Genomic DNA, 144,179 nt, shown 5'->3' with positions numbered 1-144,179 from the left:
GTCCGTGCAGTAAAAGATTCTTTCTGTGGGAGCGGTTTGCAAAGTCGTCATTTTTATAAAGGAGCCTATCTACCACATCAGTGAGTGATTTAAACCCAGTGAGCAAATTAACACCAGGTGCACTAGAGTCACCAGACGTACTAAGCAAGGACTCAACAGCAGCCACATGTGACTCGAGAGCATCAAATAGAGAGTTCACACATAGGTGAAAGAACTTGATCTCGGCAACATTTTCAGACAGTTTCCTCTGACCTGTGAGCACTTGAGCAAACATGTTCGCAACCGTGGGCTGGTCGCCAGCATCTGCATAGTCGCCATCACTACCACTACCATCTGCGGCCGTGGAGTGCTCGGTGGCCGAATTGCCTCTAGATCGGGTGTTGGGCCCCCGGTTAGCTTGGTCATTCTTGTTCGTATTATTAGGTCGTGGGTTGGTCTTGACATCCCCGCTCAAGAGAAGGCCACTCTAGCAATGTACTAGTTCATACTAAACGTCAACCAAACAAAGGAGGTAGCCGTAACCATGTGGGTAAAGAAAGCGCAGCAGGAGGTGGCAATCAGAACGGACACAATAAGCGTTTTCAAGATAACATACCTGCAGAAAAACAGACAACGATTGAGTATCGTTTCAGCGCTGCTGTCACCTTTCCCACTGAAGGTAAAGCCAGCCGGAGGGCATTTTATATCCTTGTTGACTGAGGTCACGGTGCTTGCTCTGTCGAATGGTCGATCCAGGGTGATGTCCCCCAAGAGAATGACTGGCGAACGTCAGAGTGCTGCCAATACTTCGAGCCAACGAGCCAATCAAAAAGCGTCGAAAGTACAACGTCACTGTGCTCATCCCCTTTTTCTGTGGGTGTTTTTTCTCCAGTGTGCGTGACGTTGACGTTTGGGTCCGCCATTGGGCAGGTATTTCACAGCTGCCAATGGAGGGCAGTATCCCGAAAGGGGTCTATATCCGTGATTTCAATGCCGCGTGCCTGGTTCTCTCCTTTAACTCATCACCAAGCGACGTTCGAAATACTGATCTTGAGTCGCGTTGGAATCTGCACGCAGACTGTCTTTTGTATGAGGTATAAGCAGTGTGAGCCCGACTTCAGAGGAAAACGTAGTATGTGGGCAGAAAGCGAGGGAGAGGAGGAAAGGATAGCGCGAGGGAACATCGGAACGCCGGGCCCTGCTTGGAATGAATAGTGGGTAGACGCCAAGCTAGCCACCTTGGTCTACACTGCACTCGTCGAAGGCGCTAGAACGCGGAACGCCGGCGTCAGTCGTTCGGCTTTTGCGTTTCAAGGCGTTCGACGAGTGTAGGGGAGACCAACGCGGCTAGCCTGGCGTCTACCCACTAATCCGTCCAAACAGGGCTCGGCGTTCTGATGTCCCCTCGCGCTATCCTTTCCTCCTCTCCCTCAGATTTTGCTTGCACAGAAAAAAAGTAGCGTTGTGACCAAATCCGTACACGTCACCTTAAAAAGAAACTAAAAAAGCTACGCATAGTTTATGTGTTTCGCGATGTATAGTTCTTAGTAGCTATCGTGGTCAGCGAAAGGAAAAACGTAGCATTTTGGCACTTAAAACGCGATAAAATGTTACACAACTTGAATGCAGTTATATATAGAGAGAGACAGCTTTAGAAACGCGGGGCGTGTAGACCCTGATCCCAATTTTTTTGTTCGTGATTCGTCATTTGGCTTTCTTATCGGCCTATGCTGCAACCTTTTTGGCTGGACATGATGGTGAACCCGAAACTGGGAAAACGAAAAACACGAGGGAAGAGAGAAAAAGAGCAACCAACATATGTTCCTTTGTTTATTTTGTTTGGTCTTCCTTCGCAAATTGTTTTTTAGTTTCCTAAACAGCCCTCAGGTTGACTGCCGTGTCCAACTTACACCAACTCGCCTGCACTTTAAGCACTTCTTTTTATGTGTAGGGTTCCGTGTTTTGCGTCATATCTGCCGATGAATGCCGAAACATAGCCCCCCATCCCAGCAGGTTTCAATTAAATTGGGTGAAACCAAAAAACCTCAAATCATAAGCTGGCCTCGAATAAAGACATGTAACATAAACTTAATTCTTGAGAGCTTTATGGTTCGTTGTACTGACAAAAATAGCCACCACAGAATCGTCCTCGAAACTGCTGCTTTCTTCAAAATCCCCCATCTCGTTCTTCTTTTGTCTACATCGGGGCGCGTATTAAGTACAGCGTGCCCCTCCCCAAAAAATTGTACTGCAAATTTATCACAAAAAAACAAACAAAAAAAAACAACGTATCGTTGACCGCCCAATTTCCTCCAAAATGTAGCGCTATCGGTACAAACCAGATGCCAAAGCTTCAGAATTAACTGTCATTTCATTCAAAAGCTCCAAGTTATTTTCTAAAAGTTTTAACGGGAAAATGGGGCTCGTTTTTGACCGTTTTCGGAAACTGGTGCTTTTAAGCTCCACGTATTCGAAAGCTTTGTTGGCCGCCTTTTTCCAACTAAAAAACAAAACAAAAAAAAACATTGCCTATAAATTTAGATTAAAATAAATGTTATTTCTGAAACTTTGGCATCTAGTTCAGACCGCGCTGCGTTTGGGCGGATCGAGAGTTTGCGTTTGCGATGCGTCGTAAAATTTTGGACTTAAGAAAAAAAAAAACACAAACAAACTCTTAGTGTCATTTTTATTTCTTGGGGAGGCGGGAGAGGGGGGGGGGGGGGCGGAGTCCACAATGTATTTGGGCCACGCGTATGTTCTCTTTGCTTTCGTTTATATAATCCTCGATACAGTCGGACCTTTTATTTAGCTGAAACTGGAAAAGGACACCTAAAAACACCAAATTCGTAGCGAGGAATCATTTTTAAACACCGAAAAACACTGAACTCTGCACTTTTGTCTGCGGAACGATAAAAAGATGCCCAGTATTGGTCACGCGCTTTGATATGATTTAATTGGATTGGTTTATTCGCATCATGTATTAATTAAGTACACTATAGTACGCGTGTCTGGACAAAAAGTTGCCATAAAGGAAGCTCGGTTGAAGCCGCGTGTACCAGCGTTGACAGTTGTGCGGCGCAAGCTAAAGATGAAAACCTACACACAGGTCTATTTTTACCGTTAAAAACAATCCTTAGAATTAGCATCAGGAAGAAAACAACAACAACAAAATATATATATAGAGAGAGAGAGAGAAAATGTAGCGTAGGATGCCGAAGACTATAAGTAATGAAGTCGCACTTCGAAACGTTTTTGGTGTTTTAAAGCATTTAAGAAGTCGACATTTCGGCCTGAGATACGCCTTCTTGAGGAAGGCCTGTCTCAGGCCGAAACGTCGACTCACTAAATGCTTTAAAACTCCAAGAGCGTTTCGAAGTGCGACTTCATTACTTTATATATTATTACGTTACAAATTTAGGGTGATTTAATGAGGAATGATTAGATGAAGGATGGATAGTAGGGGTGACATTCGTCCGGGAACAGTCCGAACTCTCTGAATGCTCGTCGAGCGCGCGCCACCCTGCGGTACCACTTCTTCCTAACAATATTCGCACCGTCGGTGCAGGCACCGGTCCTCTGGTGCGTTTGAGAGGCTTACGTATCGCGACGATAGTAAGGCTTCACACGGCTTATGCGGACCACGTCACAAGATCTTGAACGATGATCAAGGGGCGGGGTAACAGGTGCAACTTCGTAGTTGATGAAATAAAGTTGACGGACTACACGGAACGGGGCGACGAATTGCTTGAGGAGTTTTTGACACTTGCCGGGTGCGCGCAAAGGAGTCCACAAGAGAACTTCGTCGCCGATGTCGTAGGTGGTAGGCAGATGACATGCATCGTAACGTAGCTTCTGGTGCTGCTGCGATTCTTGGGCGTGCATGCGGGCAAGTTGGCGAGCGTCCTCTGCTCTGGATGTGATCTCTGCTGCGGACGGCTGAACCAAGGTGTCAGGTGTGTAGGGCAAAATGGTATCAAGAGGTGTGAAGGGTTTGCGGGCATAGAGGAGGTAGTATGGAGAGTAGCCGTTTGTAGACTGCCGTGCCGTATTATATGCATATATTACGTAGGGAAGAATGATGTCCCAGTTGGGTGTGATGGTCAGCAACATACATTGCAACCATGTCGGCAAGTGTGTGGTTCAAGCGCTCGGTCAGTCCGTTTGTTTGGGGATGGTAGGCGCTTGTGACTTTGTGGACTGTGGAAGAAAGCCGAAAGACGTCTTCAAGGACTTGAGAGAGAAAGGGAGCGCCATGATCACTAATTATAAACTGGGGAGCTCCATGACGCAAGAGAATGGAGTGCAGAAAAAAATTAGCAACTTCATCGGCGTTGGCGGCGGGTACAGAAGTTGTCTCAGCATAGCATGTCAAATGATCAATAGCTACAATGATCCACTTGCTCCCGCTTGTCAACAGAGGAAAAGGACTGAGAAAGTCGATTCCTATACGTGCCTTGCACATGACGTCATTTCTGATGCCCTCCAGAGAAAAGGGAAGAAGGAGTTCCGCTCTTACCAGGTTCCTCCTTTGTGCCTCCGGGATAAGCACAGGCGTCGCTGTTCTCCTCCCAGAAGATTATAGAAGATTAACCTGTCACTCAAAATTCTTACAAAAGCAGCTCTCTTCCTTTTACATGGTGTTCAAAAGTATGCGATATGACGCCAGTGCCAGGAGCCTATACACTGGAATTGTTGGTATGATTGTGGAATCGGTTGTAGTCTACAAGAAAGTCTGGTGGTAGGTCTTTTCTTCGTCTGGCAGTCGTGACACGCCCGAAAATATTTGTTGATGGTGTGGGTCATGCCCGTCCAGAAGTAACGACTCCGTATGCGGAAGTACGTATTGGCAAATCCGAGATGTCCGGCTGTTACGTCGTCATGGTGAGCTTGAATGATATCTCTTTGTAGTTGTCGGGGGATAACCAAAAGCCAAGCGCGTCCGTGGACGTCATAGTCCCCCCTATAGAGGACTCCATTCCTGAGTTGGAATAGACGGGCACGGCGTAGAATTTGCGCAGGAGGGTTCTGATATAAGCCCAGTAAGTGGTGAATGATGGGATGTAAGGAAGGATCAGACTGTTGTGCGGCAGCAGTGTCGATGTAGTCTAAGACGGCCGTTGTTGTGTCGGGGTCGGCGGAAGGTGTACGTTGCGACGCAGGGGGAAGTGGGCATCTTGAAAGACTTTCCGTGTCGAGGTGTCTTTTGCCAGATTTGTAGTGCACTGTAAATGTGTAGTCTTGTAACTTCAAGGACCAGCGTCCAAGACGTCCGGAAGGGTCTTTTAACGTTGTTAACAAGCATAGCGCATGGTGATCAGTGACGATAGTGAAGTGTTTGCCATAGATATAAGGACGGGATTTTGAAATTGCCCAAACAACGGCCAGGCACTCACGTTCTGTTATACTGTAATTTCGCTCGTATTTTGTAAGCGTACGACTTGCATAGGCAATCACACGATGGACACCGGAGACGTTCTGGGCCAACGCAGCGCCGATGCCGTGGCCGCTTGCATCTGTGCGGATCTCCGTGTCGGCGCCTGGGACGAAATGATCAAAAACTGGAACGGTCGTCAAGGCAGTCTTGAGGGTTTGGTAGCCATCGTGTTGTTCGCGACTCCATTGGAAGGTCGCTTTGTTGCGGAGAAGTGAGTTCAGGGGTTCAGCGATGTGGGCGAATCCGGGTATGAATTTCCGAAAATAGGTGCAAAGACCGAGGAAGGCGCGCACGTCTTTCAAATGTTTGGGCACTGGAAATTCGGAAACGGCTTGTACCTTGGATGGGTCAGGGCGAATTCCGTCAGCGCTAAAAATGTGACCCAAAACCTTGATTTGGCGTGCTACAAAGACACATTTTTTTAGTTAAGCTGTAGGTGGGCTGATCGAAAGCAGTGGAGGACGTGCTTTAGCCTGTTCAAGTGTTGTGAGAATGAACAGGAAAAAAACAATGATATCGTCTAGATAGCATAGGCATATTTTCCAGCTGAGACCACGCAGCACAGTGTCCATCATTCTTTCAAACGTGGCGGTGGCATTACACAAACCAAAGGGCATGACGTTAAACTGATAGGGGCCGGCGGAGGTAATGAAGGTAGTTTTAGGTTTGTCAATATCCGCAACGGGTATCTGCCATTAGCCACTGCGAAGGTCCATTGAAGAGAAGAAGGATGATCCTTGAAGAGTATTGAGAGTGTCGTCAATGCTGGGTAGAGGGTAGACGTCCTTGGAAGTAATTTTGTTTAAGCGTAGGTAATCTACGCAGAAGCGCCAGGTTCCATCTTTTTCTTTACGAGGACTACAGGTGACGACCAGGGGCTTGATGAGGGTTCAATTATTTTCTTGCGAAGCATATCAGTGATGTGTTCGAGAATGAACTGGCGCTCTGCCGATGAACCTCGGTAGGAACGACTTCGAACGGGAGAGGCTTCGCCCGTTTCGATGTTGATGGGAGACCTCCGACGTCTGCGCAAGGGGTCGATTGTCGAGATCGAAGAGGTCGTCATATGAAAGAAGAAGCTGGGTTATAGCTTCTTTTTGGCCGTCAGATAAGCGGGCGTCTATCATCTTCGCAACGTGCATGTTGGCGTCCGGAGGGGCTTAGAGGTCTGAATGTTAATACTGTCAGAAAGGGGTACGAAGTTGTCGTAGATATGAGTAGTGAGTGTAGCCAAGCGGGCACCACGGGGTACCATTTGGGGTTCAACTGAGGTGTTGGTGATGAAGAGAGAAACCTCTCCTTGAAGTGTGTCGGTGATGCAGTAGGGAATGATGACAGGCTTCTTTGTGACAAGGCTGGCGATGTGCTCGATAAGACCGGAGGTGCACGGAAGAAAACGATTCGGCATCAGTGTGATATAGGCAGCCGAGAGGGCAGGTAAGATGTAATTGATACTGGCGTGAAGAAAAAGAGGGTAAGGTTCACCGGTGGTGTCAGTAGTCGGCGAAGAGTTCAAGAGCAATTCCCGGCTGGCGCAGTGAATGGTCGCGTCAGTGGCCGAAAGAAAAACCCATCCCAATATAACGTCGACGACACAATTTTCGAGTAAAGTGAGCAGAATTATGTAGGAAGTACCACCGATCTGAACCGGCATAGTGCAGTGACCGAGAGGTTGTACGAGGTCGCTGTTTCCCATGCGAAGGAAATGCCCGGGAGATGGTGGAGTTAGCACTTGGTGCGAACAGCAATGGAGTTGATTATAAATGCAGGATTTTGCTGCACCTGTGTCTATTAAAGCTTCGACTTTTTCTCTTCCAATTTCGACGGCGATAGTGGTAGGGCCAAGAGAAGGAGGATTTGGGGCTGTTGACGGTGATGCAGCCTGACCTCCTACGTCACAACAGGCTGCGTTGTTTAGTTTGGCGGTGGAGGTGTAGTAGTGGCATCAATAAACGGCGAGACAGAGCGGCGTCGAGGGTAGGGGGATGGGGACCGGCCACGCCGAGAACCAGGAAAAGGGGGAGGACTCCAGTTGCGGCGGTCGTCGGAGGTGCGGCTGGGGTTGTGGTCGTTGAAGGGTGGGGTAGAATTGGGATTGCGATTGTATGTCTCGGAATGAATACGGCGGCGGCAGTAGCGAATAACGTGGCCAGGTGAGTGTCAGTAGAAGCATACCGGACGGCTGTCTTCGGTGCGATATGCCTCAGTTCTTCGGGGTGGTCCGTAACGTCGTGGAGGTGGGGAATCATTATTCAAATGCTGCATGAGGCAGAGGTGCGGGGAGGCGTGATGCAAGGCGCAGATGGGCGGCGAGAAAGCAGGCTGCGGGACGCGAGGGCAAGGAACCGGTGCGATGGGGCAAAGCGCAGCCCGAAGTTCATCCTTGATGACTTGCTGAACCCCGTAAGTCTCGGTTTGTGGGTGTGAAATGTCGGCGGAGGGGCGAAAGGAAGCCACAAATTCGCGTAATTCTTCGCGAATGATTCTTCGTTTAAGAGTAGAAAGCTTAATGGCGGAAGATGGGGCGCACACTTCCGGGAGGCGTTCAAACGGAGCGTTGAGGATCCGGCCGCTTTGTAGCTCTTCGTACTTCTTACATTCCGGAGTAAGCTGGTGGATGGTCGGAGGCGATTTAAGTGCGACGACAGTAAACAGTTGCTGGGACAGCCCCTTGAAGAGGTGCCTGATTTTCTCGTCCTCTCGCAAAGCTGCATTGACGCGGCTGCGAAGGCGGAGTACGTCTTCGATATAAGAGGTCGAAGATTCAGAGGCGGCTTGGTACCGCTTGGAAAGCTTGTCCTTGGCATGCTGTCTGCGGCGTTCAGGTGTGTTAAAGACGTCCACAAAGGCGGCTTTGAACGCCTACCAAGAATTAATTTCGGTTTCATGGTTGTCGAACCATTGTAGTGCTGTGCCTTTCAGGAAAAACACAACGTTGGCGAGCTTGATCATGTCGGCCCAACGATTATGCTGATTCACACGGTCATAATTCTTTAGCCAGTCTTGGACGTCCGAATCAGAGTACCAGCGAATCCGGGGAGGGGGGGGGGGGGGGAGGAGGGAGGGGGACGGGGGTCATGTTGGCAATTCTTCATGGGTAGAGGCCGCTGGTCCGTTGTGTTGGCGTTCTCATCGGGCATGGTTGCAGAGGTGAAGCGGCCGCTCCGCAGCTCCAGGTCAGAGTAACGGAGGGGAGAGGTTGGGGATTTCGCTGCACCTCCACCACGTATTAGGTTACAAATACAGGGTAATTTAATGAGGAATGATTAGATACAGGATGGATAGTAGGGGTGACATTCGCCCGGGAACAGACCGAGCTCTCTGAATGCTCGCCGAGCGCGCGACACTCTGCGGTACCACTTCTTCTTCCTAACAATATATTGTCACGGGTGGTGACCAAAAAAACAATAAGTAAACAGAAAGAAATAAACGTTTAATGTGGCGAACTTGTGCCAAAGAAAAGAAGAGGTACAAAGGATAATAACAGAGCGTCGCGAGCGTCGAATTCGGCGAAACCGCAGGGGCGAGACTGAATGCAGATCGCCATGGAGCCCCCTTACGTACACGTGTGGGCTTCTGGAACGATCGGCGTAGAAGGTTCGGCGTGTAGAACATTCTGACCTCGAGCAAGCCTCCAACTTGGTTCTCGAATTTACCAGAACATTACTTTACAGAGTCAACAAAAATGCGCCTCCGCGGCCAGGAATCGAACCCTGACTTCCTGCGTGGAAAGCAGGCGCGATAACCGTTAGGCCACGAGCGCGCTGCCTTCTTGGTCAGCTGCGCTCGCGGTAATATATATATGGTGTCCAAATAACCTGCACCAAAATTAAAGTGAAAATGCGCGGCGATTAGCGGGAGATAATCAAACTATATGTTATTAGCAAGCGTATTACGAAAGTCCACCAAATTTTCGTAATGCGCCTAGTTATTTAATTACTTAAAACTAACTAGTTAACTTTCTAGTTATTCCTTGTAAGAAGCGAGGTGGAAATTGGAAGCCCGCCCGTCACGCTTGCAGCTTCATCAGGCGCTGCTCCGAAGAAACCATGTCCATCTTCTCCCTGGCGTGCTGTCCGACACAGGGCTCTGCGGTAGCAGGTGCCCGTGGTTATCTTCGAAACCACAAATAAGAAGCCCTGTTTCGGACAGCTCCCAGTGAAAAGACGAACTTCTATTATTTCCCTCTTTGTTGTGGAGTTACTTTTTATACGCGGTCTTCTTTAGACAACAAGCGGGAAATAGAAAATAGTTTATTGTTCCGGAAATTTTGTTGTTGTGGTGTTCGATATAGCACGAGTCGAATGTATAATTTCTAATCTCAATGCTCGGCGCTGTGACATCACTGTACCGTCTGCGCAAGCATCTGGTGGTACAGTGGGGTTGGATATCTTGCGCGATGCCTGATATATGGGGAGCCTAATGTTCTCTTGTCGATTTGGCCCCGCCGTCAGCCCTTTAGCCCCCCTCGGATAGTGCGGTGTCTCATAAACACATACGTCTATCGTCTCTGTGTCCAAATGACTGCTTGAGCTGCACAGGATACCCTTAGCGAAAAGTCGTTCAAAATCAGTACACCGAAGTGTACTGAAGTGTACTAAAAGCATACTTTCAGTGCGGCCTTTGTACTGATTGTATACTTTAAGTGTACTTAAAGTATACTTGCAGTAAAAATGGCGGTAGACTGAAAGTATACTCGTCCGTACAAAACTAGTACATGTAGTAGAATCGTAGTGCTCGCGGTAAAAAGTAGTTCAAAATCAGTATACCGAAAGTGCACTTAAGTATACTAAAGGTCTACTTTCAGTGCTTGCAGTCGGTGTACTCAAATTATAATAACGGGTATATAGATATATATATATATATGTATATAGTGCGATTTTTAACATCAACACACTAAAAACGCGATAGATAGGCCGATGCCCTTTTCACAGAATATTTGTGGGGTTCGGTGGACATTAGATGAGTAAATAAACGTCACAGTACGTTGTCTAATTAGCCTTTTTAATTGACAGTGTAATTGACCATGTTGAATTTTCAATTTTAGAGGGGCTATGAATAAACTCTAGCCCAACTGAAACAATTTGCGAAAAGGTGACGAGTTTTGGGTTATTCATAGCTAAAACTCTGCCTTTCGTCGCCTGATTAAAAACAGCGCACTGGACAGAGCGCAGGATGCTATTCTTACGTATTCCCTTCAGTCGAACCGTTGGAAGTATGATGCTGGAGCATCCACCAAAGCCACGCTTTCAAAAGAGTGCAACTTCGTTCATGCTGAATGCGACAGCACTTTATGAGGGTTGTAACTTCACTAGAAAATTAAATAATGCATAGAACTCCAGTATGAGAAGTTTTCGCTAACACAAACAAACATGCCATCACCGATATGCCATGTCAAAACCGCTAATTTCACTCTCCACTTTGCCCTCCTCTGCCGCGCGTGGTCCTTGAATCGAGGGGAAAAGTGCGAAATTTGATAAATAAGTATCTTAAAGCCCCTTGCTGTTTCGTGAATAGTTTTGATTGTGTTAGGCTCCAATAACGACTGCCTCTAAAACAGCAATAAAAAAAAAAAGTAAATTTACGGATTTTAATTACTTAAAAAGATGTTGCCACGGTTATTTACCCATGTAATGTCCGCCGAGTCGCACGACACACATGAAGAGTGCGTCAACATGACATGAGCCCCCAATTTTCCTGAAACCAGTTGATTAAAAAATATCACCGGGTAGAGCTGACATAACGTGACAAAGGGATGCTTCATTTCTCATTTCACTGCAGACCACGTGGTCCAAAAGTTCGCCGGGGAAACGACCGGCACTGTCAGAGCATACTTACGTCGCAAATGCAACATGGACTTACGCCTAAAAAAACGCACAAATAGAAAAATTAGCTACATTGTACGCCACGGAAAGTAGCGTTATCTAACCTGTCAATAATTATTTTAGCTAGTCATTTCTACTATATTTATCAATTGAACAGTCTGCTTTTATTGCAAAGATAGCTTTTATTTTTCCTGAGCTGTATTTGTTACCTTTATTGAAGAATTAAGTTTACTGTAAAAAAAAAAACTGTTAGCACTATTCGGAAGCTGGGCGATCGAGGGCAATCGCACCAAGTGTTTAATGCTGCTGATGAAAAAGCATGCACATGACTTTGTTTTCAAAGTGCACCGCCACTTGCGTGCTGCCTCATAGGCTAGTAGACAAACTACGTTTGCAGGATAATCCGGTGTTTTTGTAATGCAGGTCTCAGCGTAACTATACGCTGTTTCAGATATCTGCATCCACAGCAATCAAAAGAACAGGAGGCAAAAGAAACCACGGCTAATAATGAGGGCATAAGATCCTCCACCCTGCATAGTCGCATGCAGCGCAAATCAACTTCCGAACCGCGTAAGCGAAGTGAAATTATGAATGGAAGCTCGCTCTGAAATTGGTGGAGAAATCGGCGCCTTTATGTAACAACCTCAAGCCTTCACCGAAAGTGTTTCATGGTGTAGATTTATCTTGCAAAACTCTAAGACATCTCAATTCACGTGAAAAGAGATTGACCATTGCAACAACGAACAACACCGTCGATTGAGATTTCCACACTGTAAAAAATCGACGTAAATTTAACGTGTCTTTCTCTCGTCCAAAAAGACGGGCACGCTCATTGTTTCAAAACACGAGGTTGCCCTCATTATTTATGTGCCGCGAGAGCCGATCCTTCGAGAAAAGCCGAAATACCAGTGGTGCAAGCATGCGCTGATGAATCAAAATAGCCTTGGCGACAAGGCAGAAATTGCTTAAGACGGTTTCGGTTTTACACTGAAAAAGAAAACCGAAAATTTAGATAAAACCTAGGATAAACTAAACGTTTTGTTATTTTTTGACGAATATAATAAAGTGGCATTATTATTGTTAATATATTGATTTGCTTAGTTTTGTCTTCAAAAACACAAAGAACAAAAAGAAGAGACTTTTGAAAACTGGGCAAGACCATCGCTATTGCAATCAGCTTCCGTTCGGCCGCCGTTGGAGTTCCGGAGGGTTAGAGCATCGCTTCCTTTTTAGCCGTTTTAGCGGATATTTTAGATATCTTACTTACGAATACCGTGTTCATGAATAGCAAGCGATTACTGAGAGCTGTGAGACGCAGCGTCGCAAGTGGCGGACAGTCATGGCCGACTGGTGCAAGCGAAGGTGAGGAAGTTCCTTTTCTTTCTGCGAAGTGCGCCGGTGTTTCAAACTTTGTCTTGTACCGTGTGCTTGCTAAGCTATGCTCGACTCTCACTATGCTCTACCCGGTTTTATTTCGTTACTTGAAAAGAGCGTATCTTCAAAATTTATGGCTCTCTCCGCAGAGTGAGAAAGATTCGCGTGCGGCGGAACCGAGGGCCAGCCGAGGGCCTGTCCTGGGCGCCGTGCCTACGACGGTCGCCCGACGACGCTTTTGCGGAGCGTTCAAGTACAGTCTGACGGCAGTTCAAGCAATCACAGGTCATGCTAGTTCTGAGGTGTGGTTCCAACAGTCTCTCGTCAACGATTTGTTTCATAAAGCGGGAGCGTGAAAAACGTTACAAGAGCGAGCAGCATGATTTCTTGCCCGTGCTGATGCCTGTGCCGTCTATAGAGACTGACGATCTCTTTGCGTATGCCGAAGCGCCACGCTTTCCAAGTTTGCGATTTTGTGTTGTGAATAAAGTGAGCTTGGATGTCACGTTTTTCAGTGGCGGCGAAATCCGCTACAAAAGGCAGAGCAGTTAGAAAAAGCAAAAGCATGAAAAAATGTTAAAAGGACCTGAATATTCGATGGAGTTGAAAGACTACCAACGTACCAACTCGCCCAGTTATTCTTTGTCAAAGAATAATAGCCAATACTGATAAATTAAAGAAATGCCAACCTTTAATTGGTTAGAAATTTATAATTGATGCAGTGCAGCCCTACCCTGCTCTAGTGCTTTTATGATATCAGATAACGTGTAAATATATAGGATAGTTCATAGCAACCATTTATGTCCGACCATTATATTGAATCTTTTCTCTAAAAGCTCGAAGTTATATAAAAAAAGTACTTATCATAAATTAAGCCGCACCACTGAATGTGTAATAGCGTATGACTTGTATGTGTGTTCACAGTAAAAGAAAAGGAGGCATTAAGAAAATGCCAATCATTTTGTTTGCTCTGTGTTAGAGCTTCTTTCAGGTATCAGGTTTTCAGAAACGATATTGTCCGATTTTCTTCGCCCTTTTGACAGGATGAAGTTGTTACCATCTTGCCTTCCTCACATAGTGGTCCTTTGAGCGAATTATGTGATGTTATATCATAGAGTGGCATAGGGTAATTTTTTCTTTTCTTTTTACACAGGATGTGATGGCATACCATCATCGCAAACGAGAGTGTACAGTGAGGCAGGCTCGGAAACATGAATAAAGTGATAAGTAGGATTTCAATTTCTGTCTTATCAATTACGCGAAGAACACTGATCATAATGTTTGTATGCTACACATACATACTTTCAGTTGAAAAATGCAGTGCACCTCTTCTTTATGGCTTTTCTCACACAGTTTCAGAAGACGCCGGTACGTCATTCTCACGAGGAATAGAGCTGCCAAAGATTTCCTCGTTAGTTTCCTGACTCATTTTTAAGAGTGCGTCTCCCGATGGTGGCGCCTCTGCATTATCATCATCAATTGAGTTGTCAGCGGCGTTTCTTAACATTTCACGAGAATGGAGCTGTAGGAGATGAAATTTCACAGGTTGGAATACAGCCGTTCAAAGAAACACCTTTGAAAAGTCAGCTTTTTAAATGCAGGCGCCGATTTTTCTGGTCAATTTGAGACCGTTCTTTCCATTCAGAACGCGGCGTCCCAGATAACTTGCACCATACTTAAAAAAACACCGGAGGGCTCTGCAGGAGTGAAATCAACTGTCGTTAGCAAGTGTCTTGAGAAAGTGCACATATTTTTTTAATGCGCCTGGTTATGTAAATAACTAAGATTAATGAGCTAACCCTTCAAATATTCTTTTAAGGGCCAAGATATCAATTGTAAAGTTGCAGGGCGCATTGAGAAACACCCAATTAAAGTGTTTGAAACATAATACGTTTTCGTGCTTTTTCCCGGCCTTCAACGAACGCACATTCGCGGCGCGCTCGCACGCCTTGATTGGGGAAGCGAGTTGTCACGGGGTATTTTTTTTTTTTTTTGTATTTCGCGGGCATTTTTTTGAAGGCTAGGGAAATGGAGCATGCAAAGTGCACCTTGTCGAAAATGGTTTAATTGGGTGTTTCATAATGCGCTCTACAACTTTCCATTTCACACCTCGGCTTTTAAACGAAGAATTCGAAAGTTAGCTTGTTACTCTTAATTAAATAAATAGGCGCACTAAAACAATTTTGTGCACTTTCGCAAGAGACTTTCTAACAGTGTACAGTTGGTTTCACTTCCGCAGAACACTCCGTTTTTTTTTTTGTTGTTGTTTTTTAAAGTTTGGTGCAAGTTATCTGGGACACTCCGCATACATGTACTGGTAGTGTACATTTAGCACAGTAAAAGCATACATGTAGTGTACTAAACGTGCACTTATAATATGCTAAAAGTACACTCGAGGTGCACTTACGGTATACTACATATGTACTTGGTGTGTACTAAAGGTATACTATTTTGTTTCATAAAAGTGTGAAACTAGTACGATTTCAGTACATACCCTAAGTTCACTATTAGTATACTTTCAGTATACTGATTTTGAACGACTTTTCGCTAAGGGTAGTCTCGCAGTTCTTCAATTACGAAAACCAAATCAGGGTTTCTGAGCCCGAACCCCGCAAAAGACCCGTTTCGAAAGACATGCCCTCTGTTGGAAGCTCCGGAAATCCTGCACAAGGGCGGCTACTAAAACCGCAACGTCACGGCACGCTTTATAAGTCTGGTTGAACTAAAAGGCAGAGACGTACTCACAGAAAAAAAAAAAACGGTGACGAGATCGATGACGTTGCACTTTCGGCGCTGTTTAATCGGCTCGTCGGCTCCTAGCGTTGACCATGCTCTGTCGTTCGCCATCTCATGAAATGGCTTGGACGCTCCACGATTTCAGTCGTTCCGCCATTGCTTAGTGGCTTTCCGACCTCCTGATAATCGGCACGTGACTTTCAATAAGGGGTCTATTGCAAAAGAGAAAAAAGAGGGTTTCTGAGCCCGAACCCCGCAATCGCCCTTCGGCAGTGCCCGCAGTAAACTATACTCCGTTTCAGACTGTAGAACTTCGTATCGCTTAACACCCGGGCGAAAGATGCTGAGTCACTGCGGCGTGGACTAATGCGCAGCTTGTGATATATCGCACAAGAAATCAACACCGGATGCGTTCGATAGGCCTGCAGACAAAGATGGCAGCGAGCAGAAGGCGATTTTTGCGAAGGTCTATAGACCAAAGCAGACGCGACGATCCCATAGAGCCAACCAAGCAGCACCAAAAGTGCACTGCACGGCACTCGTCACCTTTGTGCGTTTTTGCTATCCTCCGGCCAGAACCAATCACGCGCAGTGAATACCCAGCGACCCTGCGCTCTTTTGGGCGCGATCGGTTTAGCCGACGATCGCAAACGCCCAGCGACGAGAGCCGCAGTGACGAAGTACTTTTGCTTTTGGCATCGGGTGATTGGTATCAACGGATCTTTAGGAGAAATAGAGTATGCCCCTTCTTGGTCGTGTTCATTCATAGCCTCCTATATACTGGCAAAGCGTAGCAAGAGCGCCACGAGAAGTGGCCACCTAAATGGAAAAGTTAGAGCGGCAGACAACGGATGAGAGGAGAGCACTGTGGCTTGCGCCCCGCTTCGGCGAGAGGCCGAAACACACTTCCCCCGAGCGAACAAGTATGTTTTGAGTCCTCGCCGCTGCAAAAGCTGTGCGCTGACGTCCAGGTTCCCCGAGAAATGGCTGTTTAATGCTCTGTGCTGCCAGATCTTCGCGATTCAAATCTACGACCGGGAACTCCATGGTTCCGTCGTCGAACTGCCAGGCTTTCTGAGTATAGAGGAGGCTATGGCTCATCTTTTAAAGGTGTGTGTAACACGAGGTTCGAACACTAATGTGCAGAACGCGGTGAGCAAGCGTCCGAAAATGCCTCTTTGGCACGTCGGAACGCAGGGTGTGGATGGCCAATCAGATGGCAACTTAGAGAACGCCCAGGAAACGCGCAATGCCGAGGCAGGCACCCAAGCAGCACATAAACGTGAAGAAAACGTCGAAAGAACGTCGAAGACGTCTGTAACGTGACGTCCTACAACGTCGAAGGTCCGGACGTTACCTTCCTTCGACGTCGATGAAACCTTTAAATGTCCTCGAGAAAAGGTGCACAGAAGGTCGAGGGGACGTTCCAAATGACGTTTGTTGCACGTCACATGCACGTCTTAGTGGGCTGTTGCGTCCTCCCTCGACGTTTATGATACGTGTGTTTACGACATCAGGACTACCACCGACGTTCACAGAACGTCGAGAAACCTTTCCAAATTACGTTTCCTAGCCGTCGTGGGAAAACGTCGTGTCCCGCCACCCCCCCCCCCCCCCCCCCCCCCCTTTAGAAAAAAAAAAATCTTTTAGTACTATTGCGAAGGCAAGTTGCTATCGTGCAAGTACAAAGGAAGTAACTAAAACACAGGTTTGGTACGAACTGTTTATTTGAGCATGTTCAGACACGAGATGCAATACGGAGCGCCTCCAAAAGACGTCCCTGGATGTGCCAGCCTCAAATATATAAAAGAACAAACAACATCACGTAAATAAATGAACGAAAGACGATGTCACGCAGCGCGGAATGTTCCGCCGCTTACCTCGTTCTGCTTCTGATTAATGCGCTGACGCGCGTGCTTTAGCCGTCCCGTTGCGCGTAGTAGGTACTCCCGCTGCGTGCACAAGAATGGTTTCAGAAGGGGGATCCCGTCCGCTGGGCGTTCTTGATTGGGATCGTCGGAGGCGTCTGAAGGGTCTTGATCGGAGACTGGACTTGACGCGCCGTTATGTGCACTGCCACTTGTTTTCTGGGGGCGTCATTCATATCCTGACAGGCACCTTGATCCGAGTAGTAGTACGATTCAACGTGTGAAGCGTTACGGCCTTGAAAAAGGTCCTCGAGCTGTGACTGAATACGACGGCGTTTTTGGCGATTACCGACTTCTTCATGGGGGCGGCTTGAACGATTCATCCAATCGCAGCACTTATACTGTATGCAGACTCGAAAAAAAAAAAAAATCACGGCGACAAGCCTGCTTCGTAGACCCGTAGACGTGACGGCCGGTGCTTGTGACTGGCTTTCGAAAAAAGCTGGACCGGGTCCCAGAGCTGCTCTCTCTGGGCCAATTCAAAGAACAAAACATTCAGTGAAATATTTTGGGAACGACTGAGAAAATACGCGCACCCGGAACTTAGGTTTGTCAATTGTTCGTCGTCGGTATCTTCCCCCACTTTTCATTCTCGCCCTCTTCTTGCCGAGTTTCCCGACGCATCGCATGGGGCTCTATGGAGATGCCACTGGCATCTCCTCTGCCAACCTTTCCCCCTCTCTCTCGCGCCGTGCCGGCTGTTTTTTTTTTTTTTTTTTTTTTATTTGTTTTATTTGTTTTTTGTTTTTCGGCACATCAGCGCGGACTGGGCTTGAACGCTTTTTGGACCGTCATCTGGGCCATTCAGAGGATGGCATCATGAATGTCAATTTCCACAAACCGTTGACAGTATCTAGCGTATTTCGTCATTGCCAGGCTTTTTATTATTTTTTTTTTTTGAGTCAACTCCAAAAATGCGCAAGTGTGTAGTGAAGTTGTGCGATTTTCGTTTCGGTACGTCACCAGTGGCAACGAAAGCGAGATCTGTACTGACAGTCACGTGACAAGACTTTGCGCCCCGATCTACCGAAAGCGCTAAGGCGCTGGAAGTTGGTGTTATGGATGAACTGTGATGTTGATGCGAATTTTTCGGTTGTGCGCAGGTGAGCATCGGTTACAAAATACGAAGAGAAATTGACGAACCTTAAAACGATTTCGGGTGGTCGCGGAGCAGTATGGATGCTCCTAGGAAAGGATGCAGGCCTGAAATCACCTGGAGAGGGGATAGTGTAGCGGCGCCCCTGAGACGCGTGCCAGGGCCCAGGACCCATGGAAAAGACGACAACGCGCGTGAAAAATGCAAGAATGGTACAATTCGATCCGTTCTAGACGCCATGGGCTTCACAAATTAAACCCGTAACAATATTTTAAACAAACCAAAATTATAAGAAGCACATCTAAAAGGAATGATATTCCCAACATGCTTTCATATTCTTTTTTTTCTTCCGTGTACATTAAGTTTTGTAAATGCCCTCTTTAGCGTCATCGATGTGCAATTAATAATATTTTGAAATACGCAGATTAATCTATAAATTATTGAACTTCTCAACCTTTCAAAAATTAAGTTTTGTTTGCGGCTCTTGAGCACTGTCACCTTGACCACAGTGATTCTGCGGCTGGAGATTGAGCTGGAAAATCTAAAAAAACGTCGAACAAAACGTGAGTGGTCGACGTTGCCAGCACGTCTTGTGTGACGTTTCCGACATTTAGGTGTGAACGCGACGTCGCTGAAACGTCACTGACGGGGCAATAATGTAACGTCACCCTGGACTTTATTTTAACTTTGAAGATACGTGAGTGTTCGACGTTGCTAAAACGTCTTGTCTTGACGTCGTGGCGACGATGACAACCTTAAAGTTGAAACGTGACGTCGCCAGCACGTTACGGACAGGACGATAATGGGACGTTATTTATGAACTTCAGTTCAACCTCAAAGAAACGTGAGCGTTGGACGTTGTGAGAACGTCGTGCATCGACGTCATGGGCACGTTGAAGACGTTTGAGTTGATATACAACGTCGTCAGAACGTCACTGATTGGACTCTAATGAAATGTTATATAAGGACGTCACCTCAACGTCAAAAAAACGTGATCGAAGTCATGCGGGACGTCACGGACGTCCGGTACTTTTTCTCGACGTTTCCACGACGTTTTGTGCTGCCTGGGCAAGCGTGCGCTGTCAATTGGGTGAGGTCAAGGGGAAACAACATCACGCGGTCGTACTTGGCGGGTGCAGAAGCACTCCAGATATGCAAAGAGCAGACGCACTTGGGTGTCGTATAGACCCTTTGGGAAACGCAAACGGCGCCTCGCCTTTCGAGTTGCTGACGAGGTTCCGTTACATTTTTATTTAACGCTTCACCTTGCTCAAACGGGTTGGAGACCTGCCACACAAAACAGGCACCGCATTGGGAACAGTCCGCTCTAACGCTCTTATCAGGATGAACGCTGGTTTGAACACCGTGCCAGAATCTCTTCGCTTCAACGCGTTCGTACAATAGTTACTGCCGCCGTTGAGGCACGAAGGTAGGGTCAATGACGAAACAGTGTCTAAGCAACAAGTGTAGCGCAAGTGCCAAATTTTACATGACTTGGTGCATCCAGTAAACGACTAAAAAAGACCGAGCGTGTTTCCCTAGAGAAGCGTTGGAAACCGGGACCGGCACAGGCTGACGTTAGAGAGTTTTAGTAGATCGTTCCCATGACTCCGATAACGATACCCGATACTCCACCACCGCCTCCCTTGCGCTTGCATAGTATCGTTATCGGGGCTACCGGGGGTATCGGAACGATCTACTAAAACTCTCTATTTACCGCGTATTTAGGAGCCATCTGGTGTCGTAGCTTGCAACCAAGGAGAGGACTTTATCTGGCAGGTGCGACAAGAGCAGTGTCCACACCTATCTACATATCTTACGTCGTGGTTGAGGTCAAGGGAAAATAAAACACGTATGCGTATTGGGCGGGAGGAGAAATGAGCGAGGTGTGCAGGTAGCAGACAAACCTGCATGTCGTATAGCCCCCCGCGCGACAAAAACGACGCAACGCCTCTCAACTCGTTGACAAATCTCAGCTATATTTTCTCTTCCGCTGTACCTTCGTCAAACGTGTTTTATAGCTGCTGCACAAAAAAGGCACGCCTTAACACGATAAAATAGGTATCTATAAAAACTTAAATGCTTCTCAAAAGTGATGAGGAAGCTTGTGCGCGTGATCGAGGAGAATGAGATATCTCGACAGTGTCGCTTACAGGGCTGAAACAAAAGAAGAAAAGAAAGGACTGCGCCATTTAGTGCTATTTGGTATTGACACGAACAAAAACTTCGAACCTGAAGTCAAAATCGATGCGCGCGATTGCGCAAATTTTTGTTTTCAGATTTCAAGGGTAATGTCTGGGGATAGTTTTTTTTTTAGTTTTTTGTTTCTATAAAAATATAATGTTGTGATGTCAGAAATATCTTAAGTAACCTGGGTTATTTATTCGCTTGTTCAAAACAAATGCTTTGTCGTTTTTTCTCAATTTCAGGTAAGGAGTATACTGAAAGCACACACAGCATTTTGTCTTTTGATTTACAACGTTCATCATGACGACGCTCGAAATACCTGCGCCAGGGGAAAATTCCCGCTCACAAAAGCCGTGAGGAAAGCCTTCGACAACACCTAGAGTCATCGGAGTCCGCATCGTTGGTAGATGCCCCATTCAGTGTCTGTGTTTTGGTGAAAACTGTGCCCATATCAAAGCAGCACATGTTAAGGTGTATTTGAGACTTGTCCAGTATACCTTTCTTCCGCTCGGAAGCGGAAGGAAGGTATATTGGGCGAGGTATACAACGAATAAAGGTATAACAAAGAATAAACGGCTTGCGTGAAGATCGCCCGGATGAAGAGCATAGTTCGAAGTTGATCCGTGCTTCATTACAGTGACGCCGGCTTCTTCAGTGAAATACTTTCGCCACCGAAACAAATAAATACAAAGTCTCCGCTACTTTAATGATTTGTTACGATATATGCAGCACCTCCCGTCGTCGTTTCGACGTCCTACGGCATTTTGATGTACGGCACGCGACAGAGTACCCAAAACTGGAAAGTGGTCGCTACATTGATGCCACCATATTCAGTGAATTCCTTTCACTTTCAGCACGCTGAGCTTGGGATCCCGTCGCAATAGACTCACCATTGCAGGAGGGCTCCCTCATCTCAGTGTAACCAAATGTTTGTTTTCCATCGGTATTGGGGTGCAAAAGGCGAAGCCGATCGCCTGACGGGGCTCCAAGCAGGCGACTGGGGATTTCTGCATTATGTGCGAATATTAAGGTATATTTAGGTATGTGTGCTTTTGTACACATCACTGATTTATATAATTATCAGATGTGTACCCTTAAGGCCATGACAACTTTAGTCTGTCGCAAGATAGGGTCTCCAGGAGAGAATTCGCTCACAAGAAGCAAAGCTCCACCCTAATAGAACAGAAGTGTTGTGCAGGAGTTGTTCTGTTAATAAACGATTGCTTAGTTGCAGTACTGCACCTACCTTATCAACCAGAATTTATAATGTTATTTTTCACGCAACTTAACTGGGTCAGAGGACCGCACGTTTTGTATTCAACCCTTTCCGTGATGCGAGAAAATTAATTCTCCTTGAAATCGGGGGCGGATTTTCTGTATTTTAGTAACCGCCAATGACAATAATATCCAGCACACAGTTAGTCGTTCAAGATGAGGCCATTGAGGATAGTCGGAATACTGACTGCACCCAAAAACGCTTCGCATGCGGGAGAATTTGTTCCCTTACTAGCTCTAACAATATTTAGATATTAGTTGTAATTCTTAATGTTGCTTATCAACCGGCACAGCTCGTCCGCCCGCGTGTCCCAGTCATTGACGAGACGCGCGATTTTTTTCTTTTCAGCAACAATGTACTTAAAGGAGTAAATAACAGCGGTTAAGGTGAGGGGGAACATTGGGCACCTAAGTAGTTATACGTGCATGCGGGTGTGTGCACACTAAACATTGTAACACCCATAAACGTGTAAAAAGGGTGTAGGAAGGGTGTAGGTTAGGAAAAACACCCTTTTTACACGCTTTTTACACGATTTCTGAATATCGGTTGGTGTAAAAAGGGTGTGCTGACGTTTTACACCCTTTACGCGCCCTCTTTACGCCCCACTTGCAGTATGGTGTCTGAAATCGTGTCAAAAGTTTGTGTGGGCGAATTTTACACCCTTCATCCACACGGTGTAAAAGGGGTGTAATGGTGATGCTGTCAAATACACCCATGATTTCATAGCCGTTCATATTTATTGCTTTGGTGAAACTGTTATTGATGTACGGCGGTACAAACATCGAGTATAATTAATCGCCACACGGAGTCGCGTATGATCAGGAAGTGCTAGATAATAGTTTTTGAAACTCCTATTGAACTCTTCGTTCGACACGAGCCTAAAATTACGTTTCGCGCGTGCAGGCACCAGTTTTATCGGTTCCGCCTTGATTATAAAAAAAAAATCATCTCCGCTAGCAAAAAAAAAAGAATGAAGACGTGTTAATATACAACCTAGGGAGCACACACTATTGCGCTGTTATGGAATTAAATCGGAAAGATTGTGCCGATATTATTTTGGTCTAGCCAATATCTGAAAAATGGGATGGGTCGCGCCGACGCTATCCTGACATAACGTACGTGGCGCCGTTCTTCGTTGACTGGCAAGAGTGTCCTGCGTGAATCGGCTATGCCGGCGAGGTATTTATATTTCTTGACTGTCTAAAATCCGACGTTAAAAAACAAAACAAAGCAAGACTAAGCGAAATAGAATCTGCTTACTTTTAACCTGAGAAATACTTTTTCAGCTGAAGACTTGAACAAACTGTGGCGCCCTCATTTCGGATATTACGAACTCACCTGACTGGGTTTCGCACTACTTATAGCAGCTTCACTGATACTTTATTTTGGAGTGTAGCTCTGAAGAAACAATGTCGCAAGACAATCGAAAGTGCCGGATTAATGACACCCCCAGGGACGCGACTCTTATCTCTGCGCAATGACACCGAAATATCTAGCTTTCCGACGCTTTTTTGTTTCGGTTTTTCTTTGCAAAACACGTGAAACCGCGTCTTCGGCGGCGTTAAAAATGTTTTTTCGTACTTATCTTGTGATCTCGCGGTCCGTACCAGATCATGGGCGTCTACAGGAGTGGCAGTTTGAAACGCTCAAGGTTGTACTACGCAAAGCAAGCCCTGGCGAGTCCGATTTCGGGACCTTCCCTGGGCAGAGCAGGTGGCAATACAAAACATCAGAGGGAGATTAGCGGCTTTGTCCAACCCCCTTTGACCTCGTCTTCTGATAAGCCTCCAAACCTTCTTGTGTGTCTTCGTGCTGCTGTGAGCGAGTGCGAAGACCGCTTCTAGCAAATCAGAGGGGTGGCGCAAAACACGTGATCGCTCTCCGTAGGACAAGGACGCTTGGACGAAAATTTGTCACGTGATTCGCTCTGACGCGCTGATGGGCTACTGGGGCCGTAGTCTTTGCCGTATGCCAAGTTATGGTGAGTTCTAGGGGCCACGTATAGGTCCGGTTTACAAAACGGGGGCGCCCGTCAGTGTATTCCTGTTTTTCGTGCGGTTCAGTCGCGGCCGTGATTTTTCGTCGTGAACGTCCGGAATACACCCATGCCAACTTTTCGGAAATGGTCGTTTATTTCGTCGGAGTCCATGGAATTATTGTGCTGTATTTGTTGGACGCATTTCGGACAAAGAGCTGCTCATCGGCGGCGCGAGACTTCCGTTGAATGTGATCGACCGCCTTCAACCTCGGCATTGTGTTTGCGTTGTTTTGTGCTGCCCGAATCGGATTACACATCTATCACGACAGAGAGGTGCTCATCGGCGACCGCGAAACTTCCGTTGAATGTGAGCGACCGCTTCAGCCTCGACATTGTGTTTGTGGATAGTTCTGCGCTGCCCGAATCGGATTAAGCATCTATCACGGATTACATGAGATCGCTGTTTTATTTGTAAGTACTCTGCAAGCACGCTTCTGATAGTAGTCCAAGGGGGCTATGTTCGACAAATGTTTCATTTCTCCTAAAAAGAAACGGAAGTGACGGAAGCGACGATATCGCGTTTGATTGGTTGGAAGGTCAAATGGCGAAAATAGGTAACTTTCGTCATTTGAACCTCTACCCAATCAAACGCGATATCGTCACTTCCGCCACTTCCGTTTATTTTTAGGAGTAACGAAACATTTGTCGAACATAGCCTTCCTGCTTCCATTTCAATAGAGCATTTTACGGTTTACAAACATGAACTGCCGCTTGCGTCCCAAGCAACTCCTGGTCGTACCGTCTTTGCAAGCTTGTCAGTTTTGTCCACGTCACCAGTGCAAGGAAGCATAAACGTCACAAGAAAAGTACAGTTGGTGATTCAACAAGGGCCTTCGGTTGTACAATTTGAAGGGGCTATGAAGCAATATCCGGTTGAAATATTCATGACCTTACACGCACGGACCGCCACTGGTTTAGAAGCGTCTCGGTCGAGGTGGAATTGCGAGGATAAAAGAGAACTATTTCTTTCAGTCTTGCCTTCGCCAAGTTTGATGACGTGCGTGTGAACGTAGCTTTGCCCTTTGGAACGCTTGTAATTGCACGCACTTGCCCGCATAAGCAGAGACATGGCTGCGGCCAGATGACCTGCTTGCAATCGTATATAGAGAATTTTGTAAAACCTGTGAGAACCTTGATTAAAAAATAAAAAGTGAACCAGGCATTTGCAGTCATTTTCTCGTGCACTCTTTTGGGTTATTACGCCCTGCTTTATGGGTGTTGGTAATCGCGCCCTTTTTTTATTTCCCTTTCTGGCGGTGATACACACAATTTAGAGGGCGTACTGCGCAGACATAACGCCACAATAAAAAGGTGTACAGTGGAATCACACCCTAATTGAAAGGTGTTCGGAATAACGCCGTCCTCTAAGGGTGTTAGGGAAAAACACCTTATTTTAGGGGTGTTAGGAATAACGCCCTTTGTTTAGGGCGTTTTGCTACACCCAAATGGGTGTTAGTTATAGGAAAAGCCATTTACACCCACAAGGGTGTTACACGATGTTTAGTGTGTGCAAGAAATCAACCTGCCCCCACCCGACCGAGGAAATTAAGTGACCCAATCTTTAATATCTGAAAAAAAAAGCTTGATCAATTGTACACAAATTAATTAGATTTCATGACCGACCAACCCCCTCCCCCTCCTCAAATATCGCGTGTATATCTGAATATATCTGTATTATATAACTGAATGTGTATGACTTCGCCAATGCCGTGTACCTGTGGGCGCTGAGGACGTGTCAGCTGCTTGTACAGCTTTTGTCCTCAGCTCCCACCATACTTGGAGGGAGCTGAGGACAAAAATAAGTCGTGTGAACGACGGTGAATATAAAGACAGACCGTTCCGAAAGAGTTCCACTCGACAACGAATGGCCGCGGAAACCGTTCTACAAATATGAAGAGGTTCGTAAAATTACTTTATGAAGAAACAAAATACACACCCGTTGCGGTGAATGTTTAACTAATAATTCGCATCCAAATAAACAACGCTGCGGACGCTTACTTCATACTTGCACGAATTTGTCGCGAATATTTGAAATCAACAGTGCACGCCATAAAGCACACTACTTCACGATACTCAGCGATCCGAGCTTCGGTGCCAGCCACTGCTCCGGCTGGCGCTGGAGCAACGGAAGCCAGCAGCGACCGCGGCCGGGCTGTAAAAGAAGGAACCCGCGCCCAACACGCGCCCAACACGCGCCCAACACGAGCGCCAGCGACACGACTACGGTAAGGGTGACAACTGCTTCCTGGGTGTGTGAGGTCGATGAGTTAGGTTGGTGACCAACCGACCGCGCGGCCACGCGCTGCAGGTGATCGTTAAGAAAACAGAAATTTCACGTTTTGTTAGCAGGAATTAATCCCACGCCGCGTCTACAACCTCAAAAGCGCTATTTTGGGCATCGTCATTGTGAGTAGTACTGCTTTAAATTTTTTGTATTAACATTTTTAAGCGTTACTTTCCAAAACTCCTTTCCAGCAAAAAAAAAAAAAAAGGACCATGTTCGAACACACAAAAACAAAATCCCAGGATCGCAGGCACAGGTAAGAACAATTGTTCATTCTTTATTGTTTGGCTGCATAGAGCACAGCACACTGAGGGTGACATATGTCCAGGAGGCACTAAAAACCCAAGTTAATTCTCTTTTAGTAAAAAAAAAGGGAAACAAATGCCACACTTCATTTGTTACGCGATTATGAAAGGAATGTTTCCAGGACTCCTCTGATGCTATCCCATTGTGTGAACGAAAAAAAAAGCTTGTTGACCTTTGGCGTCTAGGAAAGTGTTCCTTGAGTTATTTTGGGGCGTGTACTTGAACGGAGAAGAATCACAGTCGCCTGCAGTTAGTTGAGGCGCTTGACGCATGAAATGCCGTCGTCACTGTCGCTTGTGAGTACGGATTGCGATAGCACAAGAATCATAATGCACTGGTGTACAAGAGAACGTTTATCACTGTTTATCGGTAACTTGTGACGCCTTCGCGAGCATTCACTTCGCTGTAAAAACATTTATGTGAAAAAAAAAGTGGCATCTTGCTTTACCGTGCACTGCAGTCGTTCAAATCAAAATTCCAGCAAAAACAAAAACAACATTTGTTTTTTCTTTTAATTTTAGTGAGGTACTTTATGGTTAAAGGCTCATACCAATTTCAGTTTATAAAAAAATACGGTAAACGTTTTTTTTAATGATGGTGGAAAGTCTTTTTTACAGCCGTTGCAGTAATGATATGTAAACATGTAGAGCTTGCCGTTCGAGTTGAAATATTCCGAAGATCTCTGCCAAGACTTAGTTTTGCCTGGCAGTTTGTAACTGGAAATTAATCGCTAAAAGCGATAAGAGAAGGGAATTTTTAAACCTACCCTACATAGAAATACACTCTTTCCAAAGACACAACTTGAAATATAAATGTTTATTCGCTCAGAACGCACTTGTATTTGAACTGTCGCTTGGTGCTTTGGGCATTGCACCCGCAAACGTTTTAGGGCGCCATGGTGTTTGGCAATCGGTAGAAAACATTGTGATGAACAACCATTTCGGGTCGCAGTTGGTCTACTGAAGAGCATCCTGCGTCATGTGACATAGAGAATCATTGAAACACTTAATACTTAGTTATTTATTAAGGCTCGAGAATATTGCAAGTTAATAATAATTTTATCAGGAATTTTAAAATCGCCATGGGTTTCTTTCACTTGACTTTCTTAGCTACTTGCGGGGATACAACTAGTGTTTTATGTTTTTCGGAGGAATTTATTCTTTATATTTGGTGGGTGGTTATGAAGGGATTATTTTTTCCCAACAAATTCGGGTGTACCGGGGCTTGTATTGAACATAATCATAAGAATAAGATGGAATTCCCCAACCTCAAGGAAACATGTCCGTGGCCTGAGTACTTGGAAAACGTTTTGCAAACACAAAGAGAAGGAAACGATATATGGGGAATTGTTTCCGAAGAGAAATACAGCCTTAGGAAGAGTTCAATCCGTTTGGGCTGTATAACAAATCAACATAAAAGAAGCTGCTGGTAATAAAGTCTTCCCTTAAAGCTTTTTTTTTTTCAGACACAGTGTGGTGCTTTTGGTTTTTTTCGGTTTTTCCTGATTTCCATAAAACCCGATCTGGGGTCAGATATTGGGACTTATCAATATGTACCCAAAACACCAATCCCTAGCTGCAACATTTCTAAAAAATGTTCCGTTCCTTCCCTCAGTGCGATTGTTTTGTACAGCTGCTAATTTGCGGTTTTGAGGGCTTAATCCGCCGGCAAGACACCAGAAGTTTATTCAAGACGAGATTATTTGGTCCACAATGTGGCACCTTGATATGCAGAAAAAATCAGTCCAGGGTAGCAGTTAAATTCCTCCCCAAAAATTACCGTAATTTAAATGCTCTTATGAGTAACTGGTATTTGTAATTTGTTTCATTTGACTAAAAGTAGCGAAAATTCAAGTAAATTAATCTATGGTTCCTCTGAGTGCAAAAACATTGTACATGCAACTATTTTTGCAATGGGTTTGTAACGCTGCTGCTCAGTCCTTGAAATGACTGAAGGAAACGGAAGCACAGAGGGTTGCTTTTTTGTCTGTCACAACTGCATGGGGACCCTGCAACTATGTTTCCCCATTGCTTTGTTTCTGCATAAGGAAATAATATCGGAACACCGTAAATACAGCGCAATCACTTCTCATTGTAATAAGTACATCTTCCTGTCCTTCTCACAAAGAAATTTTCATAACTGACAATAGACTTATTCCAAAACTCGTAGCGCCTCATCGCGGCCTAATGCCAAGTTATGCCTTGTGAGACTTAGTGGGCAGAAAATTCATACGCGCTACGCTCCTGGCCACCAGGTTCTCAGAACGCCACCCGCGCGGTGATAGATTTATAGATGTAGTCTATTGAACAAATTTGCCTGGCAGACACAACACTAAACAACATTTAAATAATTTAAATAAAAAGTGTAGATCGCTTAGGAGCTTTCTCGACTTTTCCAAAGGCTTTGATTGAATTGGTCATATTAGTATTCTTAAAGTACTTGAATGCTCTAGCTTCCGTGGTATGACACTTGAACTAATAGCTTCATACTTAAAATTCAGTTAATAATCTGTTATCATCCGTGATCAGTGTTTCAGATTGCATCATTGAAATACAAGTGTTCCTCAAGGAAGTATATTTTGGGCCCATTGTTTTTTTTTAATATTTACATTAACAACAGTGTTAAAATTGGTACCGAAGCAACCTTTGTCATTCTGCTGATAACACTGCTTTTTTTTTGCCACATCGCAAGAAATGCTTTTCGCAAGTCGTGAATCAAATTTTAGAATCACTGTAGAGATGGAATAATATAAATGTGCTTAAATTAATACCTTTAAGGCAAATGTAGTGTTCTTTAAACACATGCTTAAATCTGTTATCTTTGGCCGTAACATCGTGCTGGAGGATTTTTATAATTGAGATTGTTCCATATTAAAAAGTGTTTAGATGTAATATTTCGGTAAAACCTGTCATGGGAAATGAGCAGTGACACTATGAAATGCAACATTTCTGAATCTGTTGGTTTTCTTTAAAATACTGGTTTTGACATTTCAATCGTATTCAATGGCTCATATACAATTCTGCACTTTCTTCACATCGAAATTATTCTCACATCGCATGGGGAACACCAACTGCAGGTAAAACAAAGACATTTCATTTTTTAAAACAAGTAAATTCGGAGAGTCATTAATGCATTTCATGACACCGATAAAGAACATATTGTTAAAGCACTGCATCTCATTTCAGTCGCTCATTTCTAGTATGGTGCCTAGAACGCGTCTCCGACTGGTGTGTTTACCGGGTCCAAAAAAGTGGTCCCTCGATTTCCGCCTGATGACGCCATAGAAGTGTCATGCTGTCGCCGGTCGCGACTCTGATGGCGTCTCAGCAGCTGTGGTGGATGTGGCAGACGCCTGTTCTGCTGCAGGTCGCTCTTCACTTCGACAGTGCACGGAAGCTACAGCAACAGGAAGTTGGGACGCCTGGGACGCCGTAACTACAGCGACACTCGTGTTCGCTCGTGCTTTTCGCCAGCATTTCTACGACCAGCCGCGAGGATCGCGACAGGCTACAGCATGACACTCCAGTTTCTGTGACGTCATTTGTTGCCACTTTGGGACCACTTTTGATGTATGGGAGGGATAGGGCGCTAAACACACCAGTCGGAGACGCGCTCCAGGCACTATAATTTCTAGACGGTCCACAAGCAGCAAAATAAATATTTAGCTAATTGACTGACTAGCTGTTGAATAACAGGGTTTAAATGTTTTATATCGTCTGTAATAGAGATGTTTGGGAAGAAATCGCATCCGAGAACAACGGAAACCAGACGTAAACAAATAACTTTTCTATGTGAACACATAACTTCGGAGGTGTAACTTCTAACACCGCATTCCATTATGTAACATATTCGATCATGGCTAGACCTGTTTGCATCGTGACATATAGTATATTCTTCCACTGTCGTAAGTTTTGTGATTTCTTGTGTCATATGCTGTTGTGCGACTGAATTTTTTTTTGTCCTCCATGGCAGAGAAGAAAGTAGATTGCTAAGGTCGCCAATTTTTTTTCCTTCCTTCGTGACAAAAAAAAAGTTGTTTGTCACGCTACACTCTAAAAAAAGCACGTGAGTCTGCTTTCCCGCACAGCACTCGAAGAGCCAATCAGCGGAACTTACGGAGGCAGCTCAGCGAATGACAATGCCGAAACATCTGTTTAGACCAAAAAACGCAGACTGAGTTGTGACATTAAGCAATGCAAGAGTGACGTTTTGCATTGCTTAATGTCACAACTCAGAATACGTTTTTTGGTCTAAACATATGTTTCGGCATCGTCATTTGCTGAGCTGCCTCTGTAAGTTGCGCTGATTGGCTCTCCGAGTGGTGTGCGTGAAAGTAGACGCACATACTTTTTTAGAGTGTAACAGCACTAACAGCATAAGAAACACACAGCGTGGCTTATTAACATAATTCATTCTAAATTTAAATAAATTTAAAATAAATTATGTTAATCAGGCAACTTGCCACGTGATTTGCTCTTTGGAATTCTTATCATCCGATGCAACCATCTGATTGCTTCCGAGTGATGATCAGATGCCCGAAACTTGCCACGCTCCTTGTTATTTTTGTTTTTGTTTCTTTTTAAGCTGTCGGCAACAATCGGGCAGAAGTTGAACGAACATCTCTTACATAAGAAGGTCATAGTGTTATATTTTTTGACGTCACCTAGAGGAGACCATCAGGATAGGTGGTGGAGGGTGCGTCGCAGATTCTACACGATCAAGCGCTGGAGAATTCGGCTGGGACTCGAGCCAAGCTCGCTGATCGAGCGGGAGCTTCAGCCGAGGGCTGAGGCAGCTTTCGTGACCAATTTGTGCCCCCGAGTTGTTCTTCGGCTGACGTAGAAAATCTAACGCTGCGCCCTTATTACTTAATATATGTTGTCCGAACTAACTTTTTTTTTCTGATAACAGAAATGAATTAGACTTACCCATTAACGCGAGAGCCCGATCTAGCTCCTCCCTCAAGATTTCGAGCATCTGGCGGACGCCGCCTTTACCCTGCGAGTGTTAAAATGCACACCCCTAAAACTTAGTGTTGTACCGACAATAGAATAATTTCGCGCAGTAAAAAACAAAAGGAAATAGAAGTGGTACTTGAATTATACCTGACAAAAATTGTCATGCGCAATCCTTAGATAAACAACTTGAAGGTCTAGAAACTGGTGGTTTCCTCCCTAGTAAATTTTGTCATCAGAAGTGGGGCTGATATTTTCAAAATAAAAAGAACATAAAATGAATAATTGTGAAATCAATGATAACATTCAATGCGGATGCCCTTCACGTGGCGTTTTAATTATTCCGAAATAACATGACGAATAGGTCTCAAGTATGAATGGCACTTCTAATCGTTCATTTTTTCGACAGGCCAGTGGGGTTTTATGAGAGTAGGCGCCTCCAGCGACTTTCTCCACGGGGACTTTTCCGAAACCATTTCGAACCGTTAAGTTCTCACAGCGATCAGATCTTTTTTTTACCCCTAACGTCGGCAGTCCATCTCTGGTGCTTATATGTGCCCATGCATAAAACTCTTTCATAGCGTGAAGGAATTATTTCCAACCGTATCTAATCTATAACAGCATTGGTTATAGTTAGAATGCGTGTTTTGGTCAGTAAATCTCGTTGTAAACCTTTCCGTACCGACAAGGACACCATTTGCTTTCGCAGTGGTCACATGATTTCTTCCGTCAGCCAATGAGATTGAGGCGACACCTGTGGGGTAGCCTATATATTCAGTTTACCTTATGTGCGGTCGTAGCGGATGCTACCAGCAATCGGAGTCAATCCCCAGTCATTTTAGTTTACCACGACCTTCGCAAGGAAGCACCGCGCCTCCCGTGCTACGTTCACAAAGCTAAATTGGCTGTGACGCCTCGGTGCCCGCTGCGGCCGGTTGTGAGGTGAAACTGAGTATAGTACGACAGCGGCGGCACTATCGCCGTTGCCACCAAGTTTCCAGATGCACCAAGTCCACAAAACTTTGTAAATATGGCGTCCGGAACATCACAACCAAATTTAACAGGCGGTGGCTACGTAGCTAGCGTTAGCCCGATGACGTCGCATAGCCACCATCCGCCGAATTTTACCGGTAAAATATTGTCAGGCAAATATAGCGGACGCGTGTTCCTGAGCTTTTTCACAAGGCTGGAAAATGGCAGATCCCATATAACTAAGGTCCCTGAAACGCCCCTCTTACTGGTGTGTTTCCCGCCGACCATATCTCTCTCCATACATCAAATGTGGTTCCCGAAGTAGCAAAAAATTACGCCAAAGAAGCGGCGCTGTCATGATGTTTGATGTCGCAATCCTGGTGGTTGGTGCTAAAAGCCGTGGTAAAACGCACGAGAGAACTCAAGTATCGCTGTCGTAGCGTGGTACCAATTTTTGGCTGTTGAAGCTTCCGTGGATTATCAAGCTGGAGAGCTACCCGCAGCAAAACAGGTGCCTGCCACATTCATCGGCGCTGCTCTGGCACCGCCAAGATGGTGGTCGTCTAGAACGTGATATTTGAATGACATCATCAGGCCACCCTGGCGCGTGGCCAGGCTACTGCCGATACAGCTGCCCCCTGTTGAGCGAGTAGGGGACGCGCAGGCCTGGCGGGTACGATTCTGGCGCGTACATTACTCAAAACGAAACAGGTGGTCTTACGTTGTACGCCAGCCCCCAGAGGGCGGGACGTCCGACGAACTCGGCCTTGGCTACGAGTCCCAGGGCCTTGATCACATCGGTGCCTCGACGGACCCCGCCGTCCAGGTAAACTTCGACGCGGCCGCGGACTGCTCTCACAATCTCGGGGAGGACTTCAATCTGCGGACAGAGCGAGACAGGAATGGACCGGTTTTAAGCATGTGCGCACGTGTACACCATCTCCCCTAGCCTGGCTTCCAGCGGTCGTCATTTTAAGGGGTATCCACACGAAGGAGAAATACGCCACTTTCCTCCGCGGATCGCGCATCACGTGAGATATACGTCATCCCTTTTTGACGCCTCGCGGCGCGTTCTCCTCCGTGGCGGAGGCGCGGAGGCTTTGTGCCGACAGCACGAAAGCTCCGCAGGTGCACGTGGCGGAGCCGGGGACGGAGTTCCCCGAGTTGTTGACGTCACGACATCCGTCCGCGGAGTTCTCCTTCGTGTGGATACCCCTTTAGGAGAGCACTACAAACGCTCTCGACGGCTATTTTTATTCGTATTTTGGATTTTTTAGCATTTTTTTTTTCTTTTAGCATCGCTGGTGTGAAAAATTTAAAGCAACGAAACCCGACACAGCGGCAACACGCCAATCTCTTCTCACGGGCGGGAATATTTTCGGCTAGGTTTTCATTTGCAGTTGGGCACTATTACTCGAAAGAGGTTCATTGTTATCACATCGCAAAAAACACTTAGAACATGAATGATACCTAAATGTCAATCGTAGATCGCTGGAGAGAGAGAGGAAAAGATCAAAAGTGACCTAGCAATATTATGAAAGTAAAAAGTCAACCGTAGGTTCTAGATCCTCGCTGTATGCCTTGTGATGCAGATCACTGTTGATGTGGACGTCTTACATCGCGTCGGTCGCGTCGGGTAAATCAGGAAAGGTTTTTATAGCGATTAGTTTTATTAGGATCTTCAGACAACTTTGATTTATGCTTTTGTCTCATTATTCTCCCACCTAATTTGAGGAAAATTACCTACGTATACACAAATTCAGTTTCCCGGCTAAATTAGGAAAGATTTCGCTGGAAAAGCACAGCCATAGTTGTCCCAAAAGTCTTTTTGTATTGTTTTTACCGAGTTATTGCTGTGCTTTTTATGAATACTAGGTGGCTTTCGAGTTCTACCTCTGTGCGCCCTGATTTGCATTGTTTTGTGTGATGCAGAATATATGTCGTTGTTGTTAATGGCAAATGCATATATGGCCCGTCATAAAAAAAAAAAAAAAAAAAAAAAAAACAGGTCTTATATAATTGGGAAAACGATTCACATCTTGTCAGGGTTAGGGTTACACAAGGTGGAACAACAATCAACTATTTGATGCGTGTGTTTGCGTGTGTTTGTTCGTGTGTGTCTGTGCCCTGTTGCCGAAGAGCTAAATTTAGCGAGAAAACGTTTCCCGCTACGTTTAGCTAATATTTTCCACTTAATTTAAAGGGGATTAGAGGTGTTCTAAATATAAATGAATACATAGAAAGCACAATAAGCGAGAAGAGTTATTTAATAATTTTAATGGGAAGTGTTTTGAGGCTAAATTTAACGGAAAAAGTACTGCGCTACACTATTTCCTTTCACTTTAGCAGTCATTTTCTTCCCCTATGATTCCCACGGTAACTTCCCCAGACGCTGAAAAGAGCGTCGAATGCGGGGTCCTTCTGTGGAAGTTTATTTGAATATTAAAACATTTGATGTGTGTGTTGTGCCTGTGTGTTTGTGTGTGAATGTGCGTGCACGTGTGTGGTACACATTCCTAAGCCAATTAACCGAGACTTAAGTTCTTCGTGTTTTAAAATTCATGTTATGAGATTTCCTTGCATGGTGCGAATTTAAAATGCATCGGAAAACACCAAGGCTACCTCCACCACTTTGTTCCAGGATAAACAAACGAGCGTATGGCCTTGTTTTTAATTAAACGAACATCCCCCCCCCCCCCCCCCCCCCCAGCTCGGTTCACTAATGAATACAAAAGATCACGTCTGGTATAGTAGGTCAAAACTATTCACATTTGTCAAATGCAAGATGCCATAAGGTGGGAAAACATCCATTACTGCTTGCCGAACACACCAAAGCATCTTCATGTTTCCTCGTCATAGTCTTTAACGAGATACATTGCTCACAATAACCATGTTATTTTGTAACCGGTTTGAGACAAATCAACCGTAAAGCCATAGTCGGAAGGCATATAATCATACAGAAGACATGCTGCGAACACTCCTCGAGTATCTTTGAAACGTGCTTTCTTCGTACATACGTGCGCTTCTAACATGTCTGCTGGCCGCCCTTTGTGCAGTCAGCGTGACACTCCCTCCCTCTCCCCCTCATTAAGGAGGGTCCCCGTTTTGAAGGCGGTTCCCGGGCCAGATTCCGAACTTCACCCCCGCATTCTCTTTAGCCATTTCTGCCGTCTCATCGGAAAAGATCTATCATGCAAAACGTTTCGCTGTCGTTCTTCCGGTTAAAGTGAAGGCTTGGGCGAGTTGCTGACTCGTTATAAACAGCTAAAAAAAACAACTAATATTACAGTGAACGCAAAACAAGGGCCTTGTTTGTCTTTCAACGAGATAATAACGCGAAACGTTTAAAGGGTATAGGTTTTGAGGTGAAGGGGAGCCTCAGAAAACGTAACCGCGAATTTCTTTTCTCGATTTAGCGGGGGAAATGACGTCGCGTGGTTTCACGTCACATGACCTATACACAAAATCAGTTTCCCCGCTAAATTAAAAGAAAAAATTGACGTCACGTGACTTCAACACCAATTCAGTAATCCCGTTAAATTTAGCAGAGAAAATGACGTCACCTGACATTGTGTCACGTGACCTACACACTAGTTTAGTTTCCCCGCTAGATTTAGCAGGAAAACTGACTTTACGTGACCTAAACACAAATTTAGTTTTCCCGCTAAATTTGTGAGCTATGCGGAAATCCAGTCTCCCCGCTGTATTTAGCGGGAAAATAGACGTCATGTGAGCTACACATGAACTCAGTTTACCCGCTACCCGTCATTCCATATATCCTGTGGAAACAGGTCGAACCGACGGGGAAAGTCAAAGGGTGAATAAATCATTGACACAATGGAGTAGAGAGCAGAGCCATATATGGGGGGAGTTTGGCCAGTCTATGACCTCGCCGCCGTAACGCCCTCCTCCCGAGTGAGCCAGTCAGCCCACGGCGCAGAGCGAGAGTCATGAGCGCACGCGCGTGAGCTGCTCCCAGCTGCTCGGGGAGTGCCGCCATTTTCATTCATTGGCCCGGCAGAATGCATGGGATCGACACCCCAAATTTCGCTCCTTTCCGTTTGTTTGAGAGGCTCTGGCAAGAAAATGATTTAATTTTATTCCTCGGTGGCTCAACAAGCAAACGAAAAGGTCAAAACCTTTTATCCGGTGTATCCAAGCTCGCACCGCACCATTCTAAGTTTTTTTTTTTCTCTTTTAACGTAGTTTTGTGTATTCCCCTCCCTCAAATTCTGCAACTAACTATCTGAATATCTTAATATGCCGCCACTATCAAAATCATACCTTCCCCTTCTCCTCCCTCTTCTTTCGCTCCTCTCTCCCCAGCCCGTGCGAGTCTTTCCCCGTTATGGGTGGATATTTACGCACGGGCTTTCCCTTTTTAAAGCTTTGTCATTGCAACAACAACACCAACACGTTTGAACGCAAACTTTGATTCAGGCGAAAAAGAAATAAGCCCGTAGCAGACGACGCGTAGCCTCAGCAGTGCTCTGCACCGACAGCGTTGCATCAAAATGGCGGTCGTCTCCTCTTTACTTCCTTCTTTCTTTCTCGCTCCTTCGGCGCTCTCTTCCCTTTTCTTCGCATATCTCCTCTCCAGCGCCCTTTTCCCCACACCCACTGGCCAGACTCTCCCAATATACGGCTCTGGTGGAGAGGAGTCATTAGGGTGGAGAGATGTGGGTGGAGTCAACAGGGTGGAAATAAGTGGGGAGACCTGGAGGCACAGCTCGTTAAGTAATGTCTCTAGGTTACTAGCGCTAAACAAGAACGCTTCACGTAGCAACACAACTGCAGTGCAATTTGAGATACAAGTTTTTCGTGTTCCAAACATGTTGTCTTGTTCTTTTGGCGTTGTTGCTGGCTATAATTGTTCGGACGAGCCATGTGATCCAATTTTCTCCATGGGAGGACATGTCTCATTGCTAGATTTTGAACACAAGGGGATGTTAGACCCACGAAAGTCATACGCTTGCTACATTTCCGGCGGAGGGCTTATACAAGCTTGTCTGTCACGCTCTCATTGTATAAAAGTGGGAGCCAGGTGTTTAAACAATCATAATTTCTATCTAGAAGATTAGATATGGATGGGGCTGAGCAGAAATAAAAAGCAATGTCATCTTTTAATAATAGCGAATAATAATATTACATTTTGTCAAAATGCTTTGTATTATTGGGGTAATTACTCTAATACCTCTGTTACACGGGCACCCTTAACCGCGGTTAACTTGGCTTTAACTGTTGTTACGCGGTATTACAGTTACCTTGCCATACTCTCGGACAGCTGTGTCAGAAGAAGTGAAGAGCGCGGGTGCACTGTTCTGAAGGGTGCTCAAGATGCTCAAGCCCACGTTCCCCCATAGCTTTGACTGCGTTGCCGCAGTATGTTGTCCACAAGTATTGTGCGCTAACTGTGGCTTAGTGTAACTGCTGTCAATTATACCCGTGTGTTGTGTATGTATAAAGCAATGTCACAGGTTCCTATTCTCACCACCAGGGTGCGCTGGTCTTTGCTCTGTAAAATGTGTCTTCGCCATATTAAATTTGTTCTTTGTGTGCTGCTGCTCTGCGTGGGAGCGTCTGTTCTTTGGCGCTTCGGCGCGACACAACAATGGCGACGAGGCTCGGATGGAAGATCGAACGAACCGAGTAACAACGTGGCAAACAGTACAATGCCGAAGTTCACGGAGTTCAAGCCGGAGGAGGACGACGTCGACGAATATCTCGAACGCTTCGAGATTTTCCTTCGAGTGAACGCTGTCAAGACGGAAGACAAGGCCGTGACGCTGCTGAACTACATCGGGAAAGCGTCGTACCAGGTTCTGAAAACCTTGCTCGTCCCAGACTCGCCGGTATCGAAATCGTACGACGTACTTTCCGAGGTGCTGAAACGCCACTACGCGCCCAAGCGCTTAGTGATTGCAGAGCGCACGAAGTTCCATTGGAGAAATCAAGAGGTCGGCGAGAGCCTAGCGGACTTCTCCTTGGCTATCAAGAAGCTCGCCCAGACATGCGCTTTCAAGGACTACCTCGACCAGGCTCTTCGGGACCGGCTCGTGGCGGGGTGTCGCGACCCTGAGGTACAGCGGACACTCATCCAGCTCGACGACGATTACTTCGACGAAGTTCTAAAGGTGGGCCTGGCCAAAGAACTTTCTCTGCGCAAAACGGACGAGATACGGCAGCCCGGCGTTCCGGACTCAATGGACGTGCACCGCGTTCAAGGTGATGGTGGAGGACACTCCGGGTGTCCACCTTCCGCCACTGCATCGCCACAGGTCCAGTATCAGCGTACGGTAGGCCCTTGTTTTAGATGCGCTAGTACCGTGCATGCTTCCGAGAAGTGTCCGTTTTCGAAAGCAAAGTGTTTCAAATGCGGGAAGCAGGGGCACACTAAGGCGGTGTGTAGGGCCAAGCCTAAGCCTACTTCGAACACCAAGCGCGGACCTTGGAGCGTAACCTGTATGTGGAAGAATGACGCGTCTGCGGCATTCCAGAAGGTTTTGGAAATCGAAGGAAAACCGGTGACGATGGAAATCGACACTGGTTCAGCAGTTACTTTGATGCCAGAAAGAATGTATGTGAATTTTTTTTCTCACGTGCCCCTTGAGGCGAGTGACATGCGTCTCCGAACGTACACCGGGGCTCTAGTGCCAATCAAGGGTGTAGCGAGCGTTAATGTAAAAAACGGGGAGCTACCTAGCGAAAAGTTACCTTTGATTGTGGTAAAGTCCGCGAATGCCCAGCTACCAGCTCTTCTAGGCAGAGACTGGATCGAGCAGTTAGAAATTAACTGGTCGGGCGTAGGTCGTATTGAGAACGAGACGATGACAGACTCACTGAAAAGGTCGTTCCCTAGCGTCTTTGAAGGTCCAGTGGGGCCGATAAAGGGTTTTCAGGCAAGGATTGTACTGAAAGAAAACTCCCAACCGGTGTTTTGTAAACACAGAGTGGTGCCATACGCATTTAGAGAGCAAGTAGAGAGTGAGCTTGAGAAAATGGTGGCGCAGGGCATTTTGAGGCCTGTAAAAAGTAGTGAATGGGCAACACCCCTTGTTGTGGTTCCCGAGCCAGGGGGTAAAGTTCGCATCTGTGGTGACTACAGTGTGTCCGTAAACCCACAGGTGACGGTGGAGCACTACCCATTACCGAGGGTAGATGAGGTGTTCAACAACTTTCGGGGGTGTGGCATCTTTGCTCTTTTGGATCTAAAGACTGCATACTTGCAGTTATCCCTTGACGAAGCGTCGCGGAAACTGCTCACAGTGACCACTCACCTAGGATTGTTTGAGTTTTTACGTATGCCTTACGGAGTCTCGAGCGCACCAGCAATTTTCCAGAGTGTAATGGATAAGATTTTGTTGGGCCTAACCAAGGTAGCGTGCTATCTTGATGATGTACTGGTGGGTGGCGTAGACCAAAATGACTGCAACCAGAGAGTCTTGGAAGTGTTAAAACGCTTTCAGGAACATGGCATTTGTGTGAATCAGGACAAGTGTCAATTTTTTGTACGCGAAGTGCGTTACTTGGGATACTTGTTGAGTGACCAGGGTTTAAAGCCATGCCCTGAGAAGGTAGAGGCTATCAAAAAGGCACCCGCACCGAGTAACGTGACGGAGGTTAAGGCATTTGTGGGGCTGCTAGCTTTTTATGCTCGTTTCCTCCCAGACTTAGCTGCCACACTGGGACCTTTGTATGAACTCTTAAAGAAAGACAAAAAGTGGCATTGGTCAGAAGAATGCCAACAGGCCGTAGACAGAGGCAAAGATCAGTTGTGCAGTGCTGGGGTAATTGTCCTCTTCGACCCTAGTCTACCACTTCGAGTGACGGCCGACGCATCCAGCTACGGCCTCGGAGCAGTCTTAACACAAGACATGGGAAACGGGGACTACAGACCTGTGGAGTTTGCGTCTAGGACGCTTACTGTGGCTGAAAAGAACTACGCACAAGTGGAAAGAGAGGCCTTGGCACTCATATTTGCGGTCAAGAAATTCCACCGGTATCTCTTTGGGCGTTCGTTCGCCCTCGTAACTGACCACTACCCGCTAACGTCGATCCTGGGACCTCAGTATTCTACCACAGCCATAGCTGCTGCGAGGATCCAGAGGTGGCGCTTGTTACTTGCAGAGTACAACTTCAAGATCCTGTACCGCAAGGGCGGGGAGCTCGGGGATGCTGATGCCCTATCGAGACTTCCTCTGAAAACAACTGTAGGAGAGGAAAGTATGTTGAAATATTTTTCACCCACAGAGCAACCGCTTCTTTCAAGTTCTGATGTGGGGAAAGAGACCCTCAGCGACCCCTTGCTGCAACGTGTCCTTGAACACACCAAGAGAGGTTGGCCAACATCCGTGCAAGATCCAGGGTTGCAACCCTTCTGGCACAGGCGGGAGACGCTGTCAACGGACCAAGATTGCCTACTCTGGGGGATTAGAGTCGTGATTCCACAGGCACTACAGGCTGCGGTCCTCAAGAGCCTGCATGAAGAACATCCAGGAATGGTGCGTATGAAACAACTTGCGAGAGGGCATGTGTGGTGGCCCGGAATCGATGCCATGATCGAGAACAAGGTGCAGTCATGCGAGATCTGCCAAGCGGTCCAAAACGACGTTCTTCCAGTACCACTCCAGCCATGGAAGATGACCTCGCGGGTCTTTGAACGTGGTCATTTGGACTTTGCAACCAAGTCGGGAACCAACCTGTTTGTTTTGGTTGACAGTTTTTCTAAATGGGTTGAGGTACTGCCCATGTCTTCCACAACCGCACCCCGGACAGTCGAGAAACTTATGGCTGTCTTCGCACAGTTTGGACTACCCGAAGAAGTGGTGACTTATGGAGGCCCCCAGTTTCGAAGTGAGGAGTTCAAGAACTTCTTGAAGGATCAAGGAGTGGTGCACACCATGACGCCATCCTACCACCCGGCTTCGAATGGCGCCGCGGAGAGGGCTGTGCAAACAGTCAAGCGAGCGCTGCTCAAGCAGGTACTTGAAGACGACCTCCAAGGGAAGAGAAGGAATATCCATGAGAAGTTGTCGTGTTTCCTACTTGCCTACCGGACGACACCACACACAAGTACTGGAAAGGCACCTGCAGAGCTCTTCCTGGGACGGCTTCCGCGGACCCGACTGTCGCAGCTCAAGCCAGGTGCAACGTCCCTTCCACGACGAGAGAAGCAAAACAAGAAAAAGGAGCTGGCTGACAAGCGCAGAGGTCCAACGAAACTCTTTCAAGTGGGCGACAGAGTTTGGGTCAGAAATGTGAGGGGGGAGAGAGTAAACTGGACCAAAGGCATTTTAAAGAAAGTAATCAGTCCGGTTACATACCTGGTGCGGGTGGCTAGCCAGATCCGTTATGTGCATGCTGATCACTTGCGCTTTCGAAGTGAGGGCTCGTCCCGATCAGCCTCTTCAGAGAGTGGATCGAGTGACAGTGAGAGTGTTGATGAACCGGGCGAATGTGAGGTGCCTATGCCACTGAATGCTGGCAGTGGCCTAGCTGCTCAGGAAGTTCGACGGTCGAGCAGAGCTCGACGCCCTCCAAATAGACTGGTGTACTAGTGTTCCTTTATGTAAGTGTGGAGGAGTGTTGTGTATGTATAAAGCAATGTCACAGGTTCCTATTCTCACCACCAGGGTGCGCTGGTCTTTGCTCTGTAAAATGTGTCGTCGCCATATTAAATTTGTTCTTTGTGTGCTGCTGCTCTGCGTGGGAGCGTCTGTTCTTTGGCGCTTCGGCGCGACACAACACCGTGTAACAAGGATAAGAACACATTTAAGTAAACTTAAAGCCGGGGTCACACTGCTTATACCATCATACAAAACACAATCTGCACACAAACTCGAATGCGAGTTGCCGCGAGATCCGTGCTTCGAATGCCGCATGGTTATGCGCTCAAGGTAGAAACTTGGCACGCGGCATTCCAACCACGGAGATTTTGGTGGCTCGGGTTTGCAGACTGTCTTTTGTGTTATATATGAGCAATGTGGCCCCGGCTTAAGGCATGTTCATCACTAAGTACAGTTAGAATCCATCTGAGCAGTGTTTGTTGATCATTCACTAAGTGCAGGACATACACGCGCACGCGCTGGAGCACGTGCGCCCGCACATATGCTGATGTACGTGTAGGTTACTAGTATTGCATGTTCAAAGATTAGTTTAGGCATCTGAGCCAAATAAAACTGAACTCACATTGGTTGTTGAAGGGGCATTAGTGATGCCGTTGTAGGATTGGTCTTTATGTCGCCTCAGAAATAATTACCCGTCCACAGACGAGAATTATAGAATATAAAAAGCGATAGAGAGTACACTGGTAATGCATAATTCATGCAAGTAGGAGCTGCAATGACGTAAAAATTAATCTTTATTAGTAAACTTGCACCGCATGACACAAGGTTCTGTTACGACCCAGGGGTCCGCCAGGAAGCCTCAGGCAGGGCCAGGCCAGGATCGGATCCGCAGGACGATTCCCGGCAGGAACATTACGAGACGGTCTCTCGACAAACTCTCATTTAATACATGTGTACAAATATCTACATCGACCGAGAGCATTTGCGACCTCTCGTCCGTTCCTTTTATCGGGTACGTTCGGTGCTCCAAGAGTTGGCAGAAAATGGTGGCCGAGCTGCCAGCAAATGTCACGTCCAGGCCCCGCCCTCATTCATCCCCTCGAGCACGCACGCGCACACACGCGCACACAGCAGTGGCGGACGGGCTTCATCCTCCGGCGCCGAGGAACTCTCGCCCTCGATAAGCCGTGCATGGAGTCGGCGACAAAGGGTCCGCTGCCAGCCCGCGAGACGCCGACCTCGATGCCGATGACCCCTCTCACAGGCACGCATCGCGGCTCAGGTTGCAACCCGAACCGACCGCACTCGCCCGGAGGTTCCGCCGCCGGCGCTGTAACCGGACTCCCCGCCCGGCAATGCCTCCGGTTCCCGGGACACGAACACGTTGTCGGATGACTCGACCGATCTCCCGGCGGCACGAACACGATTTAGGATGACGCCGTCCATCAACAACAGCTCAAGGCCTGTCTAAACAGCGTTCACCGGTGCCGGGGCCTTCCCAACAGCATCGGGGAATAAAGTGTAAAGTGCAGGAAGGTGTTTCCCGTCGCACACTCTAAGAAAAAATGGAGGAAAAAAATAGCAACGGCGCGTCTTCCTCCCTTCTACTGACGCGCCCCCAAGCGGACACGAGAAAAGGGGAGGAACGAAACGTTTTTCTCCTTCTCCAGGCAGACGGGAGAATGCTTTCGCCCTCCCGACTCATCTTCTTTCGGTTTCGTTTTTCGAGCAGGCCGCGCACGTTGTTTAATAAAGAGCTGTTGAGTTGATTGAGCTTCAGCGGCAGCGAGGATCGCCTGTAATTCCGTCTTCTAGTCTAAACGTGCAGAACATTTCGGTTGCATTGACGTTTTTATCACTAATTTTATCAAACGAGCAAACGAAGCCGCTAGAAACAGCGAAGTTCCGGAGCAGTTCCAGCAGCGCTGGCAGCGCCACGTACACTGGGGGATGACTGTCTCCGGATTGCGGGACTCGCGCGGCACGGAACTACGGTAGCGAAACCACGCGGAACTGTGTCGACGTTTTCGACGTTACGGAAGCCGCAGGAACTGCGTCCAAGACAGGCAGGTTTTGCTGCCGGCTGCCTGGGTGTCTTCCGTGCTGAGTTCGGTTCTGTTTTCCGATGCCGAGTGCAACCGGCGTTCAACGTGGTTCTGTATTTGTGCGTGTCAACAACATAGCTGCAACATCGTGATGGCAGTGTCGTGTGTTGTGAACAGAAGACTGGAATTATCGCCGATGTGACCGTGTGTTCGCGTATCAGTGGTGTAACAAGAAGATGAGATCGTAAACTGTCGGGCATTGATGCCGCTGGTCGGGCCGTGATCGGAGGGGGCGGGGTGTCGCAGGTTGACATTCCGCTTTACATTAAAAAGTTTAATACCACTTGAGGGATTACGTGCAATCGATCAACGTGCGGATAGTCATGTTGGAACGCTGGTCTGAACGGTAAGCTCCTATCGTACAGTGGCCAATGTGACTGTCGGTTGTCTCGTCCCCGACAGCGATTGCGCTCTGGGGAAAGGACAACAGTACGAAATCGTGACGGAAAGTACGTATACTTACTGTGTTTAATTTTCGCATTAAAAAACAATAGTAGGTAAAATAGAAAAAAAAGAAGCTACCCTCTATTTTGCTGTTTAAATATTCTACGGTTCCTGGAGAAACTGCCCTCCAAGTGGCGCGCTGGGATGAGCGCTAGAAATTTTCAAGCTCGCCACGGCGTAGCTCCGTACCTGCCGCTAGTCGCAGCTTTGACTGCATTCAAGTTGATCGAAAAGCGATTTCTCAGCCCGTGAAGCATCACTTCCAGCTGAGTGAATATCCGGTCTACAGAGATTAATTTAAGACGGCAAATGCAGCTTTGCGCGAACAGCACAAATAGAAAAACCAATAGAAATACAGGCTATTACGTGCCGTGAGGGAAACAAACTCATGGCTTCGAACCGCATTGGAGCGGCTTGATTTATTGGCTTTCAAATAATTACGGCATGATCGAGCGTTTACTTTTTACTAAGAGATTCATCCCCTGAGCCATTTAAAATACTCTCAGGGGTATGGCATTGCTGGAAAAATATCAACATGCTGGGAATATATTTTATTGCTTAGGGAGTCACCGAAAAGTTCCGTACGTTCAAAACGACCAGTATAAAAGACGGAAACGCAGATTACGGGTGTAGTGTTCCAGTTAAAGCATCTTCGATCAACTCGCACCGGAATCGCCATGAAACGAGCACAGTGCACAGCGCTCCTCGGTCGTGCAGCGCGATGTCGGTGCAACATCGAGGACAAACTGCGCCGCGCCGGTGCACCGCGGCGAGCTCCACCTTGCGTCACTTCGCGTTTTGTTCGTTTTTTCCTGCGTAGGTCAGCGCACGGTGCCCGTCTGCTGTCAATTCCTTCTATTTTTTTACTCGCGGATTTGACGGTTCCACAGAAATAAACATCGTGGACGTGATTGTCGATGGGGTCACGAAGGGGGTGACAATTCCACATGTATATGTTGGCCATCATTATTAGTTTAAGAAAACGAAACACCAGATAATAGCCGTACCTCGCTGTCATCGAAACGCCTCGCGCCGCTTTCCACGAAGTTCGTGCTTTTCGGGCGCTCCTTGCCACCGCAGCAATCGCCACTAATCGCGGCGATGGTGAGAAGCTCGTCGTCTCGCCGTCAGAAGACCCGAGGAAATCATCTAGCGCAGTTGCGAGGCGTGTTCGTTTTTGCAAGATCGCCGTCTCGATAGACTGCGCGTCTGCTACTCCCGCCATCCTCTCGATTCCCGCTCCTGGCCGCAATGCCTGATGGGACTGCCCCCCGGCGCACCGCCGATTTTCTTGGTGCGCGTTGGGGCAACGAAAAGCCGCACCGGGAGGGTGCGCTTCTTTGATCGAGGACGTACGGTGCGCACCGGTGCACTTGATCGAAGATGAAGGGGCGCACCTCAGTGCCCCGGTGCGCACCGGTGCGGATGATCGAGGATGCTATTAGTGTGGTGCTCCGTTGTATTGATATTTGTGTGTGCCGTGTATGTGCTCATTGTATATTCACTTGATGCTTGTAATAAGCGTAATGTGTGTATAGTAGAGGATCCCCAAGCGCTGGAGAGCGGCTCTGAAGCGCAGTAGTGGCCTGGGAAGAGCAAATTATTTTTTGTAGAACATGAATGGGGCGGTACCTAGCGCTACCTAGCCTAGCTACTTGCAATTACTCTGCTTGACCACGCGACCCCGCCATCTGGTGGCTAGCGATTCAACATTTCACGCTACGCGATAAACAGCGGCTTCGAGTTTGTTCTTTCGAGAGCGGCTTTTGGTTCGCGGATTGAGTTTGCCCTTCTCCGTGATATGCGGTTGACGAAGGAATTGTGACTCGAGGAACTCCTAAGGTAACACGCAAAGTGCGCGAAGTAACTGGGTATCGGTTGTCTCCGTTTAACATCGCAGTGCTGTCGACGAGAAGACTGAGTAACTGCTTTCGAAACGCCTGTGGCGGGAATCTGGCTTCGGAAATAAACACGGTTCGCGGAAAGCTCGTGTTATGCTTTTATTTGCTGCTCCCCTCGTCCCGTACAAGAGACGTAGTGTCCTCGTCAAGCCTTATTGGGCTCGATTTGCTCGATTCGGGGCCGCCATATTCAGATTCAAGCGACGGAGGAACTTTGCTCCCCTGCTTCAGGGACGAAAGTTTCTTTCTTTCTAAAGGAACATAGGTTACAAGACCGTTCCTCCCCTAAGGGAGGACTATCCATACCCTTTTTTCTAAGAGTGCAGACGTAACAGCTTCATCGCCACCCGGGAAGTCGATCCGAAGGTGAGCACCATTATGGTCGCCTGAAGGAACGACGAGGCCTGTCGCTAGTATTTGATCGCGTAGGCCGGACGTTCCAAGATGCGTGGCCTTGGCAGCAGTCACTGGGACAAACCATCACGACAACAACAGCAAAACGCCAGCGAGCACCCGACCGAACTCACCGGTGCACCAGAACCCCCATCGGTCATCAGAACAAAATCCAAATTACATTAAAATTAAAATAAACCCAAGACAAACCCCGAAGCACATAATCACAATCATCACAACATGTAAGGAACAGCCGAAGCCAGAATCACTATCAAACTAAAAAGTAAAATTGAAAGTAAACGATTTGTTTCGCCCGACTCTCGGAAACCGGTCTCAGACTGAAGACCTACTCAAGCCATCGACGTTGCCGTTGTTTTTAGCCCGTTTGTATGCAACTTCGAAATTGAACTGTTGCAGGGCAATACTTCAGCGCAAGAGGCGTCCGTTTTTTTGGCAACATATTATGTAGCCACGCCAGAGTGCAGTGATCTGTTTCAACCATAAATTTAGTCCCCGCAATGTAGCACGATAGTTTCTGAGCTGCCCAAACTAGGCATAAGCATTCTTTTTCGCTCGCACTAAACGCTTCTTCCCGGACACTCAGTTTGCGGCTTACGTATAGGACGGGGCGCTCGTTGCCCCCGCTGTCCCTCTGACACAGTATGACGCCCATCCCCCTGTCACTGGCATCGCATTGAACTACAAATGGTCTGTTGTAGTCCGGTGCCGTTAGAAGGGGCTGTCTTATCAGCGCGTCCTGTAGCGCCTGGAATGCCGCCTGTTTTCGGTCGTCCCAGAGCACGAGCTTGGGCTGCGGTTTACGAAGAGCGTCCGTGAGCTGGCTCGCCAATTCTGAATACCCCTGGATGTACCGCTGATAATACCCCGTAAGTCCGAGGAACGCTCGGATATCAGTCTTTGTTTTCGGGCGAGGATAGTTGGCCACTGCTTCTATTTTAATATCAGATGGTCGACGAGATCCGTTCCCAACCACATGACCCAAGTAAGTAACCTCGGCTCCTCCTAGATGACATTTCTCCGCCTTCACCGTTAGGTTCGCCTCCCGAAGACGGACAAACACCGCCCGCCAATGAGCGAGATGGTCCTCCCAGCTGTTTGAAAAAACGGCAATGTCGTCCAAGTAGGGCAGCGCAAAATCGCCGAGGCCCTGCAGCACGCGATCCATTAAACTGGAAAAACAAAACGGCACGTTCTTCCCAGACAACACTTGGACATCCCCATTGTCCTCAGGACAACCTTTTGAGGACATTATGATGTCCTCAGGATGTCCTCGAATGATCCTGGATACATCCTAAAAACGTCCTATTGTCCGGCCTCAGGACATCCTCAGAACGTCCTCAGGAGGGCAGCCAAGGATTTTTCTAGTACATTTTTAGGACAATGCACTGCAGGTGGAGCTGTTCACTAAGCTGTTAGGATGCTTTCATTTTTATTGATTCTAGGTTTTCTCCAACTGGAGTTTGAACCTGAACATGCAAGGTGCAAGAGCTGCCTGCAGAAAGAAATTCATTGTTGTGTACTATTTTAAAGTGAAATTCACACACTAATTCTAGATTACCAGTCAGTGAGAGGCTAAGAGCATAGGTTCAAGGGAAAGGCGGAAGAAAGCTGACGGAATGCTGAAAAGGAGAAAAGAAAACCTCTTCCCTCCAGCACCCCGTCTGCTTTTCCCTCTGCGTCTTTCCTTGCCCTATGTTCTTAGCCTGTAACTATGAGCTTGTTCATGCCATTCATTATTGCAAACAGAGGTAACTGTGCAAGAAATGCTTTATTGGAGAGCAAATGCTATACATGACTTTTTTCAATGTCTGCACCAGACATGCAGTCTGTCTTCGCATCTTGGCCAGCGCTAGTCCGAATAGTCACCGGGATCTAGAAAAAAAAAGATTTCCATGAGCATTAATAATAAAAGCGGGTAATGTGAGAAACTTACCATCATGTCGAACATCTTCGGCTTTTGACTGCAGCTTTTTCAGTTTCTCTCCAGCGTGGCGTAGTCACACTTTGATGATGGTCTCCCCGTCAGCTTTGTTTGCACACTCAACATTTGCTTTCACTACCCCTGAAACATTGATTTGTGATGATAGTCACAGCAGAAAACTAAGATGGTCTAAAAAAATCACAATTAATGTCAATAAAAATAGATGTTCCAGAAAATTATGTTCCTTAGTGATAACGCGCAACCATACACGGCTATCTGACCCACACAGCAAAAGCTTTACCTATTTAGACAAAACTATGTTCAGAAAATAGTATCATTCTCCCACTCCCGAGTCAGGTTAGTTTGTCGGTTTTCATGCAAATTCAGTCTTACTTAATTTTACCGTCAGGGCAAGAATATTTAATGCAATCTGCATTTGACGATAGCTCCGAACCCAACAAGGCCCTTGTGCAATATTTTACATAACTAGTTTAGTGAATAACTTGGATGACTCGCACACGACAAACAAAAGTGCCTTATTGTAAATGATGTCTGCCACATTGAGATTCCGCAACTTTCAATTGCCTTTCTGGCCTACCCAGCTGAAATTGACACTCACTTCCTGGCTAAGCAGGACCTCCAAGATGTTCCTGGTAGCAGAGCCGATGGATCTGGCACCAAGGCCAGTGAACTGATGCAGCTAAAACGAATTTATTGGATCACATAGACGCTCTTATTAAGTGAAAGGTTAGGAAATATAACAAGATTGAGAACCCTTCATACCACATGCGTTCTTTTCTTTTCATCCGAAGACTGGAGTCAAACTCCAGAAATGCCTCCAAGTCGGCGAACGGCTTCTTCAATACTTCTTAAAAAATATATATATAACATTCGTCACTATCTTGAATTGCTGCCATCATCAATTTGGATGGAACAGCGCGGATATACAGACTCGCAGTGCTGACTAACAACTCAGTGATATATTTCTTCTTCCTCGAATCGTCATCTTTTTCTCCTTCGCCGTTAATGAGAACATTTTAAATTTTTAACACCAGAAACCAAAGAGCCAATAAACATTAATAAGTAAATAATAAATAAATAAATAAATAAATAAAGGACAACTTAAACTAAATAAAAGAAAAAAAAAATTAAAAGAATAAGTTTTTAAAATGAATTATAATAAAAAAAATTAAACTTAAATTTTTATTTTTAATTTCTTTACATTATTTTGTTTTATTTATTTTTAGTTGTCATTTATTTGTGTATTTATTGTTTATTTATTAATATTTATTGGCTATTTAGTCTCTGGTGTTTAAAAATGTAAAATGTTCTCATTAACGGCGAAGGAGAAGATGACGACTTGAGGAAGGCGAAATATATCACTGCGTTGCTAGTCAGCGCTGCGAGTCCTTCTTGTGTGCCTGTGAGTGTGACTGTATCCGCGCTGTTCCATCCAAGCATGAATTACTAACTAGCCCAATCATCCACATTATCAAACCATCATCAACCTCGAGGCTGTTTCTGTTTCTGTCCTGTCTTGGCTTAGCTTGCTTGGGTCTCTCGGATGTGTGGATAATTGCAATCACGGTACGCCTTGTAGTAGACGGTAGCTTGCGCCACCTAGTTTGAATGTTGCCAATGGAACTGAATTCCGAAATACTGCCCAAATACAAAAGTAGTAATAATTGTAGTGCGTCGTGGTTTTATTTATAGAATTGTTTCATCAAAACTGTATTTAAAAGATGTCCTAAACTTACACAACTACATGTAATAATTTGTATGTGAAATTTAGTTAAGCAGTAAACATGAACTGTGTATACTACCGCCATTTCATTCATTTATTTTTTTTAAAACGCAATCAAATTGAGGATGTATATATTACCTCTAACTTTGTATCCTTCGTCCTCAATAAGTTCTCGGAAGGACTTTTCCAGGATGATCCAGCGACTGACGTTCTCAGGATGTCCTGAGGATGTCTTGAAAACCGTGAGAACGTTTGTATCTTTTGAGGACGTCCTGAGGATGTCGGGTGTTGTCTGGGTTCAAGCCAAAACTCAACATTAGACGCCGGAACGTACCAAAGGGAGAAACGAAAGCTGCGTACCGACTTGCGCGCGCGGTGAGTGGCACCTGCCAATATCCCCGAACTAAGTCGAGGCTGGAGATGTTCCTGGCACTGCTCACGATCTCGATCCGCTCTTCGATGTTAGGTATCGGATAGGTCTGGTCCCTTGTTACCGCGTTCAGTCGTCAATAATCGATGCAAGGACGTGGGTCCTTACCTGGAACTTCAACCATGATTAAAGGAGACGTGTAATCACTTTCTCCTGGTTCTATTACCCCCAGTTCGAGCATTCGGTCTATCTCGGTCTTCATTAGGTCCTGCTGTCTCGGTGACTGCCTGTAAGACTTTGCCTTAATCGGCTGATCTGAAGTAAGCTCAATGTCGAGAGTGACTTCTGTTGTTCTACCCGGCCGGTTCGAAAATATGTCCTGAAACTCTTCTAACAATCCCCTCAAATCACACAGGTCTTCAGGCGTCATATCCTTCGTCTTTACAGCTTTTTGCATTATATCTTTGATTCCAGTAGCATCGGAATGCTCGCCCAATTGAGGTACCGGCAAATGCACCTCTTCCGGCGCGTTCAAGCTCATCAGAGCAATCCCCTCGCATTCGACAAAAGGTTTCATAAGATTCGAGTGATAAATTTTCACCTCTTTCCGTCTCCCGCCTAGCTGAACCGCGTAATTGGTGTCTGATAACTTTTCGATCACCTTAGCCGGGCCCTCCCAGTGCACTTCTAGTTTGTTTTTCTTGGAGCATCTCAGAAGCATTACTCTGTCGTTCACTTCGAACGTCCTTTTTCGTGCCGTACGGTCATAGTACGCTTTAGCTTTGAGCTCTGACGTGTTCATGTTTTCCGTGGCGATCGTTCTGGCGACGTGCAAACGTTCCAGCCAGTCCCAGAACATACTCCACTACTATAGTGTCTTCTCCGCTCCCCTCCCACGACTCGCGCAACATACGCATGGGAGACCGCAGCGCTCTGCCGTAGACCAGTTCAGCGGGGCTGAAGCTGGTAGATTTGTGAGCTGCCGAACGGAGAGCAAACGTCGCCGCGGGCAAGCAACCCTCCCAGTCATGTCTGTGCTCGTGAGTTAGCGCTCGAAGAACGCGCTTGAGCACCGCATGCCATCTTTCCACACTGTTGGTTTGCGGGTGGTGGACAGTACTGTGTATAATATTAATGCCACACCGCTCCAGAAACGTAGTCGTCAAGGCACCAGTAAATACGCTGCCCTGGTCACTCTGAAGTTGGGCGGGAAAGCCTACCCTTGCAAAGACTGTCAGTAGGGCGTCAACTATCTCCGCCGAGCTCAACCCTTTTAGAGGCACCACCTTTGGGAATTTAGTTGCGGGCAGATCGTTGTAAGGATATACTTGTAGCCCGACTCTGTTACGGGCAGAGGCCCTACCGTGTCAATGACCAAGCGCCTGAATGGTTCAGAGATCAGGGGAACCAGCCTTAACAGAGCCTTCCATTTATCGCTCGGTTTTCCGGCGATCTGACACACGCTGCACGACTTTTACGTGGTTCTCCACATCTCCGAAACATCCAGGCCAGTAGTACTCCTGTAAGAGACGCTCTTTGATCTTCTTAATGCCGAGATGTCCCGACCACGGGTTCTCATGAGCCACATGCAGCAAGTCCGAACTATACTTGGAAGGAACGATGAGCTGGTCGAAAACCCTCCCCCTCCTATCTTCGTACTGCCGATACAGCAGGCCCTCTTTCTCGGAGATGGTCACATTTTTCTTGGCTACGCCATCTTTTCCCGTCTCTGATAGCCTCCGAAGGCTCGGATCGGTTTTCTGTTCGGCCTGTAGGACGGCCGCGTCCACTCTCAGTAACTTTCGGAACTTTTCGGTGACCGGTGGAACCACGCGCCCGCCTATTTCCTGAAACTCGTCCTCCACGCGGTCGTCACTTTCCATCTTAATGGATTTTCGGGAACCGCCAGCATCCCCGCTATAATTCCTCGTCTCACTGGGCTGCCTGGTTTCCTCGTCCTGTGCTGCGGAAGCAGGGATCTTCCCTTTTCCCTTAGATTCAGGTGACCCTCCCGGCTCTCCGTCATACACTAACTGGCTTTCTAGTTCCCGCGCTTTTGACCTTGTCAGTGCCTGCACCACGACCTGTGTCAGCTGTTTTCCCATGTCGCGCAACTTTCGATCCGATTTGTTCGAAAACAAATATAGATACAACAGTAGTAGATGATTCAAAACAGCAGCCTCTGTCTCCTATTGTACCAAACGGACCCTCGATCACGACCTTGGCCACCGGCAAACAGACGCTCTGTTGCTCCACCAACTGCCGTATCCAAGCACACTCGCCTGTGTAATTCTCGGGGCGGACAAGGGAAGGATGCATAACATCTAGCGTGGCGGCGCTGTCTCTAAGAACTCTACAGGCATGGTCATTCACGCGCAAGTTGCGCGTGTATGGCGCCAACAGTTTGTCGTTCTCATCGTCATTGCTGATGTATGAGAACACCATGCGAGGTTTTCGACAGCCGGCCGCAATATGTCCCGTTTCGTTACACCTAAAACAGCGCATCGGCTGGCTCGACTCGAAGCACTTTCTGTTCAAGTCACTCGCCTTGCCCTCTGTCGTTTTGCCGTTTACTTCTTTCACCCTCTCACTCCCCGTGGAACCTGCCTCCCGGGGCGAGTCCTTTGTGGGACCTTTAAAGTCCTGCTTCGCTACGTCGCTGCGCGTTTTTGAAAACCGTCCGCGATAGTCTGCGCGTCCCTCGAGGCCTCTATGCTCCGGCGTGTCCCCCTTTGGCTGCCCCAACGCGATATGTACTCCTCGGCCAACTCAGCTACCTTCTGGGTGGTTTGGGGCAGTTTTTCTTGAACCCAGAATCGGACTGCCTCTGGCATACACTTGTAGAGCTGCTCGAGCCCTATGCACTCGACTACGCGATCGTGGTCACCGCAGACTTTGGCACTTTCCAGCCACTCCGCCAAGTTTGACCTGAGACTGTACGCAAACTCCGTGAAAGACTGCTCGGCCTTTTTGGTGTCTCCCCAAAAACGCTGCCGGAATGCCTCAGTAGACAATCTATACTTCTTTAGGAGACTGAGTTTGACCTCCTCGTAGTCTGAGGCATCTTCGGTGCTTAGCCTCGCCACTACGTCAGCCGCCTCGCAGGGCAGCAAGGTGAGCAAGTGCTGGGGCCACGTGTCGCGCGAGAACCCGATCCTTTCGCAAGTCCGCTCAAAGTTTACTAGGAATAATTCTATATCTTCCCGGGTTTTGAAAGGCTGCAAGAGTTCCTTTATTTTAAAGGCCTCGACAACGTTGGAGTTCGAAGCGCTGCTACCAGCCTGTTCGTTCTCTGCCCGCTTTAACTCCATGTCAAGGCGCTTCATCTCTAGCTCGTGGCGTTCGCGACCCTCACGCTCCTCTCTTGCTCTTTGTTCCCGCTCTTCTGCCTCGCGTCTGACTCTTTGTTCCTGCTCTTCCGCCTCGCGCTTCCTTGCTTTGATCAGTTCCCAACATTCTTCTAATTCAGCGTCCTCAGCGCCGATATCCTGAATGGCCTTCACGAGAAAGGGTTTCCGCTGAATCTTACGCGTGTCAGTCCCCGATTCTCCGCACATCAAAAGCAAGTCTGGCTTCAGAAACATCTCAAGATTCATGATGAATGCAATTTGAGCTCCCTTAAAACTACCTCAAGTACCTAAAACAAAATCTGCTTGAGTGTAGTCCCCACTGCCGGTACCCGCATCTAACGATCTAGGTTTCTGGCGTCACCAATGAGCTCAAATCAGGCACTCACCAACTATCCGCCGCTGAAGTCGTTCCAGTTCATCCCACCGCTTGCCAACCAGTTGTTACGACCCAGGGGTCCGCCAGGAAGCCTCAGGCAGGGCCAGGCCAGGATCGGATCCGCAGGACGATTCCCGGCAGGAACATTACGAGACGGTCTCTCGACAAACTCTCATTTAATACATATGTACAAATATCTGCATCGACCGAGAGCACTTGCGACCTCTCGTCCGTTCCTTTTATCGGGTCCGTTCGGTGCTCCAAGAGTTGGCAGCCGATGGTGACGGAGCTGCCAGCAAACGTCACGTCCAGGCCACGCCCTCACTCAACCCCTCGAGCACGCACGCGCACACACGCACACACTGCAGTGGCGGACGGGCTTCATCAATACCACCTAAAACACAAGGCCTGCGCGTTTCCTCCTCTAAACGTCATCACTAGTAGATCTCCTCAGCGCCCCCTAGCTAGCCCGGATGAGCAACATCGTCTGCTACATCGTCTGCTCCATCGCCTGCTTCAGTGATTTGTGTAACAGATAATGAAACAGATGCTCACGCCGAGTGTCTCTTGCGTATAGCATACGATCAAGTCAGACGTTCACGTGGAGCGTCAAATGCATGAGCGAAATTGCCTTACTGCTGCGCGAAGGGCTGAAAAGCTATTCGTTAGACGCTGGACGCTGTCACTGGACGCCATTTTCGAGGGCGCTGTTTATAACCCGGGTAGCTGCTTCGAAGCGTTCTACCGCAGAACGAGCGCGCGCACTAGAAATGCGCGTCTCAAAGCCAGGAGCGCGTGCTAGCTCGCACTCCTGGTTGAGGGAGCGTTCGCGTGCACGTCACAAATGCACTGGAAGCTCGTTATCAGCTCGCGCTCAGCAGTCACGCACACAGCTGCGGCCGCAAGTGAATGCGACGTAGTTGCGACGCGGCCCCTACTCTCGTCAAGCTTCAGCTGTTTGCCACTTGGGGTGGGTCGGGGATCTACTAACGAAACGTCATGCGCAGGCCTTGTCTTCTAGGTGGTATTGGCTTCATCCTCCGGCGCCGAGGAACTCTCGCCCTCGACAAGCCGTGCATGGAGTCGGGGACAAAGGGTCCGCTGCCAGCCCGCGAGACGCCGACCTCGATGCCGATGACCCCTCTCACAGGCACGCATCGCGGCTCAGGTTGCAACCCGAACCGACCGCACACGCCCGGAGGTTCCGCCGCCGGCGCCGCAACCGGACTCCCCGCCCGGCAATGCCTCCGGTTCCGGGACACGAAGACGTTGTCGGATGACTCGACCGATCCCCCGGTGGCACGAACACGATTTAGGATGACGCCGTCCATCAACAACAGCTCAAGGCCTGTCTAAACAGCGTTCACCGGTGCCGGTCTGACCAGGAGGCCCGGTTCGATGGCCTTCCACAACAGCACCGGGGAATAAAGTGTAAAGTGCAGGAAGGTGTTTCCCGTCGCAGACGTAACAGTTCCTCAAATCCCTTCTCGAACCTCACAGCTTAGACAATGTAAGACGCCCTATTCTTATGTTTTGAAAGCTTCCAATTGTCCAAATACCAAGCGACTTGTACTGCTTCGAGGCACATATTATCTCTGTCTTCAGAGATAGTATGTTAGACTTACCCAGCGCATCATAACTATTTCATTAAAAGTCTTAAATTAGCTATGATGTTTAATCAAATACCAACAAAAATTGCCTGGATCAGATTTTCTGTCCAGTGTAATGAAGGTGCCATTATCTCTTCATAAATATGTTAACGGGCACCATTTTCTAACGAAGTAGCGATGTAATAGACCGATCTCACCAGCCAGTTTGACTACACCACCGCTGCCGCAATGCATCAAGGGAACTTTAGTCTATCTGCATGTGCACAAACCTTGCTGGAGCTCTGCACTTGTGGAGCACGAGACGGCACGAGCCCTCGCGTGCACGGCTGCCTGCCTCCCGTGAACTAAAATTATGGCGGCGTCACGCATGCGCCGAGCGCTAAGTGAGATCGGTCTATTGGGAAAGTTTAAAAGACTTCGTCGTTCATGAACCTTTTATTAGCAGGTTTAGCACTTTGTTTTTCAGAAATGCCGCCGCAAAAACATTTTAAGTGTAAAATGCTTCTGGAGCTGCTATTCTTCTTCCACGCTATTCTTCCGCGCTAGTAAGCAACGCAGAGGGGAGGATAGAAGGGGAATGTGAACTCACCGCTTCCCCACCCTGCGCGTGGTGCTATGATGTGAACCCAACAGCTGCCCTCTGTTGACACTCCCTCCGTGACCTTCGTATGGTACGACCGATATCACCATGAGCAGACAAAATCCGTGAAAGGTTCTTATATTAGATAAGGATGGCTAGTTGGGTTAGTTGGTTTTGCATCATGGTGTAATACGCCAAAACAACAGGGACAAAAAACGAAGGGAGATTTAGGCAGGACGCGGAGCATTTACGCCGCGTCCTGTCTAGTTCTCCCTTCGATTTTCTTCCTGTCGTTTCGGCGTATTACACCATGGTTCTTATATTAAGCTATCGATTTAAGTGCGTAGCACATATAACGAGAAATCACCAACGGAACGTACGGTCGACGGGATTCCATCCAGACGCCGACCACCGTGGTTGGACACAAGTATCGCAGAAACTCCGTGGTACACGGCCTCCTCGGCGTCTTCGGCTATTGTTGATTAAAAAAAAACGAATTGATTTAAAAGGAAGTCATTTAAAAAAAAAAAACAAGTTTTCGCTTTGATGTTTAAGGTAGGCCTGTTGATGATAATGTGCAATGGTCAAGACACAAGAACTGATCAACTTAGATTGATTTGAAGTTTTCTAGATATCTGAATAAGCCGACAAAGCTATACGAGCTTTATAACTCCAGTAGTTGAAAAAAAAATTTAATAAGCATATATTGCACCTGGTGACAAGATGACCCTGACATAATTTTGACATTGTCAGACACCCAGTGAAAGAAGCTATCGCCACTGGTGGTATCTCTAAACCACTTGACTTCGAAAGAGTAATTGAATCAGGTACGCCCTATTTCAATATGAAACACCCACTCGCCATCGCAGCGTATGTTGCGGTGCTGGGCACACGTTAGACAGAGGAAGTTTATTTTCAGATGATTGAACATGAGTTCATTTACTTTCTCATCACAAGCAATCTGGGCCAACCCGAAACGAATCACAAACAGCCGCTTCCAAATGCTTTGCCTAATGGGTATTTTACTTTGATCTGTACATCTGCTGAAAGAGTCATCTGCAATGACTCGCTTGCCACTGGGTCACCCGCAGCCCTCACCACCTGTCACATAGTACGAATTATTACGGTGTGCGGTGTGTGCATATTAATTAGCACAAATGATGTCGCCGCTGAAGGTGAGAAAGTTTAAAAGTGCAGTCTACGACCGCACAACGGTGCGATGCTCCTGCAGATTCAGTTTGGGGCAGGGATGCCAATGGAACTTGTCGCAGGGATGAGAGTGGAACTCAGGATCCCTGGGATCTGCAGCGCACCGGGAGCCCCTAGGTTGTGTTTTTAAGGCCGGACTCCATGGGACGAATATGCTGCGGAAAATCGACGAATTTTGTTCGGTGGCTTTTGATTGGCGCGTGGCATCGCAGTGGGTGCTACGTCGCGCGCAAAGCGAGTGTGCCTTCGGGCGGCGTTCGTCAGTTATTCGTCGCATAATTCGCTCCTTGGAGTTCAGCCTTTCAACTTACTCGAGTTTGCATCCGGCAACGTCAGCAGGTAAAGGTAAACCATACGACCAGGCGAGTAAAGCGAGTAAAATATCTGCAGCTTTATTTTGAACGGCTTGTAACTTTGTTTGGAGTCTATCTGGTTTGACCGGGGCAGATCGGAAATGCTGGAGACGACCGAGATTATCGCTTTAAGTGTCAAAGTAAAACGCAAATATGTTACTATGTTCATTTTGCTTTATATAGGGGTGACGAAATTTAAGATCTCTGATATTACTAGAGGTTTTTTGCAGAGAAGACTACGAAGATAAAATAGGAAGTGGTTTCTCTCACACGACTTTTGCGTCCACCTTTGGGTCCTTCTCCACTAAGCGTCATTACTAGTAGATCCCCTCAGCGCCTCCCAGGTAGCCAGGATGAGCACCATCGTCTGCTACATTGTTTTCGACATCGTCTGCTCCATCGCCTGCTTCTGTGGCCATGCCACGGTGTAATACCCTATTCACTCGAGCATAAAGGTCCCTTTAGCTAAGGGACCTTTATGGCGAAAGGCGAATCAGTTCGCGATCCTCCGCGCGTGGCATATGCTCGCGATCTACTAGCGCGGGCTGATTCGCTGGCTGCAAAAGGACCTATGTTAAAGGTACCTTCATGCTGGTCGTGTGAATGGGGTATAAGATACACTCCTTAGGTGAGGACACGGCGGGGCTGAACACGCGGCGCGAGAAATCAAAAAGCGTTCGTTCGACGGGCATCTGAAAGGCTGCATTATTCCGCGGCCACCGTACCCGCGGCTGAGAGTGTCGCCGGCGGCCAAACGGCAAAACTGTGTGAGCGCGAAAAAAATTATCTCGTTGCCATAACACCCCGGTACAGCGTGGTCTTTCTGCACGAGCGACAACCTCGCTGGAGCTCTGCGCGTGTGGAGCATGAGGCGGCACGAGCCGTCTTTGCCGTGCCTTCGGGGCGACGAGTCATCTGCCGGCGCCGCTTGAAACCATAGTGAGAGAGAGAAAGAGAGAGAGTGAAAAGCGAACTTTATCTGCACTGCGCGAGGTGTGCGCTGTCCTCACCTGAAGAGTATTATTACACTGTAGTATTATCTTACACCGTGGGCCATGCTCAGGACTAGGGTGCCTTCATGTGCGCTTTGCTTAGGATGAAGACAGCTCGCCATATTGTTCCCCACTTTTATTTTTATTCTTTGTTCAGGAGCGCGTGAAAGCGCGTGTCCCTGCACGCGTGTGTGGTGCTGACTGTGCTACGGCGACATTTTGTTTTTAGCGATTTCTTTGTATCTTTCCCGTGAGCGCGTGCTGTCGGCATCGGGTACTACAAAGGGTGGCATCACTCTAAACAGAAGGACATTGAGGCACCCTAGCTCAGGACAAGCTCACATTATTAGGCTGCTAAGATCAACCCCAAGATTCTCGGACAGGCGAGCGCCACCACTACTTACGCCATCTATCGGCCGCCGTTTCGCCGGCGCCCGTAACTCAATGGACCAAAGCGATCTTTTTTGATACGAAGAAAAGTAATCACTCAATCGATTTGCACTTTATTGTCACGTTTTAATACGCTGCCCTCAACCTCCACGAGAAATTTCGTGGTCCTGGGTTTATATTAAGTCTGGCCAAAATGCAACCAAACTTTTACTCATTGGTTCCTATGGCGAACCGCAGAAAAATCATACGTCTTTTCAACATTCAATGCAAACCCTAAGAGAACCACACCATCAATTTAGTTGCATTTTGCTATATATATAGCCAATGTCTCTAGCTCCATGGAAACATTTTTTATTTTCAAATTACTTATATTTAAAGTGGTTCCCCAGGACTTTAAATACCAAAAAGAATCCGCAGTTGGTGAGGAGACTCGAGGATTCAGGGACGTTGTTGCGTTCCTAAATACATTTTTTAGCAACATATGTAATGTATAACAAAACGGCAACTACACTAAATATTTTCTTAATTGATAAACACAAAACCTGAATGCAGGTTTTTTTTTTTGTTCTCATTGCGTAATTAGCTCAAATACATTATACTTAAAGCGCTGAATAATTAAGGACTCAAAACGTTTTTTGATCCGAACTATATTTTACAAAGTGTCCAAATTTCATTTCACCAGCTATTCCACTTCCTCCCCCCCCCCCCCCAAGAATGGCATTAAAAATAAAAATGCCAAAATGAGTGGGCGTGGTCCAGACATTTTGGCCAACGCGACATGAAGAGTACCATTTATGGCGACATTTAGCACGCTGTTACTGCTAATTAATCAATCTTATGTAGGTTTGCTGCGCGTGCGACCCAACAGCTTTTGAAACGGCCCGGTATCTCTTAAGTCATCACAACCTCAGACGTCAAAATCAGGCAAAAAAGGGGCGTGTCCCAGAAATTCAGCACTCTATAAGCCATAATAATGCATCTCCTCTAGTTCTGCGACGCATATGCCCGAGTGTTTTTGAAGCGGCCCAGAATTTATTTAGTTATCGCTCTCCGAAGCTTGCCTCAACCGTCAAAAGGGGGCGTTTCCCACAATTTTGGACATACGCGCCGTCAATTGTACCATCAATGGCGACGCTCAGCAGTCTGTAATTTATTATAAGGAATCTCCTCTAGGTCTATGACACGTATGCCCGAGTGCTTTTGAAGCGGCCCAGAATTTATTTAGTTATCGCTCTCCAAATGTTGCCTCAGACGCCAAAATCAGCCAAAAGGGGGCGTTTCCCACAAATTCGGGCATACGCGCCGTCAATTGTACCATCAATGGCGACGCTCAGCAGTCTGTAATTCATAATAAGGAATCTCCTCTAGGTCTATGACACGTATGCCCGAGTGCTTTTGAAGCGGCCCAGAATTTATTTAGTTATCGCTCTCCAAAGGTTGCCTCAGACGCCAAAATCAGCCAAAGAGGGGGCGTTTCCCACAAATTCGGGCATACGCGCCGTCAATTGTACCATCAATGGCGACGCTCAGCAGTCTGTACTTCAGTATAAGGAATCTCCTCTAGGTCTATGACAGGTACGCCCGAGTGCTTTTGAAGCGGCCCAGAATTTATTTAGTTATCGCTCTTCAAAGGTTGCCTCAGACGCCAAAATCAGCCAAAAAGGGGGCGTTTCCCACAAATTCGGGCATACGCGCCGTCGATTGTACCATCAATGGCGACGCTCAGCAGTCTGTAATTCATAATAAGGAATCTCCTCTAGGTCTATGACACGTATGCCCAAGTGCTTTTGAAGCGGCCCAGAATTTATTTAGTTATCGCTCTTCAAAGGTTGCCTCAGACGCCAAAATCAGCCAAAAAGGGGGCGTTTCCCACAAATTCGGGCATACGCGCCGTCAATTGTACCATCAATGGCGACGCTCAGCAGTCTCTAATTCATTATAAGGAATCTCCTCTAGGTCTATGACACGTATGCCCGAGTGCTTTTGAAGCGGCCCAGAATTTATTTAGTTATCGCTCTTCAAAGGTTGCCTCAGACGCCAAAATCAGCCAAAAAGGGGGCGTTTCCCACAAATTCTGGCATACGCGCCGTCAATTGTACCATCAATGGCGACGCTCAGCAGTCTGTAATTCATTATAAGGAATCTCCTCTATGTCTATGACACGTATGCCCGAGTGCTTTTGAAGCGGCCCAGAATTTATTTAGTTATCGCTCTTCAAAGGTTGCCTCAGACGCCAAAATCAGCCAAAAAGGGGGCGTTTCCCACAAATTCGGGCATACGCGCCGTCAATTGTACCATCAATGGCGACGCTCAGCAGTCTGTAATTCATTATAAGGAATCTCCTCTAGGTCTATGACACGTATGCCCAAGTGCTTTTGAAGCGGCCCAGAATTTATTTAGTTATCGCTCTTCAAAGGTTGCCTCAGACGCCAAAATCAGCCAAAAAGGGGGCGTTCCCACAAATTCGGGCATACGCGCCGTCAATTGTACCATCAATGGCGACGCTCAGCAGTCTGTAATTCATGATAAGGAATCTCCTCTAGGTCTATGACACGTATGCCCGAGTGCTTTTGAAGCGGCCCAGAATTTATTTAGTTATCGCTCTTCAAAGGTTGCCTCAGACGCCAAAATCAGCCAAAAAGGGGGCGTTTCCCACAAATTCTGGCATACGCGCCGTCAATTGTACCATCAATGGCGACGCTCAGCAGTCTGTAATTCATTATAAGGAATCTCCTCTATGTCTATGACACGTATGCCCGAGTGCTTTTGAAGCGGCCCAGAATTTATTTAGTTATCGCTCTTCAAAGGTTGCCTCAGACGCCAAAATCAGCCAAAAAGGGGGCGTTTCCCACAAATTCGGGCATACGCGCCGTCAATTGTACCATCAATGGCGACGCTCAGCAGTCTGTAATTCATTATAAGGAATCTCCTCTAGGTCTATGACACGTATGCCCGAGTGCTTTTGAAGCGGCCCAGAATTTATTTAGTTATCGCTCTTCAAAGGTTGCGTCAGACGCCAAAATCAGCCAAAAAGGGGGCGTTTCCCACAAATTCGGGCATACGCGCCATCAATTGTACCATCAATGGCGACGCTCAGCAGTCTGTAATTCATTATAAGGAATCTCCTCTAGGTCTATGACACGTATGCCCGAATGCTTTTGAAGCGGCCCAGAATTTATTTAGTTATCGCTCTCCAAAGGTTGCCTCAGACGCCAAAATCAGCCAAAAAGGGGGCGTTTCCCACAAATTCGGGCATACGCGCCGTCAATTGTACCATCAATGGCGACGCTCAGCAGTCTGTAATTCATTATGAGGAATCTCCTCTAGGTCTATGACACGTACGCCCGAGTGCTTTTGAAGCGGCCCAGAATTTATTTAGTTATCGCTCTGCAAACGTACTCGACGCCATATCCCATGTTACAGTAGCCATGTCCTCCGGATTTCGACAACAGCACCACTCGCGGCAGTCTGCACTTCTGGCTTCACACGGCCGATGGGACGCCGCCGACACTTTTTCCACTGCCCCTATATTCTAGTTCAGTGTAACTAGAGCGCCGACGTTAGAACGCGCGACTCGAGAGCGCTGCGATAGGAGCGCGCTTGCCATTAGAGTGCACGTCACAAGAGCGCATGACCAGTAGAGCGCATGTCACGAGAATGATTACCTTGTCCGAAAAAGAAGCTTTATTGTACGCAAACATTTTAAAGCACGCAGAACCACTTGAGGATCGGCTGGGTGCAGGAGCCGAGATTGAATGTTATTTCGAATGGTGAAGTTGTGTACATTAGGAAGTGACTTCATACTCAACCATAACCACATTTTCTGAGTTCCAAGTTTGCGAAGCGCTGCTCAACAACACAAGGTGCACCTCACTAGACTATTTTTCTCTACCACACAAACTTATGGTGTAGTGGAAAGTCATCAGTGGGGCCACTAACTTTAGCGCGTCGGTGTCGTATTGGCCCTCACAGCATTCACAAACACGTTATGAAAGTGCGTCACACACCGCTAACAAATAAATGCGCCCCGCAAACTCAATAATGAGTGGCCGCATCATCGACGTCTGTCCTGAGCCGCCTCTGTATGCCATTCGTGCCTTCTTTTTCTGGACAGCATCTCCGTCGCAGTGCACACCGATGTGGCGATCGCCGGAGTACGGTAGAAGCTGGCCGTGTAGTTTCCGCTTCTTTTTTGTTGCGCGAGCGCTTGCTGCAGCCCAACGCACCACCGTCTTCCATAGCTCTGTTGCAAATCGCGGTCGTCTCAACCACCAGCATGGTCGACAGCGGCGTGCGACGTCCTTTTGTGGCGTAGGTGCAGCCCATGTATAGTACAATGGTTTGTTTTAGGCTTCATCTAGCAGTCTGAAGAGTCTAGGACATTTCGGTGCTCGAAATATTCGGTGTGCGGAGTTTTTGTTGCATGGTCGTGGAACACAAAGCGACGCAAAAAGTCGCTTTTGTCCTTATTTTACGATTATTGTTTGCCCGAACTTCATAAAAAATGTCATCTTCTCTTTCTGCTCGACTTTTTAGCAGACACCAGCGCCCCACGGGCGTTAGAGCATGTGTCTCTCACCTCCGACCACAATGAATAAACCTGCACCCCCATGTAGCGTCTTTTGGGAAGCCGGGATCAGGGACGGCAATGGTACTCGACGATTCCTCAGGGGCGTTGCTAGCAACGCCGCCTAGGTCCCAGAGCAGTGAGCACACACGTTTTGTAAATAAAAGGGGTCCACATTACCCTTTGTGCATGATTATATTTCTTTTGAAGGCGCCTGTGATACGTGGCCGTTATAGTATTTGGGAGGGCTAGAAACTGGCATTCTTTCCGGAATATATTATTATCAAGCCACACATGCGAATAACTTCATATGTGTATGGATTATGCACGTTACATACCTATCATCCAGACATATTTATGACAAATCTTAATAAAGATGTCCTAGACGTATATTCTAACCTTTAGAATATTAAAGCATGCTAATGCCAGAAATGACGGGCCGTTTACACCGAAATATCCGTGTACCTTACGTCTTCTATGAACACGTCCTCATTGGATCACACAGGCAAATAATTGCTTAATTACACGTATCGTATATTTTCATTAGGGGGAAAAACCTAGTCAAATAAGACATCTTGATAATTACATCCATTATATTTTATGCGCCACTGCCGCCACAATATTTGAACATTCAAATGCCTGCTGGAAAGCTCAGCTATTTGAACTTCCAAACGTCTATTTACACAAAAATCTCCATGCAGCAAAAAGTCCTTGCACCGAAAAGTCCGTGCTCCGAAATGTTGGCACCGAAACGACCTACACCGAAACGTCCTACACTGAATTGTTCGGATCCCCAGTCTGAAGAATCCAACACCCTTGCGAATAAAGACAGAGCCTGGGTCCGGACATTTCGTCGAACGCCGTTTCATGAAACGCCGTTTCATCGAAGCCGTTTCATCAAACACCGTTTCATCGAACGCCGTTTCATCGAACGCCGTTTCATCGAAGCCGTTTCATCGAACGCCTTTTCATCGAACGCCGTTACAGCTTGCAATATTTTTGCAATTTATTTTTATACACAACGTCATCTAATTCTTCCTTTTTTTAAATCACAGTATGCAGTGACGAGATAAGTTCCATCGTGAACATGTCCTGCTTCGAGAAGAAAGCCTCCATGAAACAATGACCCCTCTTCATGTCACATAAAACAATTAAAAATGAGACAAAAAAAAAGAGAGAAAGCACGTTGTGCTTCCTGGGAAGCGGGTAGTGTTTTATTTTCTGACAGATAGCGTGTACCTGTAACCTTGGGTTATGTGAGGATCCGAAAGGGTTCTGTCTTCTTGGGTGACAGAGCACACCCAGGGCTTTACTATTGTCTGGTGCGGGTCGAACGCCGTTTCGTCGAACGCCGTTTCATCGAAAAAATGGACGTTTCATCGAACGCCGTTTCATCGAACGCCATTTTATCGAATCGCTGACGGCCGTTTCATCGAATGTCTTTTATATAAAAAGTGTGAAAGATGCTCTTTTATGCACGGATCGAGTACATTCTCGGGTCATTCACCCATCTCATCGTCAGGTTTTTTAATGTACAAACTTGTAGCTGTTACAATTTATTTTGATGCAAGTAACCCATGAGGATATTTGTTCCGATTATTACGTTTGTTTCGCATATTGTGCTTATTTATTCACCCCCTCTGTATCACCCGATGGGCCTTGAGGGTATTGCAACAATTAAATGAAAAGTCGCACTGCCGGTAAGAGCGCACTCCAACTCGCGGAGGCCAGAAGGCGACTTAGGTTTTGCGCAGGCGCAACAACTTTAGCCCTGTGAGCTAAGGCCTTTACTGTGAGCCTCCTAGCCTGCCATGTGTTTCTATTGATACTTTTTTACTGCCCGAAGCTTGCATTAGCTAAAGCTGAAGTGCTATTTATGAAACTACAACGAAACATTTTTTTTTTTTAGTTCTAAGACTCAATGAAGTCAAAAGTAAGTCGTCACTTCAATTTTTTTTTAAAACTTTCGGGGGTTTATGTGTTCCTGCGACAGCCATTCACCGTTTAAGATGATGAGCAATTGCTCTCAAAAAGTCCCCCCCCCAGCCATGCTCCGTCGGTTCTCATAAAAAAGGCGGACCTTCTCATGCTATTGCCTTCTTCTGGCGAGGAGGCTCTTGGGAACTCAACATCGCCTCCAGCTTGCCTTCTGTCAGTTGATGTTCTGCGGCGATGCAAGTCAAAAACTTCCAGAACCCGGGATGGGCACCTCCGACCAGCTTCAGCAAGCGGGAATGCCACCCTGGCGTTCGATAAGACGGCGTTCGATAAAGCGGCGTTCGATGAAACGGCTTCGATGAAACGGTGTTCGATGAAACGGTGTTCGATGAAACGGCGTTCGATGAAACGGCGTTCGATGAAACGGCTTCGATGAAACGGCGTTCGACGAAATGTCCGGTCCCACTAAGAAACCGTCCTGAAGATGATTCATAGGCAAAAGGGTCGGTAATAAAGTTGACAGTAAAGGGGAGGTGGTTCCAGTCCAGGTGTAGCCCGAAACCATATTAGCTGACACTTTGTGCAGCTTTTGTCTCTGTAGAGTTTGAAAACTAAAAAAAAACAAAAAAAAAACAGAAACGTTCAATCTGAGCATAAAGCTAATAATCAGAGTATCTTTATATTTTATTTCGTGTGCTCTCCTGGCAGAGTATCATTTCATTATAAGCGTGCTGCCTTGGTAGTTAAATGCTTTTCATGAATAAACCTTCAACTAAGCGTAAGTGTGCCAACGAGCTGGTGTGAATTGCACATTACCGAAACCCCCGGACAGCCGGTAAAAAAAAACGACACAGACAGTCGAAAGTGTTTTAAGTGTCGGTCCTTTACCTTGTGGGCAACCTGGCGATTCCAAGCGGTTGGCCCAGGCTGCCCCTCCGACAATCAGAAGTGGTCATCTTGGCCACGAGGGGGCCAAGGGCAACTGGCCACGCGAGCGGCGCTCCGCCGCTGATAAAAGGCCGTCGCAGCGGATGCGCGGGGGCGGTTGGGATCGCGGCGCAGGCGATTGCGGTCATTAAATGTTTACGTGTTGTTGAACCGGTGTGCTGTGTCATTCTCCGAGACGGGTAGCAGCAAGGGAAATCCCACACTGGCGCCCAGACGTGATATGCTGCTCGTCTGGGAGGATGGCAGCAAACTGGGTTCGTTCTTACGTTTTACATAGTCAATTTTGCGTTCCTGAGTTTGCCCAAAGTTGAGGGGGCGTTTCTTCGGAAGCCCACGTTCATCGACCTGCGCAAGTCTCCACTACAACACGATGTCGTCTACAGAGGACGCCGACAGAAACGTGAGTGAGGACGACCTTTTGACGCTCGGTGCACTCGCGGATAACGCCGCCAGTGACATAAAACCAGACGCTAAGCCTGCAGTCTCAGTCCCGGTAGACGCATCATTAGAGGGTGGTCTAGCAGAACTAAGAGTGGCCATGACCATGCTTCTTAACATACAACGAGAGCAGATGATGCGCTCAAGACCCACTCCTGCTGGAAGTACGCCCCCCAGGGACTTCCTAAGGCTCTCGCTTAGCGTTCCGGTTTTTTCGGGGTACGCAGATAGAAAGTCAGTTGCGATGTTCGTCTCGGAACTGCGGGACTACCAAGCTGCGTCGGGAATTGACGACGAAACCATCCTCACCCGCCTTTTGCCGGTTGCACTGACAGACAGTGCAGCACTGTGGAGGCAAAGACAAACTAAATTCACAAGTATGTCAGATTTTGAGGCACGATTTAGGACGGAGTTCCTGCCTCCGGATTACAGCGTGCGGATTAAAGACGAGCTGCGCGCGCGCACACAGCACCCGGAACAGTCACTTATTGAGTTTGTAAGGGCTCTCCAGGGCCTGTACGATATCGCCGACGCCGCGGCACCGGACGCGGAGAAAGTACAACGCGCCATCCGCCAAAGCCACCCGCGTTTCCATCCCCATCTCAGGGGACGTACCTTTACGAATTTAGACGAGATGGCACGGGAGGCAATCACCATCCAGGCCGACATCCTCGCGGAACTAAGATACCGACCCCCTCCACCGCAGAACATGACTCTGGAACCATCATTTGCGTGGTCTGGAAACGCACGTGCACATAGAGTCGAGAGAGAACAAGACGATTCCAATCAGGCGCCCGTCCCCCGAACCCCAGATCCTCGTGCATAGGAATCACGAACCCTAGATCCTCGTGCATACGAATCACGGAGGTGCAGCGGTTACGAAGGCACGCAGTCACAACGCTACAGCCCCTCCATTGGTCAAGATGAGTTCTTGTCCTCTGGACCGGTAACGCGGAGCTCGGGAGAGGCAAAAGAGAGCGGGACACCGCACGAAGCCGACGGGCGGGTCACGCCCCGTTGTTTTCGATGCGACCAGCCAGGACACATACACCGGGACTGCAGCGAACGGCAGCGGCCGCCTCAGACACAGGGAAACGGCTACGGCCGGCGGTGGTAAGAAATTTCTACTCTCCGCCGGCCGCGTCAAAAACACAATCCACGAGATCGAGTCGCCGCAGCCGCCTCCGGGCCTCCCGGAGGCTCACACGGGCTCCGGGGACTGACGCTTTTCTATCGACCCTCGGTGGCCCTCTATCACTTTTTCTTCCTCATAACACTCCTCGTTGTGAGACTCCCGGCGTGTCCGATTTTCCATGGACACCCGGGCGCCCAGCTCACACCGTTCGCGGTGTTGAGACTCCCGGCGTGTCTGCTCGTGCATCGACAACCGGGCGGCCAGCTCAGAACATTTTCCGTCATGAGACTCCCGGCGTGTCCGCGTTCGCGTCGACAACCGGGCGCCCAGCTCACACCGCTCGCGGTCTTGAGACTCCCGGCGTGTCTGCTCTCGCATCGACAACCGGGCGGCCAGCTCATAACACTTTCACTCCCCGTCATGAGACTCCCGGCGTGTCGGCTTTCACACCGACACCCGGGCGCCCAGCTCACACCGTTCGCGGTCTTGAGACTCCCGGCGTGTCTGCTCTCGCATCGACAACCGGGCGGCCAGCTCATAACACTTCCACTCTTCGTCGTGAGACTCCCGGCGTGTCGGCTTTCACACCGACACCCGGGCGCCCAGCTCACACCGTTCGCGGTCTTGAGACTCCCGGCGTGCCTGCTGTTGCAGTGACACCCGGGCGGCCAGCTCACAACACTCTCCGTCATGAGACTCCCGGCGTGTCGGCTTTCACACCGACACCCGGGCGCCCAGCTCACACCGTTCGCGGTCTTGAGACTCCCGGCGTGTCTACTTTTGCACAGACACCCGGGCGGCTAGCTCATAACACTCCTCGCCGTGAGACTCCCGGCGTGTCGGCTTTCACACCGACACCCGGGCGCCCAGCTCACACCGTTCGCGGTCTTGAGACTCCCGGCGTGCCTGCTGTTGCAGTGACACCCGGGCGGCCAGCTCACAACATTCTCCGTCATGAGACTCCCGGCGTGTCGGCTTTCACACCGACACCCGGGCGCCCAGCTCACACCGTTCGCGGTCTTGAGACTCCCGGCGTGTCTCCTTTTGCACAGACATCCGGGCGGCTAGCTCATAACCCTCTTCGCCGTGAGACTCCCGGCGTGTCGGCTTTCACACCGACACCCGGGCGCCCAGCTAACACCGTTCGCGGTCTTGAGACTCCCGGCGTGCCTGCTGTTGCAGTGACACCCGGGCGGCCAGCTCACAAAATTCTCGGTCATGAGACTCCCGGCGCGTCTGCCTTTGCACTGATCCCCGGGCGTACAGCTTCCACTGTTCCCGGTCCTACGCTACCCGAAGCAACTGCATTTGAGTTGGACCCTAATGCGATTCCCTTTCAGCCAAAGGCCGGCACGATCCCCAGCGTCAGAGCCGCTTTGAAGTTCTCAACACCAAGGATGGTCGCTCTGGATGGCCGGCCGCTAATGGACTCGCACCAGCCGACGGGGGTAGGAACAACCTCACTAAACGAGGAACCGACATTGCTCATCCCAGCTGTGAGTAGAATCGAATCTACACCCAAGTCTCTTGAACCTCGTATGACTGTGAATGTACTAGGTATGCCAGTAGCCGCTCTTTTAGATACTGGAGCAAACATATCGCTTATTGGGGATGCAGTATTTGCGGAATGTAACAAGAGAAAGATACATCTTCGGTCAGCAAACGTGAAATTGCAAGTAGCATCGGGGTCCGTACTGCCTGCTGCCGGCGCAGTCAGGTTACGAATTTCCTTTCATGGTAGAAAACGAAGACAACGGTTCGTATACCTCCCAGAACTGCCGGTGCCCATGATCCTTGGTAGAGATTTTATTGCAGCGGAGCGGGTTTTGCTCGACTTTGCCCAGGCTGGATATTGGTTGGGTGGCGAAACGAAATTAACGCCGTTTACCAGACGGCAGGATTGTATTCGCGGCCAAGCGTTCCCGTTAAACTTTGCCGGGCAGATGCCTTTACTTCCAGACAGCGTGCTCAAAGCCGTGCAAAAGTGTTCCGGTGAAGACAAACAGAAGCAGCTCCAGCAACTGCTGGAACCCTTCTCGCCGATGTTCACGGAAAGACCTGGGAAAACCGATCTCCTACAGCACCGCATCGAAACCAAGGATGCACCTCCCCGGAGGTGCAATCCGAGACCCATAAGTGCTCACAAGCGCGAACTTCTTGATGCGGCGCTATTGGAAATGATCGACACAGGCGCAGTACGTCAGTCAAAAAGCCCGTGGGCTTCCCCGGTAGTCCTTGCTCCAAAGAAGGACGGCACAGCAAGGCTTTGTGTTGATTACAGGCGCCTAAATGAAGTGTCAGTCAGAGACAGTTACCCGTTTCCTAGTATTTCCTCAGTAATGTATGCCCTTGGAAACGCGACTGTTTTCACAACCCTCGATTGCAGCCGCGGATTTCTTCAAATCGAAGTTCATCCGGCTGATGTAAAGAAGACCGCATTCATTTGCCATAGGGGGTTGTTCGAATTCACTCGCCTTCCCTTTGGTTTGTCCAACTCTCCCGCCAGCTTTCAACGCCTAATGGACGTTGTCCTCGGTGACGCGAAGTACGAGTTTGCGATGGCGTACATGGATGACGTAGTGGTCTTTTCACGAACATTCGAGGAGCATCTCGTGCACCTTCAGATCATACTCGAACGAATGCGTCAAGCCGGCCTTACGATTCATCCAGATAAAGTCCAGTTGGCATCGCCTGTAATCAACCTTCTCGGATTTGTTGTGGATAACGGAACGCTGCGGCCGAATGAAGATAAGCTGCGCGCAATAACGGAGAATGACACAGCACACCCGGTTCAACAACACGTAAACATTTAATGACCGCAATCGCCTGCGCCGCGATCCCAACCGCCCCCGCGCATCCGCTGCGACGGCCTTTTATCAGCGGCGGAGCGCCGCTCACGTGGCCAGTTGCCCTTGGCCCCCTCGTGGCCAAGATGACCACTTATGATTGTCGGAGGGGCAGCCTGGGCCAACCGCTTGGAATCGCCAGGTTGCCCACAACCTCCAGTGTCATGTTTTCTGACAGGTACACGAGTAAAACTTTTCAGTAAGTCGCATACCCATTTGTTTTTATACCAATGGTTTTTATTTCTAATAATTTGGCTCCACCCTAAAAACAGTTTCACAAGTGACTACCTTAGTCTTAAGAAATGGAATGTAAAACATCTATAAAGCACTGTTATGCCCCAAAACTCGATACAGAGAAATTCGATGAAACGGCCCTTAGCGATTCGATGAAACGGCGTTCGATGAAATGGCGTTCGATGAAATGTCCATTGATTCGATGAAACGGCGTTCGATGAAACGGCGTTCGATTAAATGTCCGCTACCCGACAGAGCCATTTGACTCTCCTTGTATTTTTCTAAATTTGTAAAACGCCAAGTATCCGGGTTCATCAAAGATTTAAGCCATAACTGCAGCGACTGGCGGCTTCATAAGAATATATAAAAACAAAACTTATGCAAACTTTCACAAGAGCGGTCGTTGAAACAGGGCGCTCTCGCACTACCCCATGCCTCCCGCGGTTGGAAATATTGAATTAAAAGAAAAAAAAAAGAAGCAATACTGGAACGGGGTGTGTGTGATTCATGCTGAAAGCGAGGACCGGGGGGGGGGGGGGGTGCACTTATCATTCTTTTTCGTTCAGTATACCAGGAACTCTGTGATAACGTTATTGCCCCGTTCAAGGTTTTCGAAACGCACAATGGAGGGGGGGGGGGGGGGGGGGGGGGGGGTCGCTTTAGAGCCTGCTTGGGGAATTCCTTCGGGTCGCTGAGGTGGGGCTTGATGGAAGTAGGACATCCGGACGCGACAAGCTGTTCCAGCCGATGCACTGCTATGAGGGTTTCATTAGCAAAGCGCACATGAAGGCTGCCTAAGTTGCATATGACTTCTCGCTTTTTGGCGCGCATCGCTGCACCTAGAGCCACTAAATGAGCTGCGCTTAGAGTATCGGCACTCCGTTCCCCGACATTGTTGTGGGCGCCGCCATTTTGGCTCGTATGCAGAGCAGACGCAAATGCCGATCGTTATGATTCAAAAGTGCGACTTCCTCAGCATTAGATTCGGTGTTAGGAAGGTCACGTAATATTGCTTTGCTCTGTCGCGAACTGTTTAAGCATTTCTTGAGGGCGGAAAAGCGTTTCCTGTGGTTTCAGATAAAGCTTCAGATAACTGGCAACCATGATTTTAAGACACAATATGGCGAAGTGTCGTTACTCTGAAGCGTAGCTTATTTAGTGGCACTAGCTGCACCAAATCCGAATGCCATGTATCACTTTTCCCAGCACTGAGTCACCTCCGATGTCTCATGGTATCGAGGCGCTCGAGGGGGAAGGAAGGGGGGGGGGGGGGGGGAGAGGAGGCTCCACTACGTTCTTTCTTGCGTTTGGGTTCAATGTTTCAAGCCCAAGTCTGTAAATAACGGGGAGGCTTGGGAGAAAGCTTCGAAAACCAGACAGCGTCTTGTGCAAATCGTGATTGATTTGAGCCTGAGCTACGAACAACGTGCATAATGAAATGTCCGAAAATATTTGTACCCTTTTTTTATCCCTTTCATCGCCTCATCTAAAACTTTCTGGTTTTCTCGTGCGTAAATGACATCTTTAAAACAATTGTGAGCTTGGATGTTCCCTACCTTAGACAAGCTTAGCAGCACAAGTGTGACACAAATAGGCGGCGCACACCAAGTCACTGAGCCAGAAACTTTCTGGTTGTCGCGGGTTAGTCAGCACTGCATAGTGTACGCGTGCTTGTCCTCATGCGACTACCATTATATTGCCGGAGAAAAGCAGTTATTTTCTTGGTCCTGACATTTAATTGAAAATATGGCATAGAATATAGTTATCCTTCGATGCAAAAGGAACTATTTCCGAAAACGAGAAACGATCTCCAAATACTTTTTTAAAGCATTCAATTAAACGGCTTTGGTGAAATGGCGTTTGATTCAATAACGTTCGATGAAATGGCTTCGATGAGACGGCCTTCGATGAAGTGTCCGGACCCAATCACCATCATTAATTGGAAATACGAGTTCATCTTTCCTACCTTGCTCAGTCCACGGATAAAACCACCTCATCTGATTGGTTGCTAATATCAATGACCTAACTTGATTAGAAATGCCATCAGTGACGTTTTTGCGGTGGCCCGTGACCTGCTTCTTTGTTTCTGTTTATTATTAGTAATTATTTGTTACAGATGTACAGACTATTTTGGCAGTGTATTTACCTTCCGCTCTATAACGACTTCGGGCCACGAGAGCGCATTCGATGAACAATTACACAAAGGTAGTAATTGTGGTCGCGTTGTCAACTCTATCCCTTGCTTAATCATGTATACAATGCGTAGGAAGAAACGCGTTGACAGCAATATAAGGGGAGAAACTTGGAGAATTGTTAAGCGGGCGTTGGTTTTTAAAAGCCGGGGATCTTGAAGATGTGTGACAGAACGCGGGGGTTTGCGGCAGGGGTATGGAAACGGGGCTTTCGGATTTGGATTATTTCTTAAACTGATTATGGAATGGGGCAGAATCGTAAATGTCGGCGAGGAGCACTTTATTCTGTCAGGAACAGCCGGCTTGCTTTTGTAAGTGAACGACCGCTGAAACAGATAACAGACATGCACTGGATTCTCCAGTAGCTTCGAAAAGCCACGTTACGTTCTCCGCTCAAACCGTTACATTGGACTTTAAAAATACGTGGAGCAGAAAAAACGATCAGATAGAAAAGCTACACGGACTGAGTGTATCTCCGTTTCACCATAACTTGATAAACGGCGAAAGCTACGATCCCCGTTGGCCAATCAGAGCAAAGGAGCGACGCACGAGACAGCTCTCCGTGGGAGGATCGTGTTTCAATGGTACATCGTCAAGTGCTTTGCTCCGATGCCCCGATTGGCTCACGAGGGTCGTAGCTTTATATCCTGTCTTCAAAGGACTGGCTCTCACCACTCTTGAACGATCACTTAACGCCTCGCCTTGTCCTGTGCGGAAGGTACTCCGTGATAATGGTTTTGTCCGGTTCGACATTCTGACATTCTGACACTTTTGTGAGCTGCTTGGAGATGTCTTCGGGGTGATCCGAGAAGTCAGACATACTGCTTTGGTACAAGATTATGTTCTGTATACCCAGGGATGGACCACACCGGACGCTGCAAGTCGTTCCAGCCAATGCAGCTCTGCGAGCGCTTCACTTGGTCTCGTGCTCCGCGTGTTTCCACTCTCAGCGCATGTCACGTGTCACTCACTCAGAACTGATTTAGCTCCGATGACTCGTAGCGTCCGCTGCGGTCCATTTTAAGGTAGAACGGATCGTAACAGACTACGCTGCTTTGTGTTTGCGAATAATGGATCGCTTAGAGTGGTTCATTGGTAAATCCTGCTTGAGCTCAGCCTGAGCTCGCAAACTCTGGACACAATAAAACTATGTGGCGTAGAAATAAAAGCCACTGAAAATGTCAGTACCGTTTTTCTTTTTGTACTTGCAACTTTTGTTATTGCTTGGGACCGAGTTCGGCCCTGGGAGCTGTTTGCCGCACTGTAAATTTGTCCAGTTATTAGTTAGTGGAATGATTTTCGTGTAGGTGATAGGCCCTCTTGGGAAGAACATATTAGAAATAGTTCAATGCAACATCTTGAAGACATTGCCAGATGACAACTCACAAATATTGGGTAAAAATTTCAAAGTGGCCTAGTTCGTTTATTTCGAAGCGCTGCATTTTGCATGGAGACAAAATAATGCAACATGTTAATGGAACACCCCGTGATATAGTGTAAAATATTTTCCTCGAGAAAAAAAGAAAAATTCTTTTAATTGCACGCTGAAGTTGGGGAACTTTTCACATTGAAGCACGTTTGAAGCGTTGTAAATATTTTCAGTTATAAATTCGAGTAAAAAAATATTTTTAGATGATTTACCGTTCCGGAAAGAATATACAAAAAAAAATTCAACGCTATATCTAGAAAATATTACGAGATATGCACTCGCAAACATCAGATACAAATATCAAAGTAACACGCACGCACACACCGACGAAGGTACAAAATAACCTGAAAGCCGAACGCAGAGGCTGATGTACGAGTAGTGATCAAACTGTTTCTGCGGTTGACATCATGGGACGTCGCGTTCATGTGGGAGCTGTAAAGGTTGGGTGATCAAAAATGCACAATCATGACAATCAGAGCACATATCTCCAACATATTTTACCCTCAACAACCTTCTCTCCCCCTCCCCCTTTTTTCTCGCTCAGAAAAAAAGAAAAGAAAAATAAGGGAGATCATTTAATGGTGCGACTTTTGCCGACGGTGCACGCGCGCAAAAGTACTTGTGAATCGCAAAAGTGTTATTTACGAGATAAAGTACACATGAGAGTGATTGTCGCTTTAGATGTCATTATAATTGGTTTTAGTGGTGCACCCATACAGTAGCCTAACCACATAGTTTTAACCCAACTACGTGAAAACGATCAGTTCTTTCGTTGACCCGTTCAAGACTGGCAGTTGTTGAAATATTTTAGCAATGCGAAAACCGGGTATCGGCGCAAATGATAATCTCTACGCAAACCCGAGCCCCTGAAACTTCAACAGTGCCTCCGGTATATGTGTCCGTGTGTTCACCTTGATTAGAGAAGTCATTCCAGATATAGTCACGAGAGTCCGGAAAGTCGAAGTGCTTCCGTCGCAGTCCAATTAATGCTCGGAGTTTTTATTCTTGGCTGTAGGTATAGGTTAGGTTAGCTCGCACCGCACGCGTGACCCTAAGAACAAACGATTACGTCAAAGCATTTTATGCTGCACAGGTTACGCCACCTCAGCTTTTCGGATATCAGTGATACATTACAATAGACTTGAGTAGCTCTTGCTGTGTTGCAACTTACAAGCACAAGTAGAGAATTAAAGAAAAAAAAATATTATCTTCTTTTTTATTAAAAACGAGCTTGCGAGAGCACGGTTATGGTCTCATCTCATATGTTGCGCTGTAGTACAGCATGGCGACACCACTGATTCAGATACTTTGGAGTTATTAGCGCATCGTAAAACCTCCTTGTCATCGGCGGCTTCCTGAACAAGCTCGCGGCATGACAGTAATATATTATATTGCGCCTACATTGCACTGTTTGCAACAGCAGACTGATATTTCATTATCGACAAGCAAACTCTACCTGCAAAAATTAAATGTAATACGAAGAGAATGCCCATAGTTTTAGTAATCAGTAATTTGTAATGTGATATAATTAAATTTTAGTGATTTTTAAGAAAGGAATCGGTAATGTAAAACAGTTAGTTTTGGAAAGTGCTTTTGCCATCTCTCGCCTAGAAATCTCAAGAGGGCGACTGTACTAAAGTGATTAACCATTTCGAGAAGAGATATTGAGTTGAGAAAAATTAACGCAATATTGTAATTAAACTTCCAAATTTGACGGGCGAACTTGTACTTTAAACTTTTGCTTACGGAAGGGTGAGTTCTAGTCACCGGTGTGGCCACGTGCAATATGACGTCTAAACGCGGCACTGGTCACTAGTAGGATCTCAAAACGCAATATAAAAATGCAAGGAACCGGAAAAAAAAAAAAGCTGTTTCGTATTATGAATTTTTGCAGATCTCAATATTCGGAGTTTCGGTCAAATTTCAGAACAAAAACAACGGTTTGACAGCCCCCAGCACTGTTTATTTCAACGTGTGTCCTATATAGGCAACACCAGGTGGGTTGGGGTAAAAGCACCGGACATGTTAGAGTACGCACGCTGGCATGAGTTCCCGTCCCGTAAACACTTTTTGTAAGGCTCGCCGCTTTCTCTTCAAGTACCCAGGGTCACAATACACTCTGTAGTACCGTATTTTCCGGACTATACAAGTTTAAAAGTTGAAAATTCACCCGATGCAGAATATCTACAGGTGCGGACAATACAATGATTTAATTTTTCTAGATCCTTCACTATGACAATCGTGAAGGATTTTATGAGTAACGGACTATACTAATGTTGATTTACGTACGATAAAGCTTCACCGTGACCTAATACAGTAGGCGTTTGTCAAGATCTGCTGAGTATGATACTTTTTACGTTCGGACTAGGTGCTAAGTGCGGGTTTTGCACTGGGTGCCGATTGTGTACCGGGTGCCGACTATCTAAGAAAACACTTCTATTTTTGACGCAAAATATTTCCCTGCGGACTATGCACCGGGTGCGGGCTATAGTCCGGAAAATGCGGTAGTTCCTTCGAACTCTAGGGTTTTTGGACGATGGCTCTTGGCCTATGCCCATCCTCACATGGCCTTGGGTCACTTTACATGGACGGCAGAAGCAGTCAAATGCTCGGAGTAGCCAAGCATGCTTATCGCAAAACAAAACAAAAATTCAGAGGCAAAACCGAGAGGCTAGGCTTTGAAATGCTGCAGACAGGAGAGTTCGGTTTCGGGCGCTTCTCTGGTATCGCCGGAGGAAAGGGGTCGCTGTGCCTCCCGTCGCAAATCGCCCATTATGCGCTTAGCTTGGCTTATCTGGCCCCGAGATGCAGCAACAAAAGGAGTCTCCCCGCCGTCAAGTTAACTATGGGAGAGGAGGAAATGGGAAGTGTGGCGAGGGGAACTTTTTTTCTGGTTGAAAAATATTCTGCAGGTTGGTCTTTGAGCGCCGCGTGGTGGGAAGTTCTGAAACTAGCCCGAATGTCTCGGAATCTTGGCCTTGTGGCAGCCTTGATGGTGTCGCACGATTTCTCATTACATGGGCGGCTAAGACGCGCAATATTGATGGTGTCGCATGCACGTTGCAAATGAACTATGGTAGCTTGCTATTACCTCGCGTTCACTAGTGGCACACGTAGCTGTGGCCGTCAGTGTGTGCGGCGTAGTTGTGACGTGGCCCTTACTCCCGTCAGGCTCCGGGGTGTTTGCCACTTGGGGCCGGTCGGAGATATAGGGAGGATTCACTGGCGGCCATATTTGTGTGCGCGGCTGCTGAGCGCGTGCAGACGGCGAGCTTCCGCAGTTCTTTTACCACGGGCATTTGACACCATCAAGATTACCGGTCTTAGCAGCCTATAATTGTGAGCTCCTTCTGAGCATGCGCTCTAAACATCGCCCTCAAATATGGCGTCCAGTGAATACCTCCTATACTAACGAAACGGCATGCGCAGGCCTTGTCTTCTAGGTGGTATTGCTATGGTGCATCTGCAATTGGCGAGGTGCGCGACCGAAAGCGTCGCTGTGGTCGGCCTTCCACGATTGGCCCAAAAGTTGACTATGACGTCGGGAAGGGTATATCATCCACGGAAATGAGAGGAATGAAAGAACTTTAATTTCGACGGTGTTGGCAGTGTTGCTTTGAGAGCGCAATGATTTCAGGCTTCCACCATGCTATTTACAAACACCATCAAACTTGTTGTCCGCAAGGTAATGACGTCACAAAGGGGAACCATAGGAGGGCGCCACCAAAACATCTCGCCGCTAATAGACCAATTATACAAGCGTTCCACGCATGCGCTGTGCCGCTATAACTTTACTTCACAGGATTCAGGTGCCAGTGCACGAAACAGTCCGTGTAATCTCGGACTCTGCTCGCGCACCTTGCAGCCGGGGTTCTTGCGCGTGCAGAAAGACTACAGGGAAGCTATGTTGCACGTTTTGGACTCCCAGGAGACTAGGGAGAAGGAAGTGACGTCAACAACGCTCTTTGGATGTTGATTGGTGGAGTCGCTGATGACGCGTTGCGTGGTGCTGCTAAGATACGTTCATTCACGCCTACGTCACTTCCTTCTCCCTAGTCGCCTGGGAGTCCAAAACGTGCAACATAGCCCCCCAGTTCCCACAATTGATACCAACAGCGATGGCGCTACGAAACTGGCTGGTGAGATCGGTTTATTAAATTTTCTCTAATGGCAGCTAGCGCGCCAAAACCACGTACCTGTACAGTTTCCTTTGGCGACCACAGGCAGCCTTGTGAGGCTTTTCAACCAAGTCACGTCTCTCCAGGTAAGAAAAGGGTCGAAGAGGCTATCATGAAAATCCACTTTTGGGTCAGCACCTTCGTCCATGGAGGTTCCTTCCAAGTTGGCATACCTTTATTCGATGTACAAGTTTAGGCATGCGCTTATTTTGAAAAATATGAAATAGTATTAGTGTTGCCAAAAAGGTAAACTTAAACATATGGCCCGCTACTTCACAGTTTACATGGCATTAATGCGAAGTATAATTATTAGATTTAGAAGTCTAATACCCGTTCGAAATTGTTCATTTAAAACTTATGAATACTTTTACAGTCTTTTGCAAGAGTACGTCACAGGGAACGCGGTTTCACTTTTTTAATTGAGTGTGAGATTAAGCCGCCGCTTTTATATGGTAAACGGCGGAGGCGCTTGCTGTTATACTTTATCTCCGAAAACAACGAAGGCACGAGATCTCCTTGGAAATTATTGCGATACTGCGTAGAAAGTCATGGTGTAAATGCAGATCCTAAAGTTGGTAGCCTACATGTGCTCAAAGTCTTGTGGGTAGTTGGTACGACCGACTCTTGGCCAAGCATACTGCATGAAGTGTGCTGTCTGTGAAGTTCTCCAGTGTCGACCTTAAGCACGTGCTTGCGAACGCGGTGGCTGGATAGTACAGGCTCTTACATGAATTCACACGATCACAAAGGTACCTTTAGCCGTAGGACCTTTATTGTTGGCAGTGAATCAGTTTGCAATCCTCATCGCGTGACATGTGCCAGCAACCAAAGCGCGGGAAAAGACGCCCACGGCGAAGATGCCCATGTTAAAGGGGCGATGCAACAATTTTTGTACTTTGGGCAACTACCGCTTAAAACGGATCCCTGACGTTAATGACCTACGAAACACGCGTTCGTTTTTCACCCTAACAGATAGAAGTTCCAGAAAAAAGTTAAAGAAAAAAGCCGCTTACAACTTCCTATAATACCGAATTGGCGAGCAGCTCTTAAAGAGGAGGAGGGAAGGGTACTTAGGGGAGGGTATACCCCGCTCCTCTTTCACCTCCTCCTACCCTCATTCTTCAATCTCCTCTTGGGGGGTCACATGACATTGGGGGAGGGGGGGGGTCACGAGACCTTGTAGGGGTGTCACGTGATATCGGGGAGTCACGTGACCTGGGGGTCATGTGACCCCCAGGTCACGTGACATCGAGGTCACGTGACCCCGGAGGGGGGGGGGGGGGGGCTTGCGCGGTGCAATATGGGAAATTTCCCATAATGCACCGCGCGATTACGCCGACCCTGACGCCGCTCAAGCCGGTAGCGGGCGCCTAAGAGCTGCGCTCTAAAAAAAAAGTGCTCGGTACAGAATGCTGTTGGAAGCCAGGTTAAAATGAACTAGTACCACATGTTAATTCGCGGAAGTCCTTTGATCAGCGTCACCAGAGTTGCTCCATAGCAGCTCTGCTATGGAGCAACTCTCCTATGGAGCACTGATGACGTCATCAGTCGTCCATAGCAGCACCGATGACGTCATCAGCGACGTCACTGATGATGTCATCAGTGATGATGACGATGCAGATGCCGGTGACGTCATCAGCGACGTCACTGATGACGTCATCAGTGATGATGACGATGCAGATGCCGGTGACGTCATCAGTGATGATGACGTCATCGGGGCGTCCTGTGGCCTCAGGGAGAGGGGGTCATGTGACCTTGGGGGTCACGTGACCTCAGGGGAGTCACGTGATCTCGGGGGGGAGTCACGTGATCCTCCCTTCCCCCCCCCCCTCCGAGGTCACGTGACCCCGGGGGGGCTCGCGCGGTGCATTATGGGCCATCTCCCATAATGCATTGCGCGGTTACGCCGACGGGGACGGCGACGCTGCTCAAGCCGGAAATGGGCCCCTAAGAGCTGGGCTCTAAAACGAGCACCGTTCACCCCCTCCACCCATAGCCAGAACACGCGGCCACGTGATCTGGAGCCGATTATATGCCGCCAATTTTGATCAGAGCCACGCGCTGGGGTTGGTGAAGCACAGGACACGCGCTGAGTTCCAGACATTTCTATGGCTCGGCTATTGTCGTCGTTGCAGCGATTGAACACGGGCCAGTACCCGAATGCATGTGGAGGCGGTCGAGGCATCGATTGTCACGAACCCAGATCGAATGCGTTTGCAGTCTTCGCGTCCACTGTGTGAGCAGCATTTGAATATCTTCACCGCGAAGCTCGATGACGCGTTCCCGGGAATCGTACTGTTGCCATTGTCCCCACAGCTCCGTCATCAAATTTCGCGTAGGAGCAAAAGGCGGCTTTGGAAGGAGAAACTGAAAGAAAAGCTCCTCTTTCATCCTTTGAATTCCGCCGCGACAAAGACGCTTCTTCGTGAGTGTTGTTGCCTTCGAGTATTCTTGGGTCCCACTAGTGCCAGGAGGCTGGTGTAAGGCAAGCAATATTTCTACCCAATGTCATTGCACAGCCCCTTTAAAGGTACGTTCATAGCCTTTTCTATGCTCACAAAGCCTGGCAGTTTAACGACGGAGCCATAGGGTGCCCGGTCGCAGATTTAAAGCTCGAGGATCTGGTAGTAGAGAGCATTCCTCGGGGAAACCAGAGCCGTTTATACTGAGAGAGTTTGGCCAATGGGCGGAGCTTGTTGCCCGCTAGAAGCAGCGGATTTCGCGATAACACAAAATGGCGTTACTTCTTTCTCTTCTTTATTCCTGATAAATAGCATAGAGCTCTTATTGGTCAGAGCCACAAAATGGCAGATGAAATTAGGCATCCCCCGATTGTTAGACTACGCTGCTGTGGTTTCCGGACTGTCGAAATCTCTTTAAAAAAGCCAAACTCTCTCCGTATAAACTGCTCTGGGGGAAACTGGTATTCAGCGCACAGGCGAGGACCCGAAACTTGGTTTTCAAACCCGACGAGAAAGGAAGCAGTAGCACGAAGAACGCGTGAACGTGAGGAGAGCGAGCAGACATTCCAGCACTAGAGAGAAGTGTGTTTCGGCGTCTTGCCGCAGCGGGGCGCCCGTTACATGACTCTCCTCTCATCCGTTGTCTGCCGGTCTATCTTTTAACTTTCGGCGGCCGTGTCTCGTGGCGATCTGCCAGGCTTTGTCAGTATGGAAGAGGCTATGGTACGTGATATATATCTTGGCCTGGGTGAACTGGTCATTAGCCTGCCCCTTCGGAGCACGAACAATTAATACAGCTTATGCGTACAAAAACAGACAAAAGTTCCGCGTCGAAGTTACTGCTCAAACGTAGAAAACAAAAAAGACAGGAGTGTTTGGTAATCGCGAGCAATGAACGCTTTGTTGCTTAGAACGGTGCTCCCCATTCCTTATCCGCGGGTCGCGAACGCGTGCGCTACAAGAAACGTCGCCCCGCCTATAGCAACGAACGGCAAACACCGAGACATCTAAACTGCACCCTGGTAAATGTGTTGTGTGTAGGTACGTTTAGACATCGGGACGTGAGTGTAGTCAGCCCAAATGGGCGTATCATACGCCCATTTGGAGACGCCATACACCGCGTATGGCGTCTCCGTCTGAGGTTAGAAATTTAGACGGTAAAGTAACGCCGCTATACGTCGTTTCACCGGGTCAGACCATAGTCGACGCGGCCGCTTCTGCTCCTCTCGGCTCCGAGGAACATGGCGGCGACTGAGGTGTCTATATCGTAGGCGGCCGCAACCTCCCCAACTACTAAGGTGGCGGAAGAACGAGATTCATGCTTTCGCATTCACAACTCATAAGAAGTGCTTAGGTGTCCTCAGAATTTTATTTTTAGACGTTTAAGTTCTACGTCCGTTTTTTGATCGATCGTTCTTTCGGAGCAGAATGTACTCCAATGTATTTTTCCAGTGCAATACCCCTAGCAACGGTTTGTTGGAACGGTGACGTCACGCTTGTGGGTCAATTGCGGGAATGAACAGACCTGATGTTATCCGGTACGCAGAGAGTGGGATTGGTCCCAGTGGCTCGCTGGGAGCACACGGGCATGCCAACGGTGAGCACGAGAGCGCGGTAGCCGGCTCTCTCGGCGCGTTCCACCAGGTTCCTGGTGAACTTCCTGTCCCTGAACACGTGCAGCTGGAACCAGCGGAGTCCCTCTGGAGCTGCTCGCTGCACGTCTTCGAGGCTGTTGCTGCTGAAGGTACTCAGCACCATCAGAGTATCAGCAGCTTGAGCCGCTGCGAACAGAATGACGTAGGGCTTAACGGGCAAGAGTTTACAGTGCAAGCTATGCAGTTTTTCTCCCGCTTGTCAGGTGTTTGATCCTGAGCCGAAGAGAGCTAAAGTGCATGATCAGGGCGTGTTCCACAGCCGAGTGAACAAAGATGCCAGCGCTATAGAGAACGGTTGTGAAATGGACATAGAAGGCTTACACTAAAAACAAATTTCACGGGCCCCTTTTCTCGCAGAGTACTCGAATGATCGATTACTTCAATATACGAAAAAAACTCGGCGAATGGTAAGACAAAAAAAAAATATTTGAGTGGCAAATTTAAAATCCTTGATATGATCTTTGACTACCATAGCTGACCTTAATATTTTACAGCGATATTATAGCGAGAGCTGTTGGTGCGACACTTTGCAGCTTTCTGCCGTCAACCGCGCTACGTATCGGCGCTGGCTATTTTCACCACTCCGCCTAATCATTCCACGGGCCCGTAAAAACAAGGTAACACCAAGCAGGATAATATGCGTGGTTAAGCATGGTAGCGAGACAGCATGTATGGTCAGTTAAACAGTTCCCTCCGGCCAATCTGCCAGTGCACTGGGATAGGCACCCACATGACCAATAATTAAAACAAACAGCAATCAGGACATACGCAGATAAAACTGCCTAGAAATTTTTCATTCATTCTGTATCAGAAAACAAGGGGAAAGCGAGTGTGTCACTTTCCCACCTGACAACTACAAAGCTTTATTTCTAAACGACGATGATCACAGGCTTTATGGAGCAAAAGCTTCGAAAGCCATGCTGCGTCCAACTAGGTTAAAGATTCATCTTTTAATGTTTAGGATACGGGATGTGACAATAAAAACTTAGTGCTACAATTGGTGTAAAAGGCCAGTGTCTGAAATATAATAAAACATACGTTCAAATGCGATGAGGGGGTGCTCTCCCAGCAAAAGAACAGGGTGGAATGGTATGTGGTATATAAAAATTTCCTGAAAATGATTTCGTAGCTTTTCGTAAAGTGCAAAATAAACCCATAAAATATGGAAAATGGTTACAGTGTCTGTGCAGAGCAGACAGTGGGTTGGGTCTTCCCTACAAATGAGATATGTATAAATAAGATGGGAATGATCTATATGCGGAGTGGGCATAGTAATACCTCAAGGAATTGGTTCTTTGAAGAGCTCTCCCACAATCCAAAAATAGGCTTAGTAAAATGAAGATTGTTGTTACATTCGTTGTCCCATTCCGCCTGCCATGTACTGAAATTCGCTGTCTTTATGATAGGTTTACTGTCCTGGCAAGGTAACGAAGCTGCTAACTGCAGCAGATTTCTAGAGGAGGAAGCAAGCCTATCGGCTTCTTCATTGCCCGCTATACCCATGTGGCATGGGACCCAGGAAAATAAAATGTGGTATCCTTGAAGATGTGGCATTCGTGCTGAAATTCCCGGTTAACCTTTGACCGCAAAAGCTACGCACGTACATTTCTGGTGTCTTTAAGAAAGCAGATTGCAATGATCACACTCTGCGTCTCTAAATTCAAATTGACCTCGCTATTCTCTTCAATGTCATGTGGTCAATCGTAAAAAGAAAACAAAAAAACAAAACAGGATTAAGGCGTTTTACTCTAGTAAAGTTCTCAGAGTGTATAGCTCATCTGACGAAAGACTGACCTTTGGAATCATCAGTATAAAAATGTATATATTCAAAATATTTTGTCTGTAGCTCTTGAAATTCTTGCAGAATGAATACAGAACTGACATTGGGCTTGTAACACTTTATCTCCGAAAAGAGCGAAGGCACGAGATCTGCTTAGCATATCTCGTGATATTGAGTAGAAAGTCGTGAGGACACACCTAATTTTCATTGGATGTGACTGGTTGACCAGTCACATCCAATGAAAGTTTTCTCCCCAGGGGGAGATATCATCAACAGGTTTATAGAGGTTTGCCGTTTCTAAGCCAAGCTAGATAAAATAGTGGTAATCTTCCAGGCGCAGATTAAATGGTCTCACAATGCTCCGCTTATTCTCAAACAAATGAAAAGACGTTGAACGTTTTACAGAGGAATGTGTGGGACCGTGGAGTTGACTAAAATCGTGTACGCATAAGTCAAGCACAAATACAACCGTATTTGTTTTTTCAAATAACATCTCATTCAACTCGGTGTAGAGTCTGAGAACTGGGGATGTGCGAAAGACACCCGTCGAAAGTCGCAATCCAAAATGGTGCGCTATATTTATATTTTAAGAGCTGACGGTCTCACTGATCTATATGCCACGGCGGCGTAATCATGGCAGGATCTCTCGAGTGCATTGTATAGTCTCAAATGACACCTCCTATCCGATTCTCAAGATTTGCATCCTAGAACTGTTAAGATGTTCATAGTTTTCAGACACTTTTCTTAAGGAACTCATAGTGAGGAATGAAGTTCAATTTTTTTTAGAACATCCTCCTAAAAGCGTATACTTGGTTTTAACATCCAAACGTGTTTTTTAATTGAAGGTCTGGATAGTGATGCAACCCTCGGCGCAGAGAAAAAGGCCGCACAGTTCGTTTTTTTCTGTTAAAAACCTAAAGCCATTATTGCCTGCCAAATAACCTAGTTTGTTTTGGGGATAATTGAAGCTCACATTCAAAGCTGTAAATATTAGAGGAAGAAGATGAAATTAGAATAACATCACCATAAAGAGAGTATGTGATAGATGGCGGTATATGGTGGCGACAGAGTTTATCTGGCGGAAAATAGAGTAAAACTTAAGAGGGCCTCCTGAGGAACTCTGTTTTACTGCATAAACGGATCCGATAAGGTAGAGCCTAGTATGATCTAAAATGACCTGTTTGTTACAGAGTAACATACATTTTAGGGTGCGTCCTCTAATACCATAACCATATTGGTCTTAAAGGATTTCAAACCTCCACGTTGTATTGCACCCTTTTCCTACGTAAAAAAAGAACAGGAATGCAGATTTGAATGCCCAATGGGCTTCACGAACTGTCGTTTTCAATCGATCCAAGTGATCTCAGCAGACCGTACTCGACGAACACCGCGCTAATTATTTCTAAACAATTTTTTTTTCGGAAATGTACACAAACGGTTGTTAATGAGCCTTTCCTATGTTTTCCCCAGGCAGCTGGTGAGTGCAATAGGTCGATAATTGCAGGGCAGTGTTGCCTCTTGTCCAGGCTTCAGAAGATGGATAATGTGAGACCGCTTCCACGCATACCAAAACATGCCTTTTCCCACAACGAGATAAAGAAAAGGTGGAGGACCTCGAGGGCTTTCGGAGCATTTCATAGTGCACTGCATCAGCCCCGATAGCTTTCGGAGCATTCCATAGTGCACTGCATCAGGCCCTGGAGCAGAGTTATTTTTTACTTCTAGAGCTTGATCTAGCTCACGTAGCGTAAAAGGTCCATTATATGACTCTGAGATGGCTCCGAGCAGGCAAACCGAATTGCTCTCGGAGCAAGATTTGAATTCTTGAAATTTTGCGCTGTAGTTACTGGAGCTCGATACACTATATGCTGGGCGAGCACGTTGGAGTCATTTTGACCGACGTAAGGAGCAAATTAAAGACAGCAATAGTGAAACCAGTGTACTTCACTTTTTTTTCCTACACGATCCGATACCTCTTTAGCTGTCACGAAACTACTTAAAGAGTTATATTTAATCCAAGACTTTTTTTCTTCGACTGCTTCCTGGTCCAACGAGTTTACGCCTTTCGTCCTCTAAATTCGATTTTGTTTTCCGCAGTAGTGTACCTACGAAAAATGTCCCAAGCTTTATTATTCTTCGGAAATGTACCTGAACACTCAGCCTTCCATCATGGTTTGCATTTCCTGGGTAAATTCCCAGAAGTGCATGCTATAGATTGTACAGCACCATGTATTATCTGATCTGTAACATATAGTGGCGCCTCATCGAGGGACAGTGAAGCTAGAAAAAAAACATACAATCTAGCAGCGAAGCTAAAACGTTCCTAGTCAGCTTTGTCGAGTTACCACCTAGGCAAATGATTTAGAGTGGTGGGAAGGTAAATAATGCATTTTAAACAAATGGGAAATGGTCGCTACCGAATCGATTGTCTAAAACCATCCATGTAAAACATGAAAATAATGATGGTGATGAAATCGGTAAATCAATGCAGGTAAATGTATTACGTGCTCGACTAAAAGAGCTGAGCTTTCTGGTGTTTAAAAGACATAAATTTGATGACGGTAAAAGTCGTTCAATGACTCCACTACGAAAATCAACTCGTGCACTTCACCACAGTGTTCTATGAGCATAAAAATCGCCCAGTATTACGAAGGGTTTGTGATGCTAAAACATTGTCTTCCTTTTTTGCTAAACCATTTAATTGAAAATAACATTATCATCGAACATTTAACATGTCATTCATAAAAAGTGATGTTTTTGTGAATATTTGTAATACAATTGTATTTTAGAATACAGAGTGCATTTCTCCTCGACATTGTAATCTATTGCCAAATTTTAAACTAGTATTTTTTCTATTGCTACAGTACTTATTTTTCCTAAGTATCTGACTTTTTTTTTGATTGCTTGCCGTTTGCTAAAAAAGGGAGCGTGAGCCTCGTCAAGCCGACATCTGTCGGCCTTTTGTTCATGCCTCCAGTGCTTGTATTATTGTGCAGACGCAAATAAAAATGATTGATTGATTGAGTATGCTTCTTTTTATATTTTAAATTAATTTCTGCTTCAGAAAGTGTACTTGCACCCGTGACGTCATTATTGCTGGAAGACGGATCCTTCCACTCACCTCTCCCAAAGGCGATTTCTCCGTCTTGGCGCGCCATCTTTGACAACGCTATTGCAGAGATGGCAACAGGCATCGACATTCTTTGGTTCCCCAGCAGGGTAACTTCCAGCTTTCTCTCCGCTACATTGCGGAGTACTCTCGGCCGCAGTCGCAACCTGTGCACGTGTTGGCATAAAATATAGCTTTTTTAGGTCCCGTACCTCACAGCCCATGGGCCTTGTACAAATTGCGTTGCAGAGAGAAACGGTATTTTGACCATCGCGATTTGTATATCAAAGTGATTGGTCTACCGCGAGCTGTACGGTAAGCGTACTCGCGGTGTAGAGTAAGGCTGTGTTCCAAATCTTACCCAAATGAATCCGAGTTACTCCGGCGGGTCGTGTCACGTGACAACATAGATTGAAGAACGCTGGACGCAGGTAGGTTTTGGAACGCCAAGGTGGAAAACCCTTACCCTGGAGTAAGATCGAGTAAGTTTTGGAGCACGGCCTAAGTAAACAGGCCGATTTTTCCACTTTTATTGGAGAGTTGTTATACAAGTAACGTCGCCTTGTTCCCGGCTGGAGATATAGAGAAAGGAGGAGAGCGGTTCGTAGGTGAACAGGTCACAGTGATCCATACGCTCGCCTTTATCATTTGCGTACACTTAGCGGCTAACAAAATCTAGGAGCCGGTTAGAGGCTACGGCATAAATCCCGGGAAGCGCTTGCTTAAAAAAAAAAATCACAGAAACAAAGAAAAAGAATTTAATGACATAGATAGGACTTTTTGTATATTCATTTCACCAAAAACTTTTTTTTCGCCCAAGATGTACGCCTTTAGACGAAATTTAGACGGGGGTCTCGGCCCGTTCTAAGCACCGCCCACAGATGATTGGCCCGCCCACTGTACTACTGGATTGGCTTGGCTGCTCGGCCGGACACGCTCGCAAACCTAGTGTCTCCCTTTGGTATGGTGGTATGAAGCTTCTGGAGACAGCATGACGCCACCCGTGTCGAAGTCGGCGGAGACTTCCGGCTAGGAGGGACTCGCTTCCAACGATGACCAAAAACAAACAAAACCGAAAGACGCTATTGGACGGAAAGGACACCCTTGGTTATCCTTGGGGCGTTCCCGCCGACAGCGACCTCAACTTCCGGCTTCACTTGGGGTTTTCTTGTTTGTCTGGCTTGAGCCTGTATGCCACCTCCTCTTCGTACCTTCCTGGAATTTTGCGACATCCGTTGCGTCTACTGGTTGTCCCGCTCATTTTAATCCAAAGGCGTCCAATTTAATCCAAGTGCCATCCAATTTATTTCAAGCGCCATTCAATTTAATTCAAGAACCATCCAATTAGAGCGCAGCGCTTAAGCGCCCGTTCCCGACTTGAGCGGCGTCGCCGTCGCCGTCGGCGTAACTGCGCGATGACGACGACGAAGATTACGTCATCGTCATCTTTACTAATGACGTCATACGTGACGTCACTGGTAACGTCACTGATGACGTCATCAGTGACGATGAAGATTACGAGGGTGCTAAACTTCCTGCTCAATTTAGGGAAAAAATTGCCCGCTGATTTCCCGCAAAATTTACACGCGATGCTTTCACCAATGATGTGCATTTTCTAGTCTTGTGCGAATAGTGGATTTTGAGTTCAAAGTGAATTCAAAGCGAATAGTGGTTTTGGTCAAATATTTTTGATTCGAGTATCGAATAGTTTTTTCACGCATGCGTGGAACGCTTGGTGAGATCGATCTATTAGACCGATCCCACCAAGCGTTCCACGCATGCGTGACACCGCCATAACTGTAGTTCGTAGGAGGCAGACGCCAGTTCACGAGACTGCTCATGCCGCCTCGTGCTCTGCTCGCGCAGACCTCCAGCAGGGTTGTCGCGCGTGCAGAAGAACTACAGCTTCCACGATGCATGTCGGCAGCGGTGGCGTACTCAAACTAGCTTTGGGATCGGTCTGTTGGGTTCGCTCCTCCTCTTATCCTGCCTCCTCTGTCGCTCGTGTCGGCTCGTCCTTCCCCCTTTCCCTTTCTAAGTTCTCTTTTTAAGAGGAAACAAAAGTAAACAATCGTGTAGGGGTTACCCGTTCTTGTCCAACGTTACATTTTAGAGGTTACAGCACAAGAGTCCCAGCGTAACCACTAAACGCGATTCTAGACAAAAAAAGAATCGCCGTTTTAACCTCTAAGACAACGGAAAATATATAAAACCTTTAAAAACGGCTTCGTAACTTCTAAAATAGAAGTTTCGTTTATCTATAGATAGCCATAGAGGCTACGCGTGGATCGTCTGCAAAGTGGCGGCATAGATTGCCAAGAACAGGTTTCTGTTTTTGTTTTCTTTTGAACGAGGAACGTTCATTTTTTTCACCATAAACTTCCACTTTCTGCTTGCGCCTCTGTAAATTGCACCGCGATACGTTCAAAAACCGACTCTTGCAGGCCGTCTAAAATGCCTTAAAAACGTTAGAACCTGTGATGAAGTTGCACCCGAAGAGCTAACACTTGCGTCAGCCATTATGGAGCCATTTCGCAGCACCCCACAGAGCGCAGACTTTCGAAAGGGGCGGCATTAAAACACTCAACGGATTGTTCCAAAATTTTCATAAATGCTTATAACACATGCTACATATACCTAGTTATTTTGGCATGAGCCCCAAAAGTACTAAACTCCAAATTTAGTGCAACAAATTACAGTTCTGGACCTGCATTTCAACTCGTCTACATCGCGGAACACTTTACTTTTTCCTTGAAACACACGTGCACATTAGGATATCTTTAGCGACCACTTTCCTGCAGAGTACATGGAAGGGCCGACCGCTGCAATCTACGGATAAAGGTCAGCGAATTACGATGCTGATAATATATTTAGACCTGATGGAAACTGTGTGAGGTGAGGCACTGAGCAGGACGTTTCACCGTGGTCGATGCCACAGCTGCTGTTGTTGTTCGTTTTTTTTTTTAGGTCTAAACCACCTTTTAGCCTTGCGACTCAATTAGGCCTTCTTGTAGATTGTAGCAATTGGCTCTTCCAGATGTTTTGTGGGATAGTAGTCGCTACAGATTTCTTCCGAGTTTGGGGTAACCGTTTTGAGCCATACCTTGAGAAGCCCTCCGTATTCTCCGAGAGCGTTTGTCCCTGGTCCAGACCTTTGTTATAATAGATTCGGAGAGAGTCTTCCAAGCGGGAGCTTCCTAGTCGCTCGATGTCGTCGATCGTCACCACGACGTCATCTTCGCTGATACTACAGACCTTGCCCTATTGAAAATTCCATCAAGGTACGTAATTTGGGACACTGACTGCCAGTCAGCAGCCCTAGTGGAACGTGCCCTGATGGTCCATCAGATGACGTCTGACTGCCACTGATGGAATGTCCCAAATTACATATGTGGTGGTCTTTGATGGAACGTACTGTGGTGGTCTTTGATGGAACGTATTGTGGTGGTCTTTGATGGAACGTATTGTGGTGGTCTTTGATGGAACGTATTGCGGTGGTCTTTGATGGAACATATTTGATGGAAGGTGTGATTGTGATCACTGCTGAGCTGATAGGATAGCCTAACCAAATTGCAGCGTTGCCAGAGAAACTATTACATACTTTCGACTGCCATAGGATCACTGCAAGTTAACTTCAAGGAGAACAGCCAATAAAATGACAAGTAAGATGCAAAATCAAACCTGTTTTATCTTTATTAGGTCACAGTAAACGCCTGCCTTGAGCGATGCTCAATCTGAAAAGGTAAAACAAACAGCACAGTTAGAATAAATTAAGTTAAAGCAAGTGGTAACTGCAATGGTGGAACTGACAAATGGTGATTTGGAGCTCTTGTAGCAGGCAAAAACTGGTTTTGGGGCAGACATTCTCACTTTTGGAGCAAACATTTTACCAATGTTATTGCGTCATTTCCAATGCAGAAGTTCAAAAATGCTATAACAACTTGGAACCTAATGCCGGAGCTGAGGGTTTCTCAGCAATGGTGACAGCTGTGTACCCGTCCTTATTTCTTGTTATTTTCTTTCACTTTTGAAATTTGAATTTTTAGGCAACAGGGACATTCCTTCACAAACGGGCCCACGTGCACCCAAAGCATGTTTCAGAGAAACGCCCTCGATGTCTGAACCTTTCGGGACGACCGTATACTTTAATTCACAAAACGTATGCGACTCAGCTGAAGCTAGAGAGCAAGCATGCATGCTACGACAGGCAGTCCCTTGCTTCCACGGATGAACACGAGCAGCAGACATATCTGAACTATGCTCACAGATGCTTTTTGTCTGCGCTCTTCATGAAACAATAATAATGAGCTGCGACATAGCGGTAATGCCAATAGCCCATCTGTAAAAAAATTTGCCTCTTTTACGGAGAAATTCTCTGGCACCTATGCTGCCGGAAAGGTCATCCGTAATTCCAATAACGGAAAAATCCTTTTAAACATATACACAATCCGTAAATAAAAGGACATTCCGCAAAACAGATTATGGAAAGTGCTCTACTATCCGTAACGCTATTCAAGAGCTGTCCGTAAAACAACGAACTGGAATATGCATTCCGTAAAACCTATTACGGAAATCGCTCTAGTATCCGTAAAAGTGCTTAAAAGTTGTCGGTAAAAGGGCAAACAGAGCAGGCTTTCCGTAACTTATATTACGGAAAGCACTCTTGAGTATCCGTAATCCTATGCGGAGCACAAGTTTGTCTGCTTCTTGCACAGGGGTTGCGGTAATGTCAGAAGGTCGAGCTCTCATTGGCTGATTGAACAAAAAAAAAAATAGTGCGTAGACCTGATGGTGTCTAGCATTGTGGTCTACCCACTATATCCTTCCAATCAAAGCCAATGAGAGATCGTCACCGTTCTGACATCACCGTAATGTCTGTGCAAGAAGCAGACGACTTACTCTCCGCATAGGGCGGTGTCCATAGAAAGGTAGGCTGTAAAATGAGCTCGAAGAATTAATGCCTTCATCTAGCAAGCTGAACTTATCAAAGGTTTTCTTTTTGTGACACAGATTCCCATGAAAATTTTTAAGGTGCAACTCCAGTCTGTGAAAAATAGAACAAAATTATTTAAATTTGACAATGGGCACCAATGTATACAATCGAGAGCTGCCACAACCTGTTGTGGAAAGCAGGCAACACAGCTGAGCAATGCATCTGCAGCAAGTTTCCTCAATATCAGTTGTTTTTTCTTCTGTCAGTTCTGGCATTCAGACCAATGTGCACAATTATAGAAGGTAGTGGGATTACAAAACAATATCTGCAGTCTGAACGACCACCGCAGTCATTGCATTTTTAAACAGCGATATAAAGCACATTCTTGACAACACCAAACGTCACTCTCACTCATCTGCGTCGGCACTCATGCTTGAAAATAAAGAGAATGCTGTTTTCACATTCCACAAAGACGGAGATGTGCCTTTACATGTCACAATGGTGTTCACTGCTAAAATAGACCTTTGGTAAGAATATGAGCTCAATGCTTGTAGGTGCAGATTTCTCCAGTTCATTTAACAGGCAGTCGCTTAGTGATGCTGCTCTATACATAAAATAATGTTCATTATGACGCTGATACAACCACGTTTTCTATAAAAAAGAGTTACAGAATTTTGAAATGGAAAAGGATCTCTTTAAACTAATATTGAGAACTCTTTCCTATGCTGCTTGCAGCAATCATGCAATGTCACCTGAATAATTGATGGGAAAATAAGAAAAGTACCTTCGAACGCTTTATTTAGGTCCTTGAAGAGCCAAAGTAGAGCCCCCCGTGGTGTTTGGCCTTTGTTTTCAGATGCTGCATGTAGCATGATGTGCTAAAGAGAAAAAAGAGAAAAAATAATTAAATATCTATATCAGATGCAAATTGAGCTTGTGCATAAAACACAGCCCCCCTCAGTCCATTTAATTATTAGCCATGAATCTTATACAAAAGTCAAATGGACATTGCCTCTAATTGTTCATCCTGTGACCCGATATCTAAAACCAATGTTTGACTTGAGGGTCTTGTTCTCCTGTTCCCTAGTCAAAACCGATACACTTCAAGCCTAAATTCGTTCGAAACTTAGAAAAAAATGCAAGGCCGGAATTGCAATAGTGATTTGGTTTATAATGTGAAGCATTTCTCGAAAACTGATGAACCAACCGGAAAACTCGATTCAGTTTGAGTAATGCTTTATTTCTAAGGTTCATGAGATGTTGCAGAAGAGTCTATGTAAAACTGGCTAAGCTCATACCCCAGACTTTCATAAGTTTGGGCAGCCACTCAAAATCTCCCATTAGAACGAAGGGCTAGTTGCACTCTTTCTCGTTGTCGAATCAGGTGGTCAGCCTCGAGTGCTTAGAGTGCGTGAACATAGAAACTTGATTTTCTCTTTAGATATCCCTGAAGGTTTTCACAGAACTGAGCGGGTGAAAGAGTGCATGTGTACTAAAACTGCTATCAAAAACCGGGGACTAAGCAGTAGCTTAGTCCATAGTGCCCAATCTTACAATTTGGGAGCTCCATCCTACCCACGTTTGAGCACACCTGTGCACACGCTTTTGAGTTGAGCGAGTGGTAAAAATTTACAGAGTATTTATATATGGCATGCAAGTCTGTTTACAAGCTCCACACTTTGTGCACCTGATTACCCCCAAAATGTGATCTAGCCATTCCCTTTACCCCAAGTGCCTACCACTCAGGGAGCTTGCTTGGCCACCTCGTCAGCGCATTCTGGCTGCGCATTTCTTTTGTTGCCCGTTGAAAGGCGGACCCTTCTTCATAATTTTCTCCGAGAGACTGTTCCGATGTGTGCGAACGATGCATTTTGGTGTACCTGTATGCCATATACTCCAATTTACAAGTTGGATTTGGAGCTGACAAAAGCATAGGGTCAGATGCACGATTTTAAAAAGCTTTCTCTCTGCGTGAGCGCTCATACAAACCAAGCTGTCATCATGTGCCTCTGCCGTTGCCTGTGCTAGAGTCAAATCGGTCACACAAACCATAAAACAGACCAACCGACTGGTGAAAAGTGACAAAAATGTTCGCCCACAAATGCTGTTGAATTTAAAGTGAAAATAGGTCAAGCCGAGACGAGCAACCCATTAAAAAAAGGTACCATGAAACTTTCATTACACCAGTTATTTTATATCTACATGAAATAAATATGTGAAGCCAACCGCATAAAATTAATTTATAGAGACCATATCGGATCTGCACAGATGAGGAAAAAGCCAATCTTGTGGAAGGCCTTCTTAATAACTGTGGCCTTTGATCTAGTGAAGCTGTACAAGTTAGGATAGAATAAATGTTAGACACAGATTTTTCTCCATACATTGTAGACAAATAGGCATCTGACTATGACTGTGGAGGGGAGGGGGACACAGGCAGCAGCTGCATCTTTCTTCTGCGTGCACCTCGACCAAGTCGTATTAATTTGGGTTGTGGGGACCTGTACCTGCATGTCTTGGCACAGAAGTCCGCCGAGCACAGCGATTTCTGTGCCAAGACATGAAGGCCACAAGACATTTTTCAAAGAATTGGGCAGCTAGCAGGACTAGTGGGCAGCGAAACCACTGCCACCCACTGTGAGAAAAACCCTGGTTAGATGTGATCAATATTGTTTAAACAGTTTTCAGAAGGGTGCTGTCAGTCACATCAAGTTTGCTTTTCTCTCAGACCATGCTAGATTTTAAAAACTGAACTATTTACTTGCCAGCAAAAAACATGTGCAGCCAACTTCACGAAATGACTTTTTCAAAGTGACCAATCGTCAAAAACTGCTCCAAGTTGTACAATTCCAAATGTAGTTCCTGAAAAAAAAAAGACAAACACGAATGACAATCTATACAAATGAGAGTTGCTTAAATCGTAGCTGGCTATAACTATCCAAGGTAATCCTGCAGTACAATGGCCACAGGAGACTGCCAGAAATCAGCTGACTTGTGCTCCAAGAAATTCCTACAAACAAGACTTAAGAACCATGCAGTTCCCTTTACTTAAAGGTTACCTTATAATGTGTTAGAATATACAAGAAAACAGATTTCAAATCTTAGAGCAAGACCTGGTAGGTATCGACATAAACTAAGCGAAAAAATTATGCGATTAGAGGACCCTTACAATATTTGTCGCCTTGGGCAAGATACTTTATATAAAAAGACTACCTAATTAAGCTAGTTAAGAAAAACGTAGCCTATATTGGTTACTCCTAAGAGGTAATTCCATTATCTTACTTTACTTCTTTTATTAAACAAATAAACAAGGAAAACTAGGAACCGGCTATGCTCAGGTTTTTTGCACAAAGTGCCTGTATCAGTGTTATTACATCTTATACTGAAGCAGCAGTTGCTTTTCTAAATTTTCATCCAAAAGTTTTACATTACTGAAGGCAAGCACATCCATTTCCATCGCTGAACAAGCTTTCAACTGGCACACTCGGTGGAATGGCTTGCATGCACAAGGATTTGTTCCTGGTTAAAACCTCAACAATATACAAAGCCATTGCCTCTGAGGTTACTTTTCTCCACCACTGCTCCTCACTGTAAGCACAACTTTTGGAGGGAGTTGAGAAAAAATATTCTCCTTGTTTATCTGTTGTCAGTGTTTTCTCTGCATTGCCAGCTGCGCTTTGTCATTGGCACTTGTCATCCATAATCCGAAGTGCATAATCTTTTTGGTCATTGTCTATCCATGACAATCTAGATATAAGGTATGCATCACATCATGCTCCTCAATATAACTGTAATTAGAAAATTAACTCCAAAAGAACATTGCTACTTTTTATTCAGTAAAAATAACGTGATACAGAACTTACTTTCCACAAACTTAGCGTGTGACAGTTAGTGTTACCAAGAAAACAATTGTTACATCAATATGTTGCTTGCAACGTGTCACTACTTAATACTACCTGCGATTCAAACGTGGCAAGTTCATCGGCTACAAAAAGCCAGCAGCAGGTGACCTAGTATGTTTGAATTTAGCTATAGTAACTAGATTCAAATGAATTTAACATATTAGGTTTGAATCTAGCTATAGTGAATAGTAACACCAGTTGGGGTCAAAACAATGCTACATGCGACGGACACTACTACAAAACTTGTCGGAAGTGACACCAGCTGGATCAGCGTTGTCTCCCTCTCAGAGTCGTGCTCGATCTGTAATAACTCACTTTTTACTTACCATGAAAATACACCAGCGAAGTTGACTCCGTAACTCGACTTGCTCAAATAGTTAAATCATAAAACGTTGCTCGACATTTCGTATCTTCTGAAAAACAAGACATACACAAGACTGTCAGAATGCCAGTTAAAGCAAGTGAGAGTAGCTTAAACCGCAGTTGGCACTGGACATGCAAAGTAACCCTGCAGTCCAAGCATGGCTGCAGGAGGCTGCAAGAGATCAGCCAACTTGTGCCCTGAAAAACCTCTACAAAACAAGAATAAACCATGCAGTTCCATTTTGATGTTAACTCATAATCTGCTAAAATATGCATTAGAAAAAGGCTTGATACATGTTCAAACTGGGGCTTTAGGGGCAACATGTTAGATGTGGCTGATATTGCTACAACAGTTGTCGAAAAAGTGACATCAGCGACATCAGCGTTGCCTCCCCCTCAGGGACATGCTCATTCTGTAAGAACTCAGACTGGAGACTTACCATAAAAAAAATACAAAAGCGAAGTTGACTCCGTAATTCAACTGGATCAAATGGTTAAATCGTCAAACATAGCTCGACGTCTTGAGGTGCACACTGTATTTTCTGAAAAACAAGACACAAGATTGTCAGACTGTCAATTTAATCAGGTTAGAGCAGCTTAAATAGCAGTTGGCACTGGACATACTAAGTAATCATGCAATGCAAGCATGGCTGCAGGTGGCTGGCAGACCGGCCGACTTGTGCTTTGAAAAACCTCTATAAAACAAAAAGAAAGAACCATGAGGCTTCACTTAGTTCAAAGCTTAAAAGTTACTATTTAAAGGGGGGTGCAACGATTTCCGGACTTCGGTCAAAAATTTGTAGAGGTTGCTCTCCGACACTTCTGAAGTAAAGAACAGGAAACCGATTTCGCCTGCGCGTCCTAGTTGTTGCGTAAAAAAAAAAGACAGCTATTGGCATTTCGGGCACCCCTCAACTCACTCCCAGTCTTCAGGGTCACACCTGGTCGCACTCCTAGTGACGTCATTCGGAGTGCCGTGTAGGTTCCCGTGTGCTATCTCGGAGGAAGCTTCCTCTCCCTCTCTCTGCTGACATTAGCGGGCGTTATGCTGCAGCTTGGAGCCGAGCGAGGGCACGTAATCTTCTAGCCGTAGTTCCTTCGGCTGCCACTTGCGGCTGCAGGTGGGGGAAAAAGCTTGGCTTTTGTTTTGCGATTATGTAGCGGAATCGCAACATTCTTAATGAAGGAGATGTTTTCTGTATCCTCCGGGACGTGATAAACAACATAAAAATGACGAGATGCAAATTCTCTTAATCATAAAATCGTTGCACCCCCCCTCTAATAATAATACATTTAAATATCAAACGAATAATTACTTTGTGCGAGAGCAAGGGGCAAAAAAGTTGCAAGGAGATAATTTGTAAAGTGGCAGGATGCCGGTTGCTGTAATTAAACAGATGCAGACTCCTTATAACACGGGATATGAATACCATATCATGTCGCCCACATCTGCCTTGACACTGTAGCACTCGCACTGCGTGCATGCATCACCGGTTCACAGCAGCATACTGCAGCAAATCATGTATTGGCTCTGGGGGCTCAAACATTTTACAGATCAACCATCTGTGGTTACAATTACAGGATGCCTTCCCGTTTTAAATAAACGAGTTGAAATAGGTTTTATTTGCATACAGTTCCCAGACTTCTGTGTGGGCTTTTGTGAGTCGTTTCAGTTGCTTTTTTACGATGGTGTGTCCTGGAGCATTCTCAGATTGAAAATTCGTACAACTGCCGAACCGTCCCATCCGATGAAAGTATAAACAAAATATGACATCATTCGCTTCGATATTTGAAAGTTCTGAATACTCACAAAGCCCTTTGTTACGCTTCTCAAAAGATTGGCATCAGTCACATTAGAGTTGTCTTCCTCTTAGGTACATGCTAGATGTCTAGGAATTCAAACTTGCACTTACCATAAAGAAACATACAGGTTCAAGGGATTTCTGTGGAGACTTCATTTGAAGCCCTTCAGCATCGCTAAAATCTTGAGCTGGGCCGTCGTTCGCTTCACTGCTCCCATTCTCTTCAAGCTCTTCTCCAGGTTGATTTGGAAGATTGGTCTAGGAGGATATATTGCATCATCTAACATTAATGCCATGCCTGCTTCAAGCATACTCAGCCTGGTGAAGGTGAAGCCATTTATTTTCTACTATCAAGTCAGACTATGGTAGTGTTGGAACATGTTAAACCTGAATGACTGCTGAACAAGCACACATTCTATAGACCGACACCCTGTTTATAAGCAAGCCCGCGTTGGCCAGACCAGGTGTGAGCACTGTGCGTGCGCAAAAACCAAATTCGCGTAAAGTGAAGCGTCTGCGCTGTGCCGCCAACAGCGCCACCGCAGCTGTGCGACGTCAGAGCTGCGTGCTGGTCTATACAAGATAACCATGCTTCCCTGCCTTGAAAGTTACAGCCTAATGACAACCAGTGTTCCTACGTTATCAATTCATTATAAATATGCAGCAGCGTAATTCTTTGTAAAATTAGTACAGCTCAAATGTTTGTGCGAGTTGTGAAAAAGGGCGGTACGGCACGATAAATGATAGGGTAATCTAGATTATGTCATTCTATGACACATCCTGTGGACTTGACGCATTTCAAGATTTTCTCACATTTGCATAAACTCGAGAGTGGCCAAGGCTTCCATTGAATAGGTAAATTCAACACGTAAAAAGCTCCAAACAAGACGCATAACGCCTTCAAGAATGGCATAGGCTCTTTAAACACTGGCCAATGCTCAGTGACAAGGAAGCAATTGTCGTAGAAGACGCCTCCTGAAAAAAATATGAGCTTGCATCTCAGACAATTTGAAACTGCAGGAACGGTGGCTATGTTCCTTACAAACAGTCTGACTGAGGAGCCAAGATTAATGCACACAATTTTGCAGTCCGTGGAACAGTGGTATTACGTGCCCTCCTGAGTGGCGCCGTGCAAGTATTGAGCGGAGGTATATTGCTTTAATATACACATAGAATATTATGAGCATAAAAATGAATATCAATACGATGATCTTAGACCATCTGGTTGGGGGAATCAGCGTACAGTGACACAAGTGCATTCTGTGAAATGAGAAATTCATCGGCTGCATTATGACTGCTAACCAACCAGTGAACGTGAAGTACGCAGTGGTGATACACCAATGGGGAATCAGTTCATCGAACGACGTTTCCTCGACAGATCGTTTCATCGACAGCTCGAATTAACCTTCTTTTTTTTTTTTTTTCGCGGGGGGGGGGGGGGGGGGGGGGGGGTAAGCTGCATGAGGCTGTCGCCGCGAAGCGACCTGTTCGGGTCGGTTAGGTGGGTTAACATTTTTGTAACGAGCAGCCGCAGACTGTCGCCGCGAAGTGGTGTGAACGCAGGCGGGGGTGTGGGTTTACGCGCACTTCAGTGATACACGAGTGGCGAAACGTCACTGCAGCATGAAATTCGCGTAACGAGTGTCGATGAAACGTTCGTGTCGACGAAACGTGTCCATAAAAAGTTGTCCACGAAACGTACTGCCGCGAAACGAATTTCGACGAAACGATATGGACCCCTCGCCGAAATGAGAAGGCTACAGGAAGCGCGAACAACGATGCGAAACTCGTAAAGCGCGCTCAGACGATGGGTTGTTACGTGCTTTACTGCAACTCATGCGAGCCAGCACGCGCGAATAGCCTCCCAATCGCTACAAACGACGAACCCCGCGTCCCAGCGAGCTCACGACATGACACAAGGTTCAAACGAGCACCCGACTTGAGCTTTCAACTCTGAGAAGAACGTCAAACACGAACTGAGATAGCAGCGACAGTCATAGAACCCGAAAGTTTCAAGCGACGCAAATCCGTGGTTTCGTTTCTTTCGAGGAAAGAAGTGTCAAAAATACGAACGTATATATGACAGCCCCCAATCAATGTTAATAAAAAGAGCAGAACAAACTCACCGTTTTGATAACAACAAGGAAAGCTCGCACAAAAACCACCAAGCACCTCTACCCCTCGACAAAACAAGCGCGGCAGTAACGGCCGTAACGGCAGCAAAACGACCGAGCGGAGATGGGTAGATGAAGAGATAGCGGCAGTGTGATTATACTAGACACAAATCTCACCTCGTGCTTTTCAATTGAGCGGTAACTAGCGCCACCTCGTTTCGGAACGTTTATCATTAGTTGATTGACAGTGCAATAAATGATTCTTTAAAATGTGAGAACCGTTGTGTATTAGTCTAAACCAAATAAAACAACTTTCAGCTTGTCGCAAACAATTTTAGTTGTTTAAAGAATCGTAACTTTAGATTTACGGACAAGTCAATCGTATTTCAGATTACGGATGCTTCTCGGTAGCTTTTAATGAGAAGCTCTACGTTTTTTTACCGAACGTTTTTACCGTGCACACCTGATAGAAAGATATAAACTTTCTTGCCTAAACCTCTCGGACCGAGTCAAGAGCATTTCAGTATTGCAGCGAGAGGTTCCGACAATGAGTGCATCGCTCTAAAAAGTGCTTCGGCTGCATATGCAGTTAAACCAAGCAATCGTACATCAATCGCCGTACTTCAGTTCTACTCACCTGCCATGCACAGTAGTTTCGCGTCGTAGAATCCTCCTTTCGTTGGAGCGTCTCCGGCCCAGTAGTACACCTTGTCGTCTTCAACTACACCGCTAAAGTGCCTTACATTGTCGGAACTCACAACAGGCTGGGTCTTGTCGAGTAGAAATTCTACTAAAATGTAAGACATTGTAGAGCCCGGGCAGGATCGACAGGTTGGAGCAAGCGGGCAAACAAAACGAGTCGAGAGCGATCGTTCATGGAAGCTCGGCGAAGACCCCATGAGCGAAGCGAAGTGCGAAGTGTCGTGTTCGACGCTTCGGCGGCTTCGGCGGGCTTCTGATCAAGGTTGTCGGTCGGTTGCGTGTCACATCTCTAACGTCAGCGGTTTTATGGGCTCACGTCCCGAAATCGTTTTCTCGTGCATAGATTACTTTTCGTATTCATAGATTTGACGAAATAGTGGTATCCGAACGAACTTTACGTCCTTTGACAGTACTTCTGTGTGCACGTCAAAGCTTTCTGCCGTACAGTCAGAGACAATCGATGTACAGTCAGAATCACCACCAGGACATCCTGATGGCATTTCGCGGCGGCCGACTGCCACCAGGAAACCATCAGAAAGCCGACAAGCGGGGTCTGACTGGAGTTTGACTGTCGGTCAGAGTAACTTGTTGTCCAATCAGACATGCTTGACGTACAGTCAGGCACAGTCAGCGGTCCACTAGAAAACATTGACTGCCAAACAGCGTTACATTGATGGATTTTTCCTTCGGGTCATGACTTAATCGAATCTGCTCGCACCAAAATGTTTACTATAGAGCGGTTTGCAATGTTACCCCTCGTGCACGGGGTTTTGTAAAGTGAACGTAGGATACCGGCTTTCTGCAACGTGGATCGCCAACCTATGTCGTCAGTGCTTCCCGCCAATCAGCGACACGTCACTCGCTTGAACTCGACTGATGAGGTTAACAGCTCGCTGTGGCAAGGAGAGATTCGGATACATGTGGCGGCCGCCCGGGATATTCAGGGCTCTAAAGTCGCGCTCTCGAGCCTGTGCAGTATCTATTTTTTTTCTAGTATTTTTGTTTCCGGTGAGGTTTTTATGACGGTGAGGGTCGCTGAAAGGAAAGAAATGTGAAAAAAAAAAATGTGACAAAAAGGAGATGCATGCCTCCTTTTTTTTTTTCTCTTTTTTTTTTCTGTTGTACATGCGAGTTTTGCCAGGAAGTGATTCCTTTCCAACCATTTCCTCCCATTAAAAAAATCGTTAGAGAGGACATACATCATTGGACAAGTTGGATCGATGGCCTGGCGAGCTAGCGCACACCAGCTCGAAGCACGTGGAGCGAAAACTGGCGCTGCAGAACCCAGGATCCTGGGTTAAATCCCCACCCTTGCACGTTTCGATCTGGATGAACATCGTACCGGCCTGCGGTCGTGTATCACTACTGCGCGGTGCACGTTAAAGACCTTAGGCTAGCGTTTGTACTGAGCTCGCTAAATTGCTTATCTTCAGCTGGGAGACTCGTCGCCCGTCGAGGCAGACCAAGTTCTAGGCTGTATAAACATACACACACTACAAATATTTTTTTTCTTTATTATAGGACAGAGTGGAGTTGCTTTTTTATATACTGATAAACTCGGCAAAAATAAATTCCACAGCCGGTTTTATCAAAATGTGGTGGAAAACCGATATGGAAGCTCTCGTTCAATAAAAAAAAAAAAAGCCAAGCTTCGCAGCGAGAAAAATTTTCCCTGTACGTTTATTTTGTGCCGACACAGTACACAGTGCTGCGCGATAATGTTTCGTGAGGCTGCTTTTTTATTTGACAACCAGGCACTTTATAGACCCTTTCCGAAATTGTGAAAGGATGAATAGATCATGCGCAGCCGCCATTAGTTGGTCTCGTCGCTTCCGGCGTGAAGCCCGCGGGATTTGCTTGTAGTTGGCGCCGAGTACTGACGACAACACTCGTTTTAAATGCCTTTCGAGCCGGGTGCACTTCGAACGCTGACGAAACGCTCGTGTCCAACGCGTGTTTAAAGCGCACGACCAACTAATGGCGGCCACACATAATCTATGCAACATTTCGAAATTTGGAAAGGCTAATATTCGGTGGTACAAGTCAAGAAGGTAAGAGAAGCTCCTCCCACAAGCGTGATGGGCCCGTTTCAAATCCCTCCACAGTCGAAAGGATATTTCACTGGAAACTCCCTTTGTTCCGCTTCAATGGATATATATTGGCTGCAATGCGATGCCAACTTGTTTCCGACCCCTACTTTTTAAAAAAAACGACCTTAGTATTCATCGGAGAGGGAACCGAGCCCCTAAAATTAGTCTTAGTATCCATCGGAGGGGGAGCCTAACCCCAGAAAGTCGTATTTGTTTCTATCGGAGAGGGAAAACTCTAATCTCCCTCTCGTGACTTCCACAACACTTAGTCAAAGTGGAAAGATAAGGCACATATTTGCAGGAAGGCAAGACCTGCCTCCCGCGTTGGCCGCGACATCACGGAAACGATGGGGCGCTATTGGATGCGGAGGTGGCGGAGGGATATATAAATCCCTTTGAGAGGAATTGGCCGCGACCTTCTTGACCTGTAACATACCATAGGAGTTTGAGGAATCCCGTATCATTGTGCTATTTTATTCTACATAATCCCAAATAAATGCGTTTTTTTTTGTTTAATACCAAACATCAACACACACAAAAACAAACCACCGAAACTGCGAGAAAAATAAAGCTTTCGAAAATACCCACATAATAAAAAAGAAAGAAAAAAAAAAGATACACCCCAAAAAGATGGAACACTAGGTACTTATAACTTAGAAGCGGAAAACCGTTTCTAAGGAAAATTAGATTTCCTGGGGATCTTGCAGGCAAGAGGAGCAACTAGAAGCACCCTGAAGAGGTAGAGGGACATCATATCTTTGGCCTTTGTTTTGCTTTGAAACTATTTATCTAATGGTAATTTTTTTTCGCCAAAACACGCGTTCACGAGCCAAAGTGTGGGCACGCATTCTGTGACGTGTTTTTTAAGACCCCATTATCGAAGAAACCTGCAAAACATTCATGGTTATTTTTTTTTTTTGCCTGCGATTTATTGGTTATGGCACATCTGGGCATCTTTAATGCGCACGAACGAAGGAATGCCAAGCGGCCCTATAATAGCAATGCATATAGGACCCCTTTGGTAGCCGGCAAACATACAGCAAATTTTTCTATATAATGTGTACTCAAACAATAATATTTTAAAGCGCATTATGTTGCAGCTGGCAATGCATACCGAACTGATATGAGGAATCCGTTGTACGAGCTCCGCAGTAATTTGATGCACATAACAGATTAGCCTGCACGATAATATGTTATACACCACTGTATGCTGATTCGGGCGATATCTTTATGCATTTGTCTGCAACACGATACGGAAGGTGTCGTCTTTGTGGCTTTGTTTCTAACACGTCGACACCAAATGGCTCAATCTTGCGAACAACAATCGTTATGTTGTCAACAACTTTGTCGTTCATAAGATACTATAATCAAGGTGGAATCTAGTTTCTTAAATAAATGTCGGTTTGAAAGGGATTCACTGAAAATGAAAGAGATTCGCTGTAAACAATCAGGTGTGCAAAAAAAATTAGAAGGGTGCCTGACTTGCGTTTTTTTAAGATGTTTTCCCAAGTGGCACAAGGTAGGTTCTGAAAGGGGTGCCCAAAGTGGACAGCCCGAATGGGTCTGCCGTCGGCTTTGGAAGTCGGGCCCAACCACTTGAGAAGCCCACAACTTTTGCCCTCGGTGACCCACAAAGGGGCAACCTGGGCAGCCCCCGGGGGCTCCCGTCGTGAGAACAACAGTGGGTCTACTTGGGTAGCCCACACATGGTCTCCGTGCTATCCTGCCCATACATCAAAAGAGGCACAGAAACGGCAACAAATGACGCCACACGAGTCGTCCTGACGGGCTGTCGGATGTCGCGGTCCTGAGGGTTGCTGCTAGACGTCCCGGCAAAATGTACGAGCAGACGTGACTGTCGCTGTCGTCGCGACGTCCCAACTCCTGGCAGCCGAAGGTCGAGGGAGGTCTGGAGACCAACAGGCTTTCTTCACATCCACGCGGCTGCCGTGAAACGGCCAGGATCGAAGCTGGCGAAAACTTGATACTTTTATGACGTGAACAGGGGGAAATCGAGGTGCAACTGTTTAGGACGCAGTAAGCACACCAAGCTGGAGTCGTATGCGAGGCACTATAGCCATGTAAAAAAATTGCTGTTAAACGAAAGATTAGGGCGCAAAAAGCTGGTAACGATAAAACAATTTCAGAAAACCATTTTTTTTTTTGTAAAATGTTTTGACAGTCTTGTTAGAAAAAAAATACACCGCATGAACAGTGGCGGAAAACAAACGTTCAGGCATAAGACCCAGGAAAAGATTGACTCTTTATTTCAAAACTTAGATGAGCGCTCCTTATTATGGTTTATTCGTCCACCACTAAGTTTCCTAGAAGTAAAGCCGGAACATTAGTGGCAGGCATTTTGAATCCGTGCCTCTGTCTGCGGCAGCCGGTAGAAATAACTTTGGTGAACAACCATTTCGGGTCGCAGTTGGTCGAGAGAAGAGCATCCTGCGTGGTGGGGTAAAAAAGCAGAGAAACATAGTTTGTGTGTATGTTTCGGTTTATGAAAATCGCCATGAAATCATTTTTCAACTTTTACGAAGGATTGGCTGGATAAATACTTGAATGTTTAGAACCCAGGTAAGGGATCTGTGTTCTTCTCAGTGCCTTAACTTTTACATGAGAAAACAAATGTGGCAACCCGAGCGGGAGCGTTTTCTGGTTTCCCCTGCAAACCAAGGTGTCACGTGTGTTGCGGGAAGTTGTGCACCAGAAGCCCAGTTATGATGAATTAGAAGGGCAGGTGCTATAATCTGGTGAGCAAGCGTTCCCCTGATTTAAACTAAACGCAGCCTAGCATATTTTGTATGCGCGAAGCAGTGCCACACTGCAATGAAGGGCTAGAAGAAAACTAATACACTACAAAAATGGGCTAGTTGAGCATTCCGCCACACACTGAAGATGTATTATTCAGCTGTAAATTAGAACTTATGTGTCCTATGTCTTTTTTTTTCTTAGTAGAATGAAAATTTGGGTAAGTTGGTATAGTTCATTGTGAAAACTAGCGCGAAAAGGACAAGGACCAAAAGGAAGTACTACACAGAACAAGCGATGGATACAAAACTTGAAAGTTTGAAAGATGTCCTGTTCCCGTCCTCGTCCTCTCTGTTTTATACTTTCAAGTTTTGTATCTATTAAGCAACACGCTCGTTTTCAACTGTAAGCGATGGATAACAACTGATTTTTTATTAGAATGTGCAGATGGCACTATCTTCGCCCACGCATAGGGCGCAACGTGAATTTTGCACATCTTTATTCATTTCACGTTCCAGTTGCTAACCAACATCTAGAAAATGCTTCCCTCGAGGAAGCATGTTCCTTTCCTTTAATTTTTCTTTTACAGCCTAAAGTGCTTCCCTCGAGGAAGCACTTTAGGCTGTAATATGCACTGTACGAAAATTGAACAGACTACTACACCCTCGTCTAGAGCAGCTGACCGACTTCATGTGTGGCCTATGAGATGATGATGCAGACCACGGCAATAGATAGATTGGGCCTGCTTACATTTCACGAGAGTGTACGAATTATTCATCATATAAAGTTCCTTCACGTAGGAGGGGTCCGTCTCCTCCTGTTTTTGAGTTGCAACAGGATTCCTGGAGGTAAAGACGAGTATTGTTTTTTCGCAAATGCATTCGCTGTCTCTACTTACTACTTTTTACTCCCGACTATCTCGGAGATGTGCGTCAAGTATTCACCGCTTTGGGCTCATCAGACGCGCATTAGATTGTGACTCAGGGTCTAAACGTAAGGATCAGGCGACAAAGGCTATAAAAATCTCGACCGCAAGTTGCGACAGCGTTGAGATACACTGTCAGACGCGCTTTGTGCAAACGGTAAAGGGTAGTCAAGGGGTGACGTGACAGCGGCCCCCGCGAATTGCGACGGGAGGTGGCGATTGCCCAAATGCAAAGGCCGTAAGAAGAGAAAGAGAGCGCGCGCTTCCAGTCCGGCTGTGGCCCAATATAGGACTGCCAGCACGAGGAAGGGATAAGGCTGAACGTACGAGTGGGCTAGCGCACACCAGCGTGGAGCACATGGAGCGAAAGCTCGCGATGCAGAACCTAGGGATGTAACGTTGCCAGGGATCCTGGGTTCAATCTCCACCCCTGGCCGTTTCGATCTGGATGAGTATTGTACCGGCGTGCGGTCGTGTACCACTACTACATGATGCACGTTAAAGACTCCAGGCTAGCGATTGCACTGCACTGGCAGAATTTCTCATCTACCGCGAGTGACTCGTCATGACTTTAAAATGGTTTTCCAACTACACGCTTTTTTAATATCCACACAACCCCAATACAATATTATTAACCGTGCCTTTTACACAGATGACGTGGATCACATAGGTGGCGAGCCTTCTGCACAGGTGGAGTGAACGTGGTTTTTCCTGCACACAACAAACTAGGATGATCATGCTCCGTGGTGAACCGGCACAAAGGCAAACAAATGCGAGCGCATCGCTCGGTTCTCGCCGAGGTTCTCCCACACCACCAAATCGGGTTATCGGGATATTTATACAGCGTGTAGTTGGTCAGCCATTTAAAGTTGCGACGAGTCACACGCTGTAGATGAGCAATTTAGCCAGTGCAGTACAACCGCTAGCCTGGGGTCTTTAACGTGCACCACGTAGTAGTGACACACGACCGCGCGCCGGTACGATGCTCATCCAGATCGAAACGGGCAGGTGTGGGGCTCGAACCCAGGATCCCTGGGTTCTGCAGCGCTAGCTTTCGCCCCACGCGCGTCGAGCTGGGTGTGCGCTTTAGCCCACTCGTCCACCGATCCCCCACCATATTGTTTAAGCACTAAAACCAAACGTGTAGAGAAATGAAGAAAACCTATTACACAACAAAAAAACTAGCCATCGTGCCTGAGCCAACCTCCACAGACTCTAGCGAACAGTGAGATTCATTTTCTGGATCTTGCTTAACACGTGAACTGTGAAACGAAGACGAAAGAAGTGCAGAATCCACGGTGCGCCCTCTGCCTGGGAGAACGTACTGCCATCTAAGCATTCAAATAAAAAGATCAGTTGTTAGTCAGCGATTGTCTTTTGTACTCCTTCCTTTTTGTCCTTATTCCTTTCGCGGTGTTTTTCACGAAGATTTTTTCCTTACATTATTTGGTTTTAGTTAGAAGCCAATGTCGGAATAATTATTTGTTCCTCTCCGTTTTGTGCGCTGCTGGCAGCTTCAAACTAGAGTACCTGTATAGGGAGTATTCACTGGTGGCCATAGCCGTGTGCGCGAATGCTGAGCGCGTGCTGGTGGCGAGCTTCCACCGTTCTTTTGCATCGTGCGATCCGTACCATCAAGAGTGCCGGTCTTAGCAGCCTATTGATGTGAGCTCGTTCTGAGCATGCGCTCTAAACAGCACTTACAAATATGGCGTCCAGTGAATACTCCCTATTAGCCCCGTGCGCGACCGAAAGCGTCGCTGTGGTCGGCCTTCCACGATTGGCCGAACGCTGACTACGACGTCGGAAAGGGGATTTATCATCGACGGAAGTAGGAGGAATGAAAGAACTTTAATTTTGACGGTGTTGGCAGTGTTGCTTTAAGAGCTCAGTGATTTCAAGCTTCCACCATGCTATTTACAAACACCATCGAACTTGTTGGCCAGGTAATGACGTCACAAGGGGGAACCATGGGAGGGCGCCACCAAAACATCTCGCCGCTAATAAGCTCCCTAGGGGAGCCAGAGATGCGCGTCTGTTTTCCACGTGCCGCCGCGCCGCTATTCGCCAAGATCCGATCATGTGAGGAGCCGGATCAAGTGCCGTGCAGGAAAGTAGATGTTGCACGCGCCCCGGCGTACGTTCCCCCGATTTTGAGCGCGCCGCGGAGCCGCTATTTGCCGAATTTAGTCGCGTGACGAGAGTATCAACATGCCGTGCAGGAAAGACGGCGCTACGGAGATGAATGCGCAAATGTGGCTCCCGTAGGGAGCCTATACAGGAAATCTACTTCAGATAATACCGCGGTTATAGTTACAGACGAGGCATGAAGCGTTGTACCGCATACGGCCGCTAGGAGAAGCAAGTGATCGCCTCACCTCACTTGCTAGAGTATGCGCCTGACATGCGAATCGTGTACAGGGTAGAGACAATGTACCGGGCGTGTGCTATATTAGTCATTATTTATTTTTGTGATTCAAAACTTACCCCGGCGGACTGTACGCCTCAAGTGGACCATATATGATCCGAATATTAAGGCACCAAAATTAATTGGTTACTTTATTATGCGGAAACTTACACTACACTCAACTAGGCGCGTATGCCACCACTAGTTGACAATTTCCAATACGTCATTTAAGTTTTGCACCGCGATGTGGATACTTCGCTTCACAACGAGTCGTGGACTGCTACGATATGCTACCCCCCGATTGACCCAACTGAGCGGCCCAAAAATCCCTGGTAATGGCGCTCGTTTTTTTTTTTTTTATTTGTCATCACCGGCTAAAGCAACCACGCACGGTTAATGTGCCGTAATCCTGGCTTTTTTTCTGCTTGGCTGGTTTAGCCGGTGGTAGCCAACCAACAAAACCGACCAGCGTCGTGACGTGGCTCTTTTGGCAATGCATAATTGGCTCCGTCAGATAGTGGCGTGGGATCCGGTCGGACATGGTGTGAAACGTAGTACATGGTCTGCGCAGAGACGCTGGCTTCCGGGTCTTCTCGAAACACCAAATAGGCCCACACGGAAACCACCACATCTTTCACATTACGACGGGTCGTATCGGGACGAGACCTTTCGAAAAAAGACAAAAAAAAAGATTGTAGCGTTGATATTTTTTTTTTTTTAAAGAAGGCCAACGAGGGTCACATATTTTGGTCGACTTCTGCTATAGCGTTAGACATGGACCGATAGTTTTAATTATTTAGAAAAGCACTCATGCGATTTTTTTTTAGCTAGCCCAACTATCTGTATCTTTTTGATCCCCGGCGTTCACCCTTTTCCGGTATGTTATTTAGTATCCAGAAATTCGTGATAGTTATGGTGAAATCGGCAAATAAACATGTTCCAAAAACCAACATTCAAATATACCAGCACTTTTCAGTGCCGTGACGTCAATGGAAGGCAGGCTTGCCAGTCGAGAATGAAGTCTACAAAATAGACTATGCCGAGCATTTGGTCTATGCTGGTGAACGGGTACAGGAGCGGGCTTCCAAAGCATTTATTCGTCACCATGAAAATGCTTGGAATTCATTGGGAATCAAATCTACAGTCCAAAGAGTGAACACATTATGCCTTCCACTGGCATCACTTTTTCCTTGTTGCCAGTAGAGACTATCAGTTTGAAAAACACGGTGAAGACCGAAATTATAAATTCAATAACTTCGTAAAAAACAAAACAAATATTTTGACCCAATATTTGGGATACTACTCCAGCGATGTTCGTTTTTGTGTTAAGAAAATTTTCAAGCAAATCGTGGATCATAAAAACTTCGCCGGAGGACCCCTTTAACAGGAGTCTCAGCGGAACGCTGACAAGGCTTTCATCAACCGCTCTGCCCAACGTTGACCTTTTTGAGATGACACGGAAAATTCAACCCTGAGGCTTGGTTATCTCTAGCATCCATTTGGTTGTCAACATCTTACATGCAATATGTTTTTGTATACTCCAGGATTCGGATAGCTGGCATCAGTTAATTGGGGTGTCCGATATGCTAGACGAATGTTGGGGCCTGCTGGTACGTTGCTTGATAGGCTAGTTTCTTCAGTTCCATCGCCTCCTATGGTATGCGTCCGCTTGAATTAAACCATCCAGCATTGCGCAAATTTGAAAAGGAGCTACAACTAGCGCGTTCGTCCTTGTTTCGATGGCAAAAGCAAACCGCGGAAAGTTCCCTTTTAGAGCGCAGCTCTTAGGGGCCCGTTCCCGGCTTGAGCGGCGTCGGCGTCGGCGTCGGCGTCGGCGTCGGCGTCGCCGTCGGCGCAACCGCAACCCTCGTAACCCTCGTGAGGGTTACGAGGGTTAATCTCATGAGGGTTACCCTCACGAGGATCACGAGGGCCACGAGGGTTACTTACCCTCGTAACCCTCACGAGGGTTACGAGGGTTAGTTACCCTCAAAAGGGTTAGGGCTACGAGGGTAAGTAACCCTCGTGAGGATAACCCTCGTGAAGGTAACCCTTTTGAGGGTAACTAACCCTCGTAGCCCTCGTGAGGGTTATGAGGGTAAGTAACCCTCAAAAGGGTTACCTTCACGAGGGTTACCCTCACGAGGGTTACTTACCCTCGTAACCCTCACGAGGGTTACGAGGGTTAGTTACCCTCAAAAGGGTTACCTTCACGAGGGTTACCCTCACGAGGGTCACGAGGGTTATGAGAGTTACCCTCACGAGGGTCACGAGAGTTACCCTCACAAGGGTCACGAGAGTTACCTTCACGAGGGTTACTAGGGTTACCCTCACGAGGGTCACGATGGTTACCCAGGTCACGTGACCCCCCGTTGACGTCATAGTCACTGATGACGTCATCAGTGACGTCACTGATGACGTCACTGGCATCCGCATCATCATCATCACTGATGGCGTCATCAGTGACGTCGCTGATGACGTCATCTGCATCGTCACGTGGCCCCAGGTCACGTGACCCCCCGGCGTCACGTGACGCCCCAAGGTCACGTGACTCCCACAAGGTCACGTGACCGCCAAGGTCACGTGACCCCCCGCCCCCGAGGTCACTTGACCCACTCCCCCAGTACCCTTCCCTCCTCCTCCTCAAGAGCTGCGCTCTAATTCGGCGTTACAGGGAGTTGTAAACGGCTTTCATTTTTTTGTTTGTCAAATGTTTTTTTTTTCAATATAATACTTTCTGGTTAGTAGCTTTATACGTGGCATGAACGTGACGTCATCGAATCGTGCTGATGGTCATTCTTACTTATTCTCACAAAACAAAAAGGCAACTTATATATGCTGCTGAGGAAAATCACCCAGTATAGCGTCCACCCCAATAGCAAGCAGCTCATATGACGGCAATGCGAGGAATATATAGGTGTGACCGTGTGTTTTAGCGATGGAGACTCAGCATTGTGCGGCAGGAGAGGGTCCGGGAAGCGCTCGCTTGCTATTATTCCCATATTTCAAGGTTGTGCGCACAGTTAACCCGAAGTGTTACTACTCATACGTCATAAAAACAATGTGTTATGTGCAGACATGGCGGCATTGTAATCTTCGGACGCGGCATGTTCCCAGTATGCCTGCTTTGTACTTGTATATCCTTCAAACATGTGTGAACGCACGGTTTTGTGACTAGGGTGACGAGGCCGTCATTCAAGGAACAAAAACGCCCAATCTTTGTTCGAGAACCGTATTTTTATTTTAGGATTTAGTTGCGCTGTGTTAGCGCCTTCAGAAACATATTGAGCAGAAGCTGACGCACAAAATGTCTCGACGAAGGGACAGAAGTGGAACCGTGCCACCGCTGAACCAGGCATGTATAATCTTAAGCCAGCTCCGCTGAGCCCTTTTTTAGTTTCCTTTATTCTTCAACCTATCGTGCCTGGTGACACACCAGATCACCAAACACTCACTTTATGCGTACGCGTAAAACCCCACTTTCTTAAGAAACCGTTTTCTACGAGGGTCACCATTAGGGGCGGATTATGTGGAACATTTCGCAGACCTGTTTTGTCGACTTCGTAGTTGTTATGTCACTAAAAACGAATAATTTCTTCCTGAAAAAAAAGAAAAAAGAACCGGTGTACGTCAGTTTTTAATACAATAGAGTTGACCTTGGAGGTGCTCGGGGGGGGGGGGGGGTGAGGGGGAGGGGGGGGGGGTCGCCTCCCCTCCCCCACTTTCATAAATGTGCTTATGTTCATCATCGGGTGACAATGAAACACTTTTGTGCATACGCTTCACTACGGAAGCCTACTTGTACTGAGGAAAGAAGGCAAAGCTTACCTTGTTTTGCCGGTGATTGGAAATCGGTGTTTGTTCTGATGGTCAGATTATAGTCAGTGACAAGCTGAGAACGGCACGAACAGGGTTCCATGTCTCGTGCACCTCGAGATTACGCGCGCAGCAAAAGCACCGCCGAAGTCATGAAGTGCGTGCTGAAGGCCAGTTGTTCGAAAGACACGCCCTGCCGTTCTTAATCTATCAGTGACTATAGGCCCGTAAGTAACAATAGTGCTTTACATGTCTCTCGAACAAAAACTTCGACTTACCCATCAATGCGAGAGCCCGGTCCAGCTCCTCCCTGAAGATTTCGAGCGCCTGGCGCACGCCCGCTTCACCCTGCGGGTTTTAGTACACGCATCAGGAATTCTAATCTCCCCAGGCGATGACAAGTATAGGTATACATATCAATGGCAGCCTAGAAATGAGTGTGATACCATAACTTAAAAAGCGTACTGTTTACGAAGATTGGAGAAGAACCGCAGGGCTACAAAGGTGTCGAGTGTGACATGTTACTGATGGCTGAGGGACAGGAAATTGAGTAAGTTTATATACTCACATAAAATGTAAGTCATAGAATTCTAGAATAGTTTAATTCTTAACATGGCATAGAAACAATATTACAAACTGCAGACAACAGACGACAAACATGTCTTTCACAGGAAAAACGATCACATATCGTTTCGACTAGAGGGCATGTTCGCGTCCCTTGTCCAGAGTTCGTAGTTCCTATTTCTTTGTCCAGTAGAACACGCTGTATATTAAATTTAGACTTTTTCATCTATTTGGCGGAACTAATTTTACTTCTATCACAAACATTGTTTTGTCTTTTTTTTTTCTTCGAAAGTTTGCAGTGTCACTTTTATTGATTTTAATCGAACCGTGACGGCGTATGTGAACCTGTGTAGACTTACAACTTTCTCAAACTAAATAAGATGGGGTTCGGAATAATAATAATAAAAAAAAAAAAATAAAGTGAAAGAGGAAGAAACAAAGCGACAGAAGGCTGCGTCACACTTACAAATATTAGGCATTTCACAAATGGCAATCGTTTCTTTCTGTCGTTATGTTCCTTTCTCTTCCACTAAGGATTACTCTTGTTCTCCACCCAGCCTCGGATGACTTAAGAAAGTGGTAATCCAGTATCACTTACTACGACGAAGTAGTTTCAATGTAATAAATATTTTGTCAGTCATGTCATAAAACAACAGCACGCTTACTTTCGTACAATTGTATTACTTATTTAACTGACTTATACTGGTGTGACATGGGCAACCTCAACCGCGATTAACTCACGTTTAACTGCTAATACGCGTTTCCGCAGTTGCCACGCTATACTCTCAAATAGCTATTTCAGAAATAGTGAAGAGTGCACGTGTGCTGCTCTGATGGGTGTTTAAGATGCCCGGACGCACGTGCGCCCATGACTGAACGGCTTCAGAATGTTGTCCGAAAGTATCGTGTTGCAACTGTGGCTTAGGGCTACTTCCGTTAAGCATGTCCCTGTCATATCCTTCAATTAGAGGGACTGAGTCCATGAAGATTTCTTCAATATATAAATGAGAGAGAATCTGACTCATAGTAAGAAAAGTTTTTTTTCTTTTAAGCATCTTTAGAAGAACTAGACTCTTGATTTAAACAAAATAATAGACGAGTTAAAGTTCAATAAACATCTTTTAGGGGCTATCATGGGTCTAATGAGGTTCTGTTTCTGCAAGCGGACACTTTATATCAGAGCTAATATTTGATCTTCCTAATTCATTTATTTGAGAAAACTACCGGCCAACTTTTTAGGGTCAAGGCATGGTGGTGGAAGGATAACGTCAGAGAATGCTAGTTCGCGTAAATACAGACATGGAAATAAAACAAACAGGTAACTTATTCATTGGCAACAAAGAAAAGCTCGCCGATTGCACTAGCAAACGAAGCAGCAGAAACAAAAGCTGTCAGGCTGTGAGACAACGCGTTCCACTCGCACACGGTTCGAGGAAAAATTGAATGTTTAAAAACATCTTTCTTGCAACGAAACTCACAGTAGTTTTTCATGTTTCTGCCTTGTATCACGGCTATCATTATACTGCAGATACCTGTCAAATTTCAAAGCAACTTTATCATGCATTATGTTATGCAAAAATTTCGAACGTTTTAATTTCCTTTTACGTGATAACTCGGTTAGACCGGATGCTGCATACAACCGTGTCACACGTTAGTCTTTGCCGTACGAATTATAAATAAATCTAAGAGATTTTTTAATGCTTTCCAACTGATCATCATGCGATTGTGAATGAGGGTCCCATAATATATCAGCATATTCCAGCAGAGGCCGGGTTAGAGATTTATACGCCGTGAGCTCCGTCTCAGAAGTACAGCCCCCGCAATATGAAAGACCCACTGGGAACGCGTGGCCGAAGCGGTGGCTGGCGGGGGCGCTGCGAGTGCTCCGGGCAATTCAATTCAACTTCGAGGGGAGGACGCTCACTCGGGACTCAGCACAAACTCATAAGCGCGTTGCGCTTTGACTGAGCCTCGAGTCAGCATCCTCCCCCGCAATATGAAACACCCACTGGGAGCGCCTGGCCGAGGCGGTGGCTGGCAGGGGCGTTGCGTGCGCTTCGGGCAGTTCCATTCTGCTTCGAGGGGAGGACACTCACTCGGAACTCAGCACAAACTGATAAGCGCGTTGTGCTTTGACTGAGCCTCGAGTGAGCATCCTCCCCTCGAAGCAGAATGGAACTGCCCGAAGCGCACGCAACGCCCCCGCGAGCCACAGCCTCGGCCGGGCGCTCCCAGTGGGTCTTTCATATTGCGGGGGACTGTACAGTGGGTCATAGCCCTTCGGTACGACCACAATTGACTGGACGCTTTTGCAATAACCTGTCCAACGTGATGAGCCCAACATAAGCTTGACGTGATTGTAACACCTCGGTATTTATACTCATCAACTACTTCTAAAGCGTTTGAGTGAATGGTACAGGAAAAGAAAAGGGGAACCTTTTTCAGCGTTATAAACATTTGCACACACATCTTAACATTCAAATTCATTTGCCTCTTCTGACACTATCAAAAAATATTTTTAACGCTGTCATCTAAACGTTTTTGATCTGACACGCTAGATATCTGGGAAAATAATACAAAGTCATCAACGAAAAAACGACATTGTATAGAGGGCTTATCTACTCGCACGTCGTTTATAAAAACCAAAAACAGCAGCGGACCGAGCATCGAGCCCTGAGGCACTCCAAAAAGAACAGGTAACTCAGTGGATTCAGCTTTGCCCACACAAACAAACTGTTTGCGGTTTGTGAGGTAAGAATCCAGCCACCTCAGGAGATATTCATTGCCAAGTACTTGCTTCAGCTTATGTGATAACTTCCTATGCGAAACTCTATCGAGCGCCTTCGCTAAATCTAGAAAAATAGTGTCAACCTAACCGTCATTGTCGATGGCTGAGGCAAAGTTGTGGATCGTGTGAAGAAGTTGAGTCACTGTCGAGTATCCTCGTCGGAAACCGTGCTGTTCATCAACTAAGAACGTTTCTGATTCTAGGAAAGTTATGATATGCTTAAAAATAAAATTTTTGAGAACATTGCTACACGTACTTAAAAGCGACACTGGCCTATAGTTGCAAAAACTCTTTTTTTCGCCACTCTTATATATGGGCACTACGATAACTACTTTCCAGTCTAGTAGCACCTCACCCGTTTTTAAACTAGAAAAGTAAATCCAAAAAAGAAACTTGGAACGCCATTCAGCATACTTATGTACAAAAGCATTAGGAATTTCGTATGGGCTACAGGACTTCCTAATGTCTAATCGCAAAAGACTGTCGTTTTGTGTTTGGTTGAATGCTAAAGACTCTTTGCCACAAGGTTGTGGTTAATAGCAAATAGGTTATTTTATGGAAAATAACATTCCGAGGCAAAAATGAAACACCGTCCTCTTCAAATGAAAAAAGAAGCTAATCAACACTTGATAGATGGAGCAGTTTTTTACTGCGTCCTTATCCTAGTCTAAATTGCAGTGTCACTTTTATTGAAAGTACGAAAACGTTTGACCTTGGAAGCACTGAGCTTATGAACCAAAAAAATGCGACGTCTCACGTTGTACGCTAGCCCCCAGAGGGCTGGGCGTCCAATAAACACTGCCTTGGCTCCGAGAGCCAGCGCCTTGACCACGTCAGTGCCTCGACGGACTCCGCCGTCAATGTAGATCTCGACTCGGCCACGGACTGCACTCACGATATCAGGGAGGGCTTCGATCTGCAAGCAGAGCGAGACAAGTGTGGTTGTCATATTGAACAGTAATTGTGCTGCGTGTATGTTTAGACGGCGTGAAGTTAGTAAGCTGAAAATTCCAAATGGGCATCAGGCGTCTCCGTTGTAGATGAGAAATTTGAGCAGTGCAGTATCACATCAAGCCCAAATTTTCTGGCATGCATCACGCTTTGTGATTGTGCACGGCCGCGCCAGGTACGGTGCTTAACCAAATTGAAACGGACAGGTGTGGAGAATTGATCCCTAGACCCTTGGGTTCAGCAGTACGAGCTTTCGTCCACCTGCAGCGAGCTTCGGTAGGTTAGCACACTTAGCACACTCGCCACCGATTTAAAAGAAGAACAAATTGTTAACTTGCATGGAACATACCGCACACCTCAAACACGCATCACATTACAAGTCAGTTAGTTTCCTTGTACGGAGCACTGAAGGTTAATATTCCTACGCAGCGAAAAGTTCAACAAAGGCGTTCGCAAGACGTTCAATTAACTCAAAACTGCGCAAATAATCTAACGTTGGCTGAAATTTAATAATAAGCACCTATTGCATATGTGTAGCTTTTTATATCATTTTATTCTAATTTCTAACGTGTTAAATTTGTGTTCTTTCCCCATTACGTTGAGTTCATAGAGGCAAGAATGTACAAGATGGTAATGCAGAGCACCAAAACGAAAATTGCCGACCAGCATTGCTTTGATAAGATGAAACTTTCTGCCTGTAAACGAACGAAAATTCCATCGACGACAACTTTTAAACGGGGTTTTGTGACGCTAACGGCACTGTGGTGGGCACGACATTCCAGAGATAAGCATGTGTCGACGATGATTATAGGATAAAAAAATTGACTTAGGGTCATCTGCTATCTTGACCGTTTTCGATAAAAGACAAAATAGACTTCCATTCAAGAAATCAAGAGCTGCCATGCTGCTCTTAATTATAACGCCTGTAGGCGAAGTCTGAATGAATGCATTATTCACATGTCGCACACCGGTGAAAACCCTAGCTTGGCCCAAGTTTGGCATTCGTATGGACCTAACTTGCATCTAATAAGGTTCTTCTATAAAAGTGGTAATTACGGCCAAATTACTTTTTTTTAGCCAGATAAACGGTGAAATGTCCCATGTAGCTTTAGTGTTGATTGCCACATAATTGCCAAAATGCCAGATATATAAGCCAAAAATATCATGCGACAACCCAAAACAACCAGCAATGAAACTGGATTCTGATATTTTCTTGGGAGTTGTAGCCTGGAACATTCAGATGGCAACTGAAAAACTGAAAGGTAAAGCCCCATACTTGCATGCCTTTGACTATTTAGGTACAAAGTTGCCAGGCTACGTTTCTGAACAACGAAAGGTGGAGCCTAACTGTGGCGCTTCTGCAGCTTGTGCCCAATATATCTAAATTCTAACCAAAGAAAAGTATCAAGTTGGGTTATTGCCAAACACAAAACAAATTTCGGTCCAAAGAAATCAGCTACTTGGTACAATATTGAGATTGCTCCTAAATCCTCCAAAGCAAAAAGACATTTTGCCAGCATTTTTTTTTATAATATTAAATTGTTCAGACAGCCGATATTTCTTCTGCAAAGGTTTACTAAGCGGGCACTGTTTTATGACATGCCAACTTGCGTTTCCGTTGTAGAGGGACGCTATTTACTAATGGTATCCGACGATGAATTTCCGCATTCCACACCATGCGTTTGTCGTGCGAGAATCCTTATGAAAATCTGCAAACACGAGTCACTGTAATATCTGTCATTCGAATGCCTCGTGCTAAATCTGTTCCTTGAACGCATTGCCATGCGGCACTCGAAGCACAAGTCTCGCGGTGACTCGCATCTGAATCTGTATGCAGGCTCTTTTGTATGATGTATAAGCAGTGTGACCCCGACTTCAGTTCACCTCCAACTTGTAATAAATGTGATTTAAAAACACGTAATATCCGTCAAGATTTTTATTTAGCCGTTGGCTTAATTGTCTTTTTAATATGACCTAAATATGTCAAGCTTGGCGCATTATAATTTCCGTTGTTGCTGCGCCACTAAAACTCTCATCAACATCATTACCACTCCTACACTACAGACTCCTAAATAGCCAACAGCGTATGAAAAAAAACTTAGCCTATAAAAAAGTGACCAAAACGTACTGTCGAAGGTAATCCATCCAGGAGTCTTCCTCCATGATTAGAAACCAATATCGCTGAAACTCCGTAGTGAATGGCTTCCTCTGCATCTTTGGCTGTGTTAGATAAAAAGGTTTCTAATGAACAAAAGCATTTAAAAGTAGTTCATAAGTAATCAATGCGTTCTAGAGGAGTACACTGATAAATTTTATCTGTAAAAGGACTCATTTACATAAATTTTTTTATCTGACAATAAAAAGCCCCGGCGAAAAGCCAGACATTGTCTGCCTTCTACTCTTTCCTCAGTGTGCAAAAATAAAGCAGGTATACGAGGCTAATCCTGCCTTGTGAAATCAGATAGCATTTTTGGCATCCCTAGTATCTAACAAGAGGTAGACTATAATAAAAGTATATTAAATATGAAAACTCCGAGCGGAATTACGGTTCCTAATTTACTAAGAGCAGACTTAGTGAAATCCCTCGGTGTTTGTCTGCGACTGGCTTCTCCGGAGTGGATTACCTGCCACTGCACTCAAGAAACCATCTGTAAGTTCACTTTTCTACAAAGCTCCAAAGCTTCCTATAACGATGAACAATTACAAGGATCCTACCGAATTACAAAGCTCAGGATACTAGGGGACAAAATCAAATGTTTTGTGTGATAGGACAAGGAGCGCAATGTTTCATTCCCGCCGCAAATTGCAATTTTTTAAAATTTTTTGGTCAAATAAGATTTTGAACATTTTTCATTTGCTGGGATTGTTTGCATTTTTAGCCGTATTTGTCGGTCTACGAATTCTGCAAAAAAAGTAAACGCATATTTTTTTTATCGGTTCATCCTCAATATTGCATCTATTTAGACATTCCACCTGTTGCACCTCTGTCACTTCGCCATCTCTAATTATGTTACCTGCCGTTCGGTGATCCATTCCTAATAACCGCCAGTGGACAGTTGTGTGCAGAACAACGAACCTGTACAAATTCCTTTGGCAACCACAGGTAGCTTCGTGATGCTTCTCAACCACGTGACGTCCGCCCAGGTGACGGAAGGATCGTGGAGGTCATCATAGCCCGCCACTTTTGGGTTTGCGTCTTCGTGCCTGGAGATTCCCAAAAAGTTGCCGTGTCTGCGATAAAAGTAGAGTCGGTAAAGCGACACTCCTGGACGTGTTTCCAGGTGCGTCTCAGCTTCCAGGACTTGAGAGCGAAGTTTAACTGACTGATAAAGAAGTGCAGTACCCGAGTCTGCAATGGTTCAGGTAAAAACGCCGGTTATGAAACAAGCTGAGGCTAGTTCACGGGCTTGCGTTTGGTTGCAACCAAAGGCGTTACGCAGCCTTCTGCTCCCTTACGACGAGATAACATACTGGCACCCTCCATGGAGTAGCTCTTAAATACTTGCGATTTTCGTATATTTCTTAACATTTTGCGCGTTATCTTTCCCATTGGTTTACAACAAACTCTGGCAATGTTACAAACCGCCATTTTCCATGGGTCGTACGAACATGATATCTCGCAAATTAAACAAAAACCTTCAATATATAGTTAAATGCCGTTTCATGGCAACATCATAGATGGTGCCAGCGGGACACTGTATTCTTTCGTCGATAGGGACTAGAAGGCTGCCCAACGCACTCGGCTGCAACAAAACACAAGCGTAGGAACCAGCGTTTAAATGGGGTCGCAATTTGCGTGTGGGATTAGCAGACAGCGTTTGACTCATCAGGGAATCGCTGCTCCTTGTTAACCACGTGTGGCGTATAGTCATCATCTTAGTCATTCTACGTCCCATCTCGTTCACGCGTGTTTTCAATGTCCCGGCGCACTGGCGAATTTTGGCGCGACTTAGCGTTGTCCCGCAGCGACCATCAGTTCAAGGTTGGCGTCCCAAGCAGCCGCACCAATTTGCACTTCCACTCGTTCATTCCCAAAACCTGCACAGACTGGAACCACCTCCCCGCCTCCATCGCTTCAATCACCGACAGCAACCGTTTCAAAAGCGCCATCTGCAACCATTTTTTGTAATCTCCCTGCTGTGTTTATGTTCATGTTGTATTTTTTTTTTTTTGCTTCACCACTCCTCTCTGTAATGCTTCGGCCTTGAGAGTAAATAAATGAAATGAAATGAAATAAGTGTTTATGTCAACTGATATAAGTTCACTTTGACGTAAGCTGACGGCAGTCGATGCCACAAAACAAATTTACAATCCTCGGAGAGAAAGAGATGCAGGTACGTAGCCCGCTGATAAAATTGTTGTCTCGCTTTATTTTTTTTTTTAGTGATGAAACGCCTCTTCCCCACCAAAGTGTATTTGAGTACGCCTGCTGTTCACGTTCACTAAATTTAAGAACGGACTTCTTTCAACATATGGCATCGTGAAACGTCCAGCCAGATCAAGATTGTTTTCAATGCCGACGTTTTACGGCCTTTGCTAACCCCGGGTAAATTGCTTACCCGTTCCATGCTTTACGTGCAAGAATTTATCTAGTTGTCTAAAGTAGCCTAGACGAGTTATCGCATTTTTGGGAATGTGTGATATTTTATTTTTCGTACATGAGTTCTGACTCTCTATGCTTTGTACGGTCGCCGCAGTTCGTTTATAATGCCGTCCACATATCTTTGTATTCCAATGACTTCTGCCTTGTGTTATCTTACACGGTTCTGCGGAATCAAATTTTATTTGCAGTGACCTATCTGAAGTAAAGAGAACACAAGAAAAGCAGTACGCTGCCAAGTTGTTTCACTGAAATTCATCTCTATATTTTTTAATCTGGAGCATTGAAGGCTGCGTACTGAAATGACGCCTTCAAAGTAGACGTTAGTCATCTAAAAACCCATTAACCTCTCTTAGTCGGGATCAGTCGCATGACGAGCTTGAAAAAGCATATCACTTGCCTGCACAATTTCACAAGAAGGCTCCCTGCGACGAAGTCTACACCTTGTACAGCATTCGCCTACCCCTCGCCGAGCTCGAAAACCAGGCAGGACGAACTTATCGTCTGGCTCTATAATCATCGAGATATACGCCTTTTGCTCACACATGAAGCCGAACTTGCTGAGCAGGCTAAGTACTTTTTCTTCAAAAGTGGAAGGAGCTGAAAGAGCCACGTTTGTCCTGTGGGCGGAGCTTCAACCGTGCTGTTTTAGCTTCCAAATGAGTATAATATGGAACAACCCTAATCTGGTTTAATGAAACATGAAATTTTTAATGTTTACCGCTCTTAAACAAACCTCAACCAGCTTACTGAGTTATGCGTTTTTTAACTATTAAGTAAAAACTAAAAGTTCACAAACTTTTCCACTCCAACAAACATGTCAAGAAATCTTTCACTACTATCCTGAAAATTCTGCGGATAATTCCACATTGCAATGCGCTGAACCATGAACTGGGGAATTTAATATATAGCGCAAAACTCCAGCCGTTTTAAACAATTCTTTTTTTTTTTAAGTTTAGGCAGCACAAAGGTTTTTTGAGTATTTTTCTTGTGCTGGTGGATAATAGTTTGCTTAGGCACTGGGCCCCCCTTTGGTTTAGATATCACATCGCCTTAAATTTGTTAATTATTGCAACTACTGGTGCAAGTTAGAGGATGATGTTGCTGATGCAAAACTAGAATTCAGCTTAGACTAGCGGTCAGCAAAAAAGTTCTCCAACAGAAAAACAAAGTGGCGCCCGAAACGACATTTTCCGTACTACCTCGTTCTCAATTTTATTTCACAGGATTCATATTCCGACATCTTTTTCAGTTCAAACCAAAAACAAAAAAGAAGAAAAAAAAAACAACAACATAAGGCTAAACGGAATATCCGCGTTCATGCCGTCTTTCGCTTAAAAAAAAAAAAAAAAACTATCTGCAAAAGTGTTTTCCTTCTTTAAAAGCAACCTTCCTATAGCCGCAAAGCGGCAGCCTACGTCTCGACTACTTTTCAAGGCGCTGAAGAAGCGTCAACGAAACGTTCAGGAGCTTACACTCGGCGGACACCAAGTTTGGACAGAAGTTCACGAAGCGCGGCGATTAGACGGGGGCGACGACGACGACGCGCTTTCGTCGCCGAAGCCCAATCGGTGCGTTTCGTAAAGTTTCGGCCTCAACTTTATGTTGTACTAGTCCAGAGACCCAAGTGCGAATTTCGACTTGTTTTGTCTGACGACGAAACCAAGTATAATTTTAATGCATCATCTTCTTGTGTAGTTTAACCAGCTATGGACCTTTGTGTTAATTTCACTCTCAGTGAGGGCGACACAACGCGTTGATGGTGCCTATCAAGTAGCGTGACATGTGCAATGTCACGGCCTTTTTTTTGTTCGATTGGCGCGATTGACTAAGTCAATCAATCGCTGTGGATTCGCCTTTTTAGTATGTGCGTGTGTATTCTGATGTTTCTGAACTTGCATTATCAAATTATTGGCAAATAATGTATATAACCCGTTCCGCTAATCGATTGTCTTCCCATTGTGCGGTGATGCGTGCCTTTTAGGATGGGCAGGTTACTTTGTACATAAGTCTATACAGTTCTGTAAGTTTAAGAGGTGTTGGGCGCCACATAGGTTGAGGAGTTTTAAACACCTGAGGTGCTCCGGTATGCAGAAGTCTGACATCTTGGCAAAGTCAGGCGTCTTTCTCACGGGCATATCGACGGTGAGCACGACGGCGCGGTAGCCGGACCTTTCAGCGCGTTTCACGAGGTCCCTAGTGAACTCCCTGTCCCTGAACAAGAACAGCTGGAACCAGCGGAGTCCCCCTGGAGCTCCTCGCTGCAGGTCTTCGAGGCAGTCGTTGCTGAAGCTGCTCAGCGTCATGAGTGTTCCAGCAGCCTGGGCCGCTGCGACAAGAGGACGTAGGACAGTCAGTTGGCTTCAGCAGAAATCCTACTGTGATCTCCCAACAACTTTCCGCAAAAATGCTTAGGTTTTATTTTTCTCCGCATGTTTGGAGGGTTACAGAAACATTGCCTAGAGAGCAGGAGCCGACGTAGTACCGACATTTCAGCGTATTTTATTGGAGAAGCTACCACTGGGCACAGAATGAGCAGGCTTCGTTTAGTGCAGGGCCTCTAAACTTGTCAAACAGAAACTCGGGGCCGAAGTTGACGAAGCTTACCGATTGGCCTTTTACGATGATGACTTCGCGCTTTTTTCGCCGACGTCCAATCGGCGGGCTCAGGGAACTTTCTGCCCAAACTTTGTGTTTGACGAGTTTGGGACCCCAGGTGGTATGGGCACTTAACTTCGATGGACCGAGAAAGTTCGTACGAATAACGACTCTGGAGACGCGTCTGTTTTCTTTTTTTTTTTTTTTTACAGTGGAGGTGGTCGAATATTGCTTTGGATCGACTATAGCGCAGTGTCAACCGCGGCTTTGACACTTTTATGAGAACCGGTTATAATTGAGAGCCTCCTTTTGCGAGTCGAAGGCTGGCAACGACGCTCTCCTATTCGATTCTAACCACTATGCGCACATGTCTGCTATTGGGACACCCCTACTCCGTTTTACATTAGTTAGGATTATAGCCAATGCTACGATCCGACGAAACCCATCAAGCAGCGCCAAAAGGGCACCGTGATGACATTCGTCGTATTTGTTAGTTTGATCTCGCCGGCTACTCCAGTCCGGCACAAAAAAACAAAAAAAAAACAAAAAAACACACACACACACACACACAAAAAAAAAAAAAAGAAACGAAGGGTTATGGGTCCAACGCTGTGTGAAAAACCATCGAGTTCGGGGGCTTAGAGCGACAAACTGGCAGCTGAAAGTTACCTCCAACCGGCTGCCACCATGTTTCGCATTTTTAACCACCAGACACGTGAGCTTATATTTTTGTGTCTAGATTTTAACGAAGTACCGATAAGAGATAATTGCCTTTCGATCTTTAATAACGGTACCAACAAAATAAGTTATTTTTTTTTTAAATTCAAAATATGCTTTTTTGACGAAACTCGGGCCCCTTCGCAATGCTTCTGCTACGTGCCGTCAGCCGCGGTGCTGTATTTTGGGGTTTTAGCGGAGCTGGGACCTGCCCCTGGGGCTAACAGTATCGAGAAATAGCTTATAACGGTTTTTTAAAGCGGTAGCATAACAAACCTCCGCTAAGTTTTGCGTGAAGTCCTCGGAATTCGGTATGGTTACGTGTCTAGTGGTCAAAATTTTACAACATGGCGGCAGCCAGGGGGGGAGGGGGGGGGGGGGTCACTTTTGCTTGGTGAACAGGACACCAGTTTATCGCTTAAGCCCATTTACCTTGTTGAGCGAAAAAGACAAACACGACGCGCGCCGTGATTTTCCCTTTTGACGCTGCTATCTTGGCTCAAGCGAATCATAGCGTCGGTTGCGGTCACACTTAGAGTGAAATAAACCACAGAACTTTTTAGGGCTTCTCCTGAAAATCAAATCAGCGACTCCTCCTTTTGCGTGGCATTTCACATGCTGATACGCGTCAAAATCATTCTTGGCCTCATCGCTTGAGAAGATACCTACGGAGATCGAGGCAAAGGCAGCAAGAGTGATGTGCGGGTAAATGACGAGTAGGTTGAAGGGGTGAGTGCCAGGCGCCCTTCGAGGGAACGCTCAATTTATTTTTCCGACTTTCATAAAATCAAATGCAGGCCGACGGACGCTCTCAATCTTTGCCGCTGTTTTAAATAAGAAACCTAGTCTCTTAGACCCTTGTGCTCTGGCAAATAGCCGTGACGTCAACAAGTGAAGAGAGGCTTCTAAAAAAAGCCCGTGCCTCTACTTTCCAGCACAACACTCGGAGAGCCAATCATCGGAACTTACAGAAGCAGCTCAGCGAATTACGATGCCAAAACATATTATTAAACCAAAAAAACGCAGCCTGAGTTGTGACATTCAGCAATGCAAGCGTGACGTTTTGCATTGTCATACCTCAGAGAGCGTTTTTTGGTCTAAATATATGTTTTGTCATCGTCATTCTCTGAAGTGCCTCCTTAAATTGGGTGAATGGCTTTCCGTGTGTTGTGTGGGAAAGTAGACGCACGGGCTTTTATTAGATTGATAGAGATCTCTAGTTAGGTAGTCAGCATTTAACAATTAGCATGGTACAATACGCGCGCTTGGGCAATCGCGTGACTGTACCAAAATAATATTGGGCCTTGCAGCAGAGCTACAGGCTGTAAAAGAAGCCTGGAAAATATTTTGGTAGTATCTAAGTCACTGTCAACTTAAAAAAAAAGTCATCGCGCGTCACACGTGCGGGGGATTTAAAATTTACCTATCACTCGTTAGAAAGAATGAAATGAGTATCGCGTGATGGCAAAAACCATCAAAATTAACAAGGTTATAAGCTGCCTGTCAACTACATGCTTTGAGGCATTATAGTTTACATGAGTCTTTGAAGAAGAATAGCTCCTTACATCACCCACTACAACGTGTGACTGAATCACTTAGCAGATGCCGTCTCTTTCACTCACCCTTCGCTACGGCAATTTCTCCGTCCGGATGTGCCATTTTTTGGAACGCCGTTGGAGAGATTCCAACCGGCATGGACAGCTTCTGGTCTCCCAGGAGGGTTACTTCTATCCTCCTTTGAGCTACATTGCGGAGTACTCTCGGCCGCAGGCGCAGCCTGTGGAAACATTATGCAGCCTTGAAAACTGGTTTTGGCTAACGCGTTTGCATGCGACAGACAGCGCTGTAACCCGCTTGTATAGCTTAGAGCGAGAGAACACACTAGAGCGCTTGCACCGTCTGTGAGCTAACATTGAAAGACTTCGTATGACTCAAAACTTTGATATACCGAAATTCCTGGTCTGGAAGTCGCACCCGCCTAAACGCTTCTTAAAAACAAAAGTTCCTACGCAATTAAGCCGCACCTTAGCGTAAGTAGCACACAGTCGTGGGGCGATGCGAAGGATAGCGTGTGGAGTCACAGCGGCTGGGGAGTTAGGCTATGGTGCCTGGATCGCGTCTTTGACTGGTGTGTTTACCGCGGCCACAAAAGTGGTCCTTCGATTTCCGCCTGATGACGTCATAGAAGTGTCATGCTGTCGCCGGTCGCGACCCTGGTGGCGTCCCAACAGTTATGGTGTACGTAGCAGATGCCTGTTCTGCTGCAGGTCGCTTTCCACGGTGACAGTTCACGGAAGCTAGTGCAGCCGGAAGTTGGGACGCCTAACGGGACGCCGTGACGACAGCGACACTCGCGTTCACTCGTGCTTTTTGCCAGCATTTCTACGGCCAACCGCAAGGATCGCGACAGGCAACAGCATGACACTCGCGTCATTTGTTGCCTCATCGGGACCACTTTTGATGTATGGGCGGGATAGGACGCTAAACACACCAGTCGAAGACGTGCTTCAGACACCATACTTAGGCTGCAAACAGCGCCCAAACAGCAAAGACGAGGAAGCTGTAGAGGTGACAAGCGCTCAAGGACAGGCTGAAGAAGCGCAGAAGAATAAGCCATCGGCAAATGATCCGCCTTTCTCTTTTATCGTAAACGTCAATACATGTTGCAAAGTTAAGGAGGCGATGCAACAATTTTTGTACTTTTGGTAAATACCGCTTAGAACTGTTCATTGACATTCATAGCCTATAAAACTCGTGTTAGTTTTTTCCTTTTTTTTTCGCGCAAGGGCATTCGCGGAACAAGTTCGAGAAAAACAAGTAGCTCTAACTCCCTCGATTCGTAGCCAAAACAAACAAGCGGCCACGTGAACTTCAGCCGATTATAGGCAGACTTGTGCTCGTTACTTAAAAATTTAATGGATTACGACTACGAATTACCGAGCCTCAAATGTAATCAATTACCGTTACAAATCACTTTCGCTGAAAAGTTACGGATAATTTTACTCGTTCCGTTACATTTTACTTTCACGTTAGTTTTTCCGTACACTTATCCAGAAAACAAAAATAAAAACAATTTTGATCAAAGTCAAAGTCAAATTGGACGTTTTAGTGATTTATACAGCGTAAGGTTGGTCTGCCAGTAGGGGCGACACTGGTTTACACTGTAGATAAGCAATTTTGCCAGTGCAGTACGAATGCTAACCTGGTGTCTTTAACGTGCACCACGCAGTAGTGATACACGACCGCACGCCGGTACGATGCTCATCCAGATAGAAACGGGCAGGGGGGGGGCTCGAACCCAGGATCCCTGGGTTCTGCAGCGCGAGCATTCGCTCCACGCGCGTCGAGCTGGGTGTGCGCCTCAGCGCACTCGGCCACCGATTTTTTTTTTCTTTATTGCCGGGTTTTTTTACATTGTCAAACAGGCAGGCATATCGCTCAAACCATAGGAAGCAGGGCAAGGCTAAACTAAACCAGTCCGAAGTGACTGGCGTCGGAGGCTAAAATTGTTTCATGGACAAAAGTGCCTCAATGCGCGGAAGCCACTCAGGCTCGCACTTCTGTGCTCTGTTGACTTCAACTAACAGAGATACACTTTCACGAAAATATTCCCGCGCCTCCCGTACATTATTGTCAGCGTTGTGTAGAGCCATTCGGGACTTCCAAATACTGTGCAGACCCAACAGCATAACCAGGTCAAAGGGAAAACCTTCCTCGTTTTTAACCGATAGATAACGGATTTCATTCGCATCCAGGGGGAGGTCCTTCTTCAGGGTACGTTGGAGGACGTCCCAGAAGAAGACCCCATCCCAGCACTCAAGAAACACGTGTTCGACCGTCTCTGGCTTCTTGCATAAAAAGCAGTGATCCCCCCACGGTACAAAAAGTCCCCTCTCGTTTAGCCATGTCTTGACCGGCAGTGTACCTGAATGTAATGTAAAGAAGAAAGTCTTGGTGCCTGCGGGCACCACCATACGCTTAACGCGCTTCAAGACATCTTGCCCTGGGCCTGCACAGTATAAGGCTCTGTATAGAGGTACAGGAAACACAGTATCGCACACAGCCTTATACAATCTTTTCCGAGGAACCTCACTCAAATACTCAACTGAAAAACGAGGTAACAGAAATTTACATGAGGCAACGACTTTTTTTAAATATCCGTGAATACCACCCGACATCGATGACGTGGAAACAATCAACTAAGGCAACCTGCTTGCAACTCTCACTTGACAAACGGTGCGCAAAAAGGGGTCACTTATGTCCCGAAAATACGTGAACCGATTAACAACCTGACGTAAAAACAAATGCGTCAAACTAAGGCCCCCATTGCGTACGCGCCGGAAAAGATTCATCCTACTCGATCGCTCCCACGTGGAACCCCAAATAAACACTGCAAATACCCGGTGCAATTTCTGCACATTTACCCGCGAACAATGCAAAACTTGTAGAACGTACCACAGTTTGCTGACAAAAAACAAATTGCAAACTGTGGCCCGTGCAAAAATAGACAGATCGTACCTCCGACTTTTTTCCACTCTTTCGCGAAGCTCCATTACCTGCCGTCGCCAATAGGGTTCGCTATCGCGATAATTTTCAAGAGGCACGCCCAAATATTTTACGGGGGTGGTCACCCACTGCATGTTGGCAAACGAACTAGGAGTAGAGCTCCACTCTCCATGCCAAAATCCCAGGCACTTGGCCCAGTTAACAGAGCTGCCACTGACTTCGCAATAACGTTTAAGCGTGTGAACGACTTGAACAATACTCTCGCGGTTGGAACAAAACACTGCAATATCATCAGCATACGCTAACACTTTAACTTCGGTCGCATGAAGCTGAAAACCACTGATAGTACTGTTTTTAAAAATACTAATGCAAAGGGATTCTATGTAAATGCAAAAAAGAAGTGGTGACAAAGGACACCCTTGGCGGACGGATCGATTCACTTTTATACGTTTTCCAACCGACTTGTTCACCATAAGTCTCGTCGAGCAACCGTTGTACGCCATGCTGACACCTTCACGGATAACAGTGCCGACGTTTACATGATCGAGAATGGTTAAAAGCAGGTTGTGAGGCACGCGATCAAAAGCCTTTTCCAAATCTACCTGGAGCATCGCAACGCAAGTACGCATTGCGTCGCAGCACTCCAGAACACTGCGTGCTTTGTGGATGTTGGTGCAAATAGTCCTTCCTTTAATGCCGCAAGTTTGATGGAGCCCCACTATTTCCGATATTACGGATTGCAATCTCCTTGCTAAGATCTTCATTAAAATTTTGTAGTCGACATTAGTCAGACTGATCGGCCGATACGCTGTGACGTGCTGCAACTTAACTGCGTCATCTGTTTTGGGAATTAACACTGTGTGCGGCGACATAAAAGATGGAGGCAACATATTCAAATCATATGCTTCATTGAATACCGTGGCTAGGACTGCGGCAATCTCGCGCTTCTGAGTCTTATAAAAAACTGCACTTAGGCCGTCTGGGCCAGGGGACTTTCCCGGGTTTAGGGCTTCTATTGCAAAGACCACTTCCTCTACGCTGATGGTCGATTCTAGTAATTCTTTCGTTTCGTCATCTATGCGCGGCATGAAACCCAAAAATTCATCTTTAAAAAGCTGGACATCTACTGGACAGGACGCAAACAATCTACTGTAATACTCGAAAAATGCGAGTTCGATTTCTTCCTTATCGGTCGTAAGTGATCCGTTCCTCTCTACCCCCGTTATCTCGTTACGCCGAGCATATCTTTTCTCGAGGCTCAGCGCACGCTTAGTTGGCGCTTCGCCTGTTGACCATCTTTCGGCTCTGGCTCTAACAATCATCCCACAATATCGTTCCCGATCTAGAATCTCGAGTTTATCTTTCACACAAGAAATATCATCTTTGTATGCCCCAGGCATTTTAGTCTCTTCCTTTAGCAGTATCCGCAAATTATTACGCAATAACATTTCGTTGCTCCTTTCAGTGCTTTTAAGTACGCCTGCCCGCTCTAACGCTTTCATTTTTATTTCCTGCTTAAAAAGGTCCCATCTCACACCATACCCTAATTTTTTCTGTCTCTCCAGTGTTTCAACTGCGGCCTGCACTTCGACAGTGAAAACGTCATCCTCCAACAGTTTCGCGTTCAATTTCCATAATTCCCAGCTGAAGACTTTCCTGGCTTGGGATTTACTACGCATACAAAAGGAAACTAGACAGTGATCACTAAAGGAAACAGGGTGCACGCGATATTCAAAACATAATGGTATCAAATCTAAAGAAACGTACGCTCGATCTAGACGGGCGTGACTCGACCCTTGGAAATGGGTGTACAGGATTTCGCGGCCATTCCTCAAACATTCCCCGACGTCATCAAAGCCGGACTCGTTGATTAACCTCAGAAGGCTCTCGGTGCTTAAATCGCGATAAGGCGTTGAGCTGGACTTGTCCCCAGCAGAGCAGACGCAATTGAAATCGCCAAGAAAAATAATAAGGCGATCACTTTTGCAATACTGATGCATGAAATCAAAAGCTCCCGCCGCTCATCAACCCTATTGGAGGGGTACACACAAATGACCCTCCAATCATACGATGAAAGAGAAAAATCACATACAGCAAAGCGCCCTGAATCACACTTCGTCACCGCCTCGACTGTTGCACCCAACCTCTGGCGCACTAACAACAAACAGCCCGCTGACGATCCAACCGCGTGACTAACACACACTTCATAACGCGCCGAAAAAGGTCTAACCATGAAGTTGGTCTGGTCCTCACCCTCGACCTTGGTCTCCTGCACAGCGATGATGCCGAGGTCCTGTTCGACTGCTAGCCGGCAGAGTTGCCTCTGCCTCCTGCGATCTGAGAGGCCTCGGACATTAAGGGTCGCTACTCGGACAGGACTTTGTAAGGAGACCATGGGTCAGTGAGGACCAACCCGCCTACACTGCCGTTCACTGCGACAGTTTGTCGCGTGGTCCTCCTCGGTCTGCGCCGGACCGCTGGTGGCCATCCACTCCGCTCCCACCCGACACCATTCTCCACCTGCGCTCGAGCTGACGCAGCCGAAGTTCCTGACCAGTCCTGTCCGTGACGTCTTCGAGCCTACGCTTCGCAGAGCCCAGCTCGACGTCCATCTCTGGCGTGATGGAGACCTCGTCTGGCAATGGCGAAGCACCAGCTGCCCAGCCGGCGCTCCCTGTTGGAGGTACCGTCGAGCGCTCGACTGCAGGTGGATCTGCATGAGCCGTAGTCGACGGCTTGTCCGGCAGCACGGTGTTGTTCACTTCGGGGGAGGTGCCGGAAGCGTCGTTGCTCTTGGCTTGTTCGGCCTGGGTTTTCACGGGCGCGGCCGCTCTCTCCGCCTCTTCCTCGTCCATCATGTCGTCGACGTGGTCTTCGTTGACTCCTCGTCCCACGGTTCGGACGTAGGAGCGGACACAGTCATCACGCTCGTGGCCATACGCGCGGCACTCGGAGCACCTGGGAGTCCGGCAGTCTCGACGTATATGCCCCGTCCTACGGCACCGGAGGCATACTGGGGCCCTCCCAGGCACGACGACCAATACCAAGCCGCCTCCTAAGCGCAGCTGTTGGGGGAGGCGGTCAAGGTTGACACCCTCCCGGAGTACCAGCCGCACTATCCGGGTGGTAGACTCGGCTCCCTCGAAGCCCGGCACCTTCCAGCGATCGGACGCGACGTCCTTCACCTCGCCGTACTCCGAGAAAGCCTTGCGAATGGTGTCGTTCGACATGTCGAACGCCACCCAGTGCAGCTTGATGCGCACCTCTTGCCTGGAGGGGTCCACGACGATGCAGGTGCGTCCTTTGACAGCGAGCCGCCCTGCGTTCACCAGCTTGAGCTTGGCCGCGTCGGTCCTCAGGTCAAGCAGCCAGACATGGGACATCTGGTACGCCCCCATTCCGGCTACCTCCCTGAGGACCCCCAGTTCGTCGAGCGGTTGCCGGAAATCCTCAATCCTGTATGGCCTCCCGGCCATGTCGCAGTGAAGGACGACCGCTTTCTTCATTGAATCACCTGATGGAAGCTGGGGCAACAAAAACCTGTACTCACTTGAGCCGGGAAAAACAGAATCACCGCGGCCGGCGAGGGCCGTTATCGCCGCTCCTTCGGAGCTCATGATTTCACCTCCGTGCGCTCGCGCGTTCGAAAATGGAATGACTCGGCCACCGATCCCCCAATAACACTTTTGATATTTTTCAAAATAGTTCTGCAACACTACTTTTCATCTCTCGTACGCCCGTATTATGCTAGTCCTTGTAAAAATAAAATATTGTATTTAAGAGAAAGAGTGTAGGTGCACTCCGTTCACCTGTAAGCTGACAAGGCACCGAAAGCTGCAACCACACCAGCCACCCCGCTAGCATACGGCCACCGGATACGGCGGTTACAGGATATTGATTGTTCATCGGTTCTCACTTTCTTACCAATATTCGTGGAGGCCAAGGGAGGGAAGGGCATAGAGATCGAGAGTAGCGGTGGCCATCGGTCTCACGAAACAATAAAGGATCACACCACTTTTACGCGTTCTCTCTCTTTCTCTGTTAGCACTCCTTGGCCTACCCCCCCCCCCTTTATGTTGACAGTTGACTGTAAAGTGGGTAGTGGACTCGACCACCATGTCTACGCAAGTAAACCTTGAAAAATATCGTCTGTGCCCTCGAAGACGACGCTCTTAGCCTGGCGCCGGGCGCTTTTCAGCCGTGCCTCAAGAGCGTGCTAGAATATAATAGCGCACATCAAAGACGAAAAGAATTCGACCCCCTCGCACGAGGCAACATCGTCTGTTACGCGAGTTGTGAACCCGCTATTTGAGGGGGCACGGACTCGCGTTTGATGTCCGTGCAGGTCGCGGGAGACGTCGAAGAAGTTGGAAAGGGTGAAACGGTGTAAAAGACAAAAACAAATAAACACGAAGAGCTTTCTCCTACCAGGGAGAAGAAGAACCACACGATGGAAGGTGACGGAGAGCTTACTCGGCGTTGTCTTACTTAACATTTGTTTTTCGTATATTTGTACAAGCCTTGCCCGTTTCTCTAGTGGTTCTATTTACCGATCATACATAAAAAGCCGTGTTTTCTTTTCGGCAATGTTTCCCTTCCTGGTGTTTTTTATATTGTTGAACTTGCTCTCGTTATACCGCTGAATGTTCTGCTCGTATTGCTACAGTTACTGTATTATGCTCCTATTTTTTTAAAGTAACGAGTACTTAAAGTAATTCGTTACCAATATTTTGTAACGAAATTACATTACAAATCATTTTGGAGAAAAAGTAACGTTGCAATTATAAAATTACTTGAAAAAGTAACGGATTATAAGTAATCGGTTACTTGTAGCGGATTGCTTACCAAGTTTGATTTAATGCCGCCAAGGTTTATCATAGTTACACGCTGGCGTTGGCAAAGGACACGTTAGACATAATTCGAGCTGAAAAACAAAAATTACGATCTCCACCGCAATTCACCAATGATTACAAGGATTCTTCAAGGATTCTTCGAAGAATCCTTGCACAGGTTGCAAGGATTCTTTGTTATACCGCCTTTTGGGGCTTTAATTGTCATTGAATAGACTGACCTGGTCGACCCACATCTCTCAATAAAAGATTTTTTCCGAATTAGGCTATACAAATCTATAGATCAGGCTAAAGAAATCAGTCCAGACGTAAGCGGACACTCCTTACGTCTGGACTACGGGTGAAAAAGTGTTTGCGCGTAAGTATGATGGCTTGAATGTTTTCAAGATTGTGTGTACGGCTGATTTGGAAAGAATGGCGAAGACGTTTAGCTTTCGCATTCGTCATTTGATACTGTTTAATCACCTTTACGTATGCTGAGTGACATAAATACTTTAATAGTGAGCAATTCAATGATAGATACGGAAATTACAAGCCATGTTTTTCTGCAATTCATCTAAATACCAGAAGTATAAGAAAGAAACAAGACGCCCATGATTTCTTTTTCGATTCCCTCTGCTTGCGCTTTGATGCCTTGTTGTTTACGGAAACATGGCTGCGAGAAGACGAGATACTGCCAAGTTTTGCGAATTACAACTGCGTAAATTTAAACCACGATAAAAAACGAGGAGGTGGAATTTCGATATATCTAGAGTCTTCTATTTCTGTTACTGTTGTGAACAAATATTCTGTAATCAATGCAAATATTGAGTGTCTAGTTGTTCGCATGGAAACAATGTTTGTTGTTGCTCCATATAGACCATTCACAGGAAACAAATCCATGTTTCTTGATTTCTTTGTCAACCTGCTTAATTTTCTTTGTTTAACGAAGCACTCTTTTATGGTTATGGGTGATATAAACATCGACGCACTTGCAAATGAGTCTCACACGACCGATTTAAATGACCTCATTTTGTCCTATAAATGTTCAAACGTGATATCGCTACCAACCAGAATAACAAGCGAGGGTGCCACATAAATAAACGTTATGTATAGCAAACTGTGCTGTACCCTGGAGTTTGCACACAGGACATTAGTGACCACCTGCCCATTTTCTGCCTAAGCCGCCGTCCGAAAAAAGGCAAAAAAATTGACCCAGTTAATTACTGCTACCGAAAAATAAATGAAACAACACATAGCATATTTCATGAACTCGGTAAGAGTTTTGATTGGAGAGACGTTTACTTAGAAGAAAGAGCAGACACTGCTTATAGCAAGTTTTAAGTGAATTTAAGAAGTTATATGATTGTGCATTTCCTATAGTACAGGGAAAAAAGTCAAAACCCAAACTCCGTAAGCCATGGGTGGACGACGACCTATACAAGAGAATCAGAATAAAATATAACATGTAGCATTGTTTCGTGAGGTCGCGTGATAAAGCGCTGCGGAGTGAATTTAAAAATAAAAAAATCAGGAATAAGCTTAGTTCCGACCTTAAAAGGGCAAAATTTGAATACTTTTTGAGCAAGTTTGATAGTATTTACAATAACCCGAAGAAAGAGTGGGAAATGGTTAATAGCTTAACAAATAAAGACTATGTCCGGTGTGGTGTGGATAACATAACTATAAACGATAGAAATATAGGTGGTGAGGAACTTGCAAATACCCTGAATGAGAATTTTATAAACGTTGGTGCTCCGCGAGAAAAGGAAACTGATAGTAAAACCAGTTCCACAAATAGAACTACAAATATCTCAAGCCCTATAATGGTCGAGCCTACATCCCCATGCGAAGTTAGTAATTTGATAAAAAAAAATATAAAGACAAGTGTAGCGGCTGGGGCTGGCGAAATAAAACCCTTGCCAGTTAAAATGGTGTCAATTATAATAAGCCCAGTCCTGGCACATATTATAAACAACATGTTACAAAGAGGAATATATCCAGGCGAACTCAAAGTCGCAAGGGTTAGTGCGGTGCATAAAGGGGGAAACAAAAATGACCTAGAAAAATACCGACCAATATCTATTCTGCCAATATTCTCAAAAATATTTGAAAGCATGATAAACGTTAGATTGCAAAGGTTTTTTTTTCAAGATACAACGTAATCACTAGATCTCAATATGGTTTTCAAAGGGACAAATCGACTGAACTTGCTCTTACGAATATAAAAGACATAATTATAACCAACACCGAAAATAAACTATATACACTCGGGTTATTTCTAGATTTGAGCAAGGCCTTTGATTCGATACAACACAATATTTTACTGTCAAAATTTCAGACGTGTGGTGTACGTGGCGTAGCGTCTGACCTAATCAAGTCCTACCTCCGAAATCGTAAACAGTTTCTACATGTCAATAACGCCGCTTCTCAGCAATTAGAAATAAAACATGGAGTGCCCCAGGGCTCAATACTGGGCCCTCTACTGTTTCTCATATATATAAATGACATAACAGACATCACAAATTTCCCACATATGGTGATGTACGCTGACGATACCAATGTTTTCTTCTGCAGCAATAGAAAACCGTCCTTATAATAACAGGCAAATGATTATCTTCAAAAACTTTCAGACTGGCTGCAAACAAACACGCTTAAACTAAATGCGGACAAAACAAAGTATATTATATTTGGACCTATCAATAAGCACGACAATAGTGTAATACATCTGATATATAATAGCACTCCCATATCTCAGGTTATAGAACAAAAGTTTATTGGCGTCTGGTTTCATGAAACACTTACTTGGAACACTCACGTAAACAAATTAAAAGGGGACCTATCGGGAACACTAGGCTGTATATATAAAATAGCAAATTTATTACCAAAGTGGCTTATCAAAAACTTATATTACTCTTTGTTTTACTCAAAATTTTGTTACTGAATTATGGCATGGGGGACAACCAGTTCCACAAATTATAGCAAATTAATTATTCTCCCGAAAAAGGTTTTGCGCATTTTCGAAAACTATCAAGGAAATGTTCGTGATTTTTATAGCAGTCTATATTTTTCAAAACATAACATGCTTAAAGCAAACCAGATTTATTACTTTAAACTTATGCAAACAATATACAAAGAAAAACTCTATCAAATGAATGAAGTGCCACCGCAACCCTATATTTTCAGAAACGCCAAACACAAGACTCCTAAGGTCAGGGCAAATTATGGAAAACGAAAACTAAATGATCAGGTTCCTACATAACTAAACATTTTTGAAGGGCGTACTGATTTTACAGTGTCTTTTAATAAATACAAAAGTAACGTCAGACACACCCTTGTACACAACGATATATATTACGCGTAGTAGAAATTGTTTTGTTTTTGCGCCTACAAATATTGCAATGACGAATGTGTTTGTTACATGGCTGTAACTTTTTGTGTACATATCTTTTGTGATTTTTTTTTGCTCCTTTGATCATTTTGTGATTATACGTCAGTGGTTACGAATCAATGTCGTACAAATGGTAGTCATCTTTGTGTTGCATTATCTAGCTGGGTTTAGAATTTTAAAACCTTTTGCGAATTGTTTTCTATTTATTTTGCTCCTTTAATAATTTTTTGCTGCTTTGATGATTTTGTGATTATACGTCAGTGATTACGAATCAATGTCGTACAAATGATAGTCATCTTTGTGTGGCATTATTTAGCTAGGTTTAGAATTTCAAAACGTTTTGTGAATTGTTTTCTTATTTTTTATAATATTGTATTCATCTGAGGACAGATTAATCCTTGTTTATATTTGTAAAATAATTTCTACGATTTTGTGCAACAAGTGTGCATGTTTGTAGCTAAGTAGATATATGTATTTTTGTTTACTTTCCTTACGCCTATGGCAACTAATGCCTAGTTGGGCTGTAATGAACTGTGGGGGGTAGAGGCCCAGTCAGGCAGAAATGCCTTTTGTCTCTACCTTCCTACCGGGCCTGGCCCGTGAGAAACCAAATAAACTTTAAATAAACTTCAAATGTAAGAACATCTTTCCACGTCAGCTTTTAATTTAAGAGATGAGGCACGCCATGGGTTCCCACGGGGTCGGGCCCGAGCCTGGCCAGATCAGGTAAGCATCCCATTGGGCCGGGTCAGGGCCGAGCATGATCGGGTGAGCATCCCTTCGGGATGCTCACCTAGTCATGCGTTTGGGTCGAGTAAGACTAAGATTCAGCGGGCACGGACCGGGCCGTGCCACAAAACGTGAACCCGTGCAGTGCGCTACCATACCTGGAGAAAGCCGCGACGTTCTCCCCAAGTGTCTGCTCCAGTCCGATACCGCTGTTGTAAAAGGCCCGGCCGGTTGCATTAAAGTTAGAGGTTCCGAGTCGCTCGATGTCTTCGATCGTAACCACCACGTCATCTTCACTCGCAGCAGACATCCTCGTAACGTTTAACTCGACCGTTCTACTGCTATTCGGCTTCTGGGTTCAGAGTAGATCAGCTATTGAGGTTGGAAATATTCCGCCAGACGCAACTGTTTTAAAACAGATGATATACATTTACAGCGTTCAAGTATACACCAATCAGGCCCAAGCGATGTGATCTGCACATGTGCCCGATGAACTCAAAACACCGGAATTCCTCCCGGGGCGTCACGGGAGTAGAAAAGCGGTATCGCAGTAAAGCGGCAAAGCGAATAAATCGCCCTTTAGTCAATTGTAACGAGAAGGAGTCTCCTGATAGGCCCAGTAAGCTGATGACGCACTCTGTTGTCTGCTTGCTTCAGCTATCGGGAGATGGAGCCTCAAGTTACACCCATCACTGAATTCGTCGTCTGCGAGTACTATCGTTTGTTAGACTGGCAAGTCTGCTGGGTAAATCTTTCACAGGAACTAGAAGCTCTCTTCAAATTTCTCAAGATAAAATCCACCACCTCATGAATATTCGATTAAAGTTCGAGCTTTCACTATGCGGGCGCCGAATAAGCCAGTTCGTTTTATAGCGCCTTATATACACTCAGCAATGCGGGGTGTAGTATACTTACATCCCTCGTCCCATGTATAACGCGCCAAAACTACATTTCGACGTTCAGTTAACTGACGTTGGACTGACGATACAAACTTTTACAAACGGCTTGATAGCTGTTTGATATGCCTTATTAAATAGCTAACGAACGTATCGAAGACTTAAAAAAAACACTGGTTTTACATCAGTGCCAGAAAAAGCCAGGTGCGGATCCAAGGGGGGGAGGGGGGGGGGGCGACGGTGGCGGCCGCCCCCCTCCCCCCCAAACACGGTCGACCCTTTCCCCTCCCCCCTTCTCGGAGGGCAATTTGACATGGGTGGACCCCCCGGTGCACAAAAAAAAAGTGGGAGATTAGTATCCTTACAAAACTTCCCCCCCCCAGAAAAAAAACAAACAAACAAACAAAAAAAAAACGGGGTTCTGTGTTCGCCCATGGCAAAACCATAGGTGGTTTCCTGTAGTCTTTAATGCGTACATTAGATATTTTAATATGTTGTGCCACTCGACTACCAAGCCACTCGTGAACTTCGTTTGTTCGGTTCGATGTCAGTAGATTGTACGTGGAATTGTAATTTGGGAGGTTTTATATATGGGACAATGTGTGTATGTACTGCACACCCTATTTTTGAAAGTGTACGTTTATACCGAATACTCGACGAAACATGCCTCATTTTCAAAGTCAGTTCTTTGAATGTTCTCTTTTCTTTCCTTGTCGTTTTTGTGGGCGCTGTTTTTATCGTTTTAAATCACTAGCATTATTATTTCCTTACTCATGAGCAGGGATTCGTTATGACGATGTTGGATATGCGCCGAGAAGGATCACTCGCATTCGTATTTAACAAAATTCCCTACATGCTGGGGTATATTTTAGAATACACATAGAATAACCGGGCGAAGTAGACAGGACTGGAATTTCAACAAACTTCGCAAAGTCAGGCATTAGTTTAGGGTTTTCAAACACAATTCTCAACAGGCTTCCTTCAGAGGGGCTCTCAGACAAAAAGTCCACTGGAGATCAGTGGGACGAGGTCTGGGAACCCGTTACACAGGAAGCAGCAGGAAAACATGTTGAGCATTCTAGGAGTTCATACATACAACTGTGCAAAAAAAATCAGCACGAACAAACAATGCGTCGTGATCATGTAGAAGTGCAGGCTGTTACTAGTACTGGTACATTTCCTGCACCGTGTCGGCGCCGCTTTTTTTCCAGATTCTCACATGTGCCTGTGAATGGAGCCAAAAAATAACTTTTTACAAGAAGTCGCTGTGTATATACACATGCATGTGGGACAGCAAAAGAGAACATTTATATGAACTAATGTGCGTGGTGGCAGAAGTCAAGTAAAACAAAAGAGAGGTAACACGTGCAAGAAGAAACAAAAACGGTGTATTTTTTTTAAATTTGATTTACAGCGTGCTAATTTTTACCATATTTTTTTAAGTTACTTCCTCTCTCTAAGCGGACGCATACACACGTCCGCTTATCACCCCTCCCTCGTGATTAGTTTCATCTTCTTATCAGTACTGTTTATTTTAAAAACCAATTTACCATTTCAAAATTAGCTTATTTGTTCACGAGCGCGATGACTGGAAAAATGTGCTTGGGGCCTGGGACGATCATGGCAGCCATTTCGGGTCATTGACTTATTCCCCGGCAACTGGTAGAAGGAAGTTCGATGGATCAACGTTTCGGTCGCAGCAGGTCGTCGAAATAACATCCTGCGTGGAGTGGTACGAATTTAGATTACCTTACGGCTTCTCATTCTCCTTTCGATTTGTAGAGAATCACATAATTCGCGCGTTATCTTTTCCTGCAGTTTCTAGCACTTTTAGAAAGCGCGTCGTCATAAACGCAGTCCCAACGAGTCTCTTTTTTTCTGAAATAGCTGGCTATACCTTTTTCTGATGGTGACAGCAGCGGTAACTGCCGTTTGTGTATGCCATACCTACCGTTTAAAGGCACGTGCCACGAACTAGCCGGAGCTTCAGTTTTAACAACGTTTGAAATAACACCATAATTTTATCGTCGTCGCAGGTTTCTTTAAAGGGATTGTCCGGTCGAAACCGGAAGTATTTAGGTTTTTGCGCTCGTTACGTCGAGGGAGCCTTCATGTGGGCAAACGACATTTTTATTTTGATATAAGATCTTCCGTTATTAACTAAACCTTTCATGAGCGTATGTACGAAACTGCACCGAGAATTTCGCCAGTGTCAATGGCTGACATCCGTAGCTGCTGCGTGACGTCACAAAACGCAAAGGTTTGTCGGATGGTCGGGAAGAAGAGGGTTGGTCGATGGGTGTCTTGTATTTTGTTTCGAATCAAATAGTCTCCTAGGCCAGTGGTTCTCAACGGGGGTCCGCGAATTCCTTCTAGGGGTCCGCGAAACCCTGCCTGATCAGTCAAACCCGGCAATAAAAGTTGTCTTATTTATTTATTTTTTTTTCAGGTGGAAATGAAATGTTTCAGTTTTCGGGCGAGTTTTTCGTGTGAACATCAATAAGAGAGGTCTACTTCACACTAGCCCTTAGTTATATTCATTTATTAAATAATTATTATATTTGACCTCTACCTTTCCTCCCCTCTCATCCCGAAGGGGGTCCTTCATCATCTCCGCCGATCCACAAGGGGTCCGCAAAACATCTATGGTTCAGAACCACTGTCCTAGGCTGTACCCTACTGAAATACAATTTTTTATTACAGTTTCCGAGCGTGTGCAAAAATGTCACGCCTTTTAGCAGGATATTACTCGAAAACAGCCATAAGCTTCGAGCAAACGTATGCCGTTTCGCGCAAACACAACTGCGACGACCACCGATCGAATTAGGAGAGCTTGCAAAGCAAAGGATGCAGATTTCGCCTCTGAAGCGGCAAGTAGGTACACGATTACCATCTTTTAGACCACCTGAGACTGGGTGGAAGAAACACGACGACGTCTCAAGCCTGCCTCAGGTACAATTAATGAAAGAACAGTTAGGGCGCAGGCGAGCTGGTGTAAGTTTACCATTTTTTAGACCACCTGAGACCTGGGTGGAAGAAACTCTTTCACCCTGAGACTGGGTGGAAGAAACTTTTTCACCCAGCCTCAGGTGGTCTAAAAAATGGTAAACTTACACCAGCTCGCCTGCGCACTGTTTTTTTCATTAGGTACACGAAGCGGTATCTAGGTACATATATCG

General features: G+C 46.3%; 1 protein-coding gene and 1 pseudogene across 1 annotated transcript; both read right to left on the bottom strand.

The window, feature by feature from the left end:
* Positions 1 to 27,348: 27,348 nt before the first annotated feature.
* Positions 27,349 to 105,483, bottom strand: LOC115321057 (annotated as a pseudogene).
* A 1,390-nt stretch (positions 105,484 to 106,873) lies between these two features.
* On the bottom strand, positions 106,874 to 140,586 carry LOC120848654 (hydroxyacid oxidase 1-like). The gene is made up of 9 exons (XM_042294790.1): positions 140,539 to 140,586; positions 140,263 to 140,456; positions 128,272 to 128,426; positions 125,417 to 125,663; positions 121,811 to 121,965; positions 120,863 to 120,954; positions 118,541 to 118,699; positions 114,710 to 114,779; positions 106,874 to 106,977 (listed from the first exon to the last, which is right to left on the bottom strand). Exons 1-9 carry the CDS (start codon positions 140,584 to 140,586, stop codon positions 106,874 to 106,876), a joined length of 1,224 nt encoding a protein of 407 aa, XP_042150724.1.
* Positions 140,587 to 144,179: the final 3,593 nt, after the last annotated feature.

The sequence above is a fragment of the Ixodes scapularis genome, unplaced genomic scaffold (assembly GCF_016920785.2).
Source record: "Ixodes scapularis isolate PalLabHiFi unplaced genomic scaffold, ASM1692078v2 PGA_scaffold6__148_contigs__length_123643588, whole genome shotgun sequence".
Lineage (NCBI taxonomy): Eukaryota > Metazoa > Arthropoda > Arachnida > Ixodida > Ixodidae > Ixodes > Ixodes scapularis.
The sequence above is the reverse complement of the archived record's forward strand: the minus strand, read 5'-3'. Positions and strand labels throughout refer to the sequence as shown.

Coding starts and splice junctions, on each gene's coding strand:
- LOC120848654 (XM_042294790.1), bottom strand. CDS start 140,586: ATGTGCAGATCACATCGCTTGGGCCTGATTGGTGTATACTTGAACGCT. Junction 121,966..125,416: donor TCAGACTTCTGCATACCGGA/GCACCTCAGGTG, acceptor CTTTTATCGCAG/ACACGGCAACTTTTTGGGAA. Junction 120,955..121,810: donor TGCCAAAGGAATTTGTACAG/GTTCGTTGTTCT, acceptor TATCTAACACAG/CCAAAGATGCAGAGGAAGCC.